This window comes from Takifugu rubripes, chromosome 2 (assembly GCF_901000725.2).
Source record: "Takifugu rubripes chromosome 2, fTakRub1.2, whole genome shotgun sequence".
NCBI lineage: Eukaryota > Metazoa > Chordata > Actinopteri > Tetraodontiformes > Tetraodontidae > Takifugu > Takifugu rubripes.
Window position 1 is genome coordinate 13826779 of NC_042286.1, and position 138962 is coordinate 13965740.

The window sequence follows — 138962 nt, forward strand, 5'->3', positions numbered from 1 at the left end:
TAATCTCCCGGGAATCTTTGGCCACATGAATCGGCTTCATTCCCCCTCTATCACCAGAAGTGGGCGGGGCCTAGAACTGTGGCGCCCCCGCCGCTGCGCTCCCGTCTGAGTTATGACACATTATTCCGACTCGGGCCGCATTCAAGCGACAGCGCCGCAGGAAAAGGACATATTGTCCCGCTGTGTGTGGGACTGCATGATGGAGGTGTCCTTGTCCGGGCGAAACACGCCATTGTTCCACCGACAATCCGCAACCCGACGCAGGAAGTGACACACAGGACGCAAACACAATGAGCTGCGGCTCCGCGACAACAGAGCGGAGGAGCAGGAAGCGCTCCCAACGCTCCCAACGTGCACGATGCAGGGACGGGAGCACAGAAATATAAACGTCTCTGTTGTCCGGGGGGGGGGACGACCTCCTGGGACGACCTCCTGGGACGGTCCTCCCCACTGTCCACCTCTTCCCGCCTCTTGTCTCCTTCTCTTGGGATAATTGGATCCTTTGCAGCGAGGCGGCATCATTTGTCGGAAGGTTCTGGGCCTAATCGCCCTGGAACCCCACGCGCTGTCCTCTCCGCGGCTCCGAGCGGCTCCCGTTTGCGATGGGAAACCGGGAACGTCGGCTCCCGTTTGCGATGGAACGCCGGGAACGTCGGCTCCCGTTGCCTCCACTCCCGACCGCGACGGGACAAAGCTCCCCTTTTCACATTGCAGGAGGAAAGAAAGGGAGGCAATCAGATAGGAATGCTGCTGGAATTCCCCGGAATCCCCCCCCCCCCATTCCTCCATCATTGGTCACAAATCCATACGGAGCGTTAACGTGCGGAACAATGCACAACGGAGCTATTCTGCGAGCATAATGCAAGGAAACGTTAGCTCAGAGGGACAAATGGCCGGACTATAGAGCGCCCCATCCCAGGAACAATCGGGTAGGAAGCCTGTGCAGGTGCCCACCTCCTGTGGAAACATCCCCCGGGCCGGGCCGGGCCGGCCGGGCCGGGCCGGCGGCCGGGCCGGGCCGGGTCTCAGTCACATGACGCACGGAGGGAGACAAAGGAGGCAGCAGCAGGTAAGAAGCCACGTGAAGGTTGGAGGAGAGAGGTCACACCTGGCCGCCAGGTGGGGGCGTGTCTTAAACGGCGTCTGGCGATGACATCCAGGTGGATCTCGGTACCGGAGTCCTGGTTCTGCTCCTATTTTCGGGCCTCTCAGGGAACGAGAAGCGTGCGAGGTCAAAGGGTCGCGGCTGCGTGAGGACGTGTGTCCGCGCTATCGGATCGCTGCAGCCTCATTGTTACTGCGCGCTGGTTCTGAGCGGCGTGGATGACAGACGGGCTTTCTTCAGAACCACCACTGAGGCGGGTTCAGCTGCAGGAAACAACACTTTCTACTGCAAGATTCCGATCTACGGAGCGCTGCCAGGCACAACAATGCCGCGCTGAAAACGGGAGCGGAGGCCAGGCGACCCTCCCCCGGGTCCGCTCGGTTCCGAGCAGAAGGAGCGGCCCGGCTGGCGGCTCTGATAAGGACCTGGAAGGACGGGAAACCAGAGAACAAACTGTTCTGATGAACAGCCTGACCAGCCCGCGGGCCGGGCAGAATAATCCCAAACATCCGGGAGCAGGACTGCCCTCCAGCCGACACCCTCAGGAACCAACGCTGGAGGAACCAACGTTGGAGGAACCAACCCCAGAGGAACCAACGCCTGAGGAACCAACCCCAGAGGAACCAACGCCTGAGGAACCAACCCCAGAGGAACCAACGCTGGAGGAACCAACGCTGGAGGAACCAACGCTGGAGGAACCAACGCTGGAGGAACCAACGCTGAGGAACCAACGCTGGAGGAACCAACGCTGAGGAACCAACGCGAGGAACCAACGCTAGAGGAACCAACGCTGGAGGAACCAACGCTGGAGGAACCAACGCTAGAGGAACCAACGCTGGAGGAACCAACGCTGGAGGAACCAACGCTAGAGGAACCAACCCAGAGGAACCAATGCTGGAGGAACCAACACCTGAGGAACCAATGCCTGAGGAACCAACGCTGGAGGAACCAATGCTGGAGGAACCAATGCTGGAGGAACCAACCACAGAGGAATCAACCCTAAGCCAATGGTACATGTCCTCGGGTGTCCTCGGGTGTCCTCAGGTGTCCTCAGGTGTCCTCGGGTGTCCTCAGGTGTCCTTGGGTGTCCTCAGGTGTCTTTGGGTGTCCTCGGGTGTCCTCGGGTGTCCTTGGGTGTCCTCAGGTGTCTTTGGGTGTCCTGGTGTCCTCGGGTGTCCTCAGGTGTCCTGGGTGTCCTCAGGTGTTTGGGTGTCCTCGGGTGTCCTCGGGTGTCCTCAGGTGTCCTCCTCTTCTCACAGTACTGATGCTGGGATTGTTGGGCGATCGAGCAGAGTCTGTCCTCTCTCACTAATTACAGAGGCCATCGCTGGGACAGAGGGAGACACGTCAGGACTTGTGTCCGACTGCTGGACACCAGGACTGTGGGTCCCTGGGTCACCGTACCTGGTCACGTGATTGATGGGTAGTGTCAGCCTGTGGTGTTGAGGGGGCGTGGCCAGCCAGGTACGACAGGTTCAAGCGCAGTGATTTTATTGCCAGGTGACTTTACGACTCGAAGCCCAACGGCCAGCGAGACCTGCCAGCTGCTCCAACCGTAGCCTAGCTTAGCTTAGCTTAGCTTAGCATCCACGTGAAACGATGCCTCCCAGCTGACGCTAGCACGCTAGCGCCTCGGTGAAAGACACGTTTTCAGCACGAGTTGCCCAACGTTCGCGCTCCACACGCACGTTTTTAGCGTGTGTGTGCGTGTCGTCATGCTTCCCGTGACTCTGGTCATGGATCGGCAGCTCCCCCCCCCCCCCAATGTGGTCTCAGGGATAATGGGAACCTGATCGGAGGCAAAACAGGAGGCAGCAGCCGTGGTTGTGGTTGTGGTGTGTGTGGTGTGTGTGTGTGTGTGTGTGCGTGGTGTGTGTGTGTGTGTGTGTGTTCATGTGTGTGTGTGTGTGTGTGTGTGTGTGTGTCGGGGTCTTTTGTGAGAACCTCTTCAAAGCGGCGGCCCTTCTATTTGTCCGCTGGAGCTCTTTGTAATGGAATCCTCCACTGTCATTTTGCCCCCTTTATTTTTAGGCAGGGCCATTATTGCCCCCGCGGCCCCTCAGGCTTTGTCTCAGGGTCAGGTTAACTCCTTTTTTCACCTTGTTCAGGAGCGTTTCCTCCCCCTCCTGCTCACGTTCTGTGGGCAGAGTCACGGATCACAAACGGGGGCCGCTGCTCCGCTCGGACCAGGTGTCGCTGGGAACGCCGGGACGGGACCGGTGTGTGGGACCTCGGACGTCCCGACGACCACAGCGTGACGCCGCGAGCGGGTGTGAGACGCGGCGACGCCTGGAGGCGGGAACACCAGCTGAACATATTGATTGACCCTTGATGACGTCCTGGTGTCTCACATATCAATATATCAATATGGCCCCGCCCACACACACACACACTCACGCCAGCTTACCTGTAATATGTGACATGAGTGGATGAATAAAACATCCCAGGCTTTAGCTGCCGGGTAACTGGACCCGGGTCGGGGGGGACAGGAGGCGGGCCGGCAGCTCGGCCAGCGGCGGCAGGGCGTGCCCCGCGGACGCTGGCGAGGAGTAAAAGCTGCATTATTGCTGCCACCAAAACACCATGTGGTGGACACGAAGCATCCAGAGACACAACTGTGTGTGTCCAGCTGCTCGGCTACAAGCAGCTGAGCGGTGTGTGTGTGTGTGTGTGTGTGTGTGTGTGCTTAAAATATTCAATTACTTGAGTGAGTTACTGCATCACATTTAGTTTCATTCCCACAGAAGAAGAACTTCCGAAAGCTGATCTTTCTTTTCCCCAGTTAGCCACCAGTTAGCCACCAGTTAGCCACCAGTTAGCCACCAGTTAGCACCAGTTAGCCCATGGGCATTCAACGTCGTCCACATCACAGGGATGACTTTAAAATTTTAGTAAATATTTTATCCACTAATTTGTCGGCGTAACCATGGTGTGATCCTGAAATACTGCCTGTAGTTCCACACGCTGCTTTAGGGGCGGTTAGTGAGGCGCCTTTTACCTGAACGAATCGAACACTTTTATCACATCGCAGGTCGTTTAAACAACACCTGAAAACTACAGTTTTACACAGGCAGCACAGTCTTGACTGTTGCAGCGAGAACACACACACACACACACACACACAACACACACCCACACACACACACGCACACACACAACACACACACACAGGGTCAGGTTCCCCTCTGTGTCCAGTGGCTTATTAATCATTAAACTCAACTGCTTCCCCAGAGGAGGGGAAAAAGCCCCCCCCACTCTCTCGTTTACACCCGTTAAGGTATGATGAGAGAACAACAATGAAGCTCAGCCAATCAGAACGCTCGCTGCAGCGTGGAGCAGGGTGACAGCAGGTAGACCCGAGTGGACCAGATTAAGCCTTTGTTCTGAGAAGTAACTGTTCACACACACACACACACACACACACACTCACACACACACACACGAAGCCTTTAAACTGGTATCAGAAACTCTGTCGTGCTAAAACAGAATCTAACCACAAATAAATAAGACAAATTTAAAAACGATGTTTTTTTAAAGGAAATCCTGGTTTATCACCGGAAATATTTAACGTAAAGTTTTCAGAATTCGGCTCGATGACAGGAGCGGTGCGCTGGTCGGGGGCGCCCCCCTGCTGGTAGAGACACGGGTACTGCGGCGTCCTCCGGTCTGCTGTAAATTAAGTTATTGCATTTGTTAATTAGATTCTTTTTTCCGTTTGGTTTCATGTGTCGGTGGTCCTGACTCAGTTTCATCATCACGTGGTTTGGAGAAGGAATGAAAACTAAGTGAAACCGGTGACTCCCGCCACCAGGGGGCACACTGTCCCCTGAAAGCCCCGTATGGTGGAAACAACAACTTTACCGGAAGTGAAAGAAAGGAAAATGAGGAATATTTTCCATTTACCAACAGGGCGGTGCAGTACCCTGTATCACCAGTGGGTGGCGCCACAGGTCCGTGAACGCGTCACTGCGGAGCTTCAAAGAGTAAAAGCAAAGGTTCCGCTGAATAAAAGCTGATTTCACACACATCAAAGGATGAAGGTGATTCCCTTTACGTCTGTATTTTCTCTTAATTACAGCTCTTTTGTGTTTCTTCCTTCAAGTTCCGGAAACTTCAGCTTCCTCCGACTTTCAAGATTTATCTGATATAAATCTGGTTCCACCTCTTCCTCCTCCCACGTCATCAGAACCTTCAGGAGGTGAATGTGACCATCGACCCCACACACACACACACACACATACGTCAACACACACACACACACGCATGTCAACACACACACACACGTTGACACACACACACGTCAACACACACACACATCGACCCCCACACACACACACGCACATCGACGCACACACACAGTTCGACCCACACACACACACACACACTCACCTCGACCCACACACACACACACATACATGTCAACACACACACACCTTGACCCCACACACACACACCCCACACACACACACACTTCGACCCCCACCACCACACACACACACACACACACACGTCGACCCACACGCACACACGCACACACACACACGTCGACCCACACACACACACACACACACACACACACACGTCGACCCACACACGCACACACACACACACACGTCGACCACCACACAACACACGCACACACACACACGTCGACCCACACACACACACACACACACACACACACACACGTCGACCCACACGCACACACACGCACGTCAACCCACACACACACCACACACACACACACACACACACACGTCGATCTTTCGCCATCACAACGAAGCTAAAATGGTCCCCAACTCTAAAGCAAAGTCAACACAACCAGGATCAAACCTGATTGGACACCTCCAGCATCAGTCGGCTGGTCTCCATGGTAACGGGGCACCCCCTCGTTCACCTACACCGTCGTGTTCCAGGTAAAGGTGCAACAGCTCACACGTCACAGGTGAGCAGAGCACCCGTCAAAGCCCCGCCCACATTCTGCAGAACAGCAGACGGGGGGGGGGCAGATGTTGGGGGGGGGAGTGAGCCGAGACACAGCCCGCAGGAGCCCCGGTGAGGTCAGAGGTCGAGGTCACGCCCACAGTTTCGTCCGCACGAGAACCCAAATCGAATCAGCGTCCTGCGGTGATGGAGCGCTGATCCCTGAGGGAGGGGCCAGAACAGACGGCGACCCCCCCACCTCCTTTTGTTCCATCAATAAAAACAATACCTTTGAAATGTAAAGCGGCCGTCGGTGCAGGTTGCAGCTCCGGTGGGTCCCTGGCCTCCTGCTTAGCCCTCAGAAGCCCCTCCCACCAGCGATGCCTTCTGGGTCACCACAAATGGATTTGCTCCGCCTCCACGCAACATTGATCAGCCATTCATCACCTCTGACTGGGGGGACTGGGGGGGACTGGTGATGACTGGGGAGACTGGGGGACTGGGGAGACTGGTGAGACTGGGGAAGGACCCGGATGTGTCCGTGATTCCAGTCAGCATCCCCCGAAAAAAACCCAGAGCTTTATTACACAATCAGGAAACAGGCCCCGCCCCACTGATCATCGATGAGCCTCCAACTTTAGTCACATCAGTCACACAAACACACACACACACTCACACACACTCACACCACACACACACTCACACAAACACGCACACACACTCACACACACACACTCACACAAACACACACTCACACACACACTCACACACCACACACACACTCACACAAACACACACTCACACACACACACTCACACCAAACACACACTCACACAAACACTCACACTCTCACACAGACACACACTCACACACACACACTCACACACACACACTCACACACACACACACTCACACTCTTACACCACTCACACACTCACACAAACACACACACACTCACACTCTCACACACACACACACACACACACACACACTCTCACACTGACACTCTTACACACACACACACACACACTCACACAAACACACACACACACAAACAAAACCACTCACACTCACACACACACTCTCACACACACACACTCTCACACACACACACACTCACTCTCACACACACACCTGAAACAATGATGTTCTTATGGAGACAGTTTGTTTTTCTGTTCCGAGCTGATTTAAATAACAAGCATCCGGTGTGTGTGTGTGGTGTGTTGTGTGTGTGTGTGTGTGTGTGTGTATGGGGGGGTCTAAAGGACAAAAACAAAAGAATTCCTGATGCTATCCCACCAATGCCGATGATGTGGCTGCTCCAAACAGAGCCGAGGAGACAAAGAGAAGAGGCGGGGGCTCCGCCCCCCCAGCCCCAGGCTCCGCCCCCAGCCCCAGGCTCCGCCCCCTTGAAACTTTTTAACTAGAGATCAGAGAAGGTAAAGAGAGAACGAGTGATGGAGACGGAGGAAGAGGAGTAAAGTTCTGCTGGAACATCTGAGACCATCAGGATGATCCCACATCATCCATGTAAACATACCAGCGCGGGGGGGGGGGCGCAACAGCTGTCTGCTCCTGCTGGGGGGGGCAGCGCACCTGCCACCAGCCTCCATCCCCACCACACACCCCAGGCCTGGCGAAGGCTTCCACCCCCCCATTCAGCCTCCCGCTCAGCTGCCTCATTCTACATGTTTGACTTGCTGCTTCTAAATTGGGGGCGACCCCCCCAACACCGCCCCCCCCCCCAAGCAGATGTAAGTAAACAGAGCCTCTTTTCATCTCGACCAGGATTAGCCCAGAACGGATTCTGGGTCGTTAACCCCCCCGGAGGACCGAAGGCTGACAAAGGACCCGTTGGGATCCAGGTTGCTTTTCAAGCCTGTACAAGAATGTGTGTGTGGGGGGGGGGGGGGCAGCGAGGGGGGGGGCAGCGGTGGGGGGGGGGGGTGCAGCGGGGGGGTTAGCGGGTGGGGGTAGGGGGTGCAGCGAGGGGGGGGGGGACTGCAGCGGGGGGGTGCAGCGGGGGGGGGGGGGGGGGGGTCACCGAGGTGTTGATGACGGCGTTAGAGACGGCGGCGACCCCCCCTACCTGTCACTCCTCACCAGACGATGCGAGCTAGCCTCGGGATAGCGTGCGTTAGCATGCGCGTTAGCATGCGCGTTAGCATGTGCGTTAGCATGTTTGCTTTGCTAACTCTTGGCTGGCGTACGGCCTCAACTTCCTGAAAATACTGCCGGTCGCCATGGCAACCCACTGGCAACTCCATTTATAACACTGGGAGTTGCACCGGGAGCTCAGCACATGACACGACGTTAGCGTCCCGTGGGTCAGCGCCGCGCGCACGCCGCCCCCCCCCCCAACGCCCCCGCGCTCTAAATATTTATGGGCGACACGTGTTTGCGGATGTTCTGATGCAGTATTTATGAGGACCAATCGCACGTGTGATGGAGGAAAGATCTGCCATCGTCTTTGGGGGGGGGCAGAAGCTCGCTATGTCACGAAGGTCAGAGGTCGCCCGTGTTTCAGAGCGTTTTAAATCCATGACGGATCGTTAGTGTCTCACAGCTGGAGAGCAAAAAGGATCCGTTTAGACCAGACGGCCCAAAACAAATGTTCTGTTGGATCCACTGACCCAAAAAAGGCTTCTCAGCTTTTCTGAGCACGTGTCAGAGGTCAGCAGGGGTCAGCAGGGGCTAAACTGTGTATGAAGACGCACACACACACACACAAACACACACACACACACACATCATGGTGGGAAGCAACTCCTCTGAGGGCGGGCTGACAGCTCAGATCAGAGCTGAATACTGATTGGTTGAACCCTCAGGGTGTGTGTGTGTGTGTGTGGGGGGGGGGGGGTCGGTGTGTGTGTGTGTGTGGGGGGGGGGTCGGTGTGTGTGTGTGTGTGGGGGGGGGTTAACACAAGTCAGACAGTGAAAGCTGAGAAATTAAAGAGGGAAAATCTGGTTTCATGGCCTCCTCAGAAGTTTCCAGTGTGAAAGCAACACCTGCTCCGGCCTCACCTGGGGAACTCCGGCGGGGGCGGAGCTTCAGCCGCTCATCGCCACCGTCAGGTTGAACATCAGGTGAAACTCTCTTTCTTTGATGGCGTTGGCGTTAGCGTACCCCCCTCCGACAGCAGCGCGACAACGGTGCACAGAAAGGACGGCTCGTGCGCGTCACCGCGAGGCGTTCAAGGCCCAGGAGACGGCAGCTCCTGTCCCGGGTCCATTTCACAATAAAATCACAACAGTTTGGGAATTTTCTAGCGACAGAAATAGTGAAAAAAGTGCCACAGTACCACAATCCTCTTGCTCGCTCCTCCTTTAGTCCCCATGAATCATGAAGAGCCGCCGCGGCGGCGGCGCCGCGTCCACGGAATGTTACGACGGCGGTGATTGTGATGGGAGAGTGAGGAAACTGGGTCAGCATGACTCAGCATTACGGGCCGACACGTTCACACGCCGCCCCCCCAGCCCCGCCCCCCCCCCAGTTAAACACGTCTGTAGCCAACGTGGTCCCGCGGCGTGCGGCGTGCTAACCGAGCCGCGGCAGGAATCCGCCTTGCTAACACACTTTTCCTCTTCCGGGCCTCTGAGGACCTCAGCCCCCCCTGGAACGGGGGGGTCAACGTGGGATCGTCCTCCCGTTTTTGAACAGGCGGGGGGGTACTGGAGGAGACGAGCGTCCACGCTTCCAGCGCAGGGAAAGTAGCGACGACGGCTTCGCCAAAACTGCCGCAGTGCTGAAGAGCAACGGCGCCAAACATGTCTGTAACCTGGGCGGGGGGGGCGACTGGACAGTTAATTACTTTTGGGGGGGTTGAATTAAAGGACACACCTGCAGGCGTCTGTGTGGTGTGTGTGTGGTGTGTGTGTGTGTCTGAGTGTCTGTGTGTGTGTGAGTGTCTGTGTGTGTGTGTCTGTGAGAGTGTCTGTGTGTGTGAGTATGTGTGTGTGAGAGTGTGTGTGTGTGTGTGTGTGTGAGTGTCTGTGTTTGTGTGTGTCTGAGTGTCTGTGTGTGTGAGTGTCTGTGTGTGTGTGTGTCTGTGAGAGTGTCTGTGTGTGTGAGTATGTGTGTGTGAGTATGTGTGTGTGAGAGTGTGTGAGTGTCTGTGTGTGTGTGTGTGTGTCTGGGTGTGTGTGTCTGTGTGTGTAGGTCTGTGAGTGTCTGTGTGTGTGAGTGTCTGTGTGTGTGTGTGTGTGTGAGTGTCTGTGGTGTGTGTGTCTGTGAGAGTGTCTGTGTGTGTGAGTATGTGTGTGTGAGAGTGTGTGTAGGGGGTCTCTGTCAGGAGCATCTGTTGAGACACGGGGCAGATGGAGTGTGTGATCTCGGCGTGTTGGAAGTGTGTGTGTTAGAAGTGTGTGTGGAGGCACGAGCTCCTTTGCACCCCCCCCCCACCTTCTGCTCTGATAAGATGGAAGCTTGGGGGGGGGGGGGCTGACAGATGTGTCACTTTATACAACACAGGAGACAAAGAGGGGCAGGAGGGGAAAACAGAGTTAACTGGCAGACCGGACCAAGCTGACCTGTGACCCCAGCTATCAATGAGCCCGCTGGGGGGGGGGGTTCTGCAGGGGGCAGCCTGATAAATCAGCCAATCAGAGAGTGAATCGGATGTTCTGGGGAGTCGGGCGAACCTTTTAGGCCACGCCCCCTTTATCTGTTGTACGTTAGCGTGTTGCTACCAGAACTGGCCCCTGCTCAGGTTGTGATATTATGCTAATGTTGCTAAGAAGAAGGCTGAATTTAGCGTGTTAGCTGAGCAGACTGAGGGTTTCCTGCTGCCCTGAAGTGACCGAGAACCATCTCAGCAGGTAACTGTTACTTTAATTACACGACAAATCCCGTTTTCCTCATGTTGTGGGACTATAATCTTTGCCTCGGAGATAAAAGCTCATTCTGATTATTATTTCCTGGGCTCCTGTGGTTTTTTATTTGGCTTCATATTAGCTCTGCGCTCCTCCGTTGTCCAATCTCTTTGTCCATCATCGGTTGCTGCCGTAGCCGAATCTGCCTCCAGGGATGGATAAAGTTAATCTCATCTCATCCCGACTCATCTCATCCCACATTTGCGGATCCCCCGGTGGGTGCTGCACACCCGCGGCTAACAAGCTAGCGCTCTCTTGACGCTTATTAGCAGAGTTACAGGAGCTGTTTTGCATTTTGTTGTGCTGGTTCTGAGCGAGGAGACAGACAGTAAAGTGTCCTTAAACTCCCAGATTATCCTCTAGCCTCTGTGACCAGGTTTATGATAAATGAGCAAAAGGTTCTGTTCGGAGGAGATTAAACAGGCCGAGGTCCCCAAACTCGGACCTGTGCTAACAAACTGCGATGGATTCTAATGCTAATCCACGCGGGCGTTCGGCTTTATGATGCGGCCAGTCTGTAAATCTGAGGAGGAGCTGTCAGGTTGTGAGCTAACTCTGATGCTAAATGCTAACGGCGTTTGCTGATACCTCACCTGCAGATGTGACAGGAAGCCCCACCAGGACGGACTGGTCCATCCGGGAACCGCCCCTTCCTCTCCAGCCTCTCCAGAATTTATTTGAGTTGTGTAGCGTCATTGTTGGCTAAAATGATACAACATTTCATTAAATTTGGCCACATTTTTACCTCTACGAGACAATGAACACTCTGTTACTGTGTCCTGGCTTTGATTGGCTCTGCACCACTGAACTGTGTGTGTGTGTGTGTGTGTGTGTGTGTGTGGGTGTGGGTGTGTGTGTGTGTGTGTGTGTGTGTCCTGAATCTCATGGGAAAATCCACACACAAAGTGAGTCAACGTTTACTGTGGGAGACACCACTGAGGGTGGTGGGGGGGGGCAGCCATGTGCCAGCTCTGTGTACGCTGTCAGGACCCATCACACACACACACACACACACACACACACACACAGCACACACACACACACGCACACACACACCCTGTACCATGTTTGGCCGGTCCTCAGGAGCCCCGAGCGGCTCAAACTTCATGTTCTGGGTGAACGTGGGGGAACTCTCCGGTCCAACAGAACCCGTCTGTCTGAACGCGCCAGAAAAGAACCAATCAGCACCGTCATGGCCGGGTGAGAATTACGAGTTCACAAATTAGCCTCTTAGCTGCAAAATGGAGCTTCTGTTATCTCCACTGAGTGAGTCGCACGCTCCATTTCAGAGGGGGGGGGGGCAAAAGGGAGACAGAGGGGGGAGAGATTAAACAGCCCATTAGACCGGATCGGCTCCTGTGAAGAGGGATCAGAACACAAACGGGCCCGTGGAGCCGCTGGCAGAGCTGCCGCAGGAAGTTAGCGTTGTTGTTGTTGTGATCATGTTTATCAGCCGAGACCCAGCAGGGCCGGAACCAGCGGCCCTGGATTTGGGTCACTTCCTGTTTGCATCAGTAGCCTTTATAGTGGGGCGTGAAAGGTCAAAGGTCACCCGAAACAGGTGCAACATAAATCTGAGCCCGACGGTGAACGGTGACTTTGCCGTCTCCGTGACAACGACCTCGTCGGCCCAGGGTGGAAAATATTTCCACAGCAGGTAATTAACCGCTTAATGAGAACGAACCCCTGAGCGGCGTTGGCCGTAGCCATGGCGACAGCAGCCATGTTGCGTGAGTGCCGCTGGTGCGTGCGTGCGTGCACGTGCGTGGGCGTTCACGTGCCGATGTCAGAGACGGATGCGTTCTGCTGCCGCGCTGATGTTGACAGATGAGCGTCTTTAGCCCCTCGGCGCCGAGCTGCTGCTGCCGTTTTTAGATTTGCACCCTTGTGGATGATTAAATTAACCTTTTTGAGCAGAGATAATAGCAGCTCAGGGACTTTCTGGCTTCCTTCGGCTCACATCGCCCCCCCCACCAGAACCCCTGATTGCTCAGTCTGCCCATCAGACCCGGACGGTATGGTGGCCTGGAAGCCTCAGTCAAGGTTTCCACTCCTCACTTCCTGTCTCAGCCCCTCACTTCCTGTCTCAGTCCCTCACTTCCTGTCTCAGTCCCTCACTTCCTGTCTCAGCCCCTCACTTCCTGTCTCAGGAGTAACAACACGTGATGCCACCTTTTGTGCTCTCCTGGTTGCGAAAACATCGCGCTAAGTTCAACATTTTCACGCTCAGACAGAAACAGAACAAATAAAGATCAAAGGGACGTTTTTGTCTTTGATGGAACAGTGATGTGGAATATTCATTTAAGTTCAAATATGATGATAAATCTGGATTAAATCTGATTAGAATGAAGATGATCTGCAACGAGAGAGTGTGTGTGTGTGTGTGTTTTCGTACTTGCTACATAATAAGTACCTAAATCCTAATTTTACTAGTGAAGTGAGGACATTTTGGTTCGTTCTCACCAGGTCAGAACTGGGTTTTTAGACCGGGGTCAGAACTGGGTTTAGGTCCAGGTCCAGGGTTAGTTGGTATGGCTGGGTCAGGGTCAGGAGCTGGCTCAAACACTACAACTATGAGGGTCACAAAGACAGAACCACACTGGTTAGTCCAGGGAAGTTCTGACCCAGCCACTCGGCGGGGCGGTTCTGGGCCGTTAAAAGAGCAACGCCTGATACGAGCTAATCAGAGACGTGATGAATGAAGGCGTGTTGCTTCAGCACACAGATCAAAGCAGAAGTCAGGTCATCAAAGGGGCAAAGAGAAGCTGATTCAGGTGATTCCGGTTCAGACCCGGTCCCACTATGGACCGACCGGTCCCAGTCAGATCTGATCCAGTGCGTTTTTTCACTGCCACCGCGTAATTAAGTGGAATCTTAAATTTACTGCGGACAGAAGTAACTGGTCCAAACAGCTTTGTTCTTTTCCAGAAGGACTCGTAAAGAGAGGCGGCTGTGTGGTTCTGAAGGGGAAACATCTGGAACATCTGTCATTAATACCAGTTAATAACCAACTTCATTGATCCAGCGTCTGTTCAGAGCCTCAGAAACACGAATCTGAGCCTGGAAGGAGAAATAAAATGCTGTTTGTTCTCTTCCCGACGAGGAGCGTTAACGGCGGAACGTCGCTCCCCGTAATTCCCGACCTTTATCGGCCTCCCGGAGCTCGGCGGCGGTTTGAAGTCCCGCTTTTATGAAAGGATTCAATTACCGCGGCCGGTTCAGTGGGTCCAAACCCGTCTTATTAACAGATTACAAGGTGTGAAAATGTCACCAGCGAGCCTCCAGCCGTCTCAGGGAATTACTGTCCCACAGTGGTCCAAACATCTGAGCAGGGCCGGGAACAGAGCGCCGCCGCCGCCGCCACCGCCGCCGCCGCCGCCGGCTTTGACTGAAGAAGAGTCACACTCGGCGTGACTCCGGTGGACGTTTCTCCAGAAAATCACTCATTTCATGCTTGGTGCTGCTGTCAGATGGGTTTTAAAGGCCTCCATCCTCCCCTCCGCCGCTGCCCCCTTAGCTCCGCCTCCACCCTCCCCTCTGCCCCCTTAGCTCCACCTCCATCCTCCCCTCCGCCGCTGCCCCCTTAGCTCCGCCTCCATCCTCCCCTCCGCCGCTGCCCCCTTAGCTCCGCCTCCACCCTCCCCTCTGCCCCCTTAGCTCCGCCTCCACCCTCCCCTCCGCCGCCGGCCGCTTGGCGCCGCCCCCGCCATCCCCTCTGCCCCCTTAGCTCCGCCTCCATCCTCCATCGGCGGTAGATTTTGCCGTGACCTTGGCACTGCAGCCGAGGGAGGAGGAGCGGCGGCTGCTTATCCCTGCCGATAAAGTGACCTCGTCTCCGTCAGAGCGCGCTAACGGACCCCCCCCCCCCGGAGACGAGCGTCCTCGGTGAGCACGGCTCAAACGGCAGCGAGAAGTTTGGACTGAGCTTCAGCTGGAAGCGTGACCCCCCAGGAGAGGACTGAAGGGACAGCGGCTCTCCTTCCTCTCCACTTCCTCTCGTCCTCTCCTCCTCTCCTCCTCCCCACTTCCTCCCTTCCTCTCCACTTCCTCCCCTTCCTCTCCTCCTCTCCACTTCCTCTCCTCCTCTCCACTTCCTCAGTGGTGGAGTTTAGACTTTAGCTCCAGCATTTCGCCCTCACACACACAGTGTTGCTACCCTTGTGAGGACCCTCTCCTGTAAGTCCTTCTGACAGCCTTGACCTCTGACCCCGTGTGCTGTGATCACCTGTAGAGGGACTCTTCATTAATAATGTCCCTCTCTCCTGCCAGGCCAGCTGTCCTCACACAGACAGACGTGTTCTTAATAACCCCCCCCACTGCATTACTCCTGCATCAGCATACCCCCCCCCCACACACACACACACCCCCCCCACCCCCCACCCCCCAGCACCATCCACATCCGTCTCCAAACATCACGGCTCTTCCTCACCCCAATTATTTCCCACCGCTCAGAGGGATTCTTCCACTCCTCGCTGCACCTCTTACTCCTCGCTCACCTTCCCTTCACCGCAGGCTGGGGCGTAATGAAGGGGGGGGGCTCCATGACATTGTTGGGATGAACGAAGAGTGTGTGTGCGTGTGTGTGGGGGGGTCATGCGAAGGAGACCCGATCTCCTGCGGGATGATTCTGTAATTCTACTGCAGCTAAGAAGACTGTAGCTCTAAAACAAGCTAGCTCCCGTGTGTGTGTGTGTGTGTGTGCGTCTGTGTGTGTGTGGGATGGTGGGGGGATCAATGTTATCCACACATCTGATTACATCCTCAGGTCGACACAGTAGAAAAACGCAGCCACGTCACCTAAACCGCTCCGGTACCGACGCTGAAGCTCTAAATGGGTTCTGGCTGCTGGGACGTCCCGACGTTCCCAGACACGAAGAGCTCGCTGGTTCTGTGCGGCTCCGTGTGTGGATCCGTAAACAGGAGCAGCAGCAACAGCAGCAGCAGCACTTTGGTCCTGATGTATGGACTCATCTCTCTAATTGGATTCATTAAGGCTGAGTGAGGCTCGGTCTGTGGAGACGCTGCCGTGACAACCATCTGTCGCACAAAACATCCCAGCTCATCAATCTTTCCATGTCTGTTATGGAAAGATCCCCCCCTCCTCCCAAAACAACCCCCCCCATGAAACATTTAAAAAGCTGTTTAGACAGCTAACCTCACCCAGGCGCCCCTGGTGGTCCCGCCGGTGTACTGCAGGTCAAAGGTCACAGCCTAAAATGGGAGCTCAGCCAGAATCTGAGCGGATCTGAGAGGAGCCGGACGCCGAATCAAGGACAGGAAGATCCAAAGAGAACATGATGGGAAACACAGGAGCGTGTGTGTGTGTGTGTGTGGTGTGTGTGTGTGTTGTGTGTGTGTGTGTGTGTGTGTGTGTGTGTGTGTGTGTGTGTGTGTTTTCCTGTTTTGCTCTTTTGCAGCCCTGTAATCACCAGGATTTGTGCTTCTGTTACACAGGTGGAAGACAAAGGATTTAATTACAGGGAGATGTGCTGTGTGTCAGTGTGTGTGTGGGTGGGTGTCAGCGTGTGTGCGTGTGTCAGCGTGTGTGTGTGTGTCAGCGTGTGTATGTGTGTGTGTCAGCGTGTGTGCGTGTGTCAGCGTGTGTGTGTGTGTCAGCGTGTGTATCAGCGTGTGTGTGTGCGTGTGTCAGCGTGTGTGTGTGTGTGTCAGCGTGTGTGTGTGTGTCAGCGTGTGTGTGTGTGTCAGCGTGTGTGTGTGTGGGTGTCAGCGTGTGTGTGTGTGTGTCAGCGTGTGTGTGTCTGGGTGTCAGCGTGTGTGTGTGTGTGTCAGCGTCTGTGTGTGTGTCAGCGTGTGTGTGTGTGTGTGTCAGCGTGTGTGTGTGTGTGTGTGTGTCAGCGTGTGTGCGTGTGTCAGCGTGTGTGTGTGTCAGCGTGTGTGTGTGTGTCAGCGTGTGTGTGTGTGTGTGCTAGGCAACACGACGGCCAACCAGGACCGTTTGGTAAAATCCCCGTTGTGTTGCTTTAATAAACAACACAACGGTTGTGTGACCCCTCCCTGGCTGTGTTCGCGTCCCAGCACCTCGTTCACCTCCTCCTCTGATCCTGAACACGATGTCATGTGACTAAACCTGGCTAACGCCAGCGTCTGCCGGTCCTTATATACGCTGTAATAGCCGAGCGCTAGTGCGCCCCCTGCTGTTCTACGCATGCATGACAAGAGAGAGAGTAAAGCTATCACAGCTGACAACGGCTAGCAGCTAACTCAAGCATGGCAACAAAAATCATGAGAAACTTTAGAGAACTGTAGAAACAACCTGATTTAAGGCGCTCTGTGAGGGAAAATGCTAACTGTGCTAACTGTGCTAACTACGCTGTGCCGCCTTTTGTTAATCCGTTCGTTTTAACTGCAGCATGAAACATGCTAAAACATTGGCTAATTAGCGTTTCTCTTCTGTGAACTGAGGAATTTCACAACCGCTCCAAGTTTATTTGGATCTGTGCGTCGAGGTTTATTCTCTTCTCGTCCGTCTTTGGTTTTGGATGCTAATTCGGGCAGCTTTTCAGGATCCGCTTTGTTTTACTTTGCAGCGTCGGCGAGCCAAACTCATTTCTAGCCTCAGTCACCAGCTCGCAGCACCGTTGCCAACCTCATTATTCCTCCATCGGTCAGCGATCCAGGACGACTCAGTGGAGAACGCTCAGACCCCCCCCACAACGGCGGCGCTCGGACCCTCCACGCTGCTCCCGCTCCATCGTCCACGCCTGCTCACAGAACCTCACAGGTTCACCATGCTAACGGGTGGGTTAGCGTGACCCGACAGTCCAGACTGAATTGTGAATTGATGTTTAAACTATCAACAGGCTAGAATGCTAAGCTAACAGGTGCCGTTTTCTGATGATGCAGCTAAATGCTGGACGCTAGCGTCCACAGAGGCTTCACACCCAAATCTTGGCTCAAAGTGGGTGTAACAGAAGCGCCTCTCGTTGGGTTCTATCCCAGTAAATCCCCGACTTTCTGCTGCGCATTTCTGAATCTGTTTTTGTTGCACCACGTCGCTGACACCACGCCGAGCTCCATAGCTCCGCCCCCTCCGCTTGCACCTTCTCGTCTTCAAGTTGAAAGCTTCCATCTCGTTAGCTGACGTTACCAGGAGCCACCTTCATCCCACTGCAGGGGTCATCAGACCAAACGACGCTAACAAAGTGCAGCGGTAGCATCGTAGCTACATGAGCTATCAGCTCAGCCGGTGATAACGAGGCTCCAGTCTCCGCAGCTCTTAGCGAGCAATTAGCAACGAAGCTGGGGGAGAGCGAGCAGAGAACCAGATCTGTTAGCATCTACCCAGGAGGCTCTGGGACCGGAGGAGGTCCAGGTCCACCACAGCCAGGTCCTGGAGCTGCCGGACCCACGTGAGCTCGCTGGGAGCTCAGCAACCCCGGACGCTCTCAGATCCGTTTTAGGCTCCGTGTTCAATTAAAGAAGCTCGTTAAGCACCGGGTGGATCCTGCAGGCGCCTCCTCGCCGAGGTTCTTGTTTTCCAGGCCGTCATGAATATTCAGAACCACCATATTTACGGCTGCTAACGAGTCGACTGTGCAAATGAGGCGAGCAGAACCAGACGACCGCGAGGCGCTTCTGCGGGGGGGGCGGGGGCGGGATCATCCCGCTGCCTCTGGAGGCCCGAGTGATGTCATCACTGATGGAGGCCTGAGTGATGTCATCACCGATGGACTCGTAGAGAGGAAGAGAACCGGGAGACCCGGGTCATCGGGGACGGTCCGACGTCCGGGGGAGGGTGGGTCGGCTCCTCCGGCCCAACAGGAAAACGCTGATGTGGGTTTTCCGCTCAAGGACGTCCTGATGCTGCAGCTCCGGAGCAAATTAGTCCCTGAACGCCAACAAAAAAGTCTGATCTATTTTTAGAGGTTCATTAAAGCCACGACTGTGTTGAGAGAGAAGTAATTGGAGAAGAGCGCGCACGTGAGTGTGTGTGTGAGGGTGTGTGTGTCTGTGAGTGTGTATGTGAGGGTGCGTGTGTCTGTGAGTGTGTGTGTGAGGGTGTGTGTGTGTGGGTGCGTGTGTGTGTGTGTGTGAGGGTGTGTGTGAGGGTGTGTGTGTCTGTGAGTGTGGTGTGTGTCTGTGAGTGTGTGTGTGTGTGTGTCTGTGAGTGTCTGTGAGTGTGTGTGTGAGTGTGTGTGTGTGTATGTGTGTGTGTGTGTTTCTAACGGGTCACCCTCTGCACATAATTTGCTTTTTGAATATTCAACTGCTGCCTCAATAAAGAGGACTGGTTCTGGTTCTGGTTCTGGTTCTGGTTCTGGTTCTGAACGATTCTGCCCTCACTCGATGCCTTCAGAGACGAGCTCGTTAAAAAAGCCACTGCAGCAAAGCATGCTGGGAGATCCTGGTGATCACAGGTGTGTGATGGAACCTTATTGCTCATGCTAATGGTTTACCTGCTCTACCGGGGTTGGAACCATCACCACTGGCTCCTGGGCTGGTTCCTGGGCTGGTTCCTGGGCTGGGTCCTGGGCTGGGTCCTGGGCTGGGTCCTGGGCTGTCTCCTGGGCTGTCTCCTGGGCTGGTTCCTGGGCTGTCTCCTGGGCTGGGTCCTGGGCTGGGTCCTGGGCTGGGTCCTGGGCTGGGTTCTGGGCTGGGTCCTCTGGGGTCTGGCGGTCTCAGTGACTGGGGGGCCGAGGGGGACGATGGTGGCGTCCACGTGGGCATCTGTTCGTTTTGTTCAGAGCTCCGTGCTCGCCACCATCTGTCCACGAGAGCTGGCAGGAGCTCTCGTGGACAAGGCTGAGAGGATCCAGGATGGAGGAGGACGAGGACGAGGACGGGGACAGTTGTCAAAAATACTGATAAACTGTGATCAAACAATAAAAAGCTGATTGTGGATTCAACATGAACCAAAGACCAAAGACCAGAGGCAGCTGGAGCTGATCAACATCTGCTCACCCACGAAGAACAGCTGGAATCCTGGACGTGATCAGCACGTCTTCATCTGTGTCCCCGAGGACAGGCGAGACGTCTTCATCTGTGTCCACAGAAGACAGGCGGGACGTCTTCATCTGTGTCCCCGAGGACAGGCGGGACGTCTTCATCTGTGTCCACAGAAGACAGGCGGGACGTCTTCATCTGTGTCCCAGAGGACAGGCGAGACGTCTTCATCTGTGTCCACAGAAGACAGGCGGGACGTCTTCATCTGTGTCCACAGAAGACAGGCGGGACGTCTTCATCTGTGTCCACAGAAGACAGGCGGGACGTCTTCATCTGTGTCCACAGAAGACAGGCGGGACGTCTTCATCTGTGTCCACAGAAGACAGGCGGGACGTCTTCATCTGTGTCCACAGAGGACAGGCGAGACGTCTTCATCTGTGTCCACAGAAGACAGGCGAGACGTCTTCATCTGTGTCCCCGAGGACAGGTGGGATGTCTTCATCTGTGTCCACAGAAGACAGGCGAGACGTTTTCATCTGTGTCCACAGAGGACAGGCGGGATGTCTTCATCTGTGTCCACAGAAGACAGGCGGGACGTCTTCATCTGTGTCCCCGAGGACAGGCGGGACGTCTTCATCTGTGTCCCCGAGGACAGGCGGGACGTCTTCATCTGTGTCCCCGAGGACAGGTGGGACGTCTTCATCTGTGTCCACAGAAGACAGGTGGGACGTCTTCATCTGTGTCCACAGAAGACAGGCGAGACGTTTTCATCTGTGTCCACAGAAGACAGGCGAGACGTCTTCATCTGTGTCCACAGAGGACATCTTCTGATGGAGGAGCGGCTCGTACAGAACCGTCACACGTCCACAGGAGGACGTCCCGCTCTCCTTTATGTCTCTAATAAATCACTCCTTCATCCGTCTGTCAGTCTGCTGATGATGATGAAGATGATGAAGACGACGGTCTGACCTTCCTCAGTCACATGATCTGATGAAGACGTGTGATCCCAGTAACACTCCCATCATCTGTCTGGACGGGATGATCTTTCACAGAGCTGCACATGGACACAACACACACACACACACACTTACTCTCTCACTCACACACACACACACACACACACACTCACGCACACACAGACACTCTTACTCTCTCACACACACACACACACTCTCACTCACACACACTCTCACACACACACACACACACACTCACACACACACAGACACTCTTACTCTCTTACACACACACTCTCACTCACACACACACACTCTCACACACACACACACACACTCACACACACACAGACACTCTTACTCTCTTACACACACACTCTCACTCACACACACACACTCTCACACACACACACACACACACACACTCACACACACACAGACACTCTTACTCTCTTACACACACACTCTCACTCACACACACACACTCTCACACACACACTCTCTCACACACACACCTGCTGGGCTTCTCTGCTCTGTTGCCATAGATAGAAGCTGCCAGGGGCCGAACAGAGATGCTCCAACCCAGCAGCCTCCCACGCTGCTCCACCACCCACGCTGTCTCTCTCTCCGTCCGTCTCTCTCTCCGTCCGTCTCTCTCCGTCCGTCTCTCTCCGTCCGTCCCGAACCGTGAAAACAGCCTGAAGATCAGACTCGTGTGTTTATTTTCCAAAACATGAAAACAGGCTGCAGGCGGCACAGGAAGTGAGTTCCCAGTGTTTCCAGTAGGGCAGAGTTCACTGGGAGACGAGGCAGGCAGCCATGCCTGGAGGACGAGCCAGCAACATCTCCCCCGTGTCCACACACACACACACACACACACACACACACACACACACACACACACACACACACACACACACACACACACAAACAATGATCATCTAATGAAGCCTCAGCTCAGCGTTATAAATGTGTTATTAAGTGATAATCTGGGATTCAATTAGGGAGAAAACGTGAGGATTTCAGGGTTTTGATGTTCCGGAGCGAATGGACGAGAACCAGAGGAGCCTGCTGGGCCAATACTGGGCCCACAGCCCGGTCCAGCTGCTGCAGAAGGTCCTCCTCCCTCCAGAACCACCAGTCCATCTTTACCGGGTTAGACTTGTGAGCACTGGGGTCAGTGAGGGTTCACCTGTGCTAACGAGGGGGTGGCTTGGTTGAGGGGTGCTAACGTCAGCACATCTGGTCCTGCTGTGGTAGAACCTGTTCCAGAACCTGTTCCAGAACCTGTCACAGGTTCTTGAGCTACTTCATGACTGTTAGCCGTCAGGCTAATGCTGGGCTGTCCCAGGTGAGTGTGTGTTCACACACCTGAGATGAATGTTCGATTAGCATCTGGGCTGAGAATGGGGGGGGGCGGGGGGGTCCAGTTCCCACAGTTCTGTGGGACGGTGAGAACAGCAGCCCAGTGATCCCCGGTGGGGGCTTCATTGATTGGAGGCACTTCTGCGGGGGGGGGGGGGGGGGGGGATTTACCTTCCTGTAATTAACAGGATTCACACGGATTCTGGTCCAAAGTGCCGTCAAATCAATCAACCAATCGTGTTTTTGATTAATTGCTGACACAGGATCCATCCTTTCCATCTCAACATTTTGTTCAGGCGACGCTGACGTGGAGCGCCTGGGACGTGTGAAAGTGCCCCCCCCCCCGGGACACCTGGGTCGACCCCGGTCCTCTACCCGGTACTGTGGAATTCTGGGTAAATGGCTGCGGTGGATTTCTCTGACTGAAGGCTGAAGAAAACGGACTTTTCAAGCCGATATAATATTCATGACTACAAAACACGCCGAATTCCCTCTGAAGTCAATTTCACTTTATTTTATCCCCGTGTGTGTGTGTGTGTGTGTGTGTGTGTGTGTGTGTGTGTGTGTGTGTGTGTGTGTGTGTGTGTGTGTGTTGTTTATATGGCCGTATTACCATTTTATCAATCAGGACGGTATAATCGACAGCTAGCTTTAGTTAGCGGCTAGCTTATCTAAAATGACACAGAAGCTGCAGAAAGGGAGGCACACACACGTGCACACTCGCGCACGTGCGCACGCCTCCTGGTGGAATATGAAATATTCATCTCATGCATATTTGCAGAGGAGGCTTTAAAACCGCTTCTTGGTTCAGGCTGAAAACAACAGATAAACTCATCTCAATCCAGTCTGGATCTGGCAGAACGCTCCGGCGTTCCAGCCCCCACGCACGAGGAGCGCGCACGAGGAGCGCGCACGTCAGCCGAGCGACCTGGGAGACCTGCGTCTCCGTGACCAGGCCGTAGGTAACTGACTGAATGTGCTGGTTTCCAGTTTTACGTGCACTGCCCCCCCCCGAAGAAATACAGACAGGAAGTCAAATGCGAGTTTCTGAAAACTTCCTCAGGATGCCGCGATTCCTGCGAGCATCAACACTTCAGAGAAAAGCAACAAAAAAGCCCCAACAGCCTCCCGTTAGCACTTCCTGTCAGGAGAGGAAGTGCTGCTCATCTGCTTCCTCCCTAATCTCGCCAACGTGGCGACGCTCCAGGAGACCAGGCCGTGTCTGATCCCAAACACCTTCACCGGCCTGAACATCCTCATCCTCACAGCTTCCTGCTGGGATGAAAACAAAGATCCCAGAAGAAAAAGATTCCGACCTTTACGGGCGATGATCTGAAAACACAGCTGGGAATCCTCCAGATGTGGGGAATGGGAATGTCGTCATGGCTGCATTCATCAATATGTGGAGACACCCAAAGAATTAAACTGCTGTCCGTCTCGGAGCGAAGCTGATGTCGGTTACCATAGCAACCGACCAGCGCAACGCCATTAACAGGTTCCCAGCTACAACGACACGTGGAGGAAAACAGCTGTAAATCACACGGAAATAAACACCTACACGCGAATAAAGGGATTAAACAGCTGTCAACACTTAAACTATAAACAGTAAATACGTTAAACGATGTTTGGCAGCTAACGAAGCTAATGAGCTAATGTTGCTCCTGAAGCTGCGGATAATGAACGTTAAAACCCGCAGGACGCGACAGATCAGCGGCTTTAAACTTTAAAAATGCTGGTTCTTACCTTCCGATAAAGCTTCCCGATTAATAATCCACAAAATCCAAGAAGAGCTTCGTGTGCTTCCAAGGCTATTGTAAACGGTTAGCCTGTCGAAGCTAAAGCCGAGCTAACGACACTCGGCTCGGTTTAACTCGTATTTTGAAACATCAACTGCTCTCATTTTAACGGACTTATCTACATTATATTTATTAAATGCTTGTTATTATTCCATTTGCCGTCGATAAAAAAGCTTTTCTGACCCAACCAGCAAAGCTAAAGTAGCAACTAGCATAATCTGACACGTGAGCCAGTTAGTTAGCACCTGTGAATTATCAGACAGGTGTGAAACTAAAATCATCTCGATCCTGATCTGGTGGGTGATTTATTGCGTTTATTCCCGCAAATCACAATTTTAAACTTTTTAACACCCAGAAGCTTCATAAATGAAATCACTTATAACTATAAAACTCTAATTTCTGTTTAGCTGTGAAACAGCAGCACAAACATGAAGAAAGACTCAATTATGCTCCTCAGAAAACAACCTTTAATTTCTGTGCGCCAGCAAAACAAACATAAACAAACAAAACTAAAGAAATCTGCAGATAAAAGCGAATCACGCCGAACCGCCGCTTTGCGTCTGTTGTGCTGCGCGAAGGCTGCAGGAACAGGAAGTTCCCGGGAGGATGTGAGGTCACCGGAGGTCAGCGATTGTGCACGATTGAGGTTTTCCTGCAAACACGAGCGTTTACGTCCCCACGGCTGTTGAGCTGCCATCATGGAAGCTGCAGCGAGCCTGCTAGAAGAGTGTGAGTGTGTGTGTGTGTGTGTGTGTGAGTGTGTGTGTGTGTGTGCGTGTGTGTGAGTGTGACAGAGTAACATCACTCCTGCAAACAAACATCAGCCCTCACAGCTGTTCATTTGTCTGTTTTTCATTTTCTCACCTACACTGAAAACACACGGTTGTCATGGCGACTGTTTGGACACAAGCAGCGATCCAGAGGGGCGGCGGGAACTCTCGACCCGCTCTGGATAATAGTGCCCAACATCTGTCCAGCTGTGCTCGTCTTCAGACGTTTCCAGTTCTTCACGTCATTTATCGGCGTTCGCGAGGTGTCGAGTCCCGTCGCCACGGCGCCCGTCTCCCCCCCCCCCACGGAGCTGCGGCTACATGAATAATGGATGTTTGTTACTTCACCCAAACGGATGCATAATTCAGGGGGGGCAGGAGGCCACACACACACACACACACACACACACACACACACACACACACACACACACACACACACACCAGCGTCTCCCCTCCTTTGACAGTTAAACGGAACATTTCTACAGAGTTTAACAGAATAACGGTGAAATTCTCTGGTTCCGACGGGTGAAACGAGGATGACGATTGGGGAAGGTGGCAGGCGGGATGCGGACCCGTGTGGCGGCACCCCCCTCCCGAGCCCCGCCCCCCCCGGTTCTCTGAAGGTCAGAGGCAGATCAGCGATCCGATCCCCGACAGTGGAAATGTGCTCGCCACTTCCTGTCATCATCATTTTCCCCGTCAGCAGGTCGTCTCTACCTGGAGGACACGCCGCCGGCGCCGCCCGGTTCCTCCCCCGTGTCCTGCTGTCGGCAGGCGAGACCCTCACAGGTGAGGCGGACCATATCAGCTGACATCACACTCAGAACCAAAGTTCTGCACAATAAAAGTCCGATTTTTACTGGGAAAAAAATAAATAAAAACAGAAAATGTTTGGCGTCTGGACGATGGTCCGGACCCTCCGACATGAGCCGGTTCTGAGTGTGGCGTCACACAGACCAGCGCCGAGGCCCGGTCCAGAGATGGACTGGGCCTCCAGCAGGATTCTGGAGCAACAAACGTCACATGACCGCGCGGTGATGTGACATCACGACCTGGAGCAGCATCAAAACTCAGCATCCGCACAACAAACCCAAACCTGACCTGCTCCAGTGGGAATCCACCAGAACCGCAACCTAAACCAAGAAGAATTTTTAAAAAAAACGCGGACACGAAGGACTCCTCAGATCAGGACTTTGGCTTCAGCAACAGATCCCAGATCAGCTGAGGCAGCAATAACTGATCCGGACGTTCCGGACCGACCCGAACCTCTTCCGGATCATCTGGAGCTCAGCTCCCAGCAGGTTGATGCTGCCGTCCATGTTCCAGAAGCTCAGCCAAGGTTCCTCCTGCGGCCGCTGGCACCAGGATGGAACCAGGGGACGGACCCCCGGGTCATCCCTGCGTGGAAATGTTCCCTCTTTCCGGAAGGTTCCGGGCCCGTCCGGAGGAGGCGGCGGCGGCTAGAATCCATCGTCGTAATCTCCGTCGCAGCCGTAATCTGGAGGAGGAGACGAGGAGGAGGGATTAAGGTGCTTCCACCAGGAGGAGAACCCGTCAGGAACGTCCTCGTCTGCTCTAATGAGACGATGATCTCGCTGGCGCCGACCTTTGACCTCACCGTAGGAGGCATTTCCCTTCAGGAATCAATTAGGCTCAGGATATTTTACTGCTGCGGCGTCGGGACCTTAAATCTTTTACAGGCGGAGGCATAAAGACGGGAAACGTCGTTTTTCTGAGGCCTTGTTAAAGCGCCGCCACGGCGGCGGCGAGCGCCGCGACCCTCAGGAGGATCTTTAGAAACAGAACCTGGTTCTGAATCCAGACACCAAATACTGAAGACTAAAAACATCAGCGAGGACTTCAGATGACGTCACGCGAACATGGTCACATGGTGGAAACGGCGGCGTTTTGAACCTGGAAACAGGAAGTTGTGACTGACCGTTGCCGCCCAGCAGGTCCATGGCGCTGACACACGCCTCCTCGTCCTCCTCCTCTTCGTCCTCGGCGGCTGCGTCGTCGTAAACGACCGGCCCGCTCTCCACCACCACGGCGGGGTCTCCCACGGCCACCGGCAGGGGCCCGGGAACGGCGCTCTGAGCAGACAGGAAACACGGCTGATTCCATGTTTGTCGTATTTCCCCCACGTTTCTCCGGGGAAATCCGATCCGCCGTCGGATCCAACGTGACCCACTTCCTGCCAAATTATGAAAATAATAAACAGTTTTGGAGGCAGCGGGGGGGCGGCGAGGGCGGGTTCACGCGGCGCCGAAGGTCGGGTGTGAAGTGGAAGCAGCGAGATGAAACCTGGAGGCGGAGAAAGGCGCGATTCAAGGTTCCGACCCGACAGCAGGTTAAAACCACGGAAACGCCTCCCGACAGGCAGAAACCCTGAGCGGAACCCTCACAGGAGAACATGCCTGGAGAACAGGTGGCGCCGCAGGTTCACACGGTTCCCACCGTTTCCGCGGCGACAGCGGGCCCGCCATCGCCTCACTTTCAGCCAGAGCTAATTGTGACGTGGAGGAGGGTCGTGGTGTGATTTCTGGTCTCCACGGCAACAGCCTGCTGGGGTTCCACACTTCCCCCTCATTTCCTCCTCCTCCCACCCCAACATCGATTCAACTCACGCCGAGGAGAGGTTCTGGAATGGTTCTGGAGAGGTTCTGGGGAGGCTCTGGGGAGGTTCTGGAGTGGTTCTGGAGTGGTTCTGGGGAGGTTCTGGAGCTGCTGCGAGCGCTTCCTAATCACTGCTCCTGTGGGTTCTCCGAGGATTCTAACGAGAAAGCTGCTCGTTAGCGGAGGGAAGCCGACTCAGGGATGTGTGTGTGTGTGTGTGTGTGTGTGCGTGTGTGTGTGTGTGTTGGGGGGGGCTGAAGTTACTGGTGTGTGGAGAAACCGGCAGGATCAAAGGGCCTGAGAGCAATGCAGCGTGGGTAATTGTAATCAGACCCCCACTGAATTAAAAAAACAACATCTTCCATATAGTTGCACGCATGTGACCACGCCCCCGTGTGGCCACGCCCCTCCCAGACATTATTAGCATAATTAGTAGCTCAGTGAATTAATGACTTTGAACAGCAGCTAAACTTCGTTCATTAGCGATTTTACCAAAAATCTCAGGATTTCATCAACAGCTGAACCAGAAGAAGCGGCGGTAAATGTGGACTTAAGCTCCGCCTCTCTGGCGCCAACAATAACACGTAGGATCGTCGTTAGCAAGATGTGCTAGCGACAGTTACTCGCTGCGTTACTATTGGACGACCTGCGGGTGCTACCAGGAGCACGCCGGCTAACATACGCAGACCCCAGAAGAGGCTCCGCCTCCTCCAGCCCTCGTTTTTCGGAATCCCGAGCCTCTCCGGAAAACCCCGCCTCCCTCAGTGAGCTTGGTCCGGTTTCGCTTCCAGGGGGTTAAAGAGAAGTTCGTTAAATTGATTTCCTGCCCGACTAATTGCTGCTGGAAGGAAAACTCTTGTTTTTGTCTTTTCTCGTCGTTCCAACGGAACGTTGCGTAAGAGGATCAGCCAGCGAGGAGCCAACGGCCACGAACGCCGGCCTCCGGTTCCCAGGGGGGGGGGCTGGGAGGTTGCTAGGCAACAAGCCTTGTTGACACGGCCCCGAGTGGCAACGTCTTCTTCCTGGTTGACAGAGCCGCAGGCTTTAGAGCGAGGAGGAGGAGGAAGAGGAGGAGGAGGAGGAAGAGGAGGAGGAAGAGGAGGAAGAGGAGGAGAAGGAAGAGGAGGAAGAGGAGGAAGAGGAGGAGAAGGAAGAGGAGGAAGAGGAAGAGGAGGAGGAAGAGGAGGAGGAGGAGAGAGGAGAGGAGAGGAGAGGAGAGAAGGAGGAGGAGGAAGAGGAAGAGGAAGAGGAGAAGGAAGAGTCCACCCATGACGGCAGGTCCCAAAACACGCTTGTTAACGTGTTTTTCACTCACCAAAGAAGAAATCGCTCGAATCGACGCTACTACGGAGGAAACTGCGTTATTCTCACGTTAGCTTAGCATCAAACCTTTGATCTGTGAGGGGAACCGGGAGAGCGGCGTCAAGTGTGGGGACGGAGATATCGGGCCCGTCCAGGCGGAACACCTGGGACTGGACCGGGTGCGCACGTTTGTGTGCACGTTGGCTAAGTGCTGGAGGGCGAACGAGGGTCAGGAGAGCGAGCGGGCGACGGAGACGAAGAGCAGACGCGAGGAGGAGGCGGAGCTTACCGTCTCCACCGCCAGCTTCTTGTTGGACGGTCCGCTGATGAACGGCTGCAACCTGAAACACAGAGCAGAACAGGTGAGCACCGCCGCCCTGGCACCGCCCCCTGTGCTACCCCGGCCCCGCCCCCTGTGCTACCCCGGCCCCGCCCCCGGCCCTCACCCGCTGCAGCCGGCCAGCAGGGGGCGCTGTTGTTAACGAGCAGCAGCTGCTGAGCCTCTCACCAGCCTGGATTTATGTAGTTTATTACCATCTTTATCACGCTCCGCTAAAGGCTTCCTGTCCTTTACTACCCTCATTATGTCTGTTATAACTGTGTAATAAAGGCTCCAATTAGCAGCAACAATCAGGGCGAAACGAGCCCTCGTCAGTGACTGACAGGCTGACTGACTGTCACAACAATCTTCCTCGACAGAGATAATCAGCCCTGGCTGGAATTAGCAGCAGCAGCACCCCCCCCCCGCTGAGCCCCCCCCTGAAGGATTTACAGTAAAAGTGCTCCCCACCCCTCCCCCACCCTTATCAAGTGGGGGAGGGGTGGGGAGCACCAGAGAGCTTTTAATTAATCTGCTTTAACAGGGGAGCGAGGGGGGGGGGTAACAATGAAAGTGTTATCTGGAATGTCCCCCCCCCCGAGCTTGTTAGGTTGACCAGGTCGACTCCCTGCTGAGGAGGGGGAGGAGGGTGAAGGAAAGGGGGGGGGGGGGGGGGGGGGGGGGGGCGGACGTTTGACCTGAGGGACGACTGATAAATGTCGCTACTGAGCTGCTCTTAATCTGAGGAGCTACTTCGTTAACGTCAGCCAAACACGTTTATAGCCGCCAGAGGTCAGAGGTCAGGACGGCGGGGAGCGCCGACGCGCCTCCGGCCATCGTTGGGGAAAATGGGGGTTAAACGGGTAAAAGCAGGGAACGCTAACAGGGCGTAGCCGCGGGGACGCTAGCCAGACGGTCGAGAGAAATTCCCATTCATGCTAGCATTTAGCTAGCTGCTAATCCCCACAACCTTAGACTGGTAAATCGGTTGCGCCCATATTTAGCGTTGCGTGGTTTCCATGGCGACGGTCACTAATCCCTCCCCTGATTGGTCGACCGTATAAATCAGAAACCCAGAGGACCAATTTAATTACATTTGTGATGAGCTCCAAAAATGATGCGTTTCCTCCCAGATTTTCACACGCGTGCACGTGCACCCCCCTCCCCCACACACACACACACACACACTTGCACTTCTATATTTGTGGGGGCTCCAGACCCTCAGTGACCCCTGACCTCTGGTCTGCTCTTCCCTCACGCTCCACGGAGATTCATCGCTCTCATGAGTAACAGGGGTTTCCATCACCGTCTCTCCGTGCACGAGCGCGTGCGCACGCACGGCGTTTAATAACCTGTCTGACGGCGGCTGCGACTTTTCTCCAGATTCATGAGATTTCTGGGTCATTTAGCAGCCGCGGCGGTGGCAGCGAGCTCGTCCTCCATAGATATTTTTGGAGCTTCTGACTGGTGAACGAGATTAGCTGCTTACTGAGACGGGCGGCACACACACACACACACACACACACACACACACACGCACACACACACAGTCTGACAAGGAAGCCACAGCAGAATTCTGAAGGCTTAAATTTACACTGAAGTGGAAAAACAACGAAATGAAACTGGTTCTCGTGCGCGTGCACGTGTGCGTGCACGTGGGTGTGGCGGAGGCTGCTGTGACGGGGCCTCGCTCGGGCGAGGATCACACGGTATCAGCAAAACCACAGGGTTTGGGGACAAAGACGAGGTCATGTGACCTCGCCCCCGGGTCACATGACCTGGGCTGTTTACGTGCGTTCAGGATTTTGCTGGTTTATAGTCGGTGACTCATAACTAAACCGGATTGTTAATGATGAGTTCAGCTCGACAGCAGCCGGTAACCCGACCTCTCCGGGAGGCTCTCGGAGTCACTTGTGGAGGTCGGAGGTCAAGCGGCTGCCAGCGGCCCGCGGAGACAGACTCTCTGGCAGCCCTCCGTCTCCATGGCGACCATCCAGGGCAGCAGGGGAGTGGCTCCCGACGCGCCGTCGGACCTCAGCGTGAAAAACACACACGCAGACACACACTCGGCAGGTCACCCGGAATCCTGCCGGAATGACAGAGGGATCCGTTGAAATCTGGGAAAGCTGGATTTATAGGAGCTGATCCGAGGTCTGTTTATTAGCAGGACAGTGTCCTGGACCTGGACCAGCACCCTAGACCAGCACCCTAGACCTGGACCAGCACCCTAGACCTGGATCCTCTTGCCTCCTTCACCTCCAACATCACCCCTCCCCTACTCGTCACACTAAGCTAATGCTAATGCTAGCACACAAAGCCAACCACCCAAGTCGTGGCTACTAGCTTAGCTTAACGTGCTTGATTACAACGTGTAAACACTTTAGAACTCGTCAGGTGACGCTCGTTCACCCGCGCGACGTCCCCCCCCCAACAGCTAGCATGTTTCTGGGTCTGCGATTGACACGTGGCGCTAACGGCAGCAGGTACAGCTGCTGTCCGCCGTCCGGCTAACAGACGTCTGAAAGGAAACCCGTCTGCCTGCCATCTGTCCGTCTTTTCACTTTCAGCCTTCCATCTCGCCCTCCTTCGCTCATCCTCCCTGTCGCGACTCGCTCCCTCGCTCCGCTAGGCTATCAGTCTCTGCTGGGCTTAGCGGCTCGTTGCTAATCAGCTTACTGCCAATGAGACTAAGCCCGAGCTGAAAAGGCGATTGAGGGAGGCCGTTTAGCCAGCGGCTGACAACTGGCACTAGCCTGAGGGGGGATGGTGTCGCTAAGACTTAGCATAAAGGAAAATAAGAATGAAACTAATAAACCAACTCTGGGCGTTAAACGAGTGCTGCTAACGAGATAAAAAGAGGGAAGCCGGAGCCACTCGGAGGCCGCTAAGCTACAGTAGCACCAACTTTTTCAGTGTTTTTTGGTTTGCTAGCTAGGTTGTTATTTCCATGGATAAGCAGGATGGATAAAAACTGGGATGTTTTCCAAACGGCCCACTGTTCAAGCCCCCCCCCCCCAAATACCAGCCGCGGTGGTCCCATTAGTTACAGAGGGAGGTTCTGCAGAGAACAAAGGTTCTGGCCGCTGAAAGCCGTTTGGATGGCGAAGGCCGCGGTCGCCGCTGCGAGCGCGACGCTCTGATTGGTCAGAGCTGCATGAGAAACGGATTCATGCGAGGGCGGCGGCGAGTGGGAGGGGCCACACATGTGAGCACCACAATGTCCTTCAGTTCTTCGGTGCCACCACTCGGGTCACGCCCACGTGGACCGATCACGCAGCTTAGCGCCGCAGCCTTAAAGCGCTCCGACCCCAAGCGGCTCGCGTGACTTTGAAGTTTGGACTTGGAGCCGAAGCAGGAAGTGACCTCGACCCTGCCCAGGAAGTGACCTCGACCCTGCCCAGAAGCTTTTTAAAGATCACCAAAACGCTCCATCATTAGCAAACGTCACCGCTAACCACCACTGGATCATTGGGGGGGGGGGGGTCTGCGGCTCCAAGGGCGGGGCTACAACCCTCAGGCTAATTATAGACCCAGGGCTCCACAGCTGGACCCCCCCCACCCCAACAGGTTTGGCTGGAGGTCTTCAGAGCCCCAAACAGGAAGTAGTTCCTCCTCTCCGACTCTCGCTGCCTTTTCTTTTCTTCCCATAAAACAAGAAAAGGAGGGAAAACGGGAAGAGACGGAGCAGAGAAACGACAAGAAGAAAATATCGGAGGGGGGTAATTATGGGGGCTATTTCTGGAAGACCGCCATCCTCCAGTGGAGGTGGAGGGAACAGGGAGGGTCTGGGTGGCAGCTGGGGGGAGGAGGAGGGGCGGGAGAGAGGGGAGGGAGGTGGAACGGAGCAAGACCAGGTCCGGGACTGGGTCTGGGACTGGGTCCGGGACCAGGTCTGGAATATGGCACATCCCAGCCTACCGAGACCAGGAGAGACCAGACTCCCACCTCCCTGGTGTCCCGCCGTCAAACTGGTTTGAACCCAGTGAAGCTAAATCAAACTGTGGTTTGTGGAGAGCAAAGACTTCAAGAGAGAGATGAAAGAGAGAGAAGAGGGGGAGGAGGAGGAGGAGGAGGGCAAAGAACTCGTTAGCGGGTTGAAAAGGCCCAAAGCAGGACTGGACCTGATGGTACCGACAGATACGAGAGAGAACGAGGTCCCCAGGGGATCAAAGAAGATCAAAGAAGATGAAAAGGTCACAAAGAGCCGAAAAGTTTTGGTTTGTTTTACAAACCAACGTGTCGATCACCCACAATGCATCAGGATGCGGCTCAATGGGTGCGATCGAGCGCGGAAGCGAGAAGGAACGAGGAGAACTCCGAGAGGACGTTCCCTCCAGGAGAATCCAGCGGGGGAGGGGGGGCCCCGGGACAGGAAACAATGGCGGCTCTGTCAGCAGGCGTCCTGGTTCTGCCCCCACGCTGGATTATGCTAATGCTAGCTGGGTCGTTCGACACACCCACCTCTTTCCCAGGGTGCTCAGCGGCGTGCTGAGGGTGAGGGGCGCCGGAGCAGGTCGGCGTTGGCGCGGGGAGAACTTGGAGGCGGCGGGCTCTTTCTTCGGGGACTGGGCCGGACTGGCGCCGGGCTTGACGTTGAGGTCCTTCAGGACGTCGTAGTTGATTTTAGAGGAGATCCTCTTCTGCTCCAGCATCTTCCCGATGGCCTCGTCGGCGGAGTTGGCGCGGATGGGCGCGCGCTTCCTGGCGGATCCCCTCTGCTGGGGGAACCAAACCAGAACTTTAGCCAAACCGGTGAGACGGATCATTAGTTGACTAAAGTCAGGATGCTAACAATGAGCAGGCTAGCAGAGGTTTGTGGTTGAGGCTAATCAGGTGCATCTGAGACCAGAACATTAGCTAGCGCTACATTAGCGGGTCGTGCTAGCGCTAATGTTGATTTGGGGGGGGGGGGGGTGCTGAGCTGCCAACGCCCCCAATGATTTGATTGGGATTCTGTCCTCTGATTAGCAGCTAATCCACCGCCGCCAGCGCGGCGCCACACAGGTCATTCTAATCAGCAGGCCAAGGTCAAAGGTTATCTGGGAATATATTGTCGTCCATTAGCCTGTTCAGCAGCCGTTTAGCTCCAGGCTGACGAGCTGCCGGTGTTCAGGTGGGTCCGTAACCTCTGCTGGCTGGAGACAAACATCTGGGAGGTGGTTCCTGTTGGGATCTGGACCAGGGTTTATGGCCGGTGACGGTTGGAGACCAGAACCGTTGAGCTGCTGCAGACGGGGAAACTCAAAGCTGCAGCTAATCCAGATGTTGTTCCTGTCTGCCAGAACCAGGACAGGAGCAGGTTTACATCAGACCCCCCTCCCCTTCAGAGACCAGAGGGACCAGGAGAGACCAGGGGGACCGGGAGAGAGACCAGGGGACCGGGAGAGAGACCAGGGGGACCAGGGGGATCGGGAGAGAGACCAGGGGGACCGGGAGAGAGACCAGGGGGACCGGGAGAGAGACCAGGGGGACCAGAGGGACCGGGAGAGAGACCAGGGGGACCGGGAGAGAGACCAGGGGGACCAAAGGGACCGGGAGAGACCAGGGGGACCAAAGGGACCGGGAGAGAGACCAGGGGGACCAGAGGGACCGGGAGAGAGACCAGGGGGACCGGGAGAGAGACCAGGGGGACCGGGAGAGAGACCAGGGGGACCAAAGGGACCGGGAGAGGGACCAGGGGGACCAAAGGGACCGGGAGAGAGACCAGGGGGACCGGGAGAGAGACCAGGGGGACCGGGAGAGGGACCAGGAGAGACCAGGGGGACCGGGAGAGAGACCAGGGGGACCGGGAGAGGGACCAGGAGAGACCAGGGGGAAAAAAATTATTTTATTGATTTTTATCTCAAAATCTTTGATGTTTCTGCAGGTTGAAGGACAGAAGATAAAAATCTGGTGTATTTTCCCTAGAACATCTTCACGTGCTCTCGTGGCTCAGACCCAGCCAGGAAACCTGAACTGGGGGATTATTTAGTAGAGCAGAGGAACCAGGAACCAGAAACCAGGAACCAGGAACCAGGAACCAGGATCCAGGACCCTGTTCACCTCCTTACCTTCCTCTCCTTGTAGATCCCCAGCTCCTTCTCCTTCGCTATTTTTGCTTCTTTTTCTGGAAACAGAAAATCCAGAGATCAACTTGAGCACCGACAGCTGTGTGTGTGTGTGTGTGTGTGTGTGTGGGGGGGGGGGGGGGGCAGCTGGGGGGGGGGGGCAGCTGGGGGGGGGCCCGGGTACCTCTCTGCTCCTTCAGGTAGTCGGAGTTCTCGGCCATCCACAGCGCCGTCTTGATTTTGATCTCGTTATCGCTCAGCAGGTACTGCAGGAGAGGACACGGTTACTGCAGAATCCAGCTGTGGAACCAGAACCAGCGGAACCAGCGGGAGGTTCTGCAGGGACGTACCAGCTCTATCTCGCTGTCGTCGATCCCGCTCAGGTCCAACTCGCCGCTGTCAGAACCATCTGTCAGAAACAAAACGGCCACGCTCAGAAAACCTGCTGAGACCCGGTGGACCAGCGGAGCCGGTGGACCAGGTGGACCAGGGGGACCGGGAGACCCAGTCGTCACGGCGCCAGAGCTTCTTCCATTAGAGGCGTCCTTCATCAGCCCAAACGCACCGATGTCAGATAAGATGCTAAGAGGCTTAGCGTCCCTTTAAGAGGATCCACCTTAACGAGCTTTTTCAATTAGCAGACGCCCAAATTTGCATTTTTACCTGCAGCAGACGAGAGAGAGAGAGCGAGAGAGACAGAGAGAGAGAGAGACCTAGAGAGACAGAGAGAGAGAGAGACAGAGAGACAGAGACTAGAAGAGACAGAGAGAGAGAGACAGAGACCTAGAGACAGAGAGAGAGACCTAGAGAGACAGAGAGAGAGAGAGGGAGAGAGAGAGAGACAGAGAGAGACAGAGACAGAGACCTAGAGAGACAGAGAGAGAGAGAGACAGAGAGAGAGAGACCTAGAGAGACAGAGAGAGAGAGACCTAGAGAGACAGAGAGAGAGAGAGACAGAGAGAGAGAGAGACCTAGAGAGACAGAGACAGAGAGAGACAGAGAGACCTAGAGAGACAGAGAGAGAGAGACCTAGAGAGACAGAGAGAGAGAGAGACAGAGAGACAGAGAGAGAGAGACCTAGAGAGACAGAGAGAGAGAGAGACAGAGAGAGAGAGACCTAGAGAGACAGAGAGAGAGAGACAGAGAGAGAGAGAGACAGAGAGAGAGACAGAGAGACAGTCAGTCAGAGGGGCTGGTTCCATCAACCTCTGTCAGTGTTCTGGGGGGGCACATGAGACCATGGGACGCTGGGTGAGGAGGAGGAGGAGGAGGAGGAGGAACACCCGCTGTCAGGCAGCAGAGGAAGTGGGGGGTAATCAGAGGGGGGGGGGGGGGGGGGGGTCAGCTGCTATCTGCTGGGCCCAGCCCTCTAAGAACTTCCTGTGTGTGAAGTGTGAGGCAGAGATAAGATGGGAGACGTGGGAGAGATCAGCAGCTGTGGGGGGGGCAGAGCTGATAACAGGAGTCAGAGCCCGCAGAGACGGGGGGGGGGGGGCATTACCCACTGATTAGTCCTGCTCCGCCCAGATTGGTGCGCTCGCCACACCTGCAGCGTGAGAATCAGCAGAGCCGCCCGCCAGCAGTAATAAACGACATCGTCCCGTTTAAACCTTCAAAGTCTGGGAGGAGAAGAGACTCCACCCCCCCCCCCCCCCCCGGTGACCTCGAACACAGCGAGAAGAGAGGCGGCTTCCACTTCCTGTCCGGGCCAAGAGAAGCCCCAGGTCCTCCGACAGACCCAGAGATCCAGGATTCCTGCTTCCAACTAAACCCTGTGGAGGTGACCTCTGACCTCAGGGGGGGAGGGGCTTCAGGAGCTGAACTCAACAACACGATAATCTGGCTAGAATTGATTAATTGGTAATTATTCTGGTTTCTAAACGTCCGGATGACGTTAAAAACACCTTTGTTTGTTCCTGAGGGAAGTTTCCACGCTACAATCGACCTGCGGGAGAATTCCCAACCACAAACGGAGGCGCCTCGATACCCGCGAGCCGTTGACTCCGCCCACACAGGTAACCCGACCCCAGGTATTCTCGCCATCCCGCCTCCCGGGTGGCAGCTCTGTCTGATGTGGTCAGACACCACAGAAGAAGACAAAGGAACAGACGAGGAGGAAGAAAGGCGGAGGCGTTCCGAGTCAGGATCGTCCACCGCGTCTGGAAACGCAGATGAAATCTACGATGAAATCTACGATGAAATCTATTAAATACGAAAGGCGTGAAAGTTTCATCTTCATCAGGCCTGCGGGGGCGAAAAGGTGACTCGGGGAAGATGAAAGAGCGGAAAAGTTGGCAGACAAAGAGACAAAAGAGCGACAGATTAAGAGGAAAGAGGAGAAAGAGAGGAGAGAGATGGAGGAGAGGAGGGGGGGGGCGAGGAGAAGTGAGCCGACAAAGGAGTTCAGGTGTGTGTGTGTGTGTGTGGGGGGGGGGCTGACGGGGGAGGGGGGGGGCAAAGGGATGAAAGGAGAAGATGAAAGCTTCATGTGATTCATGTGAGGAGGAGCGGTTCTGTCTCCTGACTCATCAACCCCCCCCCACATCAGAACCTGATCTGCCAAAGAGAATCCTTCAACCTGCGGCCACGGGGGCCTGAGCCTGGGGGGGGGGGGGGGTTGCCGATCAGCGTATTGATCTGATCGTTGTCGGCGGCAACGCTTCCTCCTGTACCAACAAAGACGGAAAGGCTTTAACCCCCCCCCACCCCCCCGCGCTGGTAGAGGGCGGCTGGTGAAGTCTCTCCCCGCAGCGGAATGAGGTAATTGGGCCGGGTGCCAGCGCCCCCCCCCAGGAAGAACCAGCCAGCCGAGGCAGTAAATAGAGCTCCTCACTGACACGGACAAGCAGGGCGAGCCCATTAAAGCCCGACCTCCTCGACCTTGGAGGGGGCCACGGCGAGGGTACGCCCACTCAACCACCTGCTCCTCCCCCCAGACACTGGGGGGGGGGGGGGGGGGGGGCTCACCGCTCTCGCCTTGGATGTGAAGCAGGAACGAGCTGTATCATCTTCCTGAGTCACAAGATGCTCCGAGATCCTCAGGTAGGGGCCAGAAACCCCCCGAGGGAGGGGGTGAAAGGTCACGGCTGACAGCTTGACCTGAGGTCACATCTGGGCGGAGTCCAGAGTTACCATGACGACAGAGGAGCAGCAACCTGCTGACCGGACGGCCTCCGTGACCCAACCACCAACCTCTGGACTGGGCGACGTCGCTCCAGGCGGTTGCCATGCCGACGACCCCCCCCCTCTTAAACGACAACAGATTTGGCGGATCTTTCCAGAACCGTCCCGTTTAAAGAGCCGTCTGTCCGTTTGGCTCCGCCTCTTTTCCTACAACAACAAATTCCTAAATCACAACAAACAGTGTGTGTGTGTGTGTGTGTGTGTGTGTGTGTGTGGGGGGGGGGGGGTCAGGGGTCGACATGGCTGCTGAGGAATGTGCGGAATGTCGCTGTGAAAACCGGATCGCTGTGCGTGGACGGACCCAACATTTGGAAAAATGCCGCAGGAACGTCGTATTGCTTAACGTTTTCCCTCCGCAGCGGAGCGCCGCCTCCACGTGCACGCCACCGTGCGCTGCCCCACTGCGTGGAAACATTTACAAACCTTCCCTGGAAATAATGAGGGGAGACGTCGGCTCACAGAACCGCCGCTGGAAGGTTCTGGTTTCCATGAACTCTGGACGGGATCATTAATGAGGGAGGAGCCCGTAGATCATGTGACCGCCTGGCTTCGCCTCATTGGTCCTCCTCAGGACCAGGAACCACTTTTCTCCCCCATCTGATCCGAGGGCCCAGAAGCAGGTCGTGAAGCCGAGAACCTCTGACACAGAACCCAGCCAGCACCGCTCTGAATGCAGGGCGTCACCATGGAAACCACTGACAGTTCTGGGTGTCAAACAGAATCCTCTGAAGGACGCCGCTGGACCGGACGAGTCCAAGTCTGGAGGAGAAACTGAGAAACTACATGAGCGCTGCGGTGGCGAAGGAGGGGGCGTGGCGGCGGGAGGGGGCCCGGCGGCGAGGCAGCGGGAGGGGGCGTGGCGGCGCGAGCGCCTCGGGTGCTCGCTGCTAAACGGCGCCCGTCGTCTCCCGTCAGCAGCAGACGGTTCCTGTCCCCCGTCCCTCCCCAGGGCCAGGAGGCTCCCATCATCTACAATCACAGCTGACTGCTGTGACAGGTCGCCACGGCGACTGCTGCGCACGCATGCGGGCAGCGCTATATTCCCCACGCCGCCGCCGCGAGCAGCTTAGCTGGTGTAAATCCACCGAGGACAAGCTGAGACCGAGAGTCCGCGTCTTCCTGTCGGCCCTCACTTCCTGCCCACCAGAGAGGGCGGGTCCATCGGCCATCTGTCTCACACACACACACACACACACACACACACACACACACACACACACACACACACACACACACACACACACACACACGTCCCAGCAGGACTGAATGGAACAAGTTACGGATGAATTATTCAGGACTCGTTAGCGGGACAATACGCTGGACTCGACGTCCCGCAGCAGAAGACGGTCGCGGATCTGAAACGATGCCATCAAATATTTATGGGACAGGTGATGGGATGGATCCAGAATGACCCCCCCCCATGTTAAAGGATCACTGGGGGGATAAATGCAGCTTTGAATGAAGAACACCCAGCAAAAATGGGGCAACAACCTGTGTTTGGGGTCAGGAGCCGCCGGGAGCAAACCCGTGACCTCTGACCTCTGCAGAGGGAGGAGCTTAACAGGCGTCACGCTCACCTCCGTCAACCGATCAAATTAGATCCTTTGTTTAAACTGTTGCTGTTGCCATTTTTCCCTGGTTTGACCTCCGTGTCGCCTCGTTCCCCTCGGTTTACCCTCAAAGTTCCAGACTTCAGGAACACGGACCTGCTAGCGGCTCCAGCTTCAGGACCTTTCAGGGGATCTGGGGGGGTCACAAAGGTCGCGGATATATCAATGATTTGGTCTCAGACAAACGAAACGAAGGTTGAAGAAAGAGAGGAACCAAAGTTCAGCAGCTTCAGAACTAATGAGAGATGAAATCCTGATATTTCACTGTTCTCTACACCCAAGAGGATCCAAATTACACACTGTCTTCCTGTCAGGCCCCCGCTCCTGCGCACACACGCACACACACACACACACACACACACACACACACACACACACACACACACAGATGAAAGGCAGGCCTAATGACAAGCTACCAGTCTACTTAATACTTCAAAGACTGAGCTTGGGGGCTGCGATCACCCCCCCCCCCCCGACCACAATTAGCCGAACCCTGAGCTGAAGCAGGACGGGTTGAGATCCGCAGAACCCGTGTCTGGATCCAGCTCTCAGCACCAGCAGCAGGAGAAACGCACACATGCGCACGTGAACAGACAATCAGCGCGTCCTCTTCCAGGATCTGGGAGCTGCTTCCCAGTATAAACTGGAGCAGCTCCAGTTGCTTCCCGACGCCCCTTTAGCATCGTGGTGCCGGTAGAAGCAACACTGGCAGGTGACCCCTCCCGTGACCTCGACGCCCTGATGCCAACGCTAACGAGCCCACGTCCTCGTTCAGGAAGAGAGCACTTCAATCCTCATTTTCAGCTACGCTAAGCTAACCGGCTGCATACGAAAACACAGAAACCAGTAAGGAGGAGAGCAGAGGACCGCTGGGAAACATCTGGACGGGCCGCTGGTGGTCGCTACAATTACCCCAGTCATGAGCGGCTCCACGCAAACGAGCGTCCGAGCAATTAAAGCAGCCGAGAACGTTGAACTCAAACCCAGGGAGGTTCTGTTAGACGCAGTTCAAAAGGTCTGGAAGAGCACTTTAAACACCCCCCCCCACACACACACACACACACACACACACACACCCCCCCCCCCACACACACACACACACACACACACCCCATTAAACCCTTTAATGGCAGCCATGTTTCATCTCTTAAGGCTGCTTTTGTCATTCACGGCCACACATTCGATCAGGCTCCAGATGACGGCGCCAGCCAACGCCTCTCAACACAGACCCGTCTCCTGACGGCGGCCCGTCCAGCGGTCCGTCCAGCGGTCCGTCCAGCGGTCCGTCCAGCGGCCCGTCCAGCGGCCCGTCCAGCGGTCCGTCCAGCGGTCCGTCCCGCGGCCCGTCCAGCGGCCCGTCCAGCGGCCCGTCCAGCGGCCCGTCCAGCGGCCCCGTCCAGCGGCCCCGTCCAGCAGCCCGTCCAGCGGTCCGTCCAGCGGCCCGGCTCATGATTCATGGCGCTTTGGTAATTGCGGCTCCTCTTCCTCTGAACTTCACCGCCGCCGAGTATTCCCAAGATAAAATGAGGTCGGGGCATGGATGTGGGGACGTTTTCATCAGGTTAATGGCACGTTGGTCCTGAAATATGGTTGTTTTTGGGGGGGGGGGGGGCTTGTGAGCAGCCCATATTAGCATTATTTTAGAGCCCCTGTGAGTCCAAACGCAGCTGTTAGCGTGTCCGCGGAGACGCTTTCAGAAATGACATCATTCAAAACCCACTTAGCACCAATAAAAGGCGACAGCAGACAACAAACAGCCCGACGTGACCTTTGGAGGCAGCGCAGAGGTCGACGCTTACGGCCATGAAGAGCAGGTCAGAGGATCCTGTGGCCTGGCGCCGCCCAAACATCGGCTCCACCCCTTCACCACCATCCCTCCATCCATCCCACAACCCGAACCTCCGCTGACGCCGCCTCCTCCCACTCAGAGCCGTAAAAACACGGGTCCCTCATCAGCACAATCACCTCGCATCCATCAACGCCGCTCCGCACGCTACATGTAATTAGGTAATTAGAGTCGCCTCAGCACGGCGCCCTGCGCTCGCTTTATTTTTGCAACATTAATAAGTCACATTGACAGAAGGTGTGATCGGTCTGGTTTGTGTTTCCAGCCTAAACCGAGCGTGTGTGTGTGTGTGTGTGTGTGTGTGTGTGTGTGTGTGTGTGTGTGTGTGTGTGTGTGTGTGTGTGTGTGTGTGTGTGTGTGTGTGTGTGTGGAATCAGGGCTCCAGTCAGATAAAAACCCACCGTTCTCCTTCTCCTCCCCCAGACAATCACCGATGGAGCTGCTGAGGCCGAGGGTGGCCGCCGACGGCATCGGGCCCAGGATGGACGCCAGCGAGGGGGCCTTCCTCCTGGGGACGCCATCCTCCTCCAGCGCCTCCTCCCCCTCCTCCTCCGTCTTCTGGTCCAGTTTGAGCAGAGCCTCCAGCGTCAGCTCTTCCAGGTCTTTGCCGAAGTGTTTGGCGACGGCCTGAAGTTCGTCCTCCTCCGATTCTGCCGTCTGACAGGTGGAGGCAGAATCCTCGCTGATGTTTTTACTCTCTGGGGGCGACAGAAACACACACGGCTGATGTGCTGAGTCGGCGTGAACAGGTGGAGACGCAACAGCAGCAGGGAAAAGAAAAGAGAGCGCCTGAAAATCCAGCTTTTATTGGGACTCAATTAAAACGTCCTGAAACGTTTTCATCTTGAGGAAACAATCGACTCTGACAGCAGCAGCTGGGAGAGAAACGGGGGGGGGGGGAGGAGGGTAGGGAGGGAGGAGTGAGGAGAGGAGAGAGAATGGAGGGGAGGAGGAGAGAGGGAGGAGAGAGGAGAAGGGAGGGGGAGGAGGAGATGGGGGAGGAGGGAGGAGGGAGGGAAGGAGGAGAAGAGAGGGAGGGAGGAAGGAGGACGGAGGAGGAAGAGCGGGGGGAGGAGGAGAGAAGGACGGAGGGAGGGAGGAAGGACGGAGAGGGAGAGGGGAGGAAGGCATGGAGGACGATGGAGAGAGGGAGGGAGGGAGGAGGAGACAGAGAGGGGAGGAGGGAGGGAAGGAGAGAAGGAGGAGAGAGAGGGGGAGAGGGAGGAGGGAGGAGGGAGAGGAGAAGAGGAGGAGAGAGGCGGGGAGGGCAGGAAGGAGGAGAAGAGGAGGGGAGGGGAGAGGAGAGGAGGGAGGGAGGGAGGAGGAGAGAGGAGGGAGAGAAGAGGGAGGAGAGAGGAGGGCGAGAAGAGGGGAGGAGAGAGGACGGGAGGTAAGGAGGATAAGGAGGAGATCGAGAGGGGGAGGGGGAGAGGAGGGAAGGAGAGGGAGGGAGGGAGGGAGGAGGAGAGGGAGGAGGGGGGAGGAGAGGAGAGAGGGAGGGAGGACAGAGGAGGGAGGGAAGGAGGAGAAGAGAGGAGGGGAGGGAAACAGTGACAGCAAGAACTCTGAGTGTGTAGCTTTGGATGGGTGGGCCTTGGTGTGTGTGTGTGTGTGTGTGTGTTACTGTCACTTTCATTTTAGCTCGGAGCCCCAAAAGCTCTGAAATTATCGGTTTCCAACGATGTGATCGTTGGACCGCCAGCGCGACAAAGAGACGTTGAACAGCACAGCACAGCACCCAGACCAGGTCCAGGTCCAGGTCCAGGTCCAGACCAGGTCCAGGTGTTCACACTGGATCTGGACTCTTGGCCCTGTTATTTATTTATTTTTTTAAAATTTATTTTACAGTCTGTTTTTACGCTCACTTTAATTAGCTCCAGTTTTACCCGTATGCTAGTTGATTTAAAGCTGTTCAGCATGTCTAACTAGGTCTGTCTGAACCCCCCTAAACCCTTTGTAGTCCACTAACTAGGGTGCACTCAATGCATCCCATAATGCCCTGAGAAGGTGTGGAGAGCTGATGCTCCCTCAGCAAGCAATATATCCCCATGCTAACATTAGCGCCTCGGAGAAGGTGACCAAACTGGCCCAATCAGAACGGAACCGAAGGTCAGTGAGAGCTGGTCCTTGAGCAGGACTGAGGCAGAACATCTGGTCCAGCGGGTCAGAACCTGCCTCCTTTGGCGTAAGCGGCGTAAACTCCCCTCAGCTTGGGTCGGCTGGCCTGCAGCTCGGTGTCGATCTCGTCCTGGTAGTTGTAGATTTCGTCTGAAAGAGACGTGAACGTGGTTCGGGTCAAGAAGAAGAGAGAGGGCGTCCGGGTCTCGGCCCAAACAAACCTTCGTACCTTCAACGTCGCCGATCCGTTTCTTCAGCTCCGCCTCCAGCTGGACGTGAACACAAACGTTTGGAGTCAAACATCGACCAACATCAGCGTTCGCAGCGTCACCCCCCCGAAGATGTTCTAACCGTCTACCTGCTGGCATTTAATCTTCTGAAGGCCGCTTGTGAAGCAGGGGGGGTCACACTCCTGGTCCAGGTCCACCTTCATGAACTCCTCGATGGTCAGCTGACTGGTGGGCGTGTCTCCGAACTCCGTCAGTCTGAATGGGCACAAAGGCACCATGACACCTCTGGAGGTGGACCTCTGGAGGTGGACCTCTGGAGGTGGAGGTGGACCCCTGGAGGTGGAGGTGGACCTCCAGAGGGTGACCTCTGGCAGTGGACCTCTGGAGGTGGAGGTGGTGACCTCCGAAGGGTGACCTCCAGAGGTCCACCTCCACCTCTGGAGGTCACCCTCCGGAGGTCACCCTTCGGTGGTGACCTCCGGAGGGTGACCTGTGCAGGTGGACCTCCGGAGTGTGACCTCCGGAGGTGGTGACCTCCGGAGGTCACCCAGCGACACTCACCTCTTCTTCAGGGTCTGTTCACACACTTTGACCACGCTGACGATTTCTTTGGTGGTTCGGCGGAAGTCGTGCATGCGGGCGGCGACGAGGAGCGCTGGGAAGAGGAGGAAGCGGAGAGATTCCCTCAGTTCAGGAGGATCCACCAGGAGATCAGGCAAGTTATTACACCTATTAATGCTTTATTACACGTATTATAATACTACAACTATACAATAAAAGAATCAAAGATGAAGTGATTTCAGTCAAGTTTTCTGGATCTCAGCTCGTTCACATTCGAGGTGTGTAGACCAAGATCTCACACACACACACAGAGTTTTAAGAAGTAGCACTAATATTATGCAATGAGCTGCAGAGCTTGGAGGGAACAGTTATATAAGCGTCATTAGAGCAGCCTGTTTAAAGATAGATGCTCCTGCCTGTACGTGCGCACGCCTCAGTCTTTAGGTCTGAAGTGCAGCCTTTTAACTCCGCCGAGGACTTTCTCAAACATTTTACCGCCGTTACCTTAAAAGCTTCCCACTTTGTGGCCGCCGATGGTTCGTTTTTAACGGAATTAACTTTGTGCTGAAACGTCACCGGCGGCGCCACTGCTCACACACACACACACACACACACACACACACACACACACACACACACTTCTGCCAAATTTGCATCATATTTGTGAACAAACTTTCCAGCTTCCATCCGACTGCTCAATGATTTATGGTCGCCATCAATTATTCAGGCCTGCGCAGCGCAGGAACAGAGACGGGCTCAGACCGCCAACGTCAACACGCACGCGGGAGGCGGCGGCGAGTCGAGACACCTTCGCTGCGAAGGCGTTGGGGTTCGGGAGGAAGGGAGAACAGTCATCGACATGGAGCACAGATGGCAGGAGCGTGAGCTCAGGCAGGTGCCGACACGTCGGCCTCGCCCGCTCCTCGCCCCCGCCCCTTGCGCGCCCCTCGCTCCATCCCCTCGCCCCGCGGTCCTCCCCTCCCCTCGCCCCGCCCCTCGCCACGCTCCTCCCCTCGCCCCTCCCCTCGCCCCGCCCCGCTAACCAGTACAACCAGCAGGAGAGAGCTCACACCAGCCCCACAGCCTCAGGATCAACATTACATCAGCTCTGGCAGGAAGGGGTCAGGGGTCGTGACACACACGCACGTCCTGAAACACACCAGGTGGATTAAGAACCAGTAAATCCAGCACTGGTGGCCTCAGAACCCGTCAAGCCTCCTCCGTGGGTCAGATTACATCTAGCAGAACCTCAGCAGGAGCCGGGCCTTCATCACTCCCTCCAGGAGTCCCGTCCCTGCTCACGTGCTGCTCCTTCAGAACCACGTGCCAGATACCTTCTGATATCCACCTCTGGACTCATCCCACAGCTGGATGATGTTCAGATATTTTGGGGCAACAAACGTGCACGGCTGTTGCACGGGAGAATCGGTATCAGGAGGCCGTTTCTGGAATCCTCTGATGTTTTTAAACACGGATCCACTTTGAAAGGATATAAATTAAAAACAAGTGGAGAGAAAAGAAGCTCATGGTGGAGGTCAAAGACGATGGCGCCTTGATTAGCTCTTTACCACAATTTCCTCACTTTACGCTTCTTTTAATCGGGCGTGAATTTACTTAAAACCATTTTCCCCCAAACAGCAGCAGCAGCGATCATAGAATGTGTGATTAAAGCGTGTTTGAACATCGGCAGCTGCCTCTGAAATGTGCTTTTAGACGTGTTTGAGGACGTCAGGAAGCTGCGGAACCGATTCAGGGTTTAACCAGGAAACGGTTTCCAGCTGGCCACATTTCAGCGTCCTTGAACCGTTTACACACGTTTCCTCCTCTCATGGAGCGCCAACACAAAGGCCCGACCGTCCCCCTCCAGCAGACCCCGGGATCTCCACCTCTAAGCTAACGTTAGCCTAGTCAGCACACGAGGCCGCCGTGCTGATGAATAAATGAGTAAATACTAATATTTACCTGCCCCACAGAGCCCAGACGGCCGTCGTCCCGTGTGCATCCAGTCCCTCTTCATCCTCTGCACCAGCCGCATCGCCGTCATGGAAACCTCGTGGTTCTTCTCACCGAACTCGAGCAACTGAGCGAAACGGGGGATGTACAAGCAGGGATCTGTGGAGCAGAAACATCAGGTCCTGAGAAGCTTCGTAAAGACGGGCTGGGTGACCAAAGGCTTAGTTGCGTCCTCTGTTCGGTTAAACAGGAGTTTCAGGTCGATGTTTGGACAAAATGGACCACCTGCTCAATTTGTTTGGAGCCTCGGGAAGCTTTTAAACCAGAACATCTGTGTGTAAACTGGCAACTCACAAGCACCCCAGTAAAACCAGTCGCCTGCTGCTGGCGGCTAATTAGCTCCACTGGAGCCCAGGAGGATTAACATTTAAGTCAAATGCTCCTCGAGGAAGCTTCGCTCCTCCTTCAGCGTCTCCAGTTTGAAGGACACAACTGCCACAATCCCAAACACATCAACTCAATTTAAAACAAAAACACACCTAAATAGGCTCCTTCCTTTAATTACTGATGGTTCCAAATGAAGACGTTCTTTCAGATGTGCTTTTGCCATTTGATCTCAGAAATGAAGAGTTTTCCGGACGCGTTGTCTTCATGTTCGAAGGGGAAAATAACGGATAGTAAAGCTGGAAGCGACGCACAAAAACACGAGCATAAATTAAATGAGCATAAAATAGAAACACGCGTGTGGTCTACAGCAGGTTTGGTTTGTCGGGGAACCAAACTGCTGCTTTTGTTCCAGCAGATGCACATTTTGGGGCTTTTCTGCTGTGAAAAGGCTAAAAAGTTAAAGATTCTATGAGTAGAAGGGGAGGGAGTCCTGGTTCCACTGCAGCTGGGAGACAATAGTTTCAGGGAAATTAAAGCGGACTCAGAGATCTTTGAAGTGGCTTTGGTTAAAGAGCGGTCCAGTGGAAAGCTGGAAATAAGATCCAGGCTGATCCCTTCCCCCGCTGCACGCCGTGTAATGATACGTGTGCAGAGCTCGCCATCGCTGCCGAGCTGACAGGCCGACTGCAGCAGCGCTCCAGAGAGGAGACAGAAGAACCAGTCTCATTTAAGCATAGCGGTGCGCTAAAGGTCTTCATATTGTAATTTATTACGTTATTCCCTGTCCTGTTGAAATAAAGTGAATAAGAAACATGTTCGCCGTGTAAAAGCCTTATTTTGTACCACAACTTTGGCAGGTTTAGCTTCTGTGCCAGTGGTAATGACAGCATCCGACTGTGCCAGATGTTAATCAGCAGAGGCAGAAATTAGTTAGCATCTGCCACAACTAGCCAAGAATGGCAGCCGTTAGCCAACGGTGCCAGATTGTAATGCGTGGCAGCAGAAGTTGGGAAACTCGGGCAGACGTCAACAAGCAGTGGCAGAGATGAGCTTAATGTGGCTATATTTTCTGTTATTTTGCAGGGCAATTATTAAAGCAGGGAAGACAACTAGTTATGGCAGATGTTAATGATGCTTGAGCTAGAATAGCTAGTTCTGTCAGACTTAATCTTTCACAGGCATTACCCCCCACCCCCGGGCTGTAACATGGCGGATGCTTGTATCTGAGGGTTCCCGGGGGTAATGCCTCATGTTTGGGATCATTCCGATCGTCTTACTGCTCCGCGCTGGAGGGTTGAAGTCGTCTTTTTAATTTTATTTTTATCCCAGCAGTCTGAACAGCGGCCGGGGGCGGAGCTTCGGGCCCCGTGACGCACTCCGAGGAGCTGCGGGGGCGTGGCTCCGGCGCCTCTGACGCAACGACCCTCGGCGAATCTGATTGGTCCACACTGAGCTCGAGGCGTGCGAGATCACGAAGAAGAAAAACAGGCAGGGAAAAAAAAGCGAAGCAGGTCATAAAACTCCCGTCAAATCGGCGCTCGACTTCGGACGTTATCGGCGGCTCCGCGGTGTCAGCAGCGGCTCCGGTGGGTCGAGTGTCGCGGTGAGGAAAACGGGAGGATATTGGGAGGATTACCGCGCAGGCGGGGGGGGGGCTAAACACGGAGAAAGGAGTTGGTTCCCAGCCGCGACTCTCCGGATTACTGAGAAAGGGAAAACAACCGGACGTTTCCCCGTCCGGAAAGGATGAGGTGACCGCCAGGAAAGCGAGAAAAAGTGTCCAAGTTGGCACCGGAGGGGGGACTCCACCGGGCCCGGACGGGCGTCTCGATGCTCTCGCGTCAACTTCGCCGTCGACGCGGTGTTAAATTTGTTTTTTAGGAGGCGAATTTGTCCCCGAGTCCGCCGCTAAGTCAGCGGGTACCAGCGCAGAGGAGCTCGGGGGGGGGTTCGCTTGTGCCGATGCCCACGGCGGACTGCAGGTTCCTGCACCATGGCCGGATCATGAGGTGTCTGACTTATCTGCTGCTACTCCCGGAAACCCTGAAAAAGTCCAGGAAGGTCGGCAGGCTGCCGCTGTGCTATGAGCTCCTGGCTCTGTCCCTGACGAGCAAGAAGAAGCAGAAGATGGCTGCGGAGCTGTACCCCGCCGCCAACGCCAACAACAGCAACCTGTCCAGCGGCACCACGGTGGCCGACACCGACAAGACCGAGGAGGTGCCGCTGGAGCCGGCGGGGGGCGGCGGCGGCGGGGCGGCGACCACCCCGACCACCCAGCAGAACATCACCAACAACAACGTGGAGCCGCGGAGCTGGCAGTGCAGCCACCCCACGCTGAGAGAGAGGTACCACCGGCCGAGGGAGGGGTCGAGATCTGGGGGGGGGGGGGGGGGTCGCTGTCATTAAAGTTGCTTTAGGACGGGTCATTTTAGTTTTCATCCCCGAATCCTTCTCTGCCTCCAGGAACGCCTTGATGTTCAACAATGAGCTGATGGCTGATGTCCACTTCATTGTCGGCCCCCCCGGGGGGTCACAGAGGGTCCCCGCACACAAGGTAACGACAAATCCTTTGGTTGTGGGGGGGGGGGGCTGAAGTTCCAAAGGCATGCTCCCGTCTGCCAGCTAGACGGTGGCGAGATATTCTGGTTGTTCTGACGCATCTCCCCCCCCCCCCCCCCCCACAGTACGTGCTGGCCGTGGGAAGCTCCGTCTTCTGTGCCATGTTCTACAGCGATCTGGCGGAGGAGGAGTCGGAGATTCATATCCCAGATGTGGAACCCGCTGCTTTTCTAATCCTGCTGAAGTAAGCCACCCTCCGTCCCTCCCCGTCGGCCAGGAGGGGCGATGACAAGTGCAGCTAGTGTCACTTCACAGCGCGTTATTCCCGATCCGGAGCCGAGCGCGGGCCAACACCGGAACGCCGGCGGTGCCAGAGGACAGCGGACGCTCCGTAATTGCCGCTTGTCCCGCTGCTCCGTCCAAATAGAGACGTTTTTCTTCCTTTTATCCCCGACTGCTCTCCTTCAGCCTGGGGCACCTTCGGGTTTTGCTTCATGTTAGCTCCAGCGTGCGCAGGTGTGCGCCCTCTAAAACCACGCCCCCTCTCTCCACAGGTACATGTACAGCGATGAGATCGACCTGGAGGCGGACACGGTGCTGGCCACCCTGTACGCCGCCAAGAAGTACATCGTTCCGGCGCTGGCCAAGGCCTGCGTCACCTTCCTGGAGACCAGCCTGGAGGCCAAGAACGCCTGCGTGCTGCTGTCCCAGAGCCGCCTGTTCGAGGAGCCGGACCTGACCCAGCGCTGCTGGGAGGTGATCGACGCCCAGGCCGAGCTGTCGCTCCGCTCCGAGGGCTTCGGCGAGATCGACCTGCAGACGCTGGAGATCATCCTGCGCCGGGAGACGCTCAACACCAAGGAGGAGGTGGTGTTCCAGGCGGTGATGGACTGGGCCGCCGCCGAGTGCAAGCGCCAGGGCTTGGCGCCGACCACCTGCAACCGGAGGGACGTCCTCGGCAAGGCCCTGTTCCTGGTGCGCATCCCGACCATGAGCCTGGACGAGTTCGCCAACGGGGCGGCGCAGTGCGACATCCTGACGCTGGAGGAGACGCACAGCATGTTCCTGTGGTACACCGCCGCCAACAAGCCCAAACTGGACTTCCCCTTGACCCCCAGGAAGGGGCTGGCGCCCCAGAGGTGCCATCGCTTCCAGTCCTCGGCCTACCGGAGCAACCAGTGGCGCTACCGCGGACGGTGCGACAGCATCCAGTTCGCCGTGGACAAGCGGGTCTTCATCGCCGGCCTGGGGCTGTACGGCTCGAGCGGCGGCAAGGCCGAGTACAGCGTGAAGATGGAGCTGAAGCGGCAGGGGGCGCCGCTGGCGCTGGCCCTGACCACGTTCGTGTCGGACGGGTCCAGCAGCACGTTCCCGGTGTGGTTCGAACATCCCGTCCAGGTGGAGCAGGACGCCTTCTACACGGTCAGCGTGGTGCTGGACGGGAACGAGCTCAGCTACTTCGGCCAGGAGGGCATGACGGAGGTGCAGTGCGGGAAGGTGACGTTTCAGTTCCAGTGCTCCTCGGACAGCACCAACGGGACCGGGGTGCAGGGGGGGCAGATCCCCGAGCTGGTCTTCTATGCATGAGCCGCTCCGGACTGCTGGGGGGGGGACACGGGGCTCCCCAAGATCCCGGGGGTCCCGCTCAGCCCCCACAGCGATGTAGCATTCAAGACTCCGTCGACGTCACCCTGGAAAAATCCTCCAAGAGACTATTTTGAAAGCCAAGGAGCTGCTGTTTTATTTAATTTAACGTTATTTTTTTTCTTATTTAAATACTGGGCGAACTTTATTTTTGCTTTGATGCCTGTGATCAAAGGCCGCGGCTGCTGCACAAACAAGGTCGGTTCCACCGTTGGCGGTCGTGTAGCCGAGCGGAGCGTTGCGACTGGAATAAGTAGAGACTGCTGCCGCCCGTAATTTCAGCTCTAAACACGACGTCGGGAAGATTCTTCACGGAACAAACGGCGGAAAACTCATCAAAATCTGTTGTTCTGCACCTGAAACACACGTTTTCTTCTGTAACCGACCTGTTCACAGCTGGACGCCGTCACGTCGGAGTGACCAGATGTTCTGTACTAGATTTATTATACGTAAACATAAAGGATCTAATGTGATCGACGCCGTCACGTCCTTCTGGGGCATCGGGCGGGCGGCAGCGCCCCCTGTGTGCAGCTCTGGGAACTGCACCGATTTAGGTCGAGGAAGCTTTTGTGTAACTTTCATGTGAATATTTCGAGTTTCTTTTCCTCAGCTGATTGTAAATTCACTCAATTTCCAGAACTTTTACCATCAGATTCGAGGATATTCTGACAAACCTGAAGTAGCTGCAGACACATGGAATAAAGACTCCTCAGGAATAACGAGCCGTTTGTTACGCTACCGTAAACATAATATCCAGATAAAACCACCCGTTCATCCCAGAGTGGACCCTCTCCGGTGTGGGTTCCTTATTCCTGCTCTGGGTCGGGGATCTAACCAGCCTGCAGATTCTGCTGCAGTTCTGAACCTTCGTGCACGTTCCAACCCGGAGTGGCGCTGTGGGTGCAGGTGAGTGCGTACCTATGGCTGGAGCGTTGATGCACAGTTCTCTGGACAACGTGAGGAAGGTTCTGCCCAGAACGTAGACGTTCACCTGCGGAGAAAAGGGTCGACAGAGGTAAAGAACAGGGGCGGAACCACCTGCTGGCGGGAGGAATTCCATCTGGTTCTGAGCCCAGAACAATTCAACACTGGGCTCAGGGTCTTTGTCTCAACTCCGAGGTTACTGGAGGAACTTTGGGAACTTTTTGATTTCCTGCTGCAGCCAGCGGGGGAGGTTCTGGGTTCTACTCAGGGTTCTGCTCCTTTATCTGGCTCCTTTCAGCCGTTGCTGCATCACTGATGGAGGAGTCGGGGCCCGAGAAGCAGCGGAAACTGGGCCGATTAAACACCCAGTGTTCGTCCAGGGGTTCGCGTCCCTGACTGGGATTAGCCCTGATCCGGTTCTGACTGGAACGGGATCTGATGAGTCGGGTCTTTGTCAGAGAGGAGGGGGGCGAGCACGTCAGCGGGGTTATCGTGCTGGGACCTCCCATCACAGATGTGTCATTGTGTGTCACACACACACACACACACACACACACACACACACACACACACACACACACACCTCCAGAAGGTTGAGCCCCCCCCCATCTGAGAGGCTGCTGAATAACAGCAGCTGTTCCTTCATCACTCGCACCATCATCATCCTCATCACAGCGCCGAGGTTTGAGAGAGCTGCAGGAACGGGTCGTGAACTTGGGTCAGAAGGGGGGGGGGGGGGCTGCACTATTTCTGGGTTCTGGATTCCAGCAGGAAAAGGGGAGGGGGCAGGAATGTGGCCCCCGCCAGAGCCAAATGACTACAACAACAAGATCAAGGCGGGGAAGAAATCTCCCAAAATCCACTTTACAACCACCACATCCGGGTTCATCTCGTCACGTCTGAGGAGCAGCAGAACTTCCCCGTCGGGCCCGGCGCCGTCACCACGGGTCGCATCATCACAGCCGCGGAGGAAACGAGCTCGTCTCCGCTGAAGCGGCGAGGGAAACCTTCCGGGTCAAAGGTCAACTCAAAATATCCCACCATCAGAACCTCGTCGGCGAGGCAACAAGGTGCCATCAAATCTCCCTGAAACGACGTTTCAGATGAAGGGTTGAAAACATCCGCGTGTCTAGAGGGTTATAAAGGGTTTATAAACGCCCCATCAGCTTCAGGACGACCCCCCCCCAACCCCACCCCCCCGAACCAAACATTCCAACGTTCTACATCATCTTCTGTGACACGAGATTGAAGTTTTACACTCTTAAAATCGGGGGTCCACAATCGGGGGTCACATAAAGCACTGTGGGTTTGGATGCCCCCCCCCCCGACAGATGGAGGCGGGGGGGAACCCACCTGTTGTTGAGCCATTCTGACCATGTGACCCTTGCAGCTGATTTACAGCCCATATTGATCCATCAATAATCTGCAGCTCATTCATCCAAACAATCCGTCTCCACCCAGCAGCGGCGGCGCAATGACCCCCCCCCCCCCCCCCACGGACCCTCCCTGCCTCACACTGGGGAGTGGACAGGGTGGGGGGAGGTCCACGAGACAGCTGGGTGCGTAAAAATAACCCCCAGACCAGCTGTGACTCAGCAACCCCCCCCCCCCCACGGCTGGTCCTGAACGCCACACCCCAGCTCAACGCGCTCCTCCATCAACTGGTGCACAAATTCCATAAATAACCGGGCGCACGACGGGAAAAATGAGCCTCTGCTGAATTTCAGAACTTTAAAAGATTAATTGGGATTCCTCTGGAAGGTTTCCAGGCGGAGCTGCTGCTCCGATCATTAAAGTAAATCCAATAAAGACGGAGTCTGTCATCATCGTCCAATTAGACCAATTAGGATGAGCGGCGCCGCCGAGCAAGGTCGCCCGACAGGGTGTCGAGAGAAAGTTGTCTTCACGATGGAGGGTTTTAAAGTCCACATCCACCACGACGCTAACCGGCGCTACTAGCGTGTTCCTCTTGTAATACCACGTGTCGCCTCAAGAGGCAACAGTGAGCAGCTGTAACCCACCTGGACCGAACCCTAACGTCATTGCTGGGGGGGGGAATTCTGCGTTTCTACGGCAACACTCAGACGCTGGGACGAACACTTCGGGCATTTTTAACACGGAGGGAGTGAAAGCGTGACCCACCTGTAGGACGTCGCTCAGGTCCAGCAACATGTCTGGAAACAGCAGTTAAGGCCACGAAACATCGCAGGTCGGACCCTCGCTGGTCGCTATGGTGATGCCCACGCCTGCCTCCAAGGTGAGCCGCTCTGTTCACCGGGTCAGACAGCATCTGGACGGAGGATCAGATCCGTCCTCACGTGTCCTCACAGCAGGGGGTGGAAACATTCAACACTTCCCAGCTCTGCTCAGGAACAACAGCAGGATCCTCCATCAGCTCCCACAGATGTTCAACAGGGCAGAAACAAGAGAGGGGGGGGGGAGGGGGGGGAGGGGGGGCAGAGCAGAGGGAGGGAGGGAGGGGGGAGGGGGGAAGGAGGGTAGAGAGGGAGGAGGAAGGAAGGAGGGAGGGAGGGTAGATAGAGAGGGGAGGGAAGGGAGGGAGGGAGGGGAGGGTGGAGGGGGGGAGGAAGGAGGGAGGGAGGGATGGTAGAGGTAGAGAGAGAGGGAGGAGGGAGGGTAGAGAGGAGGAGGAGGGTAGTAGAGAAGGAGGGAGGGAGGGTAGAGAGGGAGGGAGGGTGAGAGAGGGAGGAAGGGAGGGAGAGAGGGAGAGAGGAAGGAAGGGAGGGAGGTAGGGAGAGAGGAAGGGAGGGAGGGAGGGAGGGTAGAGGGGGGAGGAAGGAGGAGGGAGGGAGGGAGGGTAGAGAGGGAGGAAGGGAGGTAGAGAGGGAGGGAGGGAGGGTAGAGAGGGAGGGAGGGTTAGAGAGGGGGGAAGGGAGGGACACACACTTCTCTTTGTGTGACAGGAAGTTCCTCAGAGGTGAAAGCAAGCAACAACCTCGATGATGATGATGATGATGATGAAGGTCGTCAATGACCCCTAAACAGCCGATTGTGAGACCGAGCGTCTCAAAAGTTTAATAAAGGCAGCAGAGCAGCAAGGATACGCGGCGTCCCCTCGGTGCGACACACCATGTAGATGCAGGCGGCGGCCACGTGCGCGCACCTGTGGCCCCGCGTCAGGTGCTTGGCCAGCGCCATCTTGTAGAAGTTGAAGGCCGTGTCCAGACAGTGTCTGTTCATCTGCAGCTGGAGGCCCAGAGTGTTGATGTTGTTCTTGGCTGCGCACACACACACACACACACACACACACACACAGAGACACACACACACACACACACACACACACACAGAGACACACACACACACACACACACAGAGACACACACACACACACACACACACACACAGAGACACACACACAGAGACACACACACACAGAGACACACACACACCACACACACCCTTTTAACACGTACACCTGGGCAACAGTTAAACTTGCTTCGTTCTTCCTCACATCATCTTTGGTGGACCTGACCTTGGGTGGGCGTGGCCAACAGCACAGTGGGCGTGGTCAAAATTAAAACCTCTTAAAGACAACTTCCTGTCATGAAACACAGATGACGCAAGGCAGCAAAGTAGCCCCTCCCCTTCACCCTGTAACGGTTTCGACGCCATCGTGTAGCCATGACGACGTCATTATGGTCTGTAACCATTACACTTCTTTTACGTCATTAGGGGTCCTCACAAGAATAGACACGTTTTACATGCGGACTCTGACTCAACAAGGTAACCAAGAGTTTCCACACACACACACACACACACACACACACACACACACACGCACACAGTTGCTCATTGATCATCGGAACGATGACACTTTAAGGACAACGTGAACCAGGACGTCCCACGTGACGGACGCTCCCAACTTCCTGCCGTGCACACCTGAACACGTGACCCTGCTGTGACCGTGACGGACGGCAGCTGCCGCCGCCCTCGTTCGTACCGAAGTAGGACAGACGCGGCGCTGCGGACGCCCTTCACCTGCCTCCGGCGCCACAGGAAAGGCGACCACGGACACGGTTCCAACAGAATCTGGGACGTCCACAAATGTCTCTGGAGCTTCTCTAAAGCTCAGAGAAACCGACGGCAACGAGACGACCTCTGACCCCAGATCAGGTTCGACAGCTGTGGCTCCAGATAGAGGTGAATCACCGGCTCAGCCTTGGTGATTCACCTCTATCCTCCCCAGAGCGACAGTAAAACCCCCGTCATCACGCCCACGCCGCGGCGCCCCCTGGAGGGCTGCCGGATGGAGGCGGGGCGATGGAGGCGGGGCTACGCCTCACTGGCATGAGTCAGTGTGTGGTCAGACGGGGGCGATGGCCGCCAGGGAAAGTCTCTGCGTGGAGACGAAAGAAGAACATCAAAGAGAAGAAAAATCCGAGGAGACGGCAAAGATTCACCTCAGGAATGTCGCCACGGCAACATACAGTATATTTAAACAATTACCCCAGTGAAATGATCGCCGCCACAGGGCGCTACGTCACTTCACCAGGACACACACACACACAAAGCTGGAACACCCCCGGCAGAGCAGACGCCAGTCGTCGTGGTAACCAGCTGCTGGTTTGCTGGTTGCTCAGACCAAACCCGTCAGTTCGCTTCCTTGCTGCCACTTTTCGTTCCGTTTGAACCAGCAGAGTCAGATTTTTGCTCAGTGGTGATTTTAAGAGCTTTTAAACTGTGATGTTTACGCTGCAGTTCCGCTTCCCAACAGCAGGGGGCAGTGTGACAAAAAATAGGGAAAAAAAGACCTTTCAGCCAATAAATGCGATTTGCTGTTTGATCTTTAGCATCCTCGACTGCTTTGATCGGCCCCGACATCAAAAACAGACGTTCTAATCCTGAGTTCTGTTGGCCGGGACGGTGGCGGCGGGCGGGGTAATAACGGCCCTCTGATCACAACGTGATAAAACAGGTCGGCGCAAACATGAAAAACAGCCGCGAAGCCTTTAATTACTCGTCTGTCAGGTGAGGTTTGAGTACAGACGCGTTCCCAGGTGGGGATTTGACGAGCGCCCTTGACAAGATTAAAGTGAGTGAAGAGAAAAACACCCGAAGAGTCACACCAACATCCTCCTCTTCCTCATCCTCCTCTTCCTCATCTCTAACCTGCAGTTTAAACCGCGCCCCCTGCTGGTCACTCACCTCTGGCCAGCGTCTGAGCCCTGGACTCCCTCCCCATGCCGCCCAGGTGAGAATCACCGAACGTCATGAGAGCGCCCCCTCCTGGAGAGAGGCAGAACAGTTTCATAGATGAGTAGTTGCCCTCGTCGTGTCTTGATGATTGTCAGGATTTAATATTAAAATGTAAATATCTGCACGGTTGAATAGTCGTTTAAATTCTATAAAAAATATACCCAGAAAGTGTAGTTTGGACATTTAATTCTAAATAATAAATCTATTATTGTTGACCTCTAAAAGACATGAACAGAAACATTCATTATCATTTACAATATTTGCTTTTATTTCATTTATTTGGTTAAATTATATGGTTTTGTCTACTTTTTTGTCCAAATACAAAACAGGTTATGACATTATTTTAATACTTCTGTATTTCTTGAGGGGGGGAAACTGATGAGCATAAAACAAATTAAAACACGATCAATACTCGATTAAGCCTGACGACACACTCAAATCTTGTGCAACTGCGCCATCTAGCGGACACCTGTGGGAACTACACCTGGAATCCTGCAGCGTGGGGGTCAAAGGTCAGGAGATGAACATAAACGACAGACTCACCCTCCTGGTGAGTCTCAGGTTTACACTCTTAAAATAACATTTGCTCAGATTACAGGATAAACAGGTTTTGTTTTTGAAATCTTTTGAGCTCGTTTTATGAACAACCAATGTAAGAAATTAGGTGTGTCAGGCAGCGCGTGAAAGGTCAAGGTCAGCTTTAAGACGTATTCCAAGTTGACAAATTCAATTCAAATCAATTAATAGATCAATAAAGGTCACGAAAGACATCAGGCTCAGCTGATTGCTCTGAAAGTTTCAACTTGTCCACATAAAATTGAATCATTTAAAATGTACAAAACAGTAAAATGCTGGAAAACCGAAGAAAATGATGGCAGTTTCATTGGTCAATAAAGTTTTGTTGACCTGCACAAAGACCCAAACAACATTTAAAAAACAAAAAAAAAGAAAGGTTTTTAAGCACCTTCAGCGGATACGAAGCGTCCGACGGCGTGCGACCCTCCGCCTCCCGTCTCCACAAACTCCACCTCGGACACGATGACGTTGTCCTCCAGGACGGAGCCGCAGCCCATGCAGACGGCATCGCCGCGGGCGTGGTCCACATCGATGTCCGTGCAGCCGCAGTTCTTACACACGCCGGGGCTCATGGCGCCGCCTCAAAGCCTGATGGGAAATAACGGCGTGAGCTCCTCCTGGTGACACTCTTCAACCTGCTTCAGTGGCGATAACGACCACGTTTTCATTCATTCAACGTTGACGTAAAAGTTGCTCCGAACCGGAGGATGAAATGAGATGCTGGAGGTCAAAGGTCAAACAACAAAATTCCAGCCCTGACAAAACTTCTTTAGACCTTTTGGACCGACTTCAGTCGTTCCCAAGGGTTTATTGAGAGGTTTTAATGTCCTCCTGTCTTCAAAAGTCAATTATTTACACTCAAGTTGTACTTTTACATGAAAAATAACACCAATTAATTTATTATTGCAAATGTTCAGGAAGTTAATTTAGCAGAGTTTTTTTTTTTCCTCAAATGAGATCATCTAAGAGTTATTTCATTATATGTGATTGTGTTTAAGGTGCTTTTAACAACACATCAATAACCGCTCTTCTGCAGAATAAATAGAAATAAAAGACATTTGAAAAACCTCCCAATGCTGTGAAACAAGAAACACTCGAGTACGTGACGGCCTGCACTAAAGTACCCGAGTATCCGCACTAAAGTACCCGAGTATCCCGCACTAAAGTACCCGAGTTACCCGCACTAAAGTACCCGAGTACCCGCACTAAAGTACCCGAGTACCCGCACTAAAGTACCCGAGTACCCGCACTAAAGTACCCGAGTATCCGCACTAAAGTACCCGAGTACCCCCACTAAAGTACCCGAGTATCCCGCACTAAAGTACCCGAGTATCCGCCAGCTGACTGGAGTTCCGAGGCTGCTAACGTGGCACAGGCTACCTAGCACCGGCGGCTAACCGCGTCTTCACGGCGAATGAAGCTCAATCAACACGCTGCAAACGGCGAACGTGCAAATCCAACCGGCCTCCACAGTTTCGTCCTTTTTCTCGCTCGGATTTCTCGGGTGTTAAATGAGGTTTATTGAGGCGGAGCCGCGCTCACATGGAGCTGCTGACAGCTAACGATGCTAGCAGCCCCTCTCATCTGGACTCAGTCACGCGCTGCTGCCTGCTCTTTAACGCACACGTGCAAAGTCAAGCGCGTGCGGCTCATACCTTCACACCTGTGTCCCAACAGTCCGGTTCGCAGCTCCTCCCGCGCCGTCCCGCCGATTGTTGCGGTTTAAAAGACAGAAAAACTCCTTTTTCTGGCGTCTGAGGTTCCGTCCAGGGTCCAGGCAGCGGAGGTTCGGGGCGCTGACGCCGCAGAAAAACGACGCGATCGGCCGGTCACAACGTTGCGTTTATCCCCGCAAAACCTGAACACAACACGCACCCACATGTGCTCCAGCACACACGGACGATACCAAGTGAGAGCGGGGGGGACGCCCCGCACAACGAGCGGCTCGTTTAAATCTCTCCTGTAAACATTATGGGATGTCTAAATAAATGCCAGTAAAACTGTGATGTTTAAATGTTCTAAACTTAGCTGTGCTTCAAAACTATTAGGATTTAACTGTGAATAATAAATGCGTTTCACCCCCTGATTTGAGAGGTTTCTATCAGTGATTTTTTAATTAGACGTTTAATTCAATTGATCAATTAACCAATCAATCTTTATTTATATAGCGTCTGTTACAATCCAAATAGTTTCTAGGTGCTTTACAGAATTCAGGGCCTGACCCCCAACAAGCAACAGTGGAAATATAGGAAATATATAATAGAAGATAGAACGAAGATTAGTTGGTGTTAGTCGAATTAATCAGGTGAAATTAAAGTTAAAACTTCCATTTTTTTAATGTCTTGACCATTCAGACAGCAACGAATATGTTGAGACACTTGTAGGAGGGGAAATTTAACTTTTTACATTAAATTAATAAAGCATTCGTGACAATTGCCCAGCCCTTCTGGCTCCACCGTATAAACATGAATGTTTTATTAAATAAATGATTCTATTAGGAAAAAATAAAACATAACCTTTAAATATAATTCTCTAGGTTTCTTCATTTGCTACAAAACTGCCTCCGCACAATGCTAATATGTGTTTAAACGTCCAGAGATGGATCATGGATACAGGTGATACTCAGATTCAGTAACAGGTAACAAATGAATTTACCTGTTGACAGCAAAGCTTCCGCTGACGTCAGTAGCCGGAAATGTTCACCCCAAAACGTTGTTTTTGTATCTTTTAACTAATTAAGTGCGTCTTTACATACTTTACATTCCAGATATACGAATGTGGGATATACTTACATGAATATATATACATTAAAAAAAGCAAAGTGAATGAATAATTGTCAGCAGCTAAAGAACTACATTTCCCATGAGCCACTGCTGCGCAACTCCAGAGTGACAGCGTCTTTTTCCCTCTCCATGTTTCTTTTGTAACATTCTTTTGTCATTATTTAACATGCACGTTATTACAACATCGATTTAAAGACTTCTAAAATCGGTGTTTGACTTTTCCAATTATTTATTTTGACAGGGCTTCAACATTTGGAGAAACAAATGATAATAATTAATGACACACGTAACAAGATAACTGTATAAACAGGTAAGTTTATTGAGAACAGAATAAACCCACTAGGTTTGTTGCAATAAAACAGAAGAGAAAGAAATAAAACCAGTCAGCAATAAAGTGCAGGTACAAACGCTGACGGGGTGATAAAGAACTAACGCACGTTTTAAACGTAGAACAGAGGAAATAATCATCATCACATCATCACGAGGAGGAGTGAAACGTGATTTTACTGTTCGATGCAAACAGAAGTGAGTTTTCTAAGTTGGAACTTCTCATTTCATTCAAGTTTAGAAGAAAAGGAAGACGTGAGGAGGGTTTAGGAGCAACGAGAAGCTGCTGAAATAAAAGCATCAGCGGAGCAAACAGCCTGTGATTCACCTGCGGCTCCACTTCCTGACCAACGATGGAAGAATCACCTTCACCTGTCGGAAAACTGTTTAGTTTTGGGAATTCCTGCTCACTGACGTTATGAAACGACCCTTCGTATATCTGTAGCTGTGGACGTCCGCGCACGAGTTGACGAGTTACCAGAAGGGCGGATACAAAACTCCCAATACGTGGAAGCACATTAAAGCATTTATTTATGCGTCGACGAGACTCCGAAGTCTCCAAATCTGAAAATACTTAAAGCAGAAAGTTAAAAACTGATTACACAGTAAAAAAGAAACACGTCACCACAGCAGGAAGTTGAAGGGGAAAATATGAAAATAAAAGCTTTAAAACTATTTCAGCTACCGCCTTAAAAATTCCTCAGGGAATATTGTATAAAACCGTCGCCATAGAAACAGGTCTCGGGGGTTCAGGAGGCCCCCCCGTGTGAAAATACAAAAGTGTCGCACAACTGGGCTCAACACAAACGTACAAACGTGGGAACATCAAAGAGTCCGAAATGCTGATTTTTTGGGGGTTTATCATTAAAATGACAGAGGGATGTAAAAAAATAAGAAGAGTCCTCCCATCTGTGGTAAACACGACAGTGGCGACAGAGGTAATCGACCATGAAGACGTCTGGTACCGAGAGCCGGCGAAGAGTCCGAATCAGAGGTGGCGACCCGCCGGGACGGGGCGCCGAACACTTGGGTGCTGCTGTGGGGGCGGAGCCTCACTGGTCCCGCGACTCGTACAGCAGTTTGGCTGCCTGAGAGAAAGACGAGTTAACGTTTGCCCCAGTAGGACGGCGGACGCCCTGCAGGGGGCGCCACAGTGCCCTGCTCGGCCTCACGCTAACGTCAGGCTAGCGGTGATGCTACCTGTCCGTCAGGTGTGTCTACCTTGTGCATGGCGGCCAGCCACAGCGACGCCGCCTTCTTGTCCTCCGTGGCCTCCAGGCGCAGCTGCTGGCCGTCCTGCGAGCCCATCGGTTTGTAGTGAAGGATCATCCCACTGGCTCGGGACGTCCCTCCTGCACGCGCACACACACACACGCACACACACGCACACACACGCACACACACACGCACAACAGGTGAGTGGGTCAATTAAAAAGAACTAGAACAGGAAAATATCTGTGATCAAAAACGCTCCCAATCACCAAAGAAGCAGAAGTCTAATTTCCTGATTGGAGTTCAGCTGCGTCCAACGCCGGTCCACAAGGGTCAGAATCCAGCCGGGCTTTCTGTCCTGCCCGGTAGGAGAGAAAACCCGGCTGGATCGCCGCCCTTCAGGCCCAGCTTTGGAGGCGATGCTGCAGGATATTCAGCGTTTTGCTGATAATTAGAGCATTGCATCAGCCTGTTCTGCTGCTTTCTGTTTCCTCCAATCATGAAGCAGAAGATTCTTTTACATGGCACCACAGGATGGAACCTGATCTTGGTTGGATCCAAGCCTCAGTGAGGGAACCAGACCACACAAGTTGTGAGTAAATAGCAGCAGGAACCATCACAAATGGTGAGTTTAGTGCTGACGTTCCTTTAGCTAAGGGGGCCTGACGGGACAATATGAGATGAGGGGGCGGATATCGGTTATCAATGAATCGTTAATGGATCAAATGTGAATGCGTTTCTCTGCCGTTAATCAGGCGACTGATTAGGAGAAGGGGCGGGGCTTATGTCACACAGAGGGAGGAGGTCAGGGGTCACGTTCACACAGGGAAAGGAGCTGCGATGGCGTGAGGAGAAGATCAGACAGGCGCTAACCTTCACCGTGACTGTCCAGCAGACTGGTGTACGTGTGAACGTCACTCTCTGAAGACAGAAGAAGAAGAGGAGGAGGCGGAGCCGCGGCGAGGCAGCACAGAAGAAACAGTTTGTTAGTGCTCAGAACCTGCAACAGTCTCGAGATCCTGATATTCATCTGCTGGTTAGTGGAGGAGGAAAAAAGCTGCTCACAGATTCCGACTTTACACTTTTTACTTTGATCTTAACTGAAACGTCTGACGGAAGCAGCCAAAGACCAGAACCACAAGACCTTCGGGGGTGTTGTGGGACCGGGGGGGGGGGGGTCAGGTCTCACCTCCTGGACTCGTCCCGTCCGCCAGGATCTGCATGCTGGAGATGCGAGACAGCTCCACCTCGAAGTGACTCTCGCCGTCCAGGAACAGATATCTGCGGTTCACAACACAAGCGGGTTGGACTGAGGCCGCCACGCTCGCGAGCGTGACCTCGTGCACACGTTTGCTGCTGCCCAGCTTAAATTCCGGCTCTCGAAAATAGCGACAGGAAGGACGGGTGGGATGGCGCCCGGGCCGGGGAGAACGCCATCGGCTATTTTAGCCACGAGCGCGGGACGTGCAAACATCAAAGAGGTGGCAAACATCAAAGACAGTTTCCCAGCTGTAACAGGTGAAAACGTCCCTCGGCTCTTTGCTCAAACCCGCCTGTGAACCCCGGAACGGTCCTGGAACGGCCCTGGAACGGTCCTGGAACTGACCTGTGGTTGGTGGACAGGCGGCAGGTCATGGTTTCAGATTTCTCTGTCGTCCCCAAAGTGACGCCGAAGGTTCCCCCTTTGAGATAAAAGCACCAATCAGTAACATTCACACAGCCGGTGGGTCCCTCACGCCGGTTCTGACCTGCCAGCAGAACTCTGAGCTGCTTGTCGTAGAACTCCGCCTCTTTCTGGGACAGCAGGCTGCACTCGGCGCACTGTCGCACCGGGTCCACGAAGCACATGCGGGGCAGCGCCACCTTGTTGCTGCAGCATTTGTTGCAGAAACAGCGGCCGCAGCGCCGGCAGTGATGCTGCAGGAAACAGGACGACACCATCAACGAGCGCCGCCCCCCCACCGAGCCGCCCCAACACTCTCGTTTTCCGTCTCAAACTTCAGCGGGAACTTTGCAGCACATTCTGATGTGTAACTAAGGAGACGCGGGACGGGAAAAGACCAAGCTCATGTTGTTTTTCTCCTGACTGATGAAAACACAGGAAGTCCGTCAGCACAAACTGCAGCGTGTCGATCCCCCCCCCGTTTCTGTTCTGACACTTTCCACTGGAAACTAAATCACAACCAATCGGATCACTTCAAACTGTTGCTCCGAGAACTGGAGGAAAAGTCACTAAAACAGGGGATGAAAGTAATCGAGAGGAACTTGAAGGTGTGGGAGGTGTGAAGGTCTAGCGGTAGCCAGCGTGTTTCTGCTGCTAATGCTCCCAGATGTTTAGAGGGGCTGCGGTCAGAGTCTCGGTTCTGACGTGCTGTTGTGCCAGGAGGCGCCTGCGGAGCGACCCTGCGACAGAACCAACAACAGGAGCTGCAGCTGAGAGCTGCTGTCAGCCGGAAAACAATACGGACCTTTCTCCTGATGAAGTCGAACTTGGAGTCACACTGCATACATCTGGGACACTGGAGGCAGAAAGAAGAAACGGAGAAAAACAGGATGTTACGCAATGAAGCCCAGCGCATTCAGCGATTTTTCAGTTCCACTCATTTCGGAACCAGAATCATCTGAATAAAGTTTGATGACTTTGACAGAAAGTTGCACTCAGACTCGGGATTATTTCTTACACTTCAGTCAAGATGAGACAGTTTATTAGCACCATCACAGAGATCTGCTGCAACAGATGAGAAATTATTAACTTTGCTGGCTGCCGTTCCAGTCTGCTCTTATGAAAGGAGAGGACTTTAGAGGACGATTCACTTTAGCAAACAGTTTTTTTTTTGTTTTGGCCTCCGGCAGTGTCTTTATTCAAACCAGATAAAGTTAAAGTACACACTACTTGAGGGCTAGCATAGCACCTTTTAATGCTACTCCAAGGTAATAAACTAGCTCAAGTGCGCACGTAGCCGACAGATGACGCAAGATCAAGATAAAAATCAAGTCCAACATCGTATCTGCGTCAGACGGACAGTTTATAGTTCATGATCTATTTACTGGACAATGTTTGCCAGGCTGATGGTACCTGGAACGCCCAGGTCGACGGCAAACTGCCATAAAATGTAGTCAATTTTCGCAGTTACCGGAATAAAAACCGGAAAGTCGAAGATTTCAATAAACAAATAAAAGCCCTTGAATTAGGTCCATGTTCGCTACGATACCCTGACGGACTCGATAGACGGATAGTTAAGATACTGAATATAGGGAATACAATTAAATTTATGTTTACTTTGATGTGTATGTGGTTGTTCTTTAAGTTCAGTTATAGTGCGGGAAATGACAACATTCTAAAAACAACCCCAACAATAGCGCCTTTGTTTTGAATAAACCTCAACCGGATGTTACAGCCTTCAATCACCTAGCTAGCTTGACGCTGTTATCTGTGGATCTCGTATCGTTCTCGCTGTCAAATTCCCCCACACAGGACTCACCTCCTGATCCGGGACCCACTGCGGTTCCGTCCAGGGAGAACGGACTGTTGAAGGCACCATTTTCCGGTACCATGCGAAGACCGCTGGGCTCCGCACGAAGTTTTTTTCCGTCAGGGACTGAAGACATTTCGCTTCAGCAGCTGTTTCTCGTCGCTGTACTCCAGCCTCCCAACCATGGAGTAGACACACCCCCGCCAATGAGTGACAGGGGCGGTAACCAATCGGGGCACAGAGTTGATGTCACGTGGTTGACTCGGCGCTTTGTTTTGATATCCTGTCCCAGTGAAATTAAAGTCCAACTATGACAAAAACAAACGTTTGTCTCCACTGTTCCCATTAAAAACTGCTTATTACTTCATTTAATAATTTTTTTTTGGATGATTAATGATTTTTTTGCTTTCTGTTCAGTGATAACCCACCATAGTTGGTCAACATATTAAACTTATATAAACAAGTTAACTTGATTGGATCAGATTTTGATGAGTTTGAAATTGTTTTCTGATGTAAATTAAATGAGAATCTGTGCAAAGTGATTTGATAAGACCAAGGTGAAAGTTTCAAAAAATGAAAGGAATAAATAATAGCCATTGTCTGAGTTTACTGGTTCTAATTTCTTTTGATCTTTTTCTTAATTTTCTGGCGACATCATTTGACTTTTCCAGTTTTTAGACTCATGAGGATTAAGGACAAAAATAGAGAATTCTTTTTATTTTTCTTTAATAAAAAAGATGACAATCCTGTTTCACACCACATCTCTATAAATATTTTTAATTCAAATTTGGTGTGAATGCAAATATACATTACATTTGAAGCTTGATCTGATATTGAATTTCTTTGATGTTTTCAACTTCACTTAAATAGAATTCGTCGAAGACAAAACTTTACTGTCTAATTTCACACAAGTGTGTGTGTGTGTAAAGTTCCTGAGAATTGTTTGGCCTTCATGTGCCACTAAATTGACCCTTGAAGAGAAATTCTGATTTTTTGACGAACTCAGATGAACCACAGAGCACAAACACGCATCACTGACAAACAACAAACGTAAACACAGAACAGCACAATTCAAAATGTCAATAACAGTCGGATCGAACCTGTGTGGGTCCAAAACCGATCAGAACCAACGCAGCTAATAATCAAAAACAATGTTTAAAAAAGAGATGAAACTTCAAGCAGCTGATAAATAGGACAGTGTTGCTTAAAATCTGCCGACAATGTCTGATGAATATAACCTAAATTCCATAAAATTTCGACTAAATTGAACTGAACCTTTGTTACAAGCGTCCAGGTCAGTCTTTTAAAAAGATATTTTGCCGGGCAGAATGATTAAAAATCACACAGAACCTTTGTTGTACTGTATTTTCTCCAGAAACCAGATTTCAAACGCTGAAAAACAGGTTTGCCGCCAACGGGCCGAGCCGGAAGTGAATCCACCAATCAGAGGCTCGGTGGCGCTTTGGAATTCTGGGTAGTGTAGTTTTCTCCACACACGCTCGTTTATGAACAAACGAAATGACTGAATGATGAAGATATTTTTGTTCCAAGTGAAAAATGTATATAAAATATACATTATGTACATATTTGGTCTTAAAATGTGGGGACAATCAATGACGACATTCACCAAAGGCGGGCTGAGATGGCCCCCCAATACACAGTCCGATGAGGAGACAATAATGTATGCTAATGTCACTTTAGGACCTAAAAAGCCGGTGGATCCGTTTAAAGTTTAAAAAAACAGTCGAGTTTAAAGTTCAATCAGGTTGAAACCCAAACAACTCTGTCAGTGCAAATTCAAGTGGGAGAGAAAAAACAGCAGAACTTTATCACAATAATTTAAACATTTGATTCAAACTCTTGTTCGGCTGGGTAGAAATGAAAGAAACTGTTCCTACAACTAAGATCCTCAGCATAGATGGTGTTCTTTTTCGGTCCTTGACTTTACCATTCAGGTTATGTGAAAACACAAATCAAACATTCTTCATGATTTAATGTTAATCGTTATTTGGCGACATCCACTTTACCTTAACTACACAGGCAGGAAGTGACATCAAAACAGCTAAAATTACAAACCACCTCCTGATTAAAAGGATGAATCGTGATTTCTCTCCTACTATTTCTCCAGTTGTACTCATTAAAAGGAACAAACACCCCCAAATCAGTGTCAAATACCCAGAAACTGTACAGTCGGCAACGTTTCACACACGCCGACAGCTGAGGGTCAAGACAGGAAGTGGCTCTCACGGCCTTCAGCGCGCCAGGTCGGTGTGGGGCTGGCGCTCCAGGTCTCGACTCTTCTTCAGAACGATTTATTTCGCTCTGGAGGAGAGGAGTGGAAACAGAGAGTTAGCGGCTAAGTGACCGGCTGGTTTGGTAACAGCCAGTAAGGCCTCCATTTATAAGGACAACAAACACAAACCCCCACAACATCGTCCCCTGCTCACACGAGGCTTACTTAGTGCTAACCAGTAGCTTCTGCATTTAATCCAACATTCCTGCTCACATTCAGTAAATCAACAACTGAGATCGACACGTTTGACTCTTAAAAAAAAAACCATCATAATGTGAGTTTGGGTCATTTCAGAGCAACGACGGAACAAATGGACCAAATAAATGAATTTCTGCCGATCGGGACATTTTTGGGCCTAGAAGCTGGATCTCCTTACTTGGTAGCGGTCGGCTGCTGCCTGGTCACCACGTTAAGAACCCCGAGAGAGCTGGCCCGCTTCATGCTGCACCCCGAGCCACGACATGCAGGGAGGAGGCGGGTGAGGGGGGTCAGAGGTGAGGAGAGAGTCAGGCTGAGGCTTTTAGCTCAGGGGGAGAATGTCGGGTTGGTTTAAAGACATCAGTGATACTTTCACACAGGTTTTGCGTCACGACATTTCTCCTCATCGTTGCGCATTTTCCCTTTTGACCCCAAAGGTCCGGAAAGAACCCGACTCACCTGTCAGAGTCACAAACCTTTAATTCTTCCTTCAATAAACATCATCGTTAGCGGGTGGAAGGTGAATGGTGTCAAACCAGAAAGTCAGTTCATGCAACCATCAGGCAGCGCCGCAGAAGCTCGTCCATGCTAGCAAGAAACCCCCAAACCAGCTCTGACCCAAAGAGAAATAAAAAACATCCCGTTCGCCCTCTGCTGGCTGGCTGCAGGGAGCTCATAAGCTCCTCCCCCTTCAGGTAAAAATGAGCTTTCCACCAAACTTTGGTACCGTCTTTATTCTTGTCAGTGTGGCATCAGTTAAGCTTTTACCAATGCTAACGCTAACAGCACAAACAGATTGACTGGTAGTCATTTATGAAGAAAGAAACATTTGTCATCTTGTGGAATGTCATTAAAATTTCTGCAGTGGTTTAATGAGGAGGTCTGTGATGACGATGACATCATCAGGTGGCGCCACAGCGAGCAGCACAGGGAGGAAACGGGAACCAGTGAGCACACACACACACACACACACACATGAGCCATGCAAGAAGACATTCACAGGAAATTAAATATTTATTCATAAATACAAGTTCAACACCTTCAGAAACAGAAAGCCGTGCAGACGCGCTCGTCAGGAAATAAAGTCTTTTCCCGGGAAACAAACAGCCCGTCGGGCGTTGAAAGTGCAGCAGACGTGAGCGGATTACGTCATCGAGCGTCACGTGACGTGAGCCGCTCGCTCCACGTCGTGTCCTTGGTGGTCGTGGTCGCTTAAAAAGTTTAAAGCACAATAAAAACTTAAAAGAAATTAAAAAAACAAAAAATGACATGCAAGCAGATCTGGAGCCAAGTTTCCACGTTTTCCCCACATTTGACCGATTTATCCTCCGTTTTCCTTTTAAACCTTAAACGAAGGTCGTTTTTTTCTGAAACTGAAATGAAATCTGAAGTATTTCCTCACAAACAGCGGCGGTCTGGGAGCAGAGAGGAGAACCGACGCAGCAGAAAGCGCATCACATGTGCAAAGGCAGCTCAGAGCGTTGCACCCCAGGAACCCAGAACCAGAACCAGAACCATCCCTCCTTCATGGTTTGGTTAGTACCCGTCACCCAGCTGGCGGGGGTCCGGCCCGTCCCCGCCGGCCTCCACCGGCGCTAAGTCACAGGAAGCGTCTGCAGCGATAGTTACCGAGGTTTTTTGGGCTCGCCGTCCCGAGTCGAGCCGCCGCCCTTCAGCTTTTCGGACCAGTTCCTCGCTGCTGCGGCGGACTGGACGCTCGGAGTTTACTGAAGGATCCGCTCCTCTTCAGAGAGCCGGAGCCGTCCTGAGGGGAAACGGCACCGTTACACTCACACAAACACCTCAACCGGACCTCAAGGTCCATCTGCTCCCAATTGGTAGCAAAGGAATTTCAGTTCAATGAAATATTTTAGTCTTTTGGCTGACTGCAAACTCACTATACTATTATAAAACTAGAAAGATTCCAGGAGATAATCTGGTCACACATGAGTGAAACCACAAAGTCATATTTCCACATGAACTTCCGCTGCTGTGAGGAGCAGACGTGCACACGACTAACTGGGATAAAACCAGTTTGGCAGCAGTGTGTGATTCAGGTGTGCTGCACAGGTGGGCAGACAGAAGCGGTGCTGTTAGTCTGGACCATAGGTGTCAAACTCTGGCCCCGTGGGCCAAATTTGGCCCGCAATGTAATATATTTCGGCCCCGTGAAGCCGTACCAATTGACTATTGGAGCTGGCCCCGCCGGTATTAAAGACGCATGTGCTAATACTACAAATACAAGAATGCTATGCTGGTGTTTTGGTGTGAAAATCCACAATCCACAGAAGTGGTGGCGGTAATGCACCCAATTTGTGGCTTGCTAACCACCCAGGACAAGAGGAGAGTAGTCATAGTGACTCAGAGAACCAACAACAGATGACGCTATAAAACGCAACACCCAGACAAGCACAAGCACCTGGAAATGACTCAAAGGTGCCAGAAAGTAGAAAGAAGAGATGAAAAGGCCTCACATTTACATTAGATTAACTTACAATGGCAAAAGATTACTGTTGAAATTTAAAGAGAAGACTGCCTGCCAGAGTGATGTGTTTTTCAATTTGAATTTCGATCTTGCATGTGTGCAATAATAACTTATATATTGTATTGTGTTAAGCTCTGTGTTCCATGTTCAGTTGTTGAGCAAAACTAGTTTGGGTCCATATCAAAAGGTTCTGTGCTGTAGCTGGAGGAGAGTTTTTTCAATAAATGTCACTGACCGGACTTTGGCCCAGTTCTGAATTTTTGGCTACCTGGGTACTTGAGTTGACACCCTTTGGTCTGGACGATGGGGCTCCTTCAGCATCAGGGGCCACGTTCGACCTGGTTTCTCTCCCAGGTCGTCACCTTTAGGCAGGTAAAGGTGACGACCTGGGTGAGACTCCTTCACTCACGCTATTAAAAGCTTTTGTTGACGGAATCAAGGTCCAGTGAACAGTGAGAGGAAAAGACGACAGGCGAGGCGGCGGCTTCAGGTGAGCACAGACTTCAGTTTTATTAGAAGTTAAGAAAGACAAACTGTAAGATGCACAAACAGGACAGGACACGTGACGAACACCTCTACAATACACACCGTCATCTTAAATATGCAACGCACAGCAAGATTCCTCAACTACCGTATGTATGCTAATGCTAACGTATGCTTTATTTACAGTTGTTGTTACAGGTTTTCCCCACGACCACCTACACCCAGATAAACTAGAACCAGTGGAAAAGCCACCGTCAGAGCTAAAGGCTAACAGAGCAGTTAGCAAAACAGACGAGACTCGGTTAGAGAAGATGGCAGGAAGCAGAATTTCTCTAGTTTAGTGAATGAAGACTCTAGTTAGGAGACAGAAGAAGTAAAAGCAGTGAGTGGTGTTAGAGAAGAAGGAAAGCAGAGACAGGTAACGCAGCGTCCCGGCCGGCTCCGGCGCCGATACAGTCGGGGAAGCAGAAGCAGGAGCGTCATTTCTACACTCTGGTTATAATTCTGGAGATTTCAGCCAGAGGCCTGAGGTGGTGGAGGAAGAGGAGGAAGAGGAGGAAGAGAGGGGGCGGAGCTGAGGAGAGGCGTCCGTCATGCAGAAGACAAGTCTTTAGATAGAACCGTTAAAGGCATCTGGAGTTTATGTCTGACAGCAGCAGGAGAAGAGAAGGAAACACAAGCAGGGAAAAAGAGAAAGATGAGAAGAGGTTTAATTTACATTCAATTAGCACAGAGACCGAACGGAAGGTGAACGGTTATCAAACGACACTTCCACACAACACATCTCAGCACTGTCACTCATATTAACCTTTTAAAATGTTGCAAACAAACAAACAAAACATCCACTTTAACCTTCTCCTGCTTCTGATAAGCAAATCTAATCTTCGCCTGATATTTCCACAGGTTTTGTTTTTTTTTACCCGCAGGGATTTAAAAATTGGATAAAGTAAAAAAAACAAGATGGACAGGAAGGAGCTGAGATTATGCAGATGTTTTTTATGCCCTTTCAGATGTGATATTAAAGGTAATAAAATCATCATCTAACTCTGCAGAATTTAATTTAAAAATATAAATGTAAAAATTCTAAATGAGAAGTGCTGCTGTCGTTCTCAGACTCGGCCACCAGGTGGCGATATTAAGTGACAGCGCGCTGCTGTGCGTGAGGAAACGTGCACAGAAGAGCTGCAGGAGCAGAACAGGTGGAACGTTGTTAGAAGACAGAAACAGTGAAGGGAGACATGAGAGCAGCCAGACGGGAGAAACGTCTGGAACTAGTTCAGGATGCTGGGTGATGCTTCTGGGCAGAGCTGTGCACAAGTGCACGGGCACGAGTGACTTCAGTGCACGAGTGACGGGAACAATTCAAAACATCCTGCAGTTTGGAGTTCACCTAAATGTTCCTCTCTGGCTGCTCATGCACGCAGGAGCAGAAACAAATGAAAAGGAAAGCAACAAACACACACAACACCACACACACACACTCACACGCTCGCACACCACACACAGTCCAGTACAGTACAGAGCCCCTGATGAGTCAGCATGAGAGGTTCTAGTTGTGTTTTACCCCCGTGGTGCCGCTGCAGTGAGGAGAGGTGTGAGTGAAAACATCTGCAGGTGTGGTTCAGTCCTGATGCATCAGGGATGGTGTGTGTGTGTGTGTGTGTGTGTGTGTTTCAGGCCACAGCTCCAGTCCCCACAAACCCAGGAAAAGGAGGCTGCTGATTGGTGGTTGGGGCGCTATGGCTACTGTGCTACGTGAGACGACGTCCCTGCTTGTTGTTTTACTGCAGATGCTGTGAAGCTCAGTTAAACGCGGCTCTGCAGCAAAAAGGAGGGGGGGGGGGGGTGCTGCGACGAGCAGTTTAGACTCAGTTAGTTTGGTTAAAGCTCGGAAGAAGGAAAGCAGGAAAGCTAAAGCCAAATGAGGAACAAACACAACGCTGGTTTAATCTGATGAGGAGTGTATTACAGGAGTTGTGAGGACCGGTAAGAGTCCAGGCTTTGTACTGTACTTACCCCGTTCCACTCCACGCTCATACTCCTTCCTCGCCACCGTCCGGCCCGCTCTCGTACTTCACGTGTCGGAGGTCAAACTCCGGCGGCGCTGCTTCTCGCGGGCCTCCGGCTCGCTCAGGACCTCCGCCAGCGTTGCTTGTGGACAGTGTCCAGACCCTGAGACACGGAAACAGGCGAGTCTGTAATAAACCAGGATTCCAGCGTAAAAAAGCAGAGGAGATCAGAGCTGAACAGGGAGGTGGTTCCACCTCAGAGCCGACTGTCTGGGGAGTTAATTATTCAGGAGAGGAAAGCCGCCCGGGGGGGGGGGGTTGTTTATGTCTGCGATCCCGTCTCTAAACGCCCCAGTTCACAGCTTTCACCCTGAAACCACACCTGCTTTCTGGACCTCATGGCGGCTTCCTCCAGAGTGTCCGCCGCCTCGAACTTTCCCTGCCGCCTGTAGAGGGCGCCCAGGTTCTTCAGGGTGGTGGTCACCGTGGGGCTGCGGAGACAAGGAGGATGATGTCATCCCAACACCGGGGTGTGGCCGCGAGGCGACCCGTGAAACAAGTGCGATTCCCGGAGGATCCACAGACCTGTCCACTTTACAAGCCTTGTACCAGCCGCCGTACTCTCCGAACGGGGACCCGTCCTTCTGCTTCCCCTGGAAGACAAAAACCACCAGCTCACTAAAGCGGCCGGAGGAGCCGGAGGAGCCAAACCAGCTAAACAAACAAACTTTCCCAGAAATTAACCCTCTTTCAGCCAAAACGTGGGCGACGGCGCCGTCGCCGTGGCAACCACTCAGGCTCAACCCGCTAACCCCACATGTATCCCAGCCACGGGCACGTGCTGAAGCCATTAAACGCCATCGGGCCGCTCACCTTGCTTTGTTCCTCTCGCTCTTCGGCGTGCATCCATATCGGTTTGTTCTCGTCTGCAGGGAAACGCATCGAAAACCGGAAGAGAATCAGACAAACGAGCAGCCGAGAGGTCAGTTCAAAAGCCTCCCGCTGCCTCGTCCTGACCTTCACGGCCAGACAACAGCAGGTTCAGGCCTTCGACTGGTGTCTGGACCAGATTCACGGGACACAAATGTGGGTTTTGTCGTACCGTCAACGGAGCCAAACTCCCTCTCGTGAGCCCGCGTCAGGATCTCCTTGTACAGCGTCTCGGCCTGCTTGAACTTGCTCTGTTTCAGGTAACAAGATGCCTGAAAACAGCAAAGCAGTCGTCAGGGAAATCCGACTCATTAGTGTGTCATTAGGGGCCAACATCTGCTGCACCCCCACCAGGTTGTTCTTGGTCTTGGCCACGTTGGGGTCGTCGGGGCCCAGTTTGGTCTGGTAAATCTCCAGCGCCCTCATGTAGTAGTACTCCACCTCCTCGTACTTGCCCTGGTTCTGGCACAGGAGAGCCAGGTTGTTCAGCTGCTTGGCCACATCTGGGTGGTCCTTCCCCAACACCTGCACCGGGGGGGGGGGTATCACAACAGCAGTGGGGGTCAGCACTTAACCAGACAGACGCAGCTCCAGCTGATCAGGGTTCTGATTAGGTCAGAGCCATCAAGAGCAACATCAATCTTCAAAAGGGTCAGAACGTTGCTATTATCAAAATAAAGAGTTAAAGAAAAGAGAATGAACGTGAACATTCTGCAGGAAAGCTCAGGGAGGGGGTGTGTTCTGTGTCTGGACCCACCTTCTCTCTGATCTCCAGGGCTCTCTTGCACAGAGGCTCCGCCTCCTTGTACTTGCCTCTCTTCCCGTACAGGACCGCCAGGTTAGTTGAGGGTGGCGGCAACCTGACAGGAGCACAAGCAACATTTCACCAGCTGACCATCAGACCATCAGGTGTGTGGGTGCGTCTCCCACTCATCCATCAGGAGGGACACGCGGGGGACAGGAAGTGATTTCAACGAGCCGTCATTTAAAGTCAACTCAACGCCGGTCCACAAAATGTAGACGGGAGGAACGAAAGAACCTGGAGGTCACATCTCATCTCTGATTAGGGAGAAGAGAGAACAGGAAGTCCATTACAAACTTCCAGCTCAAAATGATTGGATAAAACTTGATCTTGATGGTGTTCATCTCTGGCCTATGATGTCTGATTAATAAAAGAATCACACTAGGAACTCTTAACAACGTCCAGGCTCCCCAGTCTTCCTCGGTTCAGACCCATAATTGACCCAAAACCTCTAGTGATTCACAAAGCGGATTTCTGTGTTCGACCTGCTGTGTGAGGTAAATCAGCATAATAAACACAGCCAAAAGTCTGTGGACAAGGAGGTCCAGAGTGATTAAGACAGAGTCTACAACAGGTGGAGAGGAGATGTTTGCGAGATGCTCCATCAGTGCCACCGCACTAGTTTGTTGCCAAGACTACGATTTACTGATGGCAAAAATCAGTGAGAATCAGGACAAACAGAGCGGATGCTCGTGGGACAGAAACGTCAGGGCCTGCTGGATCATGGAGCAGATAGAGAGGATGGAAGGAGGCCTAACCTCAGTGATGAAGTGAAGGAGGTCCAGGGACGCTGAAACGGTCATCAACACAGTTAGTCCCCCTGCTTGGAGCCACAGAACAGGCCTGACTCCTTCTGTGACTTTCCTGTTCCCCCAGACCATTGGGGACAAAATCTTGGACGTCCCACACAAATATCAGACAGCAAACTCTGTCCCAGGAGGTTTACGGGCGTCTTTAGCACCAAATCACCCACCACAAACTCCTCTTAATCACCAAAAACTGAATAAATGGGACATTTAAGGGGTCTTTAATGATGACAAATGGGTGAAACTCAACCCCGATTGTTTGTTTTTAGAAGCTGTTTCTATTGCCGGGTGTTCCTCCGCCTGGTTCTGATCTCCCAGCGCAGTGGGCGGAGCTAACCTAACCCTAACAGGTGTGAGAGCACTGATGGAGAAGCACTCACAGCTGGATGGTCTCGTCCCAGAGTCTTCTCCCTGATGGCCAGAGCGTCGTTCAGCAGGTTAGCCGCTTCCTTGTATTTGTTCTGATCCCTGACGGACACACGGAGGAAAACGTTCAATCCCAGCAGAACCGTCAGGGTGAGTAAATCAAGTCAGCTGTGAGAGATTTCACACGTGTTTCTGTGGCGTCAACGGCGCCTTTATGGCTCGTCAAGGACTCTGGCTTAAAACATTCTTTTCAGGAATGAGATGCTCTTGTTCTGAAATCCCCAAATAGTTTGAATGTCCAGCATTTTAAAGCCATTTACAGGATGAGGAGTCAGCGATGCTGAACTCTTGATTTACATCGTTACATGTAGAATAACTGAGTCGGGTTCGACGCCCAACGCTAAAATCAGCCCATTCTGCAGGAACACGGACACAGCAGAGCCTCTTTGGACAGACTCACCTGTAAACAAGGGCGAGGATATTAAGCATGGTGGCCACATCTGGGTGGTCATGTCCAGAGGTCTTCTCCAGGTCCTCCAGGGCCTGCTTGCAGAGGGGCACAGCCACCTCGTACCTCCCCTGGGAGGCGTACTGGATCACCAGGTTGTGGAGGGTCCTCAGACGGGCCGGGATCTCGTAGCCTCCCTGCTGGGCAGCAGCCACCGCGGCGCTGCCATGGCTGGGCTGGACTGGACACCACGGGACAGAAGAAGGGTTCAAGTGATCGGTGATAGTTACTGGGGGAAAGCTGCCTCCTTCAGGGAAGAACAACTCAAACTAAACTAAACGTAGCGAGCGGTAGAAATATGTGTGTGTGGTGTGCAGATGTGTGATGTGATTGATGAAGGTCTGGGCTGGGATGGAGGAAGGCTCATCGTTCTCTTAGGACAACCGGGATCCTGCCCTTGAGTCAGAAGTCACGTCATGGCAACGGAGCAGAGGCTCTCAGACGCCTGAAACACTGCTTAAGGATTCTGATTCTGCAGCTCCTTCCTTCCGAACGCTGCAGTCTCAGCAGTCTGTCAGAACCCAGACCAGTCTGGGTCAGAAGGCTCTGTTAGAGCAGCACCGGGAGCCTCTTCATCATTCACCGCCATCAAAGGCGCCCAGATTAACGGCCACTGAGGCTGCAGAGCTCGTTGGGGCGCAGACACTCGTCTGCAGGCTGCCGGACCAGTTTAAACTGGCTGAGAAACTGCAGCGGGAGCCAAACGGAATCTGAATGAGAGCTCCTGCTTCAACCCTGACGTCCATTCCCAAAGGCTGAATATTCTTCAAACATGCTGAAGAGTCCTGCTCAAACGTGGGTCGTTCCTTCAGCAAACACTAAAGGAAGTGAACCTCTCCTATCTGACCTCCCTCCTCTTTTATTGAGGTCTTGGGTTTAAGCTGTGAACGCGAATCACCCTCACTATTATTTCAGAAGTCTGTCCTGGGTTTGTTTCAGGGAACGTTTATTTCCAGAGCGCAGGTCACGAGGACAAGAGCTACTTTCATTTTTGGAGCGGCTGAAAAGGCTCCGATGGGAGCAGGAAGATGAGCGACTCACTGCCTGGGGCCTGATCGTTCCTGGTCGTCTGGGAAAAGATCATCCAGAGTCTCTTTGCTGGTGTCGGAATCTTTCTCCTCCTGAGAGGAAGAGGCGGGAGAGAAAGAGCTTCAGAAAGGAACCAGCTCTGTGCTTCACACGGCTGACGCCACAATCGCTTCCACTGGTGATTAACTGGACTCGTGATGAGTGCAGAGCTCACCGATGGAGACAGGTTCCTCGTCGTACTTCTTCAGCTGGTTCATGAACTCCAGGTGCTTCTTCTCCTCCTCCAGCTGGGCCACGCTCTGCTCGCTCTTCTGCAGCTTCTGCTGCGTCCCGGCCAGCTCGTCCCGCAGCCACTGGTTCTCCTGGCACAGCCGGCGCACCTGAGCACGGAGCTTCTGCTTCTCGGACTCCACCGAGCTCAGGTGGCTGGACAGAGCCATCATCACCTGGGCAACGAGAGGCAGGGCGTGACTGAGCCTGGGTGGGATAAAACGGGAAACACGGCAATTCTGATGCCAACATCTACATTTCACCATGACGCTTGTGTACAACAGACTCCAGAACTTCACAAGTGTTAAATCAGACGGCGCAGATGAGCTTCAGAACCATCAGGAGGTTTTAGGGCAGCAAACTATGCAGAAAGATCTGAGTTCGTGAGCTGCTCACTAAGAGGAGGGTGTCATTAATTCTGAATGAGGCACAAAGCATGCTGGGAGATGGGGATGAGAGGCTAAATCCTCCAGGAGAACTCAACAATATGACAACAATAAAGATGCAACTGGCTAAAAAAATAGGCCCTTAAAAGGCCTTTGTGCCAGCTTCAGGGATTAGACCCATTTCCATCTGTAAAAAGAAGGAATTCTTTACAAAAAACACACACGAACAGACGAATTCTGGTCTTGAACTCAACCTATAGTTTCAAGCGTTTGTTGCCATGAAGCCGGCGTTTATTCTATTTTCCAGCCCCGACGGAGCCATTAGAGCCTGACGACGGCTCTCCTGCTCAGAGCAGACGCTAATTACAAGACAGCGGGTCAGAAATAGGCCTGAAACATATGGAAGCGTTCACGGGCCCGTTGCATCATGTAAACAGAGCCTACCTGCGCCTCGCTCAGCCCCAGCTCCAACATCTCCAGGGACTTGCGGATCATGTGCGACTTCTCCTCCACCAGCACGCCCTCCTCGTCCTGCTTCAGGCATCGCAGCGTGCCCAGCAGGCCCCTCCATGATGGAGTGGTGCTCCTGCTTCAGGGCCTCCAGCCCCTGGATCACCTGCTTGGTCTGGGAGATGATCTCGTCCTGGGACAGCTTCTCCCGAGATCCTCCTGCTCTTCCACACACCAACCCATAGCGGACATGTCCTCGTGCATGCTGCGCGTTCACCTGCAGAGGGGGAGGAGGAGGAGGCGTGGAGATGTAACTACACCAGGGAAGCCTCGGCTCCGGCAGAAGAACAGCAGAAATGTAATTTTCTCCTTATTTTTCACAGAATTCTGACTTTATTCCACTGGTCTGGTGGTTTTTCTAACTCACAGAAAAACACAAGTAATGCAACAAAAAAAGCTCCTCCTGACCTTCTCTCATGACACTACTAAACTGTCTTTTAATGGACGAGAGTCAGCGCCTCCACGATCAATACTGGGGGGGAGAGGGGGGAGGGGGAGAGAGGGGGGGAGGGGAGGGAGAGGGAGGGGGGAGGGGAGAGAGGGAGGGGAGGAGGGGATGAAGAGGCGAAGAGAGAGGGAAGAGAGAGGGGGAGGGGGAGAGAGGGAGAGATAGAGGGGGGGATGGAGGGAGGGAGGGGGAGGGGAGAGAGGGGGGAGGGAGGGGGAGGGAACCATGGCATTAACTAAAGGTCAGATCCGTTTGTCGGCCTGAATGTTCTGACTAAAGTGGATTTGAGGAATTGAACAAATCACCTGCAACACCTGTGTGTGCGTGTGTGTGTGTGTGTGTGTGTGTGTGTGTGTGTGTGTGTGTGTGTGTGTGAGATAAAACATATTAAATGTAACCTGGTCTTGGTGCAGCTAGAACTCTCATCACATGAACAAGTGCAGCCTTGAACCCACGACTAAAGGCTGCTGAGGATGAGGATGAAGATGAGGATGAGGACGATGAAGATGAAGGAGAGTTGAAGCGGCGTGCAGTTTAAAGCTGATGCCAGACGCTGAACGTGGCGAGGAAGCTGAAACGGGCGCCGAACCGTGAGATGGTAACGACCCTGAATCAGCCACATTCAGCCGCCCTCCATCAGGACCCGGCTGGGACCTAGTTCTGGTTCCTCTGAGTCCGACCCTCAGCACGCCCAGTATGGGGACCAGCACGCCCAGTATGGGGACCATGGAGACCAGCACGCCCCAGTATGGGGACCAGCACGCCAGTATGGGGACCATGGAGACCAGCACGCCCAGTATGAGGACCAGCACGCCCAGTATGAGGACCATGGAGGACAGCCACGCACAGTATGAGGACCAGCACGCACAGTATGAAGACCATGGAGACCAGCACACCCAGTATAGAGACCATGGAGACCAGCACGCACAGTATGGAGGACCATGGAGACCAGCACACCCAAGTAATAGAGACCATGGAGACCAGCACGCCCAGTATGAGGACCAGCACGTCCCCAAGTATAGAGACCATGGAGACCAGCCACGCCCAGCCTATGAGGACCAGCACGGCCAGTATGAAACCGTTACTGGTTCTTCAGCGCCCGGACTTAAACACGCCCAATCAATAAACTCCGTCATGCTGCTAAGGCATGGAGAGGACAGAGCGGTCCTGTACTTTAGACAACACACACACACACACACACACACACACACACACACACACACACACACACACACACACACACGAAGGCCACCCTGAACACACACAGACGACCCTGGTGGCTCCATGTGACTCAGCAACCGGCCTCCAGCCAATCAGCTGACAGCAGGGCAGGAAGCTGCTGTGCGGGGGGCAGCGGGGTGGAAAAGCCCCCTGCTGGGCTTCTAAGACAACAGAAAGACCCCGTTCGGTGGACGTGGAACCGCTGATCGATCGACAGAAACGTCCCGTCACAGGACTTTGATTCAGGATACTGAAAGAAACAAACGCGTGTTATTGGGTCACATCTCGAAGCGTGGAAACGCCCCTCGCCGCCGCCGCCGGGCTGCTGAAGCGCCGCGAACAGAGAAGTGAGAGCGGGGGGGGCGACTCTTCCTTCCTCTTTCCATCTAACGAGCTTTTATTTATGGCATCGGAGGCCCGGAGAGTAAAACCCAACAGGGAGGTGAAGGAGAAGACTTGTGACGGTAACTTTTGAGATGCGGAGAGCCGAGGGCCCGCGGGCCCTGGGGGAGGGGGGGGGCGTCACGTAACCAGGTTAGGATGGAGACGAGGGGGAGGTGCTGATGGATGAGGGGGTATGATGCTGATGTGGATCCAGACTGACTGACATCACCCACAGACTCGGTTCTGCTGCTGGTTCCTCGGTTATTAGTGATGAGTAATAAGAATAAAGACCTTCAGGTCCCTGGGGAGGGCAGCAGACCATAATCAGCAATAAAGGCAGAAAGGTTCTGCCCCTGGAGGGGCAGGAGCCTGAGGGCGGGGTAAACTCTTAACTCCCGGGAGTTCCGCAGCGTTCCCCGGGGGTCCAGTCAGGTTCTCCGCGTCTTAAACGATCGTTTCGGCCCCCAGCTGCGGGTCCCACACTGAGCCCCACTGTGCCAGGATGACAGGCAGCTTTCAGGGCTCTCAGCCCCGCAGTGAATACCAATGACACCCGCATCACATGATCCAGAACCGCCCGGACAAGCGCACGGATTAACCAGAAGAACCAGTTCGCCAGTCATTTCCAGCCACCGGGCGCTAACTGGGCTAGCACCCAGTGACAGTTAATGTGATTAGGGCGTCTAATTCCTGCGGTCATCGTAAACACAGACCCGCACCTGGGAGGTTTAAACACCTCGTACCGGGAGGGAATTGACGGGGGCTCATCGGCACACGGGCCCGGTTCGACAAAACCACACATGAAAAACAGGAGTGACACATTTGGAAAGGAGTCCACCGGCTAATGCTAATGAGCCCAGCAATTAGACGGAGCCATCCTCACCGTTCAATAGGACGTCCGCTGACATCCGCTGCCAGTGTGTCCGGAATATGCGGCTGGTTCCGTTCGGCTGTCGGAGCTTTAAACCACTTCTTTTACTCTTCCTTCCACCGACAGCGTCAGCGAGGGTCAGATATTCAGGCCGTCACGCAGGAGTCTTTGCCGGGGCTGCTCTGGAATAACCGTCGTTACGAACCGCCACCTAGCTACATAGCTAACCAGCTACCCGTCGAACCTTTAGTCTGAGCCGCACCAGAAGAGCCGGTTCTTCTCTGGTTCCATGGCAGGAACCGGTCCGTGAGAGTGGCGTGAGGGCGGCTAACTGGGAGCCATGCAGATGACAGCCCGCTGCTCCCCGGCTGGAAATGGCGCTGCCCGGCTCCCCCCCGCGGCGGTGACGTCATCCCGGCCCGGGTGAAGGCGGAAACGAAGCTGTCAGAGGTTCGACCCCCCCCCGAGGCTGACGAGGAGGTCCAACTGGGTCAGCTGGATTCAGAATGAGAACTTGCCCCCCCCCACCCCCCCAGAGCACCAATATATTGAACGCCGCTTTAATCGAAACCTTAAAAACAAACGACATCTCCCGGCAAAGTTCAGGGAAAAGTAGAGAAACTGACATTCGGAAATGATGCATTTAAAAAAAAGAGTTCGCTCACAATGTCGTCCCAGTTTAACGTGCACAGATTTCACACTTTATTCTTCAACTCTTAAAAAAAAAAAAAAAAGCAGACAAACATTAGCAGAGCGGTGCAGAGATGGAAGAGTTCAGTTCCTCTGCGAAGCCTCACACGCGGACAAAGGTCACGACCCTAAAAAACCCTCACAGATAAATTGAAAGGATTTTTTTTTTAAGAGCCAGATGTTTGCAGATGCCTGAAGCGGCGGATTATTTTCCCCGGCTGAGCAGGTTAAATCCTTCCCGGAGGCCTGAAATCAAAGATTCCAGAAGCTCTGAACACATGAACGACAGAGAGAACGTGAAGGCAGGTGGGTCCATCGCTCCTCATCCAGGTGGGGTCCATCGCCTCATCCAGGTGGGTCCATCGCTCCTCATCCAGGTGGGTCCATCGCTCCTCATCCAGGTGGGTCCATCGTTCCTCATCCAGGTGGGTCCATCGCTCCTCATCGCTCCTCATCCAGGTGGGTCCATCGCTCCTCATCCAGGTGGGTCCATCGCTCCTCATCCAGGTGGGTCCTCATCCCGGAGGAGCGCCGCTCTTCCGGCTGCTGCTCCTGTCGGTAACGCGCCTCCACAGGGAGCTCAGGGCGACCCGAGCCATCAGCAGGGTGATGCTGAAGTTACGACGGTACCATTCTCTGCAGGTAAATGAGAAGCACAGGTGGCTTAGTGCTGCTGGAGGAGGCTTCCCTCGTGGGAGAAGACTCACTTGTTGTAGTTGGCGTGACGAGTTCTGTTTTTGTCCAGGAAGCTTTTGTAAAACGCCGCCATCTCCTTGCTGTTGAGGGACCGGCGCCGCCCTGCAGGGACACAACGTGGGTTTTATAGAACCGGTTCAGGAACTGTGGGATGTGCGGAGCGGCCAGGTTCCCTCACCCTGTTCATCACGCAAACCCAGGCCTTTGGCCTGCAGGTGGGAAACGATGAAGGCCTCTTTTTCCTGGAGAGATCAATTTTGGTGAATGAACTGTCTGAAACACGGAACAGGTTATTTTTGCTTTTCCAGCCATGTTCGATGAGCCTTTGTAATACAGGTTTTGCATGTTATTGTAATTTTTAGGACTTAAACAGTAGCAGTATCGAATATCAGCGCTTTGGTTTAAAACATATATACTGATATAAATGCTAAAATATTTCATTCTTTAAAGCTCACTTTAAGTGAATTCGCCTGATCGTTCTACAACACAGGAGTTTTAAACTGAATTTACATGTAGAAAATAAATGTAAATGTTTTTCATGTTTGGCCAGATTTGCGGAGTGCTGCTGCCCTCTGCTGGTGGAAACATGGAACTCTCCACACAAGGTTCTCTGGTTCTGCTGCTCTTCTGGAGATTGTTTAGCTACTTCATGACAAATTTAAAATCTAACTGACAGAGAACATCAAAGGCCCGAGGTTTGAATGATAAACAGGAAGCAGCTCTAACACACTTAACATGATTTATGATGATTAAGATGTGAACCTTGCTGAAGGTGATGTTCTGGTTGGCCCAGAAGTCCTGGTTCCAGTCCTCCGTATCCTGCCTCAGGTGTCGGAGACGTTTCTCCAGCTCGGTTTCATTCTCGGGGATGTGATAAACAATCGGCCTGAGGTTGGAGAGAGGGTTTGGGGGTCCGATCCAGTCGTGTGTGGAGCTGGGTCCTGGTCTGAGAGCAGATCTCTGCAGGCACAGAAAACCAGCAGAAGTGAAAGCTCAACATCTCTCATTTGAATCGCACCTTATTAAAATTGCCCTATTACATGAGAGCATAGTGGAAGTGATGCAAACAAGATCCAACATACAAATTAAGAAGAAATTATACACACACAGCTAATGTTTAACACCGAAGAGTGTTGCATTTAAAGTGGTGTTTACATTGAGAGCACTAATGTGTTGGGCATCACCCCCGTGCTGCTGAATTGATGACACATGATTGGGATTTGACGCACCAACCTTTGCAGTTGTGTCCTTCTGTGGCTCTTGGTTGGAGCTGCACAGCGGGCGGTTGAGCGCAGGTAACCGGCGCGGGGCAAAGCGGCGCAGGAGCGCCCGTCTGAGACAGACCGCTGCGGACGTAGAGGCCATCGTAAAATAGAACTAAACTTGTTTTAAAGCAGGTTTGCGCCGCATTGCCTGGCTGGAATTAGCCCGGGCTACATTGCAAGAACTCACGGCGGTGTCTTTCCGGTGTCCTGTGGTCACGTGACCACGTGTAGGCTTCAAATGCTCGCCTGCATAAGTCAGAGGGGCGGTGGTGGAATTTACCCCGTATGTTTGGGGATTAAAAAAAACCCATACTTTTAAAAATATTTATCTTTTCAAACTATGTATGAAATGTCACGGGTTGTTTCAATCAGAACAATATAAACTACAAAAGCAATTGCCAAGCAGGTTATTCCCCCACGGATTGTGACCTGCACCTGTACTATAGTGTGTGTATGTATATATATATATATATATATATATATGCAGTAGTAATACAGCAGGTTTACGTAACATAGCAGGTTGCTTTATGACCAAAGTCCCTTGGCCTTGCTCATTGGATAATTACGTGACAAGGTTTCTCCAGGACGCGGAGCATCAACTAAATCAGGCAATCTTTTCTTTAGCCCGTGATCATAATTGCTTAAAAATTACATTAATATCCGTCTATAACTTGGAGGTATTTTGCTCAAAAATGAACCTCTTCGGCGAAGGTATTAAATAATCGGCACGACCGCATGTAGATATGAAGCGCACATAACGTTGGACAACCAAAACGTTACACGATGTTATTTTTAATAACACAAAGAACCTCTCAAGTCGACCCGATCTTAAAGATCTCGCTGATGTATTTCCTCAGTACAATATGATTCATTGCCTCATAAATCCACTCAATTTGTGGTACCTGTGAAGCCAAAAGAAGGACTTCGTTATGGGCCATGGGCGCAAGGATAAACTCCGCGTTAGTTCATATTAGGACACGGAGGAAAGTAGCTACTAGAAGGGGAGCTAGGCAGGCTAATGCTTAGCTTTAATCAGGGGAAGTGCGTACTTATTAACCGTAACCTTTCAGATGGCTGTACGGTGGTTGTGCAGGTAAGAGCTCTAGTGTGAAAGGAACCAAATCACGTTTGCGTGCGAAGACTAACGCTCAAGTTTCCTGGTCAAGGTGGGGCAGAGTCAGGTGACCATAGGTAGCTGCTCCGGGACAGCGGCGCTCTGCTGCACCGCAGCGGCAAACATCGTGAATTCGTGTTCCGGAACGGATGTTTAGTTCATGCGAGCCGGAGTAAAGCGCCTCGGGGCGACAACGCTTGTTTTAAAGCCGGTCCTGCTGATGGAGGATCCTCAGATAATGTGTGGGAGGGGCGACGGCAGCCCGAGCGCAGTCAGCCAGTCGTTCGGTACCGAAGCCGACTGGATCAGCATCGTTCCCACCCTCAACCTGCGATTTTAGGAGCCATTCGGACGCCGCGTCGCCCATCTTGACCGCCCTGCTGTGGCTGATGGAAACAGGCATCTGTAGAAATGTGCGCAAACGTGTTCGGAGTGTTGAAAAGGTGAGGAACGGTGGTGCGTGTCGGCGCTGGCCGCCTCCGGAGGGGCTTTGTGAGACGCGGCTCTGCAGGTTCCGGTGCCCCTGCTATTTCACACGCCGTTTTAACCAGATGCACTTTGGGGGATTTTCCGTGGTGGCATCGTGCGCGGACCGGTGCGCGGCTCGGACGGACAGACGGGCGGCTGGAGGTGGGGACGGTGCACCGGGTTTGGGAGGTTGGAATCTGCGGATGTTTCTGAGGCTCAGCTCCTCCTGCCGGGGGGTTGAGAGACCCTTCGGCCTGGAGTCACGTTTGCGTCCAGAGGTGAGGCGGGCTGGGGTTAAACCCCCCCTCAAATGTGACTCCATGCAGCCCCTCTTCCATAAAAATACTTTAGACGGAGCCAGTGCAACATCCATCTGTGGCCTTTAACCATCAGACTGCAGGATAATGACCCTCCACAACAGTCACCTCCTCCCAGGAGGCGTGGAGACCACAGCCTGGTGGAGGAACATCTCCCCCAGGCAAGAATAGCCGTCTTAATCCCCCGTGTTGCTTTATCCTGGAGCTACAGACACCTAAACTCTCACTGGGTGTTTCCCAGCTGCTCCCAATGGCGCCGTTTTAATAAACCTTTGGCGTATTTTAAAAGTACTTAATCCAGATGTGGATGAGAACATATGACCACGTGGTTAAAGTGTTTTCCTCAGGAACGGCGACTTCGCTCTGAAAATGTCGATGAATTATTCATAGGTGATGTTTTCCTAAGAATATTTAAACTGGACCTTCCAATATTATAAAAAAGACCCAGAAATGCTTTTAACAGTTGGTTTTTGTTGCGAACTGCCACAGATTTAAAGGTTGATTTAAAGGAGAAAAACGGAACATTTTCAAAGCGAACGGACCCGCCTGGCCTCCTCCGCCTCACCGGACCAGCAGGTAACGGGTGTGGTGACTGGTTGGAATGCGCCGTTGCTGGTCGGGGAGTGTGTAGGTTCCTCTGGTGAGGGAACATCTTCAGAAAGTGAGAAATCCTTATTTCATTTATATTAAAAATGGCTGCTGCACCGTTTATAGCGTAAAAACTGCTGTTCCGAGAAAGATGCCTTCAGGCGGGAGCGTCCCGGTCCGGTCGTCTGGACGGTGTGGAGACGCTGCCGCTGAGCATGTCGGGAGCGGACGGCCCCGCCCCCCGAGTGGTTGTCATGTGGGTGTTTTGGCGTCTCGATGAGATGTAGGTTAACCTCGTTCGAGCTGTTCGTTCACTAGACTCGGATCAACCACGCAAACAACTGGAGTTCCTTGCAAGGGAGCGTCCAGTTCCAGCTTCCTCTCTCCGCTCCGCTCGTCTGCTGCTCGCTCGCCTCTTTTATCGGTGCAAACAGAATGTGAGTCCAAACGATATCTCGTATCTCATTGCCTTCTGACCTCTCCACCCATCTTAAGGAACTTATCTTGACAAACAGGACACATCTGGGTTCTGGGCTTGGTTGTAAGCAGCTTCAGCACTTTTGCAAAACATTCTCATGTTCTTCTTCTCCTGTCAACATTCCTCAAACACTCAAAATCTACATACCCTAGCATTTAAAGATAATACTAACAACAATAATTCTTCTCACACTGTGTGGATGAATCTCATGCAAATGTGTTGGCAGCGACTCCTCCGCTGTTCCGGGTTCTGATGGGTCGGGAGCGAGGTTCGTTTGTTTTAAGATGCACCCCGCATCCATTAAAGCTCTGTTTTTAATGTTATTTATGTCAGATCCACCTGCTTTATCTCATCACACCGACATAAATACCAGCAGAACCTGTTCTGTACTGACAGGAAGTGGCGCTCCCAAAGGCATCTCCGGGAGGTCAAAAGGTCAGGCTTGGTTTCTGGAATTTGACTGCATTGGATACGATTCTATTATCTCGTTATTTCTCCACTTGTAGTCTTCACCACATAAAATAAACGACACATTCACGGGCACACGAACGCAGCACGGCCAGCGGCGCCACGCTGGTAACCTCCCTGAAGCGACCCAGACGTGAGTTGGAGGTTCTGTTTACGTGCGGTCGGAGTCTGGGAGAAACCAAAGCCGCCCTTCGGGGTCGTACAGAACAGGGGACGCTGTGCTCCTTGTCCTCGTTCCTGACTGTCCCTCCTTGCCGTCTTGTGTGCAGCCTGTTTGGGAAGCCCTTTGATGGAGGGAAGAGGATGGATCACGGCGGTCCGCAGCAACAGCACCATCACCAGCCGCAGCAGCAGCACCCGATGGGGCAGCAGCAGCCGTACTACCCCCAGCACCCCGCCATGATGCGGCTCTACGAGGTCCAGAGGGACGCGGCGGCTCTGGGGCCTCAGGTGTGCACCTTCGGCGGCCTGCAGAACGACCGCGACTACAAGCGGCTGGAGCGGGACCTGACGCAGCTGCTGCTGCAGGTGGACCAGGTGGACACGGAGGGCAAAGCCGAGCTGCAGGGGGCACGAAAGAGGGCGGCGCAGGAGGTGGAGGGTCTGCTGCGCTACCTGGAGGAGAACGCCACCCACCCGTCCCGCCTGGCCATGGAGGAGCTGAGCAACGAGGCGCGGCGGCTGGTGGACGAGCGCGTGGTGGCCCCCCAGCGGGCCGGCGGGGTCGCCGAGATCAACGACGAGCTGGTGGACATGTTGCAGGAGCTGGTGCTGAGGCTGACCCAGGTCAAGACTGAGGGGCGGGTGCCGCTGCGCAAGGCGCGCTACCGGGCGCTCACCCGCCTGTGCGCCGTGCAGGACGTGATCGAGGGACGCACCGAGCAGCAGACGCTGTCGCTGCCGCTGTCGGAGGAGACGCACGAGGCCGTGCACCACATCAACCAGGTGATGGTGAAGGTGAGCGTGGCGCGCGGCCAGCTGGTGGCGCTGCTGATGGGGCTGAGCGGGAGGGACAGCTGCGCGCACCTGTCACGGATCCTGACGGAGATGCAGGTGGAGCTGGACGCTCTGGACGTGTCCGGGAACACCGCCATCAGGAATTACCGGAAGCAGGTGGTGGAGGAGATCAACGGGCTGCTGAAGCATCTGGACCTGGAGGTGGAGGGAGACGACACGCGCAGGTAGGTCGCTGAGGATGACGATGATCCCCTTCATCACCAACCACGCCTGGTTCCTGTAGATCCAGTTTGTTCTTTTTGTTTGTTCCTCCAGGTACGACCTGGCTCAGAATAACTCCATCCGTGAAATTGAGGCCGTACGCGCTCACGTGTCCCACCTGCGGGAGGGCGTTCTGAGGCATTGCATGATGGGAGATATGGGCTTCCGGCCAAAAGCCGAGCTGCAGAGCCTCCTGACTCACCTGGACCAGGTGGACACAGCCAAGAACCCGTGCATCAGGGAGGCCCGGCGCCGGGCGGTCGTGGAGGTCCAAGCCGTCATCACCTTCCTGGACCTCCGTGAAGCCCTCGCCCGCCGCCAACCGGGTCCCAACGAGCACCCGTCCCACCGGGCTGTGTGGCTGGTCCTGGGAAGCCTGTCGGACCTCCAGGCCCAGGTGCTGGGCTTCGACGGCAAACGGGCCGACAAGAGCTACATGATGCTGGAGGAGCTGCTGACCAAGCAGCTCCTGGCGCTGGACGCTGTGGACCCGCAGGGCGACGAGATGACCAAGATGGCGCGCAAGCAGGCGGTCAAGTTCGCCCAGAACATTCTCAACTACCTGGACATGAAGACGGACGAGTGGGAGTACTGATCCGAAACACTCCCACTGGATCGCTGCCAGGAGGAGCGGAGGGGGCGTGTCACAGGAACAAACGGACATCTTTCCACGCCATGGGCTGTAAATATGAACTCCCAGGATGCACTGCAGCATCATTCATCGTATTCCCCAACACAGAACCGCTTCTGCGCGCGTGTCTGGAATAATGGCCGTCACCGCGGCGGCGCCCTCCACGCTTCGCCTCCTCGGCTTCCCCGTCTGACCTCATTAACGAGGGAGGTGAGGAACACTGACGGAGGCGTCTGTGACCCGATTACATCATTTAAACGTCAAAACCGATCCGATGCTTTAGGTTAACTCTGGAGATGTGTCAGAATCTCCGGGGCTTCAAAATTCCAAACGCGAGGGGGGGGGGGAAGAAACGTCCAGGAGAACCTTCGCACTCGAACCTGAGGCGGAACCGCATCTGGTTCTGGTCCGGTTCACTCCCGCTCGTGTGGCCGTTCATCTGTAAAAGCTTCGCTGTTTGTGGTGATGCGACGGCTTTCAAGGATGGAGGGACGGAGGGGAGGGGAGGTTCTGCTCCAGCCTCCTCCTCGGGCCTGACAGCCGCCTCCCGAGCTGCGGATCCGTGTTGATGGTGATCACGGCTGACGGATTCTTCCAGAAACTTCCAGAAGCTGTGCGAGGCGGTGGGAGGGAGCGCCGTTTGAAATCGCTGTGCCTTTATTTTCACCCGTCCCTCCGAACCCCTCCAGCTGGTTTCCACACGTAAAACAGACTGAAACCACTGAATGTTTGAAGAGCACCTCGGAGGAATCGGGCTGTTTTCCCCCACACCGGGATTTATTCCCAGCGCAGACGGAGGAGGCCGGAGCCTCGCCGGTGGCTGCGTCCGTCCGCTGCGGCAGGAAGCCGAGCTCATCCTGACCTCTGAACACCAGTGACAGAGGAGAGAACATCAAAAATAACTGCATCTGTGGCTGCAGATACAGCCAGGAAATAACAGGCGGATGTTCCCTCGGAATTCTCCGGTTGGAATTCCAGGATCTCCAGTGGAAACTGCTGCAGCGGCAGCAGCTGGAAGGCTTTTGTGTGTTTTACTCTATTTAACCTGCCACCAGCTCGTGATGTCGGACGTGAGGATGTTCCCAAAAAAGCCAAATCTCGACAGGAGGATGGGAACCCGTCATGTGACCTGACAGCGCCCCGTTTGCACACATTTTTCCCAGTATTCTGAAAAAATAATGTTCCACTTTCAGATAAATATTCAACTCCGCTGCTTCCTGTCAGTCCCACCGATCAATGCAAAACGCCTCAGCTCAACCTGACTGAAAGGTCAAAGGTCACCTTTTCCCAGTGAATAATTGTAGCAACATATTTTTGATGCTGTTTGGGTGGAAACACAAAACCAAATGGAGGCTTCTCGTGTGCTTAATTCCTGTTGTTTAACACCCTCACTGATAAAACCCCGACTAAAATATTCGTTTCACCTCGTTTGGTGAGACGTGACGGCAGTTTCTACTGGGAGCCAAACAGGAAGCTGCTGATTGGCAGATTAATATGCAACAGAAATAATGAAAGCTAAATAAAAGGAGGCTCATTTTAAGGCTCTTTAAAGTTGGTTTTAACTGAAGTCCAGGTGACTTTTCCCAGTATTCACACAGGCTTGGTTTGGTGTTTTCAGCTCCTCGGCTTCATCTAAACCCCAGAATCACCAAATATTTCCTCGAGAGGTTGAAGCAGTCCCAGAAGGATTTGTTCTTGTATATAAACTGTGAGACGGTCCAGGCGGTATTCACACATGTCCTTTACCCTCACTGTGAAGCGCTCGGATGTGGAGATCAGAACTTGGGCTCCATTAGCCTTCACAGGAAGTGGCTGTTCCCAGGCTGCAGCGCTGCTCTGCTCCTGAATGTAGAGAACAGGTTTTTGTCCCGTTTCATCCGACCAAAATTCATTTTTTGGACCTTTTCTTGGTGTCAGAATTAGGAAATCGGATCTGTAAAAATGCCAGAAGCAGCTACATTAGCTAAAGAGCAACTCGGCACCAGCTGGAAATCTTAACATCCCAGAATAAACGGGTGCACCAGCTGAAGGCACGATGACCCACAGGTGTGTTGCTTCAGTTGAGTTTAACCTGCTGGAAGTTTGTGGCAGATCGCTGCTCTACGTCGCTACGTTAGCTCACCGCCAGGAGCGCCGTGTTTTGTGGACGTGAAAGTGGTTCATTTTGTGAAGGCTTATTCTGCCAAAAGCAACTTTTCGAGCAGCTGACGAGCAAACGGCAAAATTGGATGCGTCTTGGACGCCCCCTGGTGGCTGGCTGCAGAAGACCAAGCCCCTCCCCCGAAGAGATCAGGCAAAAGTAACAAAGAAAATCTCCTTCGGGGTGTAATTCAACCTGCCAACACAAGGTGGCAGCACTCGTCGACTGGCCTCATTATCTGTTGTTTTAAATTACAGATCAGAAGAAGCTGCTTTAATTTGTGTCCAGCGCTGTGTCCCAAACTCACACTCGTTCCCTACTCACTACACGGGGGACACGAGTGAACTACGTAGTGCACTCAATTTAAAATGATCGTTCGGACACTTCGGCGCACGCAAAATGACGTCATGGCGTCGCATAATAATTACGACCCCGGTCGCCGGGGAAAGTGGCCAGATCCATTTAATTAACCCATCGAAATACATTCAGCGGTCATTTTATAATAATGCAATATTTTACCCTATAATTAACTTTATGTAACAAATAAAATATTAATGTCAATAATAGTAAAATAATAATTACTTATTTCCTAAAATAATTAGTGTCCCTTGACATTCTCAAGTCCTATTCCGCTGTAGTGAAAACATTTAATAAAGCAATTTTTCATCAAAAAATGGATCCACAGCTACTTTTCATCTTTGTAAATATTCTTTTACTGAAATTCTGTCGCCTGGTGAGGAACAGACGAAGAACAATTTTAAGTGAGGGGGGGGGGCAGTGAAGGTTGATTGATTTTTTTTTTTCACATTTATGTTGTAATATTTTAAGATGATCATATTGGACCCCTACTGAAAACAATTGTAAACTACACCTTGATTTCTTATTTCCCAAAAATTTCGTATATCAAACCGCACAATGGAAATTACGTTAAAAAAAAAAAAAGATTTCCAAGTTCGGGCGCATCGGTTGTGCACTACTTTTTGCAATGCATTGTGGGATACATTGAGTGCACTATAGGGTCCAGCGATGCCCACTAAGAACTGGGACACTACTTCAAAATGGCGTCCACACTATTGAGTGCACTGTGTAGGGCATAAGGGGGGTTTGGGACACAGCGCAGGTGACCCACCTGAGGACTCGGCAGGAGGAGGAGCCTCCAGGAGGTGATCCAGATGTTTCTGGAGCCGTTCCAGAGTCGCAGGGACCGATAATGACGGCATTTCTTCGTCACTCTGTTCATACTTGGCCTTTTATTCCCGACAGAAATGTCTCCTAGGAGGGAAAACGCTGCATTCTTTGTCGCCTTTCAGTGTTTTGATTGTGAGTTTTGCCATTTCTCCTCTGAAGCACGCTTGTACAAAAAAAAAGCACACTGAGGGAAAATCTCATCTCTGTGACGGGTTGTGATATGAATTTGTATTCCCGAAGCAAAATAAACACGGTGTCCAGAGCTCCTTTGTGTTTCTGAGCCTCAGCTCCTCGGAGGACGCCAAGAAGCTTTTCAGAAGCGGCTTCTAAAGATGCTTCTGGGTTATTTTAGGAAAATCTACATTATCACCGAGGGACGGGGGGTAAAAGAACCTGCAGGCGCCGTGGACTCTGCAGAGGGGCATTAAAATTTAAGGTGATGTATTTGAGCGGAGGTCCAGGTTCGCTCACACGAGGACAGGACGCCTCTGCTGCAGCCCCCCCCCCCCCCCCCCCCCCAGCAGCAGCAGCCCCCCCCCCATCAGCAGCCCCCCCCCCCCCCCCCCCCAGCAGCAGCAGCCCCCCCCCCCATCAGCAGCCCCCCCCCCAGCAGCTGCCTGAAGGTTCACCAGCCTCTAAACCTTCACTCAAGAAAAATCCTGCGTTTAAATGTTGAATGACAATATTGATTCTCTTCAGTTATGCAAATAGCAACAAACAAGGTTTTTGTTCCGCATTAATCCGTTTTTTCAACATTCGGTCCTTTAAAATATCCTCAAACCAAAGTTACTTCTGTTAAAACAATTTATAGAGCAAAAACTCAACTTTGTTGTGAAACAGAAACTTTTATTTTATCATACATATATATATATAACGGCTGAAAACCATATTATTCTGCCAATTGTTTGTTTCTATATTATTTATGTAGCAAAATTACGCCAACACCAGCTGATTCTGTTCTGACCTTTGACCTTCGAACGTAGCAGGAATGACGTCATCGCCGTCGGGTCCGTGTGCGGCCTTTAGGGGGCGCTGTAGACTCATCCGGCCCCAAACAGGGAGGGAATAAATCGATAAGATTTTAAAAATTAGGACAAATAATCTGTGCCAGACAACATTTCTTAACTGTACAACAGTGACGAAATCCGAGATTATCAGAAAGTTCACGATTATTTAGGTATTAATCTGTGACACATATAAATATATGTATATATTAAAGCGAGTCTGTACCAAGAGTGTTGACCTAATCAGTTGTTTTCGGCCATTTTGACCAAAAACTCTTTCAAATTCACATCTTAAATAATAGTAAAATCACGAATAGATACTCATAAGACGGGAGGATCTGTTTGACTCCAACAAGTCTGAATTGAAATATGCAAATATTCCGCCATGTTCGTCTTCATTAGAGAAAACACCTGCGCTGGTGACGCGCAACACCTCATGGGAAATGTAGTTTCATGGTCATGTGTTTCGGCCTTAAAAGCCAGCCAACCTTTAGGAAGCATTTTATAGTATTATTGTTATTTGAACACCTTTAAAATGGAGCTTTATCCATCTTAACCGTGTTTAAACAGTTTAAGACCCCTTTTATCACATTTCAGGCAGCAGCTTTTCAAAGGTTTACCTCATGTGATGGCAGTTACATCAGAAGGAACGTCCAACTCGAGACCCTCAGTGATGGTCTGCTCTTTCTAAAAATACAGACACAAGAATCGTCTTGGGGGGGTGGGCGAGGCAGATGTGGCGAGTTATGTCACGCACGCAGGGCTGTGCAGTGGTGCAGAAGCTGCAGTTACGTAACCGCCGCTGAGCCTCTTTGCTGCATCGATCAGAACGAGCCGCTTTAACCCCACAGCTGAAAGAGTTAAAATAGAAAGCTTTGACCTCTGCTGTGACCTGTGGAGGGCAGACACCCGCAACCACTCCTGTTCATTAATAAAGACGCCCTCGCGTCTATAATACACAACCAGGATTGTGGAGGAACCAGGTGACCGGACCGGTCGATCCAACCCGGGGTTCATCAATTCTGCAGAGTTGAATAATCAAGGGTTTGATCAAGAAAAAACAGTTAACTGGGAAACACGTTGCAACTGCTTGTACTTAAATGGGATTATTTCAATATCAGCTGGGCAGTTTCAGGCACAGAACGAGGGATTCGAACTGGCATCCCTCCAGTAACAGCTGCAGGAAGGACATCACGCCCCCAGCTGAAGAACCGTCCAGCCATAATCAAAAGCTGGCATCTGTAAAGGTACCACGAATTTAAAAGTTTAAAGTGGAGCTTGGAGGCGCCATTCTGCTCCGAACCACCAGGGGGCGCGAGAGACGACGGTTTCACCTGAAAAGGCTGGAAAAAACGATTCAATTTATAGATTTTTACTGCTACTGGAGGCTTTTCAGAGCTCATTCGGGCTGCTGCGCTGGAGGTAAATAAAACGCTGTTATGTAATGGCTCATCCAGCGCTGGAACCCACAGCAACGCAGTGGGAGAAACGGTCGTCACGGCAACGGCAACAAGCACCCACTCCTCCGCATCAGCAGCAGCTGCCGGGTAATGACTGCGTGTCTGAACTCCCACGTTTGACATCTGCAGTTCAGGGGTGAAAACCGAGGACGAGGAGTCGGGAGGACGTTGTTACCTGGCGGAGCCGACCCGCGTTCAAGTCCGCAGAAACGCCGATAAAGCGATAAAAGCGCCGCGCCTGAGCTGCAGGGGGCGGCCGACCATCGGGACACTTCCTCACTAATCTCACACAGACTGACAAGACGCCTCTTTCATTTCTGCTGTCATTTAACACAAAGGTGGCGTTTGTGGTGTTGACGGGAGGTTTCAATGCAGACGGGTCACAAGGTCACAAGGTCACAACCAGGAAGTGAAAGGAGACAGATGAAGATCTTTTCCTCCTTCTGGTTAATGATTGTGGGAGCAGCTGCTGTTGAGACGCAGCGTTCTGCACGTAGCACAACCTTCAGGAAGTGGAGATTCAAACTAAATGGCTGCTGGCGGAGGTCGTTTCACCCACCAGCTCGTGTCCTTCTGCTCCTGGTGCGCAAAAGACAACATATTTACACATATTCTGATATAAAAGCGGCTAATTTGAGTGAGATAGTTCCAAATATAGAGACGTCTACAGCTGGTAGCAACGCTGCTCCCTGAAACACCCACGCTACGCTATCAGTGGCACCGCAATCAAATAGAGGCCACGCCCCCCTCCTGACACACTTTCAGACACGTTTGTAGCATTTAGCTTATGGGATTTTACATTTGTTTGTTTCAGTTTCAGCAGAACAACTTTGTTTTGTGACCACCGACAGCACCTGCTGTCACTTGTTAGCATGTTTACATTAGCACCTAGCGTAAACCTCAGCTGCTGGTCGCGTTAGCCTCGATACGTTCCACCGAACCTCTACAGAGGTTTAACATCTTCACACTGATGCGTTTTTATCTTTTCTGCCACTCCGTACGTGAGCTGTTCCGCTGCTCCTTGGAGCTCCTGCAGGAGTTTCTATTGTTAGCCAAACGTCTGTGTAGCGGAACATATTTGGCCCATGTTCCTGAGAGATGAAGGTGACTCACGGGCACAAACGAGGAAAATTCAACACGTCGCAGTCTGGTGGAACGTCTACACGTTTATATCTGCGTCCAGATTTAATGTTCTGCAGCTTCTAAGGAGTTTGACCTTTGGATCTTTATGACTCCATTTTTTAATGCTCGTTCTTATCACGCGGTTGAAGTCGGTGACCTCTGAAGGACACGTGAGCAGGCAGCCATTCCGCCGGCGCTCCTCGTCTCGTATCGCTCGCACGACTTTTTACGACCTCTGAACGGCCGGCAGCCAATCAGGAGCCTGTTGTGGGGCCAGATTAGAACCTCCCGGGCTGATTGGTGAATTGTGATTAACGGTTAGTTAAGCTCCAGCAGGACGTTATCAGAGCGGGAAAATGTTGTAAAACCCAGCAGATACGAAGGAAGGAAGTGATTAGAACCATCCAGAGCAGAAACCTTCCCACAGCATCGGCGGGTCCAGAACAACTGATCTTTTTTTCCAGGAGCTGCGGAAACAAACCGTCAGCTGATGCAACGGAAACGTCCGAGGGCCAAAGACCCCCGGAACACCTCCGTCCACACTTCCTGTCTGCACGTCCTATGGTTTGAATTACGTCCACAGAAAGTATTCATCCAAAAATCCCTTTTCTGAGACTCTTTAACATGCAACTGCTTTAGCCCCGCCCCCTCCCTGCCCTTGGCCTCCGTTGGGAGCGGTCCCGCCGTTTCCGTGACTTTAGTTTTGAACTTTACTGCAAAGAAAAGCGTCATTAAAGTCTGTCCACAATATTTCTGGATCTATGTGCGTGGTCATTGCAGGATAATTCCACTTCCTGTTTGGGCCCACGTGGGCTGAATCACTTCCTCTTTTCTGTATTTGAGTTTTCTCCGAGTGTCAGTTGACGTTAATCTGTTAGATAAGATCTTAATCTAGAAATAGAGTCTCCAGATGTGTGTAGTTGTGTGAGTGTGTATCTGTTATAACCCTCAAAGCACCTTTAAAGTGGAGGCAGAATCACAGGAAGTTAAGACGGATTTTGGTTTAAAACACCTTTAATATTTGATGTTTTTTAAAAAACCTTCTTGTGTGTAATTATTGGATTTGTGCAACTAATCCTGTTTTTTGACCAACTCATCGTGGATTTTGTTGGATATCTTCGATGTCACGTGCGCGCTCCCCTTTTCCTAGAAGCAGTTTTCCCATAATGGGGCCCAGCGTTCCCACCGTTAAGTGCCCAAATGCCCCCCCCCACGAGTTTGTCCTACTTCCAGGCTGATCCGTCGCCTCGGCGACAACTGTGACTGGCTGATGTCCAAACGGTCGCGGGGGTTTAATGAGGCCGTTTCCCAGGGTACCCCGGTACGGTGGCCCGGAGGTGGTGGCTACCTTTGACTACAGCAGCAGGTAAATTGTTGCTAGCTAGGTTAGCCGTTCAGAGGAATCCCCCCTCTAGTGGCGGTGAGCAGGACCTGCAGGTTTAATCCGGTCCAGGACGTCGGTGGGCCTCAACCAACCCAAACTGAAGCCGGCTGCTACTATAAATGATAGATGAACCGTTATTAATTATAGATTAATAATCAGGGAGAATCAATAAATCAAGAGCTCGGTCTGCTCCACGTCCAGGGCGAACGCCATATGTGTCCCGTGTGTGTGAGCGGAGCTAAAATGACCCCGAAGCGCAGGAGACGTGATGGTTATGTGTGTTTTATCGGGTCGGACCCCCCCACCCCCCCCACAGAGGATGGAAAGGGAATAAATTATTCATGGAAACCTGCCGGTACCAGAGAGATCTGGTAATTTCATCCCCCGCGTTCTGTTCGCTCTGATCAGCCGCGGTGACATAAAACACGATGCCCCCCCCCACCACGATGCCCCCCCCTCCCCCTCCCTCCGAATAAAAACACAATCGTTATTAGGAAACAGTTGGGACGATCAAACCAGACGCTCATCAATATTTGATGGAGACATTAGAGCTGATGGGTGGAAAGACCCCCCCCCCCCCCCACACACACACACACACACACACACACACGCACACCAATCAATGTCTGGGTCACATGTCCACAAACGGATCAACAGAGAAAGTTTCTCTCATCCAAACTTTCATTCATTTCAGGTTTTATAAAATCTGAATTTATGAACCGATGACTAATGTGACACTCAACACTCACACATTCACTCACACACACAAACACTCACTAAAACTAACACACGCACACACTCACAATTAAACACACTAACACTCACTCATACAAACACTAACACACACTCACACACACACTCACACTAACACACACTCACAATTAAACACACTAACACTCACTCACACAAACACTAACACACACACTCACACTAACACACACTAACACTCACTCACACATTCACTCACACACACACACACACATTCACTCACACACACACTAACACTCACTCACACATTCACTCACACACACAAACACTCACTAAAACTAACACACGCACACACTCACACACACTCACAATTAAACACACTAACACACACTCACACACACACTCACACTAACACACACTCACTCACACTCACACACACTAACACTCACTCACACATTCACTCACTCACACACACTAACATTCACAAACACACACACTAACACTCACTCACACACACAAACACACACTCACTCACACACACTAACACTCACACACACACACACTAACACTCACACACACTAACACTCACTCACACATTCACTCACTCACACACACTAACATTCACAAACACACACACTAACACTCACACACACTCGAGTGTGGCTGTGACTCATTTCCACATTCCCACAGCTCATTCCCAACGTGCGCGCTCCTTTAGGGTTTTAGGTGCAGCAGTGTTGCAGCTTCCAGCCTCTAATCTCCTCACGGCCGCTCCGCTCGTCTTCCTCTCGTTCTCCTTTCGTCCCACCGGGATTACGGGGTTAAAACATGGCGTTCGGAGCATTTTCAGGAGAGGTTGGAATCAGCCTCATCGCTGGAGGACGTTCCGGGTCTCTTCAAATTTACCCTCTTTCCGTTAAAGGTTCAAATCTGGGGCAACAACTCTGCTGTCCTGAGTCCCTGGTTTGTGTTTTGCACTTATTTTTTTTTTTTATATAATTTCCTTTTTTTAAATTAAAACAAACATTTCCCCTTCACAGGAGACAAACACCAGTTTTAATCCAGGTTAATCCCACTTTTTCGCCAAATTGAATAATCTTTTCCTGATCATAACTTGAACCAAACCTCCCAGTAACCTCCTCCAAACCTGGAATTCAAACTCTTAATCCCAGTTCACATAAACTGCTGGACTATTCTTCCTCCTCAGATTATCATGGATTATTAATATCATAATGATGGCGAGGCCGCGCCGCCCTCACGCCAGGCTGGTTCCTCACGCCAGGCTGGTTCCTCATCCCGGCTCCAGGCCCGAACGTCTGCCGGGTATCAGCACTCAGAGCTCAAGCTGATTATGAAGCAGGATTTTCAAGCGGCTCAGAGATTCTATTCCCGGCCTGGACCAGATTAGACCCTCATCTATGGTGGGACGTTCAGCCTAAGACTCTTTTACCCAACATTTTTCACTCAATAAAAGACGTAACGTGGCTCAAAACGCTTGGGAATGTTGAAACACGTCGGCATCCTACTGATGTGAATATTAAAAACAAGAAACAACCTCAGTGGAAATGAGGGATTATGCTCCAGCAGCTGCAGGTTATTAAAGGTGGAAAGACTACATTACCCAGAATCCCACTCTGCCAGCAATGTTTATGATTGGATGAGCTCAGCCTTCAGGTTTGGAAGCCGCAGGTTTTTGGAATAAAACATATTTCTGTGTAGGAAGTTGATACAGGGTTAATTTATGAATACGGTTGATTTTATGGGGATTTTGAATATTGTAAATAGATATTTGTCCTCAACAGGTGTCAGAAACGGCTTCTTGGAACGATTCTGATCCAGATGAAGCTGATTCTGCGTCAGCCGCTTCCTCTTTCTGGAGCGTTACACACCTCTTCCTCCCAGAACACTCACCCACAACAAACCCAAACACATCATTATTAATCATCTGCCCCCCCCCCCGGTTCTAACTAACTGGCTGTGTCAACCTCCCACGACTGGATCTGACCCTGGGTCAGCCCCGACCCACCCTGCTGTGCTCTTTATAAGCCCGAGTAAACCTGGGATTACCTAGTTAACCCGCTCGGAAGCTCCGCTCACTTCTAAATGCGGCAGCTGGGAGGAAGAGCGGGAGCACCGTGATCCCGGGACACGACCACGGTTCTGTTCTCGGCGGAGACGACAGAAGCTGCGTTAACAAACGGCGCCGGGGTCTCGTCACACATTTATTGGATTCAAACGTGCAGAACCTGGAAAATAAACCGACCCGCCTGGAAAAATGAATAAAAGTTGTAGAGTTAAAAAAAACCAACACACTCCTCCTCAAATTAAATCACTTCCTTCCTGCTTGATGCAAGCGACAACCTGATGCCAAACGTCCCGAGTTCTGATGAATGAACACGGGGATTTGGACCCCTGCCGGGGCGGCGGTGCCGGCGGGGACCTGGTACCTCTGCTGGATTATCTCTCTCAATGAGCAGGGGGACGCCGATTAAAACCTTCTGGATGAAACGTTCTCTCGGTTCCTGCCGTTAGGTTCTGGGTTTGGTGGCGAAGGTGAGGTACCCGGTGTGACCCGGGATCTCTCTGGGCGGCGTCGTGGTCTTGATGGTGACGTTTGTCTGTTTCGGAGCAGAGTCGGCAGCCGTCTTCTCCGGGGTCTCGGTCGGGTCGGAGCCGAAGTCCGGCAACGGCAGGGAGGCGGTCCGAACGTCGTGGACTCTCAGCAGAACCTCCAAGGTGCTGATCTCCTCGAAAGCCTGATCAGCCAGAGCTTCACAGGTCCGCTGGACCTGCTCTATACACGGCGAGAAAGAACAGACCCGACCTCCTGCAGACAGAGGGAGACAAGCTTTATTTCCTGTCTCATGCTAATTAGCTTAGCTACGATACTGGTGTTGACTGGGACGTGCTGGTCCAGTCTGTCTCTTCAACAGTCCAGAGGACTCAGACGTGTTAGAACTAGAATCACACATTCACCGTTGCTAGTTAAGCTAAGCTAATTAGCCTCGGAAAATGTCTTTTCCTGTCTGGATCGAAGAAGGAAGCAAAGAGGAGCAGAAACTGTCCAGAAACTTGTGTCCAGCACAAACCTGTGCACCTGTGCAACACGCCTGTGCAACACGCCTGTGTAACACGCCTGTGCAACACGCCTGTGCAACACGCCTGTGTAACACGCCTGTGTAACACGCCTGTGCAACACACCTGTGCAACACGCCTGTGCAACACGCCTGTGCAACACGCCTGTGCAACACGCCTGTGCAACACGCCTGTGTAACACGCCTGTGCAACACGCCTGTGCAACACACCTGTGCAACACACCTGTGCAACACGCCTGTGCAACACGCCTGTGTAACACGCCTGTGCAACACACCTGTGCAACACGCCTGTGCGATACGCACGCACAAACAACCTGAACCCTGTTTGTTTGGCTGAAACGTGAAGCTAATCTGGCTGAAGAACCTGGGACACCAGAACGATCCGTATTCTCTTTTCCGACCCTGAAGCTCTGACAAACACGGATCGGGATCATCGGGCCTCTCGGCTCCGAACAGAACCCTGCTGGGGAGGCCCAGCACGGCTGGAGGGGCCCGACTCCAGAACCTTTCACCCGCTGCCCTAAAGATCTGGAAGAATGTGACTCTGCCCAGCAGCGTCTGGTCCAGCAGAACCTTCTCTTCCCGTCTCTGCTCGGGTCTGCAGGGGGCAGCACGGCTCAACGCAGCTGCTCGGTCGACAAAATAACCGAAGACGCCGGAACGATTCGGCTACGACGGCCTGAAAACGCAGCTCAGCTGTTGCCGAGCAACAGGAGGCGCTGGGAGGGTCCCGCCGGTTACACAAGGCTGTTCACATCTAAGGAGCGTTGCAGTCGTCACACTATGAGTCCTTATCAGGTTCCCCGTGTTCACAGGACATGTTTGCCTTATGATTGCGTAAGAGCAGCGAGGGGGCGGGACAGGCGCGCCAGGACCCACAGGCCCCCACGGAGAGCGGTTAAACAGGGGCTCTGGCTGCCGGCCAGAACGCCGCAAGGATTACAAGTGTGAGGGGGGAGACGGGTCACTGCCCGCTGCAGCAAACCCGGACAGGACATCTTTACTCAGAGTGGAAGAGGGAAAACGGTCCTCCGACATCCCAGTTCACTCAAACCACTTCCAGACAAACCAGAACCTCCTCGGGAGGGCTTCGGGAACGCTTGTGGACTTTAGTGAGAGCTTTGAGGGGCAGCTCAAAGTAAAATATCCAAGCTGAGCAGCGGGAAGCGAAGGGAGCGTTCCCTTATGGAGCAGCAGAGCTCTGCAGCATAACCCTGTATGGTCATGGGCCCACATCCACAATGGCCGCTCACTGTTTATCTGGGTAGGGGTGCACGTACGTGTGTGTGTGTGCGTGTGTGTGCGTGATATGTAGCAGCAGCACCTTAAAAGGGATCAGAGGAGAGGAGAGCAACATCCTCGCTGATCCTGCATTCCTTCATATTGCAACATTGTGCTGCATTTAAGGTCCCCAAGGAAAAACCAGCCTCGCCTCCCACAGCGTTGATGCAATCAAAAATAAAGACTTTGCCGTGTCTGTGCTCGGGCAAACTCACTTTAACCACGTGAGACACAAGCGACGGGCTTCCTGCAACGTGCACACTGCAGAGCGGAGCGGATTTAATGAGAAACGCGGAGCTGCGGGTGGACGTGACATCAGGAGGGGCAGTTAAAAATGCCCCATTTGTGCTGCGTCAGCGTCGGGTGAGGAGACGCTCCTCCGAGGTCGTCAGAGGTCAGTCTTGCCCCAACGTCACGAGCCACCAGGAGAAGCGACCCAGGAATGTGAGCTGAAGCATGGGAGGCTACCTTGTTTCTTCATGGCGGCCTTGGCGTGCTTGACGGCCTCCCAGGGGCTGGGGATGTCCAGGAAGACGGCGTCCGCCACCCCGACGACCCCGAACCCGTCTTTGCACACGTCCTGGTTCCTGACGGTGACCAGGTGATCCACGCGGTGCTCCTTGAACTCCTGCGCCGCCATCTCCGCCCTTTGTTGGTGGAACTCCACCGTGTGCAGGTGACCCGTGGGGGCGATGGTGCGCAGGATGGCGTGGGAGAGGGAGCCGCTGCCCGTTCCTGAGCAACAAAACAGGTGGAATTTACTGGGGAGCATGAAAGGCTGATTGATTAAATGTTGCTAATCAGCTTTATGGGCATAAATGTTCCTTCTGCTACGATTAACAGACTGATTAGAAATGAAAAGACCAGCAGAACTCGTGTTTGACTGTTGGACTCATTCCCCCCAAAAATCCCCCACACAGATAAATTGGTGCCATATAAATGCGCCCGAGTGGGTGCGAGGAGAGCGGCTGGTCACGTGACCCGAGAGAATGGAGCGTCCAGAAGACGGCTCGGTGCCGCCGTGGTCTCCTCCCGACACGACGTCACGGCCGCCTTTGTTCATGTGCTGACAAAGAGGCTAATGTTTGGCCGCAGCAACACGGCTGGAGACACCGAGACGCTAAGCTAGCAACAGCCATAAGCTTCTTAGCGGATTATCTCACCTGATTTTATCATTTACAGCGAAGGAAAGCGTCCGACTGCCGTGTGACTGAACTCTGAGTCTTGTGACACTTTACATCTGTGTAATAAAACTAACGACTGGAACGTGGACGAGGCAGCGGAACTTTAGTGTCCAATGCACCAATCGACATCATTTCCCCGAGTGTGTATCGAGCCGCAGGTGCGTTCGGCCATAACTCGTCACACTGTCACACAGAGGAGGAAACTGCTGCGTTCTGTTTTAAAAGCTCCTGAGTTTGACCCGTTAACAGAGAATAAATCAGCCCTGTTTCCATCACAATGTGGAAATTCCACATGAAAAACGATGAGAGTGAAAGGAGATGCAGGAAGATGATCCCAAAACCGCAACAATCCCACTTCTTGTTCTGAGAGACGACGTTCTCGGCAGGATTGTTCTAAAGAGGGAAGAAGAATGGACACTGGCACTGTTCCGTTGTGCGTCAGATAGACCCACCAGCATGCTAACAGGCTAACCCTGCTAACATTTCACACCCAACCCAAAGAACGACTCCTGACTCATCAGAATTCCATGCACACGAGTCTCTTTGGGGTTTAGAAAGTCCCGTATCACTCAGATACGGTGACGTGTTCACTGACCCTGAGCGGGTCACCGCTGTTTGCAGGCAGCAAAGAGGCAACACAGAATCAACAAGAGGACAGAAGCCGCTCTTCTAAATGAGCTGCAGAGCAATGATTTAATCAGCTTCCTCAGCGCTCGCTGCGCCGCCTCGATGTTACGCTGCTGCCTGTGGGGGGCGCGGATGTCCATCGGTGCGACTGGACGACAGAGGCGACGCTGCTGCGTTCCCTTCAGGAGCTGGAATCCTGCGTCCTATGGGAATACGCTCGGAAGGTTATACAAAGTGAAGGCACAAAGTGAAGGCACGTTTGGGGCCGACGATGGAGGCGATCAGCAATCGACGTTTCTGATCTGCTGCAGGAGGCTGTGGGGGAGGGGGGGGGGCGACCTGGCCCAAAGGTCATCGATTCTTTCTGTTCTCCATTTTCTCCACTGTACTCGCGTCCTTTTACTAAAATGTTTCCGTTTCAGGACTTCTGCTTTCCCCTCGTGTCTATTTCAGGTTCACGTTTCCGCTGCCACCGATCACAACTGTGCAGCTCACGCACGTCTTCAGCAGCAGCGCCGATGAGCAAACGTTGTCCAGAGGCTTTTTAATTAAAATATGAAACGCATTCAAACCCACAGTGGGTTCTGCTCCAGCAGCTAAAGGCCTGAGTGATCTCTGCGCTGCACGTCCGAGCTGACATCAGCTTTCCTGCTCATTCATCACTGCTGCCGCTTTAACTTGCAAAACACAATCAATAAAGTGACGTTGGCGGCGGAGCCTGATGAAGCACTGCACCAAAGTGGCCCTCCGCCGTCTCAAAACCTGCTGCTGCTGATGCGTCCCGCTCTCACACGTCCCCACAAACACCTTGAACGCACCTTTAAGTGCAAAATGGACGTGAAAAGTTCAGGCACTGACAGAAACAGCTTTTCTGGAACGACACAGGTTTGAACGACTGTTCAGGTCACAGGTTGTATTGGCTGGTCTCACCGGACTCACAGACGATGGACCCTGGCCTCAGCTCCAGCATCATGGTGATCATGGCGATGTCCGTGGTGTAGAGGATCTGCGTGCGATGCGGCAGGGTGACCGTCCAAAGCTCTGGCGTCGGGTGAAGCACGTGCACCCATCCACCCTTGCTGCAGGTGACCTTGGACCCGTAAGGTTTTCCAATCAGGTCGGTGGAGTGGCGAATGGCGCCGTAGCGCGTCTGCGTTTGGGCGCCGTGTTGCACCTTCACCGGCATCATGGAGTCATGGCCCAGGTAGATGATGGCGGTGTCGCCATCCTGAATGTGGTCCGAGTATTCCACAAAACTCATGTTGACCTCTGCAACAGCAACAAAGCCGGTTAGCTTCATACGAAACGGACAAAAGATCTTCTGGACATATGAAGGTGTTGCCCGTGGCGACTGTCTCCACGACCACTCTGAGACCATGTTGGGATTTGCAGATTGTTCACTTTTGGCTTATTTCATAACATTTCCAGGTTCGTCATTTCTATGGAACTATGACAAGATTTGTAAAAGTCCAATTAAAGTTGATGATCATCAAGATGTTTAGCAGCATTTAGGGGCAGGAAATTAATTACCTGAAATGTCTTTGTGTGTACTGTGCTGCATTAATCTGCCTAATGTACACTCAATATTTCATTGTGTTGAATATGTTGACTTATTTAGAAAGTATAGTTGTTACTCCAAAGAAGAGCTGCTACAGATATTAAGAGGTTTTATCGTGGTTAATACGGACATGAAAACCTCATCACCTTTCTAGAGAACATACACATCATCGATTTAACCATCGCTGAGCACAATTTGTCGCGTTTAATAAATTGATTGGGTGACTTTTCTGAAAAACAGCTTTGCTTTTCGAACAAGCTAACGTGCTAACTCTGGTAACTCGAGCTGCACAGTTGAAAGCAGCGTTTGCTACGTCCCACCTAACTCCTTTACAAATGTCGTTCATTTGCTTCCGGGGGTTGAAATTCGCAAAAATCTAATGAACAAACCTCAAACTCCTTGCAAAAGTGTAGCTTAGCAGCTCTGAGAGCTACTTGTCGTCACCGGCACACGTGGGGGCATCGGCGGAAGTGACGTTGTGTCACCGGATATTGAGATGTTCATAGATCAATAAACTTCTGGAACGACAACGGTGGCTCACAACGACACTCCACATGATCTATAAATCTGATTAAATCGAAATCGTTTTTTTTCCCACTGTAAATAAATTTGCTTAAAAAATATATATGAATATTGATGTAAAGATGAAATTAACCAGTGTCTAGTAATTATACTAAAGTGAAACATTTATGTTTGTTCACGGTCGGGCGGGACAATATTTTATTTCGGCGTGTAGCATCACAAAATCCAATCCGCGGTGAGTGATGGGTGATACTGGCGATACTGGCGATACTGGCGAGTGTGAACGAACTATTGGGCGGCTCCTTTTGGAAGACGTAAAAGACTTTGAGGTGATGAGATATTTTTAAGACTTATGAACTGGAGTAATATTTCATGATCTTGTGTTTTTTTCATATGAAATATTTTTGAATTAGATGCTTTATAAATAAAACACATGAAAAACGTTAGACGTTTGTTTCAGTTAAATTTCAGTAGGCTAACCCTAACCCTTAAGACCTTGTGATTCGCTTCTTAAAATGTTTGCTGAGAAGATTTTCAGCAATCGATTACTCTCGATGACAGATGATTAATCATAATGTGATATTATATTATAACGAAAAGCTTCATTTTAATGGACGTTAATACACAGATGTTACAGTTATAGATAAGAATTCGACATTGTTTTCAGCATTTTGAACCACAGAAGAATATAAATTGGTGCCTATTCTCCAACAACTGTGTCGCTGCGTCCAATTAAATGAATGGACTCCGAGTAAGTGACCAATGGGAGGAGAGATGGTGGGATATAAATGACGTCCTGAGGGCGTCAGACTGAGCGGAAAGCTTCTGGGACGTTGTTGGAGGTTTGGAGCTCCTCGGCCGGAAAAATAGGGATTTTTGTATCAACCCCTAGTAGTAGTAGTCCACAAATCCGACGACAACAGGTAAATCTGCTTCAGATTAAGCGCACAATCTCAGGTTTACACACGAGGTGTGCGCTTGCTATCCGAATAATGAGATAAAAGGATGGATTATTAATAGAAATCGATGGCTAATCTTGCATTACACTGTCTGATGCCGGTTTCTGCACCTGTTTAAACGCATCGATCGCATGTGACCGCCGGGTTTCCGTCGTTGTTCGCATGAATTCGTGATAATCTGCTGGCGGCTTTGACTCGGCTCCGCCGTTACCGTCTCCTTTCTCCATCCTCTGACGCAGGGATCAACCATGCCTTTCGGTAACACTCACAACGAGCTGAAGATGAAATTCTCCTCGGAGCAGGAGTACCCAGACCTCAGCAAACACAACAATCATATGGCCAAAATCCTGACTCCTGAGATGTACGGGCTGCTGAGGAGCAAACAGACACCCAGTGGTTTTACTCTGGATGATGTCATTCAGACTGGGATTGATAACCCAGGTAAAAAAGGGAGAGTCGCCGTGTGTTCTGTCCTTCTGAGGGTGGTAATGGTGGCGGCGCCGCTGTGCGCTCGGCTTCCTGCACTGTAACCTTGCCGAAGTGATAAACATTTGCAGACACAGAAATAGGTCAGTCTTTCTGCTGGGATTAGAGTTACATAATCTATGCAGGAGCTGATAAAAGCTGCTGTTTTTACCGTGCGTCAGGAATGAACCTTCATCACACTGCAGACGTGACGTGACGGGCTGCTGAGTTATGTGGACATGTCATCTCCTCTGACCCTGACTTGATTTGCAGGCCACCCCTTCATCATGACCGTGGGTTGTGTTGCTGGAGATGAGGAGACCTACGAGGTCTTCAAGGAGCTGCTGGACCCTGTGATTATGGACAGACACGGAGGATACAAACCAACCGACAAGCACAAGACCGACCTGAATTCAGCCAACCTGAAGGTGCCCCAAACGGTGACTGGGAAACTGTGACACTAGAGCAGAAGGGCTGAACTTTGTGTTCTTCTGTCAGGGTGGTGATGATCTGGACCCTGATTATGTCCTGAGCTCCCGCGTCCGCACAGGCCGCAGCGTCCGCGGCTTCTGCCTCCCACCGCACTGCAGCAGAGGAGAGAGGCGCGCTGTGGAGCAGCTCTCCATCGAAGGTTGGTGCTGCTCCTGTTCTCCTGAAGTTATTCTGATGGTGAATCAGACTTACGACATATTCCAGACGGGTTCTGCTGGAATTCTTCCAGCTGCCTGTCAACACCAGGGGCAGTCAGCCTGGTGTGTAGCGCTCCCTGGCGGCAACTTGAGGAATTATATAGACTTAAATATTGTTGACATTGGCACCCCCCCTTCTCCCCTCCTGGCAGCTCTGGACTCTCTGACCGATGACCTGAAGGGGAAATATTACGCCCTGAAAAACATGACCGACGCCGAACAGCAGCAGCTCATTGATGACCACTTCCTGTTTGACAAACCCGTGTCTCCTCTTCTGCTGGCCTCTGGGATGGCGCGCGACTGGCCCGACGCCAGGGGGATCTGGTGAGGTTTGACCCACGTTTGACAGGTTTATTGATCCAATGTTACGAGGAAGTAACTGAAATCCTTCTGAAGGCACAACGACAACAAGACCTTCCTGGTTTGGGTGAATGAGGAAGATCACCTGCGCGTCATCTCCATGCAGAAAGGCGGCAACATGAAGGAGGTGTTTGAGCGCTTCTGCACTGGACTGACCAAGGTAGGAGACAGACCCTCGCTGAGTTCACAGAAACGTGCACAGCTGCCGTTAAAACCATGTCTGAAACCTCTTCAGATCGAGAGCCTGTTCAAGGACAGAGGTCACGCCTTCATGTGGAACGAACACCTGGGCTACGTCCTCACCTGCCCATCCAACCTGGGCACCGGCCTGCGTGCTGGCGTGCACGTCAAGCTACCAAACATGAGCAAACATGCCAAGTTTGAAGATGTTCTCAAGAAGCTGAGGCTCCAGAAGCGTGGCACTGGTGCGTCGATGTTCTAGTTTGTTTTTGCAGATGTCAGATACATGATGCACCGAGGGTTCAGGGTGAGTTCCTGTCCTGCTTTCATCAGGTGGCGTGGACACGGCCGCTGTGGGCGGAGTGTTTGACATCTCCAACGCCGACAGACTGGGCTTCTCTGAGGTGGAGCTGGTGCAGATGGTGGTGGATGGAGTGAAGCTGCTGGTGGACATGGAGAAGCGGCTGGAGAAAGGAGCGTCCATCGATGACCTGATGCCCGCCCAGAAGTGAACTGGTCCGTCTGCACTGCTGCAGCTTTTCTCGCTGATACCTCCTTATTTCCTCCGACTGTTCTGGAATGCACTTGGTTAAGGTTCTAATTTGTATTTAAGATGAAACTGTCTCGGCCAGCACGGTTAAGCGCCGCCTGAATCTGTAAATGATCTGTTCAAACACGGACATTTTGGCTGGAGGGTTCCTGTTTAATCCAACTTCAGGCCGATCCAGATGTGACGAAATATTTGGTGTGTGTATAGATGAACCTGATAAATAAAAATACCAACAGTCCCTGAATGCTACAGGTTTAATGGTTTTATTGATTAAAACATGATTCGGTCCCATCTGTGTGGAGCTTCCCCAGTTCTCCGGTCAAGGGGAAAATGTTTTAGGAACAAGGAATATCGAGCTGAAGGAACACTGACTCCTGTATTTTAAGCTGCATGATGCGAGAATTCAAATACCAAGATTTATACTTTAAACTTTAAATTATTGTTTGAGGGTTTGCAGTTCCTTTAATATGCTGTTTTTTATTTTTTCCAGCCAAATGAAATTGAGAAGCATATTAACTTCATTTGCGCCTAAAACATTTGTGAAATGGAATCTTCTCAGATACCAGTGAAATCTAACCACAGCAAATATTTAAATTATAGTTTAAGTGTCAAAATAAAGCCATTATTTAGCTAATCACGGACGTGGAGTTCCAAAAACGCAAACATTTTAAGAACTCTAGATATGATCTGGAATTATTAGAGTTTCAACCGATACGGAAGAGAAAATGGCCGACAAACATAATCAAGGTCATTGTTTATTAATGAGGAACAAAGAACCAAACTTGGCTCCAGTAATGAGGGATTATTTTGTTGACATTCGCTCATTTTGGTGAAAGCTGAAATTTGCTTCTCTTGTGGATAATCCTGCAACTGAAATTAAAAGTATGTTATTATTAAGGCCTACATGTAAGTGTGGGTGTAATTCTGTGCTGGAAGTTGTTTGAACGCCATAACAAACCGATTTTGGCACATTCAATGTTATCGAGACACGAAAAAGCAGCAGTAGCGCCACCTGGTGGCTGAAAGTTTAGACCTACATTCTCTACATTCAAGCTGGGCCCAAAACACTTTGGGAAACATTTTCTGCTGACGGCGCTTTGCTAGGTTACTTTATTCTGGCCTCCAGCACCACTGTAAGGACCTTTGGAGATTTATTTGAGCAGGATCCCAAAGAGCAAGTTTCAAGGGCTGCCTTCCATCACCTGTGCAACATTGCTAACGTTCAGCACCGTTTGTCCGAAGGTGATACAGAAGTACAGAATTTCATGCATTTGTTTCTTCCAGACTTGATTACAGCAATTCACTCTTATTGGGCTTTCCAAACAAATTGTGAATCCTCTGCAGCTTTTTTATTTCCTCCTTGAGAGAACCGGTGACCTGCCCATCATTCAGCCGTCTGTTTTGCCCCCGGTGCACGTTTTTCCACCCACCATTGTGCTCTGTATCATCTGAGCCTGGCTCTCCCTCCACACCAGGCAACTTCATCACTGGCTTCTACCTGTCTGTAAGACTTGACTAGGGAAAACACCTCAATATCTCTCTAAACTCTTGCACCTTTCCCATCATAACTACCATCTGAGGTCCACTGACCATTACTGTCTATTCTAAAACACACTTTCTTTGACCAAAGTTACTTTACTTTTACCACAGCAAGAGATTTGAACGCCCTTAAACTTTCAGTTCTTTCATCACTTCACGCATTTAAACAGAAACTACAACAATCCCTAGCTGACTGTTTTACGTATGGATTCCCCTTTTGTTTATATATTCTGTAGTTATTTGTTGTTTTAGTCTTTATTATCTCTTCATCGTTGGTTTTATGGGCTGCTGAGCCCTCTGGTCAGGTCAATATTGTAAATGAGAAGCTGTTCTGAGTCGATCTTAGATGGTAAAATCAAGTTCAAATAAATGAAATGGTCTTTTAGCATCGGCTCCTTGTAAAATTTAGAGTTGCCCATTTGGGAATAGGTTGCGATTTGTTTTGAAAGTGAACACCACAGTAGGGGGTCCGTAGCGATGAATGGGAACATCTTTCATGTGTTATTCTTTATCCCCAACACAAAAATGAGCAAAAATGAGTTCAAACAAGTCTGAAGATTACAGGATCAAAATTTTTGAGATTTGAGATCTTTCAAAGGTCAAAGATGCTCTTTTTTATTATTATTATTATTATTATTATTATTATTATTATTATTATTATCTTATTATTTTCTCTTATCAAAGCAACATACTATTAGAAATATGTTGTTTTAGAATTGGCCGCTGTCCTACTGGTATTAACTACAAACACAGTCAGCAACTATAGAAATAACTAGAAAATAAAAAAAGCTAAGATACTGAAACCAAAACACACTAAAATGTGCGGCTCGATTGGGAATAGCTCGCTGTGACCTTGGTACAGCAATGCAGCGTAAGGAGCCTGACAAATTGAAATTTTTTTCAAATGATGGGTCTATCGTGATGAATGGGTACATCTTCAATTTGTCGATATCCAATCAATATTCTAACATCCCACCCCACGCTGGACCTCATTACAAAAAGGATCAAACATCTCCATAGGTCAAGGGATTGAAAAAGTTTTGGGTTTTGATCTTTCAAAGGTTAAAGGAGCTTTGATTCAAAGCAACATAATACTGTATATTAAGCTGAGGTTACGTTGTATTACAACTGCTCTCTATACAACTGGTATCACTTAACTTAAGCAGCAACTATAGTAAGACAATCTACAAAAAGGTGAGATATTCAACACTCAATCGGGAATAGTCAGGTATAACCTTTGAATGTTACTGCAACTCTAGAGCCAAGAAATTGCAAATTCCAACAAATTTTGCGCCGACAGCAATGAATGGGTACAGGTTCAATGTGTCAGTATCCTGTCGATATCCTTAACATCCCCATGCCTGACCTTTTATAGACTCAAATAAGTGTATTACAATTGCCCTCTATACTACTGGTATTATCTTTAAACAGTCAACAACTATAGAAAGAAATACAAACTAAAAAAAGTAAGTTTAGCTCAATCAGGAATAGTTTGCTGTGACTTCGGTATGTTGACGCAACAGAACCTTAGAAATCGCAAATTTTGGGCTCCTAGCAACAAATGGTACAGCCGAGTTTTACGGGCTATGGTATTTGTCATAGAGGCACCAAACTACACCCAATTGTGTGCCTTGACCAGGTGGTGCTGGCTTGTATATGTTATCGCCACACATTGTTTTTCAGATGGAACACACCCATGTTATCCAAGGCCAAAAAGAAAGAAATGTTGGCGGTCTCCCATAAATTCCCATCCGTTGTTTGATCTTTTAATGACCCAGTCAGGGGAACACTGATTCAAGGCAACATACTATAATTACATGTAATACATTACATACATTACATTGTATTACAGCTGCATTCTACAACTGGAACTCTCCACTAACATCGAGGACACCAAATTTTGAAATACACACAGCAAAGTGGGATATTGAAAACAAAACCCAATTGTTTTTCTGTGCTCCGCCGTTACCGTCTCCTTTCTCCATCCTCTGACGCAGGGATCAACCATGCCTTTCGGTAACACTCACAACGAGCTGAAGATGAAATTCTCCTCGGAGCAGGAGTACCCAGACCTCAGCAAACACAACAATCATATGGCCAAAGTCCTGACTCCTGAGATGTACGAGCAGTTGAGGAGCAAACAGACACCCAGTGGATTTACTCTGGATGATGTCATTCAGACTGGGATTGATAACCCAGGTAAAAAAGGGAGAGTCGCCGACTGTTCTGTCCTTCTGAGGGTGGTAATGGTGGTGGCGCCGCTGTGCGCTCGGCTTCCTGTACTGTAACCTTACTGTAGTAATACATGGTCTATACAAGGGGTCAATTTCCAGATGTTTACCCAGATGTCACAATCACAATCACAGGGGTGTGATTGGCTGCTGAGTTATGTGGACATGTCATCTCCTCTGACCCTGACTTGATTTGCAGGCCACCCCTTCATCATGACCGTGGGTTGTGTTGCTGGAGATGAGGAGACCTACGAGGTCTTCAAGGAGCTGCTGGACCCTGTGATTATGGACAGACACGGAGGATACAAACCAACCGACAAGCACAAGACCGACCTGAATTCAGCCAACCTGAAGGTGCCCCAAACGGTGACTGGGAAACTGTGACACTAGAGCAGAAGGGCTGAACTTTGTGTTCTTCTGTCAGGGTGGTGATGATCTGGACCCTGATTATGTCCTGAGCTCCCGTGTCCGCACAGGCCGCAGCGTCCGCGGCTTCTGCCTCCCACCGCACTGCAGCAGAGGAGAGAGGCGCGCTGTGGAGCAGCTCTCCATCGAAGGTTGGTGCTGCTCCTGTTCTCCTGAAGTTATTCTGATGGTGAATCAGATTTACGACATATTCCAGACGGGTTCTGCTGGAATTCCTCCAGCTGCCTGTCAACACCAGGGGCAGTCAGCCTGGTGTGTAGCGCTCCCTGGCGGCAGCTTGAGGAATTATATAGACTTAAATATTGTTGACATTGGCACCCCCCCTTCTCCCCTCCTGGCAGCTCTGGACTCTCTGACCGATGACCTGAAGGGGAAATATTACGCCCTGAAGAACATGACCGACGCCGAACAGCAGCAGCTCATTGATGACCACTTCCTGTTTGACAAACCCGTGTCTCCTCTTTTGCTGGCCTCTGGGATGGGGCGCGACTGGCCCGACGCCAGGGGCATCTGGTGAGGTTTGACCCACGTTTGACGGGTTTATTGATCCAATGTTACTAGGAAGTAACTGAAATCCTTCTGAAGGCACAACGACAACAAGACCTTCCTGGTTTGGGTGAATGAGGAAGATCACCTGCGCGTCATCTCCATGCAGAAAGGCGGCAACATGAAGGAGGTGTTTGAGCGCTTCTGCACTGGACTGACCAAGGTAGGAGACAGACCCTCGCTGAGTTCACAGAAACGTTCTGCTGTTAAAACCATGTCTGAAACCTCTTCAGATCGAGAGCCTGTTCAAGGACAGAGGTCACACCTTCATGTGGAACGAACACCTGGGCTACGTCCTCACCTGCCCATCCAACCTGGGCACTGGCCTGCGTGCTGGTGTGCACGTCAAGATACCAAACATGAGCAAACATGAAAAGTTTGAAGATGTCGTCGCCAAGTTGAGGCTCCAGACACGTGGCACTGGTGCGTCAAAGTTCTAACTTGTTTTTGCAGATGTCAGATGTATGATGCACCGAGGGTTCAGGGTGAGTTCCTGTCCTGCTTTCATCAGGTGGCGTGGACACGGCCGCTGTGGGCGGAGTGTTTGACATCTCCAACGGCGACAGACTGGGCTTCTCTGAGGTGGAGCTGGTGCAGATGGTGGTGGATGGAGTGAAGCTGCTGGTGGACATGGAGAAGCGGCTGGAGAAAGGAGAGTCCATCGATGACCTGATGCCCGCCCAGAAGTGAACTGGTCCATCCGTACTAAGGCAGCCGTGTGCTGGTTTAGCTGGCTTGAATTAAATGATTTGGTCCAATCTGTGTTTACCGTTTTAGAAAAACTAAAATATATAAAATTGAATTTTAATTTAGAACAAATAGGTATGGAATCAAATGTGGGAATACCAACATTTGCATTTTAATTGGGAAAAATAAACACATTTTACAAAGTTAAAAGTGTAGTTTGCTTTATACCACCATTTTTTTGCCGCATTATGTACCTTCTCAAATCCATGAACAATACACCTAAAGCTTTTTTACATTCTTATAAAGAATAAATACAATCAAACTCTGAGGTAAAGTCAGATTTTAAGTGTCTAATGCACCCGATTTATTTATTGGCAAATACCGGTAATCGTATCTTTGGATATGATCTTAAAAGAGAAAAAGCCCTCTGAACATAATCTACTACAATGTTAAATGACAGCAAACTAAAAACTACAGCTGCATTTTGGTGAAAGGCGAAATTTCCTTTTTGAATATTAGTTTAGCAGAAATTTGAAGCAAAAAATAATTCAAGTCATTTTCCGTCTGCCTTTGTGTATGAAATTTTCGCGCGTTTGTGCTGTGGCGGGAATTTTGGCGGGAATTGTAAGAAGGTCGTACCAACCCTATTTCGGCACATCCGCGCCGGTGGCGCCACCTGCTGGCGCCAGGTATAAACAACAACCTCGTCTAGTGAAATGATCAGCGAGGAAGGACAAAATCAAGTTGACAGACACTTTAATCGAGACGAGTGACCCTTTTAAACCGTGTGGGCGTTTACAGACAAGCCGCCATCTCTAAAGAAATACAAAAGAAAAAAAAAAAGTATTGCAGTGAAGCCATCTTCAAAGTACGATACAATATTTACACTGAAAACAAAACGCTACGTAATCTGTATCCAGGAGGGAAAAAATAAATAAGACTAGAAATGTTTTTTTTGTCCACATTCACAGCATGACAAATCATATTCAACTTGTTAATATTGAGCCGCTGAGGCCAGAAGAGACTGAGATATTAGTAGGCAATAGTGATTATTGCTGAAAGCCTTAATCTATACATTATAATATTCAATACATACTCTGTAATTTGTTTTTTTAAAAAAGGAGACATTTGGAAACTGCTACTTGGATGATTGTACAGCTTAAATACTTCTATACTGTATATATGTACTTTAAACCCTTTTGCTCATAGTTTTAACTCGTTGGCAACTTTGGAAGCAATGTTCTTGAAAGCGATGGATGATCCGGATATCCGCTTGAACCTGACGCCGTTGAGAGAGAGACGGGGAAGCTTGCAGACCTCCATCTCCCACTGGACCAGGTTTTCGGCGCGCCCGTCTCCGTGGACGCAAAGAAGCAGGAAACTCTCTTGTTGTTCGTAGTCGCAGTTGTTGGCGTCGAGCACCTTGCGAATCTCCCTCATGATGTCGCAGGGCTCCATGGAGCTGGTGGTCCTCATACTCCAAGTGAATCTGAGGGAGCGGGGTTTACCGTCTTTACTTTCCCCTTTTTGATCCCCAGGTACATGGCGACTGTTGGCGGGAGAGATATTTTGTTAAATTAGCAGCGGAGACTTAGTTTGTTTGATATTCTAAAAGTGTTTCAACAGCCAGATTATCGTCCTGCGGCGCCAAAGCAGAGACAGACACTAAAGGAATTATTTGCTTTTTGGGAGATTTTGTTCATCACTGTTGCCGAGTCAAACAGCCACTGCTAGTTAGCTTAGCATCAACATCATAAATGCAGCCTGGTTGTTAGAAATCAAATATGTAACATTAAAAAAAAATAAAAGAGAATTCTCTTACAGTCAAATTTTTTCTTGAAGACGCAGCAACAGCAGAACATCTCAACCAAAATTAAAATATTCCTTTAGATTTTTCAACATCAGTCCCTCATCAGGACACGTTCTGGCCCCAGTTCAATCCTCGGGAATCAGAACGTTAAATTTATCGGTTCAATCAGAATTATTTCCAGAATCCTCAGATTAAAGTTATCGCTTCTCTTTAGGGAGTCTTGTTAATTTATTGTCAAGTCAAATGTTATTTATATAAATCACTCAAATTATGAAATGGAAAGCTTGATTTCGAATCTCTGGAAACGACTTTGAACAGAAATGTTCAATATTAACATATTAAAACTGTCAATTTTAATTATTCCGATTCAAATCAAACTTTATTTGTACATCGTTTGTTACAATTAACAGATGGGGGAAAAACATAGAAGTTCACAGCAAACTGGAGAAGAATTGAGGATTTTGAAAACAAGACTGATGCTGATTAGATCTGATTAAGGAACATGGAGAGAACATGGAGAACATGCTAGCAGAGCAGCATCGCTGACATGCAACTGCACAAGCCACAACGCTCAAAGGGGACACGCACACCACACACACACACGCACACACACACAGAAAGCAGAGCTGTCATCTTATGGAAGCAGGTGGAGCTCTTCCAGGACAATCTGAAGCCTACACTGAAGGGGGGGGGGCCTCACCTTGAGCCCTCAAGTCTCCCGTTTCTCTCAAACTCGGTTGAGACTCTGAGGTGCGTCAGACAGGAGGACAAAGAGAACAAAATAGATGTGGATTGTACATTTTTTTACTGCAGTTACTTTAATATAAACAAGATATGACAGATGTGAAACCACCACCGAAAATAAAAGGAGACAAAAATACCAGGAAGTGAAAGATTCTGCTTCTCGCTAAGAGAAAACGGTGAAATCGGATGAGCTCAAAGTGATGAAAGACGGCTGATGGGACGAGAGTCAGGACGGGACCGGAAATCCTGCTTTCACATTCAGAGCAACAAGATTCGCTCGATCGGAATGTTTGAGAAGCTTCGAGAATCCCGACCACCTTAAAAAGGTCCAACATCTGAGGCGAGTTCTGGATACTCAAGTCTCTGTTCTGGACCTTCAGGAGCCACAGGAGCTGCTTTTACACTAAAAGTGCTTAACGGGTTCTGTTGCCCACTCTGTTTCCATGACGACCACAACTTCCAGGAAGGAACTGTGTGATTCGCACCGACGATGAAGACCGTCGGCTATTATGGTCTATTCTCCGTCCTTGCTGGAATGACGAAGCACTTGAACCTGTTCTAGCTGCTGCAGGTGTGACGTGTTTTTATCTGGAAGTTGGAAACTGCATTCCGATTACCATGACAACAAGAAACGGACGAGACAAGAACCCAGGCCCTGAACCAGTACGGGCTCTCCGTTAGACCCCTGTTCCCCCGACAGGGGTCCAGCATGCAGCTCCAGCCCAGTGAAGAGGAAAAACACAGAGGGCGGAGGAGGAGAGTCCAGACTCCCCGACAGAGTCGACAACCAGAGGACACGTGGACAGACAGGACTGGCAGCAGGTCCTGCTGCTCAGAGACCGACAGGGTGAGAAAGGGAGGAGGGGTGGAGGGGGGTGGAGGGGTGGGGTGGGGGGGTGAGTCCCGCCACAGAAAACTGACACTTAAGACTCCCATCTGAGAGAAATCGAGCAGCCCCTTACTCTAGATCTTCATCTTCCTACAACTCTCTATATCTTCTGCTGCTGAATCTGAAAGAAAAAACGGGATTCTGGAATAAAAAGATGCCAATTTTCTGCACGGACACATGAGAGAAAAAGAAAGAGGGACAGAATATTGCAGATGTGTGACATGAGGACAGAAAAGGAAAAGAAAAACCGATGAAGGTGAAAAGGAAGAGAATGAAAGATGTGGCAGCAGAGATGGAGGGCAGAGGACTTACTAAGGGTCTTTCCTCCCTGGGTGGAAGGGACGGCAGGCCCTGATTTAGCTGTCTGCCGTTTGGCCGGGTCAATAGTGACCCTGGGCAGGAGAGGAAGAGCAGCAAAGAGGTTAAAACGAACAGGAAGGTTAGGAAAGAAAAGACATGAGCTGCAGGGGGAGGGAGGTGGGATGAGCTAAGGCGTCCCGTGTGGACCAAGAGGACAGAGATGGGACGGGGGGTGGGGGGGGGGGGCGTGAAGGAGGAAAACACAGGAGACGCTTATCAAACGAGCCAAAATGGGTGAACGGCGTTGGTGAAGTCATTTAAATTGAGCGTCTACGCTGGGCATGTTTTCAGGTTTACCAAGTGCAACACAGGAAGTTAGCGCACGATACAAGCACGCGGGTCAGACTGCTGGAGGCCAATTAACCTGCTTCATGGAGCCCTTTCAGCTTCCTGTTAATAACTGAAAAGCTAGAAGGGAAATGCTGAAGGAGACCAGTCGGGAAAGACCTTCACACCAAATATTGTGTTATTGTTTCCATCCCAGTGAAGCAGTTTCCTTCCTTTAATTTACTGTTTGAGAAAAACCCTCATTTAGGAACATATTCAGCTCCACTCCTGACTGGTTTGATACCCCGCGAGCGTGTTTTTCTTGCTGCAGACATCAGTGATGACACTCATGATGGAGGATGTTGTAGCTCTACTCAGACACCAGGGGGCGCTGCCGAGCCTCGGACGGCGACCTGCGAGGACCAAAATGGACCTTGGCTGTTCTGAGAGGCCACAGCCGACACTGATCTGTTCCAGTTGGACCACAGAATTCTACTTTTGGAATAAACTTGTCTTGGGAGAGTTTTATTTTCTCCCTTCCTCCCCCAATTGAAGCGACAGCGGTAATTTCTGGTTAGTCCAGATAAAAGTGTGCTTGTTTTTATGTGTTTACTTTGTAAAGTTATTACCGACAGCGAGTGGGATTTCCCGTCTGTGCGACTTATAAAAGGATCTTCTACGCCAAAAGAGGAGCAACTGCTGAGCTTTTTGACTCCCCGGTCATCGTACAGCAGGATCCAGCTAACGATGCCGTAGCAAACGAAGGACTGCTGCACATGCTACAAGCACCCAGGAGCAAAAAGCACCGGCTCAAATCAAAGAAGCGCGGAAGAGCGGCTGCACGAGGGCTGGAAGGCCTCAAACTGCTCTCAAAGAATCAAAGCCCAGAAAGGCTCCCACAAATCTGCTGCGGAAGCAACAAAACCAAAATGAAAATATCTGAAATGACTCCCAAGTTGAGAGAGAAGGTCCATGCACGAACAGAAACGATGCACACGTGAAGCACAAACACGACAGGTCTGCGTTCTGAAGAGGATCATCTCATCTCGTGAGGTTTCCTCCCATCTGACAGTTACAGGAAATCACACAGAAGAGAAGCAGCAGAAATCATTCAAGGCTCCATCTAAACTGCAGAGTCGGGCGTTTACGACCGTCGCGGTGAGAAAAAAAACAACCACAAGCTGGAAGAAGCAACCTCATGCAAGCCATTATCGATTAGTAACAAGCTGTTTTGTTAAAGTGTTCCAATGACTGATTGTTAAAGGAGCTGCGATTTCCTCTCACAATCATTCATTTGCCACTCGGACCGACCACAGCCGGTACATTTACACACAACCACCACCGAGAATAATCACTGAATAATAGCTAAATAGATCTGTTTTCGAATTCTTGACAAGAGTTGGCAACTAGTCAAAAGGAGGAAACAGTCCAGAAGGTTTGAAAGCTTGAATTCAAAACCAATTCTGTCTTATCCAGCTCCCATTAACAGCTCAGACCAGCACAGACCACCAATAAACCAGGCAGTTTAACAGCCAGTCACATGTTTAGCAGGTTTACTGACTGAACCAGCTTTGTATTGACTAAACTGATATCTGTGGCATCCATTTTAATGTCCAACAATAGACTGTACACAAAGATGGAGGACAAGAATGCGGCCAGATCAAGAAGCCCGCCCCTGGTGGCCGAAGCGGGGAACTGCACCCCCTTCCTTCCTGCTCTCCAGGGATTCGACGCGTGTCGTCCATCTTTACGTCCAGACTGAGTCCAACTCTTGGCAAGAAAATATAACATTAACCTTTTTCAAAACTTGACTGTGTGTAAATATACTTGTTTTTGCTCCGCTAAGCAGCGTTAGTTAAGTGGCGGCAGCCCTGCGTGTTCGTCCTCTCAGAGGAGAAGTTGTTCAGTGATATTTTTCTCTCTTTACACAGCGAAAAGCAGTTCAGGAGTCCTACCTTTTGGTAAACCTGAATGACATGTTTCTACAACAGAATCAGACAAAGAAACAGTGAAAATGGGGAAGGAGGAATGAGAGGAGGAAGGAGAGAAGGTGTGTGAGGAGTGTGAATGAGTGAACATAAATGTGGCCATTGGAATCATCCACACTGAAAAGGGAAGATCCAATGTTTAATGATCAAAGGATTTCAGGAGCTCATTTTCAGTCGGTCGGTTCAGGAGAGATGTCGCTGGCCTGGCTGCCACCGTTACAGACTTTCCATACTGAGAAATGGTTTCATCATTAATTTGATATTGGTCAAACTTCAGGTAACGAGAGTATAAATCCACTAAGAGTCTGTGGCGGAGATCAAGGCAGCGACAGGTTAAACGGGTCACAAGAGTGAAACTAACAGCTGGATTCTAATATGGACAGGAGACAATATTGTTGTATCGTTTTGAGGAAAATTAATGACTTTGCTTGTTAATCTGAGCAGAGGTCGACTGTCTCATACCTGCGGGTGAGTTTGGAGGTCAGTTTGGAGAAAAGGTTGCTGGTTCCACGGCTGCGAGTCTGTGACAGGGGGGTGGCATCGTGGGAGAGAGTGGGTGAGGCCGGCGGCCCGTTGTATGTGGCGGTGCGCCGGTCTCTCAGGTGCCCGCCGTGGAAGGTGCTGCGGCTGGCGGTGCCTCGTGGGAAACGCAGGCGGTCCGGCGTGGTGGCGTTGGCGATGCTGTGGATCGACGCCACTGGATTCCTCTGGGCGCTGGGAGAAACAGCAACGCTGCTGCGGTGGAGGAGGAAGGAGACACGTTAGGAGCTAAAGCTCGCTGCAGAACACTGCTTGATAGTTTCTCCACTGCAGATTTATCGCTGTCGTTCAGGTTCGGCTTCCCAAACGTGGGAATAGGCTGTGGGCGCATTTCCACTGCAAAGTTCCTGGTAAATACTGGGGGCAGGAACCTTACTGGAACAGTTCTTACTGGGCCCACTTGATGGTCGTGTTTTCACTGCAGGGTGGGACCCCCTCACGAGGTTCCATTTAATGACATGTCACATGAAAGGAGCCAGTTTAGTTTAAGAGAAGGCGTCTTAAAAATGGAGCTCGTTTTGGCACTTTTCGATAAAAAAAGTTCCTGTAAATGGTCCTCCAGGGGGGGTTCCTGCAGTGGAAACGCGCCGACTGACAGATTTTACGTGGATAAAACTAGACTGCAATGGAAAAACCTCAATAGTTCCTCCTTAGCTTTTAAATGGCTGATCTTAACATTTGTTCCTGCCATGGATGCAGCTAAATGAATCCTGCATGTTAGACGTCTAATGAGCTGGAAATTAACCAAATGATCTGATTAGCTGGTGGATTCAGGCTACAAGTTGTCTGTGAATGTTGAACAAAATGTTAAAACATGGAGCAGAAAGGAGAGAATGAGACTCAGTCCACCAGAAAGGGAAGAAACTACAAAATGTTGGTTACTAGAGATCATCGTCAGGTCATCCAAGGAGGATTATATCATCCATGTGAATCTTTTTTTTACTTTAGCATCTATACACAGGGACCAATGTGGATCCGGGATCACGAGTGTGAAAGACCAAACCACAAGTATAAACTGCATGAATTCACCAGCTAAAGAGCTTTTGACGGAGACAATTTCCCAGCCTGAGCATCAAGCCATCTAAAGTCTAAAATGAGAAGAGTGAGCCGTGTCCTTATTAAACACAACAGATGATGGTCTGAGGATGCCGGGACAGCAGGGGGAGCCGGTGAGCAGAGCTCAGTCAGTCGTTTTGGACGTCAAAGGATCCAGAAGGAAGAGCTTGGGGGAGGGGGGGAGGGGGTCAGAGGATGGAGCAGAGGTCAGGAGCAGAGCTGCAACAGTTTGTTACTGCAAAAGGTTCAGAGGCGACAGATTAGATGCTCCTGATCGTGGAAAAATATCATCACACACAACTCGCTTCCTCATCAAAGCCTGACTTGGTGTGAGGATACATATTTTTCTCAGTGTACCTACACTTTTATCAGAGTCTCAAATCAAAGCCAGTAGGTACCAACAGCAGGGAAATTAAAGATAATGAGGCCAATGAGACTAAGGGCTGTGATTGGCTGACTGGATCGTGAAGCGCTGTGATCTCCTGTTTAGTTCCTGAGAGGAAGTTGGATGTTGCTGAGGGCACAAACAGGTGGAGGGAGCCGTTTGTTCCTGGTGAACACAGATTTCAGACTCTGACAACAGATACAGCTTTGACATCCATGGTTGAGCTGTGGGGTTACGGAGTGTGAAGCTGGCTGGATGTGTGGGTTAGCGTGGGGCCAGAGAGGGGCTGAGACATGAGAGGAGACGGACGGGGGAGAGTGGAGGCCCTGCCGTCTTACTTGGGCGAGCAGTAGTCCAGAGCGTAGTAGGATTGGGGCAGCGTGGCCCAGCCTGTCTGGTTAACATACAAGGGGCCGACGGTTTGATACCTCAGTCGCACCGAGCTGGAAGAGGCACCGAACGCGGCGGCCGCAAAGGCAGAAGACGGGCTAGTGGCACAAGCCATCTCAGTCATGCTGTTCATGCCATCGTCAAAAAAAACCCAAAAACCCCAGCCCCGAAAACCACAAACACACAGGCAGAAATGACAAATCAGATTATGAGGAGAGAGGAAAGTACAACAGAAAGAAAGAAGATACGGAAATGAAACAGGAAATCTTTTCTTGGATCCCGTTTTGGTGCCGACTGATCCCGATCTGAACGTTCAGAAAAAGCTTTAAAAATTTGTGTAGGAGATTTCTGCATCCAAGAAAATGGTATAAAGTTGATTGTTATAGTTAAAAAAAAGTAAACATGCCGGGGTTCTTTTTGTTTTAAATCAGATTTGACAAAAATGCACAGAGAACTTTGAAATGACGACTCGGCTCAACCCAGACCTCCGTCTCACCTGTTCTCCTTCCCGTTGGGGATGACGGAGAGTCGATCCGCGTTGTTTCGGTCGCTGCACACGTACGTGTTCCTCCTGGTCATACCTGCAGATGCCGGGTTATTCTGCAGAGCAACAAACCCATATTAAACCCATGTGTCGATGCCTGTATCCCATCGGTGGCTAACATGAGGAAACCTCCGATCCTCAGCTTAAACCACAACAATGGCACAAATCCAAATAAAAATCCTGGACCCCGAATGTCTCCAGGACAGCAGAGTAACGATGGAGGTCACTGGTGCAGTCACTCACGCTCGGGCCGGTGGCGACACCTTTCCTGCGGTCTGGGATGTCGGCCTTGTTGGGGTTGTTGGCGTTGCCCAGCAGAGGGCTGGAGGGAGGGGCACCTCGGCTCCCCGGGGTGCCGGGCTTACGGAGCTGCACGCCGCCTTCTTCCTTGGCGCTGTTGTCCGCCTGTCGAGGTCTGACTCCTCTTTGGGTGAGCCATTCCTGGAGGAACGTTCTGACCAACTGCACAAAAACAACACAAGAGTGACGATGACTCAAAGGTGCCGTTGGCTCTTCTGGCACGGAGATTGTTTTTGTCTCGGACGAGACGAGGTGCATGTGGCGCTGACCCAGGACTGATGACAGCAGCAAGACGCCATAGTAACATCAGTGAAGTTGGTTACCTTTTAAAAAGGTCCAAAATGGTCAAACCTGCGGTCATATTTATACCACCATTCCTGTGGTTAGATGAGTTCAACAAATAGCCTAAATATAGGGGTGTGTGTGTGTGTGTGTGTGTGTGTGTGTTCACAGCACTCAGCTGCATCTCCATCATCTGACCGAGGACATTGAACCACTTTTATGAACACTGACCAGCTGCATCAGAAGTGTGCGGACTTCGTACTCATGAGAGCCAAGTGATAAACCCGAGATGGTCACCTTGCTCGCTGTAGCGTCTCTGTTTGTGACTGGAGGAAATGCTCCTCTGGACTTTGATGTGGGTCGGCGACTGGCCGTTCAGCTCGCTGTTGGGTCTCGGTTTGGCCAGAGATAAGTTGCTGCTAGAGGCCGACTCAGTGGGCTCCAGCTGGGAGGAAACAACACGAGACCATCACTAAACTGGCAGAAACATCCTCTTCCTAACCCTGTTCACGTATTTTTATGGATTCCTCAGGATTCTACGCTGGGGGGTAAAGGTCTTACCTCAGAGGCCTTCCTGCCCAGCAGCAGGTAGGTGGCTGTGATCTCATCATACTTCATCTTGGCCAGAGAGTCCTGGATATCCTCCAGGTTGTAGCCCATTCCCACCATCACATCTGCACAAGTAGCAACAGCCGTTACAGATGTGACGTGCACGTATGAATTTATTATCATGCTGCTTCTAGTTTTACATTCACTGGCGGCATCCAACATTTCATTGGCAAAGTCATTTTTAATTTATACTTCAAGTAAAGTTTTAATTGAATGTCAAAAGAGAAGAAGAGACATCCACCAGCATATGGCAGGTTCTGAATATTTCATGTGTGCTGCTCAGGCCTTCCTGCAGAAGCTCGATGACACGATGAACCAGAATCACGTGTGAATTAGAAAGATGTGTGAATTAGTTCGGCCTCCACCAACTGTGAGCAGGAAGTCGAGGAGTGAAGAAACGTTTGTTCTGAGACATCAGCCGAATGTTGTGTTTAAATCATTTATCCGTGTGTGTGTGTGTGTGAAAGCTTTCCTCCCAAAGCTCCCTGTTAATAGACTTTGCTGAACAGCTTCATAATCAAAGCACATGTATTTCTGAAGGCAGCAGCAGCTGCTGAGGTGCATCACTGACATATTTAAGCTCTCCGTCAGTGGTCAGAAGAGTCGACTCTCAACTCATTTAGAGACTCTTTACACACCGAGTCTTGAAATTTTACACTAATTATCTCTTGTGCAGCCTAAAGCTCCTCTCAGCTGCGAGCAGGAGCAGCTTCTCTTGGTTTTTAGAGACGTCAGCGAGCAGCAGAGCGGGTCTGTATTTTTAGCAAATGTTAGTTTCTAATAAAATACGCGTCCTTGAAGCAGACCAACAGATTTTCACTGCTTCCATCGCTGAAATCTGTTGTGACGCCATTATTGATGATGGTCTGCTGGTTAGGGTTAGGGAGATGGTTTTACATTTTCTCTGGCTTATTCATGCCAGTTGTGTTCATCTAATCCTTTTTGTTCAAGAATAAAAATCAGACTGATGCCGATTTTGTCCTCCCTTTACCTCTAAATAAAGTGTTGCATAACGGCTGCGTGAATTATTCAGAACTCAGGGAATCCTCGCCTGGACCGAGTGCCGGTTTTCTTGCACCAGCTGCGTAACCGGGAGTTTGCACAGGCGCATGTGTAGCGGCAGCCAACCTCAGCTGCTCTTATGTAAGAGCTCCCCCTCTTTGGCAGCTTTCATCTAGGGCACGATGGGGGGGGGCTTCGCTCTCCTTCCTCACTGCGTGCACGCAGCAGCACCATCACTTATCTTTATTTATTCATTTCTGGGTTTCATCTTTTGTTAAAAAGCTCTGCAGAACTGACATGAGCAGAACGTAGGAACACGTAGGAATCTGCAGAGACGATCCCGACAAATATCAGGCAGCATCCGGACCCGAACAAATGCAGGCGACTGCTTTGAAGCCTTCACACTTCTCTTACACAACAGGAGATCACAGGCTCAGCGGCCATTAAGCTCAACGCAAACTCAAACGGCGGCGCACGTTTCCCTCTGATGGGAGAATGGAGCCGTTACATCAGAGGCACCCGTGTTTGCCGTGTCGGTACCTATTCTCTTCTGGTCTGTGATGTCCAGCTCTGGCTCGGTGTAAGGCTTCAGCTCGTCCTCCTCAAATCCTGTGTTGATCCATCGATCCTTCATAATTTGCTGCAAAAAATAAAGCGAAAGGGAGAAAACTTAAAGGTCGGGCTGGTGTTCTTGACACTGAATTTCCCTCACTTGCAGAGGACACATCTATTCCGCTCAGACAATTAGCCTGTGTGCATCTGACAACGTCGATAGCAGGAGTAGAAGGTAAGTTAGTTGTGGGGCTTTGAAGTGGGCTGCGACAACCATAAACCGTTTAAATCAAGCAGACAGATGCAGGAACCTGCTCGCCCTGTATGTTATATCACTGGTAATAACCGTAATGGTATCACTGCCACATCTCATCTCGTCTGTTTGCACCCCTAGTTTCAATTTGCAGCTGATCAATAGCTCTCTGGGGTTTTACCAAGGACAGCCAAACTAATTATTGGTGCTCATGCTCTGATATAACCAGATCTCAGGCGGTATTCTAGGACAGCTGTGCTGCCACTACAGGCAACTCTCACAGCACATGTAACACATGCTTTTAATTAGCGAGTCAACGGGAGAAAAATAATAACTGTTCAATCTTATTCTCTGCAGTGGCATCATGACTTAACTGCAAGTGTAACATGTGCCGGTGTTAATAATAGGCAGGATGTTTTCCTCTCCACACAAACACGACTATTTTAGTCAGCGCAGCTGCTTTCAAGAGGAAACGAAACGTCTAAATATTTATCATCCAAATAAAACTATAATGTGTTAAATTATAGCTGTAATTTGCAGGCCACTAACTCGGCGGTAAGCATCAGCTCACAAATGCCACTGTTGCTATGGAAACAATAACACTACTTTTCTACCTAGCTTCTCTTTAACAGATTTTTTTTCTTAATAACGAAGGTGTTGCTGATTATCAGTAACCTTCAACTGGTAAATGTAAAGAACAAAGCAAAAATTTTAAAAAACATGTCAAAATCAAAATGGGTGATGTGGAGTTGACCAGGATGCTCGATCGAGTCGCTGCACACAGGGACCATGATGGTGGGGGGGGGGGGGAGAGCAGATGTGAAGATGGGGATTGATGGAGGGCTGCAGGGTGGGTGGCATTTCCAGGTGGTGGTGGTGACAGTGCGGGCAGGGGGGTGATTGATAAGAAATTGGGTATATTTACATTTTCTGCGTCCTCCCTCACCTCGAGAGTGCCCCGCTTGGACGGGTTGAGCACCAGGAAGCGCTTGAGCAAGTTCTCGCAGTCTGTGGACATGTAGAAGGGGATTCTGTACTTTCCTCTGAGCACACGCTCCCGTAGCTCCTGCAGACAGACCATCAGGCCGTTGGTGCAGCACTTCAACACGCAACCATTCACATTTGTGCCTATCGAACGGGGGGGGGGCAGCTGTCTGCAGTCCCCTCGGTTCTACCTTGAGGTTCTGCCCATCAAAAGGGAGCGAGCCGCTGACCAGTGTGTACAGGATGACCCCCAGACTCCAGACGTCCACTTCCGGCCCGTCGTACTTCTTTCCCTGAAAGAGCTCCGGCGCAGCGTAAGGCGGCGAACCACAGAACGTGTCCAGCTTGTTGCCCAGTGTGAACTCATTACTGAAGCCAAAATCTGCTATCTTGATGTTCATGTCTGCATCCAGCAGAAGGTTTTCAGCCTGAGAACAAGAGGGAGGATCAGATAAAGTTGATCTGAGGTTCAGCTACACTCACTATGCATGTTGGAGCGAACATTTTAGTATAAATTCATAAAAGCTACTGTTAAACTGGATAGTCTAACCAATTCCTGAGCCACAGCCAAGAAACAATTACAAGTAAATTAAGGGGGGGGGGGGGGGGTTCACACCTGTCCTCAAAGACAAATGGGGCCTAAAGTAGCGGCTGCTCTCACATCTCCATCCTCATGGATCATTCATGATGCTGAACACCAGAAAACAGTTCAGGCGCACAGAGGCACTCGTGTTCTCGGAGGCGAGTGACTCCCGAGTTAAAAATACAGACGCATCAATATTTACACTCCGAGTAGTGGAAGCACACCACGGCTGCACAGAGGAGCAGGGATGTGGTGCACAACACGTGAGCGCTCGTCCCTTCCACAGAGCAACTGTGGTGCGACGCCACCGCTTCACGTGAGAGGAACGTCAAGAAAGGGCAGAACTATTAAACTATTATTATTGATTTGAGGTCTAAACTTCCTGGTTGCTGCCTACATTTCCCAGAGTCAGCCCCCACACAGGGACGCGTCTCCCCTCTGAGACAAGCGCTTCCTTCCTGCGCTGAAGCTTCAGTCACGGCCGAACGTCAATCACATTTCTCACAACCCACCTTCAGGTCTCGGTGAACGATGTGCTTCTGGTGACAATACTGCACCGCCGATACGATCTGCAAGGAAAACAGACAAATGCTGATCGTTTCGGCGATTGAGGATGTGGTCGATACCGAGGGGAAAAGATAAAGCGGGAGGCAGGTGGGGCTGAGGAGCTCAGGGGGGTTTAGAGAGAGCAGTCGGACTACATCTGTCACACAGGTAACAGCCTGCACTAACTGGAGAGAGCAGCTGTGACGCAGTCACCAGGTTCCAGAAATATACACGTGTCAGTTTGTTTGTTGTTATTTTAACCGTTTTGCAGTGACCTCGATACGTGATGCGACGAGTTCGCCGGCAGCTTCATCTTCTCATCAGTTTAGACAACTGAGCACTTCACATGGGGGCTTTGTTCATCAAGGTTGGTGCTTTTCTGGCTTCCAAAAGGAAATTTGGCTTCTGCGTCTCAAAAGGATTATTGATCTGTGATCCTGCAGAGCATCTCTAGAGGTTCCTAATATAAACCGGCGGCGCGTTTGTTCAGCACCATGTCAAACGACTTTAAATGACTCCTGACAGTGCATGCAACAGCTGGCGAGAGGATGAAAGGAGCAGGTTTGGATAGTTGTCATCAGTCAGTAGATTGCAGACACAGAAGCAGGCCAAAGGACAGAGGTGTGAAACCAGAGCGCTGCGGGGTACCTGTCTAAATTTAGCCCTGGCCTCTTTTTCCTTCATTCTTCCATGTGCGACCAGGTAGTCAAACACTTCTCCTGCAAAACACAAAGAGGCTGAATGAGAAAATGCAAACATTTGAAGTGAACGGTGAGGGGCACACGCCGGAAAACGAGTTTAAAAATAAGTTTTGGACACATCTGGGCTGCACCGTCCCCCATGTGCATGGTTGGAGGGGGCTTGTCCAGCGTACTGGAGCAGAGCTGCAGCTCCTGCAGGCACAAATCTGCTGCTCAGACTCTTCCCTCCCAACTATTCCTGCCAAACGGGAGCACGTTCTCTCTGCTAATTGACAGGGGGAACTACACAAAATAGCAGGCAACCGTTTCAACAGCCTGCTCCTTCCCCCCCCCCAAACCGTCCGTCCCTACGCGCTCGCTCAGCACCGACCTGCAGAGGCGGTCAGAGGGGACGTTTCTATACTTCACAGTTCCAGGAAAGCAACAATGCAGCTCTGCACTCTGACTCATCTGCTAAAGACAGAACACGCCAGCGAACACGTCGTATCAGAGCCAAAGGGCACGCCGTGTTCATGGGAACGATAAAAACGGCTCATGTCAAAAGAAGCACAGCTACGAAAAGAACAGGTTTTCATATTTCAGTTTGGGATCTGCAAAGAACAAAACACACACACCAGTTTCCTAAACTCCACCTTACTAAACTGCACAAACAGGTACAACACCTGTTATTAAAAGTGTAAGATGGCGTCTTAAATGTTCTGTTCTAGCATAAAAATCAAAATCAATTGTGAACCAATTAGATTTGCCCCTAACACAATTGGCCTATGATCAGAGAGCCGTCCTCTCGGTGGTAATGCGATTTGCTCCTTGGCAGGCGGGTCTGCAGTAAGTCATCTCGGCACGTCTGGGCCTTCCGAGCTCGACCTTTCCAAGAAATCAATGTTTAGATGTGACATTTGGGTCCTGTGTCCATGTGGCTGCATTCCTGCTGGAATTATGCAAAGCCTTCCACCAAAGGGATCACTGCTGATGAAATTCTGAAACTCTCACATTTGGAGAAGGAAAACCTTTTTTTTTTTTAAATGGTTACCAGTAATTCCAGGAGGCCACAGGAAGCTTGCCCAGAATGTTGGAACCTCATTGCAAACGGTTCCTGGACGTGTTTCTCCCAGATTCACATCATCTGAGCAGCTGTCACAGTTTATCCAAAATGCTCTCGGGGGACGTGGACATTGTTTTGGGGGGGGGGGTGAAGCAGCCGAATCTGCTGGCAGCAAGTAATGATTTGTCTCATCATCCCAGCTCAGGCGTAATTCTCTGGACAATTTCTGACATCTTCACTTCTGTTTATAGCAAGAATTCAGGAGGTTTTATGGGCTTGATCCACATGATAAATCAGGAGTGAGTTTATACTGGAACACACACTTTATACTACAATAACATGTTTTGATAGTAATAAACCGACTGTACAGAGAGAGTAAACTTTGTCTTGTGCAGCAGTGGCAGGTGTTTATCCATTCAGAGCTGATGTGACCAGAAACATTCACCAGGCAGCGCCCGTCTCACCTCCACTGGCGTACTCCATCACCAGGTAAAGTGTCCTCTCAGTCTCGATCACTTCAAAGAGTTTGACTGAAATCAAAGAGGCAGGGATGGACGGATTATAGACAGTTACAAGGTTCAGTAGATGTTCAAATGTTGTTGGGAGCGTTCTTTTCGCAGCGCTCCATATCTGCTGCACAGCCCAGAAGCAGTTTTCCTCTTAACTGCAGCGTTTGGATAGGAAAGAGTGTGTGATGAGCGGCCGAGGGCTGCACGGCTAAATATAGACAAGGTGGGATGGAAGACGGCAAGAGAGCGGAGCGCCGCGGCGCGGGAGCGTGCTTGGGCTTTCTAAAGTGTTGCCAATTATTCCTGTAATTATAATCACATTTCTGCAACTGTGGCCGACACACAGCGGAGCGCTGCAGTCATTTCTGGGGAATCCCATCTGCAACATATACAAACCCGATTCATTTAAATACCGACGCTCCCACATTTTGAGCCCTTTAGCGGGCTGATGTAACCGTTTATATCAAAGGGTTCCGTTTCTCCTGTGGATTTCAATATGTATTATGTGCATCAGATGCAAATTTTGGAACATGTTTCAGCATCAGAAAACAGCATCGTTAATCCAACAGAAAGCTTCTTACCAATATTGGGATGATTCAGGATCTTCATTATTCTAACTTCTCTAAAGAGCTGAAAGGGAAAAAGAAAGTATTAGTAATTAAGATCCAACAGGACTATTTAACCTTTGACCCAACAATATTCAATCATTAACTTCAGTTGCTCCACGATCAATTCAGTCAATATGAACCAGGACAGAAGCAAAGTTTGACAGTAAACTACTGAATATCGATCACAGATGAATATTAGTTTATTCCATTTTTAAAATGGGCACATAGATGAACATTAACATAAAGAGGGTAAATGAAGGTGAACTTGATTTTCTGACATTTCTCACGTTATGTACGAGTATTTTACATATTCTTCAGAAAGGATAATTAAACTGGTTATTTGAGCCATTCAAACCATCACAATTGGACCTGTGAAACACTAAAGGAACCCTGTGAAGTGGTTTATTAAAATAAAAAAGGCCCCTGCCAATTCCAGACGAGTCCCCGACACACGTTCGCTGATCGTCTTCAGCTTTCACATCATTTTCCTGACAATTAGCAAAGCAGCACCTTCCGTAAATCTGCAGGAGGAGGAGGAGAAGCCGGCCTCTTCACCCTCATTAATGATTCATTCGCTGTTAATTACAACTCCTTCTCCCCCTCCATCACCGCCATGAAATATAAAAGGCCGTCAAACTTTAATGAGGTAGGAGCAGCCGCCGCCTGACGCTCGACTGCGTGATGGACAAACTGTAAAATCCACGCTGACGAACGCACCAGAGATCCATAGAACGGCTGCGTTCACGCTCCGAAAGCCGCTCGACCTTGAAGGCAGGCGGTCAAGTTCATGGAGTGACCGAGCAGCCTCCACCCTCCGCCATAATCTGGGAGGACAAACGTCAGATAATCCCACCTCGTTACAGCGCAATTCATTTGTCCGACCTCCAGTCGTCAACCCACTTTTAGGAGACTGAGGGAGACGGTGTCGTTGCTCCGGCAACAGTTAGAAAAAGCTGTCAGTTATTAAAGAAGTGATGAAACAATAAATAAAGCCTGAACAAGACAATGATTGAGGAAGTCCTCGGGCCAACGTCTGTCTGAGCCTCACACACACACGGTGACACCGTGGTCACGTTATATAGGAACACTTGATCAGGTGTGTGTGTGTGGGGGGGGGGGACACACACGTGGGAGGCAGATGATTCCACTCATAATGCAGGTTTAAGCCACAAAGGCGTGCTTGTCCAGCCAGAACACTGCCATGATGCGCAGCTAATCCATCTTGTGATCAATACAGAGCGCCTCCAGACCAGACGACACAGTCACACCAGCAGCGGAGCGTCAATAGTCCAAAGGGTGGAAGGCTCGCCACCACGGGGGCTGGGGACTAAATCCTATGGAACCATGATGCGATTTCCTGCCTGTTCTGGGGCACATTTCATTCCGCTGAGTTAGAGATGAAATCTGATTACAGCCGCAGTTACAGCGGCTCCTCCAGCAGTTATTTGGCCTCTCTGAAATTCAGCACGTTTCTGTCCACATCTGGATGAAATTACGACTCCGGTTTAATTTAACTGCTCCAATTACACAAAGTTCAGAGCAGCTCGCTGAAAACTTTGACTCCTTTTAAGTTATGTGGCCACAGAAGAAGCGATGATGTCACAAATGTTCCCTTATTGCTGTTATAAGGGAATGTTTTTGATTTAAGGAAGATTTTTAACTTCAGTATTGGACAAACCATGAAGGACAAAACCATACTGGGTTTGTGTGTCCAGCACACATCTACCATTGATGTGTTCCAGACTCTCAGGATGATTTAAATCATCCCTGGAAACCCAACAGGATGAGTGAAAAACAATCCTGTTAACTCCGATTCAGTGGCGTTTTCATATGTGATTGGTGACATTAAGGAATATCCGCTTATATTCTGAAAAGGATTCAATTCAAATATAAAATTTCCCATCGGGAAACACATTTTGGACTCTTTGCACAGACGCTTTGTCCCTTTCTGGAAGATTTTATGGTTGCTGCTGGAGAAGAATGATGAGTCGGGCTAGACACCACTTAATAAAGAAGCTGAGGAAAAGGGAGGATGTTATCCAAGGCATTCATGTTTACATTTAATCAGGACTCCACGCGTCACACTCCCACTGAACTTTGACCTGAACAACCACCTCAGCTGGTCCAGGGGACAGAGGACAGATGAGGACGTCCATTCAGCTCCTCTAAAATATCAGAGACAGAAGCTCCAAAGGAACATTTAAGGTTTAAGGGACAATAAACCCCCCCCCCCCCCCCAAAAAAAAACTATCAGCTGGTTGCCAGTTCTTCCAGTTATGCAAGAGGTTGGGACACAGTGGTGCCGGGTCTGATATGGGCCCGCCCAGATAGCGGCGGCGGCTCGGTGGGAGAAAGGATGGGGAGAAATGATCCAGGGAGGCTGAGTTACAAGTTTTAAAGGGCATTTCTTCTGAAAAGATGTAAACAAGTCAGAAACAGACTGAGAAAGGCTCAACAGGAGCAGAATTCTGGAGCGTGAGGAGAAGAACCGAGTCCTGTGATGGAAGTTTGGAGGCTTCAGAGGTAGATTACAATGGGAACTCCATGAATAGATTAATAAACAGTCAAATGCACCTCATGAATATCCCTCAGCAGAGAACGGAAGCAGGAGCCAACTGTTCCTTTCCCATCAATTACCACAGTTCCCTAAAATCCGTCACCAACCGAATCCATGTCAGGATTTCCTTGGACAGAAATATAACAGGTAGTCTATGAATAGAACCACGAGAGCCAGAGGAGACTTTTCATGTGCCAATCACTTCAAGCCTGAGCATTTTCACGCACCTAAAATAAACATGAGAAGGAAATGTAAAATCCACGTGAGGAACCGGAAAAACAACCTGACAAATTCCTCAAAGTCGCCCCTTGGTTGTGACAAAGCGGGAAGGTAAAAACAACACAGCCGGTGGACAAAAGCCACACGCTTTGTGTTTGTGTGCACGCCGCTGTCATGACTCAGTGTTTTTCTGTCAGCCGTGTCACAGCCAGCACCAGAGGGCCCGGGCCTCCAAGATACAAAAGCCAGAATCAATGGAGCTTTGGAAAAACTGATGGAAAACCACGAGCCGATCGCTGAGCAGAGTGACAGGCAGAGGCGTGGGGCGAAGGGGAGTCGGCTCCACACACCATCCCCACCAGCACCTCCGTTCTGATGAGCTGCAGCGGCCGGGTCGATACCAGCCGCACTTCCCAGAAACTCTTCCAGACCGGGGAGGGAGCCCGAATGTACTGATCAGACATCTCTGCTGCTAACGAGTGTGATCACACACGCAGATAACAGCAGCAGGATTAAAGGCAGCTCGGTGAAACTGCTGTTCAGGGGAGTGTTCCTCAATTTGCATTTAAAAAAGACCCCCCCCCCCCCCCCACAACATATACACTCTTTTTTTGGAGTTGGCTGATTTAACAAGGGGGGGAAAAACGCTACCAAGTTCAGTGATGCCATGAAAGTGGAAAAAAGACAACCAGACGCGAGGCAAACTTTTAAATTCATGTGGATAAAATAAGCAAACTGTGCTCCTGCATTAATTCAACAGTCACACAAACCAGTCGGTCCCTTCGGCCGCCTGTTACAGTTTAAACAAGCTGTCCAGGCTGCAGCATACTGGAACATGAACTCAGTCCCAGCATGCTTTGCTTCCTGTTTGCACAATTAATACCCAATCTGCTGTGCCTGATGGATTTATAAAGGAACTCAGCCCAGCAGGACGCCGAGGAGGAGGCGAATTACCTTCTGAAGGCTGTTTGGGTTCAGCTGGGTCTTGTCTATTATCTTTATTGCCACCTGTGGAGAGAAAAAAAAGACAAGTGAAACTGAAACCGCACCAGATGAATAGAGGTTGTTGTGTGTGGGGCGACCGCAGGGTTTTAATTTAAAAGAAAAACGTGTTTAATGCTTCAGTGGTTTTAGCGATTAGCGCTAGCTTGGAGAGTCCGCCTCCACATGAGCGTTTCCTGTGGCTGTGACGCGATGTCACCTGGCTGCCTCTCTGCTGTGACCAAACGGATCCGCTAGCAGCACCAACAGCGGAGGACATGGAGCCGTCACCCTCTGCTGATGATGCCGTGGAAATGACTGAACTCTCCGTTTGTACGAGAAAGAGACGCGGCGACGACCGAGGAAACGGGTCTACGATGGAAGCGTCTTCCGTTCGGCTGTTTTTGCAAAACCAGGATATCAAAAAGGCACAGATGGGTACATCAGTGCACGTCCGTGCACGTGGCTCACCTCTCTGCCTGTGAGGATGTGCCGAGCCAGCTTGACCTTGGCAAAGTTGCCCTTTCCGATGGTCTTGAGCAGCCGGTAGTTGCCCACGTGAGGCTGCTGCGGCTCCTCGGAGCTCCGGGATCGGACGCCGGTCCTGGCGGAGCGCGTTCCGATCTCCTGGCGGCCATTAGTGTGCGTCGTGTGCTGTGGACCGAGACAAGAAGGATTTAAACAAGTTTTCTCCACCTCTGACATTGCATTGTCACGTCTGTATAGTCGTGCATTTAATCAAAACATGGAGGCGTGCATGTTGTGCGTCTGCATGTTTACCTCGCCCGCTCTGATAAACACACGGCATCCCAGCATGCATTGCGAAGCATTATCCTGACTCACGCTTTAATGAAAGTCACGTTCACAAGTAACTGAGGGCTTAAGTGAACGCGTGTGACCCCTTTTCTCCATTGGCATCACTCCCATTAGCTTCCCCTCCAGCATGGTTTAGCTACTTCAGTTTGAAAGTGTGAAAAGGCAAAAGAATAAACCCAGAATAACTGTTGCATCCTGGGTTTTAAACTGCAGCCAAACTGCTGGTCTGATTTTGTTGTGCTCCCCTCTGGCAGCAGCACAATTCAGCTATTGATTTCTTTGGGTGCTGCTGTCAAAAGCATCCCTCCGTGTCCCGACGGGTCATAAAAATGTGTACGGCATTATTTGACAGATATTTGGCGTGGCCACGGCATCGACTTTATGGCATTAACAGTGATGGGACCCTCTGCCCCACCCAGCTCTGCCCCAACCCCCCCCCCCCCCATCCACAAACCCAACTGACCCCACTGACTAAATGAGGATAAAAAAACATCCGTGAATACTAAATTTCAAGGCAATTCCAAAACATATCTTAATATTCTCCTCAATTTCAAATCTGAGCAGAGAATCTTTGCAGCCATCAAATTTCCTGTTTTTTTTCCATGTTTTTGAGAGAAAACAGCCATTAACAAATGCAACAAATCACAATCAACCTCCAAGAGTATTTGAGAACTTCAAGAAGCGATAAAGCATCACAAAGGAGAATAAGGTTACCATTAGAAACTGACACAGCAACAAAAACAAGTCTTTGTTAATTCTGGTAACGATAAGGTCGCAAAACCAATGTGTTTTCCAAGTCAATACTTCCTGAAAGTTAAAGAGATGAAAAAGCTGCTGCTCTTAATGTGCCGTTTCCTTTTCCGTGGTTACTCACAAAGCTGCGGTGTCTCCTGGCTGCCTGCGTGCCCGTCATGTTTCAACAGGAAAATGCTCGGCCCTGCTGATGATGCCCATAGAAAATCCCACAACACCAGATTTTCCCTAACTCTGAGCCCAGATAACCACTAAGAGACCGGAGAGGGAGGGAGGGAGGGGGGAATCAAGCAACGAGCTGATCAAGCTGCTACTGGAGGAAATGTCCCGGAAACCAGGACACACTCCTTCAGAATAAGAGTCAGTTAATGCCTGCAGCTGGCGAGTCCTGACAAAAATAAAGGATAAATATTGGCTCTAGTAATAGACAACGATCCTCAATTAAGGGTGGATATATCATCATCCGATCCACTGACTGGTTACACACAGGCTTTTCCAGCTGCTTTGGTTTGATTACGGAGCTCCTTCAACACCCATTTCTGCCTGCAGGGATCAATAGCTTTGGCACACGTGAGCAGCCTCAATGTTTCCTTTGTGCTGGATAAAACTTGTCTCCTGCAGACATGTCATGAGGTCCACGTTGTACCACTGAATGAGCTGGGTGAAAGACACAACTCAATGGACATAAAGATAGCTGCACTTCGGCGTGATACAAATCAAAAAAGGTAACACACAAGGGTCAAAATATACAATTCACTCAATGCACATGACCATAAGCATGATTATAATGAGAGGACTCTTCCTGCTGTATCAAGTTTGGATACAACACAAACTTACTTTTACTGTTGGGCCTTATTATATAAAAAAATTGATAATAAAACTAGGTTTGCTTCTATTGTCCTCAATGACTAAAAATGACTTTAGAGTAACTTAGATTAGAAAAGACTCGCATTGCATGCATTGTTTATACAATAACCCAATAATTTTACGGAGAAAAAAAACAGTCTGGGTCATGATCCGTTTCCAAAGTTAAAAAGAAAACTCTTAATCTGAAAATCTCGGCCGGAAGTCACATAAGTCACGTTGTTGTAGCGCTTGGCGAGAGTTACTTGAGCAGGATGTTCTGTTAGACACGGGAGGGCGGGGCTAAACACGTCCATATTTGGAAGCTGAACGGCTGAAACCTTTGATTGACAGCTGGAAAAGCCAATAGGGGGCCAGAACAGAGTCTACTGTTGCCTGCCAGAAACAGCAGTCAAAGTACTGTAGTT

The 138962-nt window shown here is 51.3% G+C and overlaps 10 protein-coding genes and 1 long non-coding RNA gene across 21 annotated transcripts in view; 5 read left to right on the forward strand and 6 right to left on the reverse strand.

Moving 5' to 3' along the window:
- Window positions 1-10699: 10699 nt before the first annotated feature.
- On the forward strand, window positions 10700-11622 carry LOC115247330 (uncharacterized). The gene is made up of 3 exons (XR_003886389.1): window positions 10700-10846; window positions 10983-11115; window positions 11500-11622. It is a non-coding gene; the product is annotated as an uncharacterized lncRNA (long non-coding RNA).
- Window positions 11623-24368: 12746 nt separating this feature from the next.
- LOC101067672 (transcription factor IIIB 90 kDa subunit-like) lies at window positions 24369-59724 on the reverse strand. 4 transcript variants are annotated; one of them, XM_029828266.1, is made up of 19 exons: window positions 59445-59724; window positions 58178-58377; window positions 57163-57243; window positions 55059-55232; window positions 54136-54167; window positions 51988-52060; window positions 46489-46638; window positions 44527-44620; window positions 44094-44220; window positions 43965-44004; window positions 43793-43885; window positions 42019-42315; window positions 35329-35387; window positions 35163-35244; window positions 34982-35037; window positions 33393-33646; window positions 28902-28953; window positions 26634-26787; window positions 24369-26192 (listed from the first exon to the last, which is right to left on the reverse strand). In XM_029828266.1, exons 2-19 carry the CDS (start codon window positions 58359-58361, stop codon window positions 26155-26157), a joined length of 2040 nt encoding a protein of 679 aa, XP_029684126.1. In that variant the 5' UTR covers window positions 58362-58377; window positions 59445-59724; the 3' UTR covers window positions 24369-26154. The 4 variants fall into 4 exon arrangements, with proteins under 4 accessions (XP_029684126.1, XP_029684106.1, XP_029684119.1 ...); XM_029828246.1 differs by having other exon boundaries at window positions 33393-33649; XM_029828259.1 differs by lacking the exon at window positions 59445-59724 and adding an exon at window positions 59170-59297 and having other exon boundaries at window positions 33393-33649.
- Window positions 48354-51788, forward strand: LOC105419062 (BTB/POZ domain-containing protein 6-B-like). Of its 2 annotated transcripts, XR_003886296.1 has the most exons (5): window positions 48354-49211; window positions 49330-49420; window positions 49551-49669; window positions 49980-51623; window positions 51707-51788. XR_003886296.1 is itself a non-coding variant. In XM_011620418.2 (4 exons), exons 1-4 carry the CDS (start codon window positions 48829-48831, stop codon window positions 51010-51012), a joined length of 1626 nt encoding a protein of 541 aa, XP_011618720.2. In that variant the 5' UTR covers window positions 48354-48828; the 3' UTR covers window positions 51013-51788. The 2 variants fall into 2 exon arrangements, 1 of the variants encoding a protein (XP_011618720.2); XM_011620418.2 differs by having other exon boundaries at window positions 49980-51788.
- Window positions 59725-60867: 1143 nt separating the features above from the next.
- zfyve21 (zinc finger, FYVE domain containing 21) lies at window positions 60868-65774 on the reverse strand. The gene is given in 8 exon segments (XM_003962847.3): window positions 60868-61987; window positions 62121-62251; window positions 63301-63392; window positions 63718-63793; window positions 63860-64028; window positions 64580-64630; window positions 65594-65620; window positions 65622-65774. Coding segments are annotated over 8 exon segments (681 nt in total). The 5' UTR covers window positions 65721-65774; the 3' UTR covers window positions 60868-61951.
- A 3296-nt stretch (window positions 65775-69070) lies between these two features.
- klc1a (kinesin light chain 1a) lies at window positions 69071-78863 on the reverse strand. The gene is given in 23 exon segments (XM_029828335.1): window positions 69071-69742; window positions 69744-69785; window positions 69787-69840; window positions 73060-73085; window positions 73088-73123; window positions 73126-73188; window positions 73191-73215; window positions 73435-73543; window positions 73638-73705; window positions 73926-73978; window positions 74155-74254; window positions 74334-74507; window positions 74740-74823; window positions 74825-74842; window positions 75971-76058; window positions 76417-76645; window positions 77506-77521; window positions 77523-77585; window positions 77708-77719; window positions 77721-77939; window positions 78594-78713; window positions 78715-78812; window positions 78815-78863. Coding segments are annotated over 23 exon segments (1788 nt in total). The 3' UTR covers window positions 69071-69700.
- Window positions 78864-82761: 3898 nt separating this feature from the next.
- Window positions 82762-84468, reverse strand: coa8 (cytochrome c oxidase assembly factor 8). The gene is made up of 5 exons (XM_003962863.3): window positions 84203-84468; window positions 83732-83929; window positions 83148-83211; window positions 82981-83071; window positions 82762-82909 (listed from the first exon to the last, which is right to left on the reverse strand). Exons 1-5 carry the CDS (start codon window positions 84332-84334, stop codon window positions 82789-82791), a joined length of 606 nt encoding a protein of 201 aa, XP_003962912.2. The 5' UTR covers window positions 84335-84468; the 3' UTR covers window positions 82762-82788.
- Window positions 84469-85025: 557 nt separating this feature from the next.
- Window positions 85026-91056, forward strand: bag5 (BCL2 associated athanogene 5). Of its 7 annotated transcripts, XM_029828425.1 has the most exons (6): window positions 86647-86794; window positions 87040-87158; window positions 87237-87262; window positions 87426-87467; window positions 87937-88848; window positions 88940-91056. In XM_029828425.1, exons 5-6 carry the CDS (start codon window positions 87971-87973, stop codon window positions 89478-89480), a joined length of 1419 nt encoding a protein of 472 aa, XP_029684285.1. In that variant the 5' UTR covers window positions 86647-86794; window positions 87040-87158; window positions 87237-87262; window positions 87426-87467; window positions 87937-87970; the 3' UTR covers window positions 89481-91056. The 7 variants fall into 7 exon arrangements, with proteins under 7 accessions (XP_011618662.1, XP_011618657.1, XP_029684276.1 ...); XM_029828409.1 differs by lacking the exons at window positions 87237-87262; window positions 87426-87467 and adding exons at window positions 87533-87634; window positions 87706-87800 and having other exon boundaries at window positions 86116-87158; XM_011620360.2 differs by lacking the exons at window positions 86647-86794; window positions 87040-87158; window positions 87237-87262; window positions 87426-87467 and adding an exon at window positions 85026-85327.
- Window positions 91057-100724: 9668 nt separating this feature from the next.
- Window positions 100725-106772, reverse strand: trmt61a (tRNA methyltransferase 61A). Its single transcript, XM_003962861.3, has 4 exons — window positions 106657-106772; window positions 105640-105978; window positions 103367-103633; window positions 100725-101349 (listed from the first exon to the last, which is right to left on the reverse strand). Exons 2-4 carry the CDS (start codon window positions 105968-105970, stop codon window positions 101051-101053), a joined length of 897 nt encoding a protein of 298 aa, XP_003962910.1. The 5' UTR covers window positions 105971-105978; window positions 106657-106772; the 3' UTR covers window positions 100725-101050.
- Window positions 106773-107566: 794 nt separating this feature from the next.
- LOC101063272 (creatine kinase B-type-like) lies at window positions 107567-110241 on the forward strand. Its single transcript, XM_003962846.3, has 8 exons — window positions 107567-107712; window positions 107988-108189; window positions 108487-108641; window positions 108712-108844; window positions 109055-109226; window positions 109299-109422; window positions 109498-109687; window positions 109776-110241. The coding sequence occupies exons 2-8, from the start codon at window positions 107997-107999 to the stop codon at window positions 109952-109954; spliced, it is 1146 nt and encodes a 381-aa protein (XP_003962895.2). The 5' UTR covers window positions 107567-107712; window positions 107988-107996; the 3' UTR covers window positions 109955-110241.
- Window positions 110242-112704: 2463 nt separating this feature from the next.
- On the forward strand, window positions 112705-115492 carry LOC101063048 (creatine kinase B-type-like). Its single transcript, XM_029828465.1, has 8 exons — window positions 112705-112725; window positions 113529-113730; window positions 113962-114116; window positions 114187-114319; window positions 114530-114701; window positions 114774-114897; window positions 114968-115157; window positions 115246-115492. Exons 2-8 carry the CDS (start codon window positions 113538-113540, stop codon window positions 115422-115424), a joined length of 1146 nt encoding a protein of 381 aa, XP_029684325.1. The 5' UTR covers window positions 112705-112725; window positions 113529-113537; the 3' UTR covers window positions 115425-115492.
- A 668-nt stretch (window positions 115493-116160) lies between these two features.
- Window positions 116161-138962, reverse strand: part of mark3a (MAP/microtubule affinity-regulating kinase 3a) — a 23719-nt gene continuing 917 nt past the window's right edge. The window contains 18 exon segments of the mRNA XM_029828192.1: window positions 116161-116970; window positions 117932-117976; window positions 121447-121473; window positions 121942-122214; window positions 124347-124450; window positions 124638-124799; window positions 124801-124856; window positions 125274-125421; window positions 125538-125650; window positions 127128-127227; window positions 128339-128458; window positions 128568-128804; window positions 129472-129528; window positions 130154-130224; window positions 131713-131778; window positions 132339-132387; window positions 136096-136149; window positions 136594-136776. Of these exon segments, the coding sequence (XP_029684052.1) occupies window positions 116625-116970; window positions 117932-117976; window positions 121447-121473; window positions 121942-122214; window positions 124347-124450; window positions 124638-124799; window positions 124801-124856; window positions 125274-125421; window positions 125538-125650; window positions 127128-127227; window positions 128339-128458; window positions 128568-128804; window positions 129472-129528; window positions 130154-130224; window positions 131713-131778; window positions 132339-132387; window positions 136096-136149; window positions 136594-136776 (2211 nt within the window). The 3' untranslated portion in view covers window positions 116161-116624.

Coding starts and splice junctions, on each gene's coding strand:
- LOC101063272 (XM_003962846.3), top strand. CDS start 107,997: ATGCCTTTCGGTAACACTCACAACGAGCTGAAGATGAAATTCTCCTCG. Junction 108,190..108,486: donor GACTGGGATTGATAACCCAG/GTAAAAAAGGGA, acceptor CTTGATTTGCAG/GCCACCCCTTCATCATGACC. Junction 108,845..109,054: donor GGAGCAGCTCTCCATCGAAG/GTTGGTGCTGCT, acceptor CCCTCCTGGCAG/CTCTGGACTCTCTGACCGAT.
- LOC105419062 (XM_011620418.2), top strand. CDS start 48,829: ATGCCCACGGCGGACTGCAGGTTCCTGCACCATGGCCGGATCATGAGG. Junction 49,421..49,550: donor AGAGGGTCCCCGCACACAAG/GTAACGACAAAT, acceptor CCCCCCCCACAG/TACGTGCTGGCCGTGGGAAG. Junction 49,670..49,979: donor GCTTTTCTAATCCTGCTGAA/GTAAGCCACCCT, acceptor CTCTCTCCACAG/GTACATGTACAGCGATGAGA.
- coa8 (XM_003962863.3), bottom strand. CDS start 84,334: ATGGCCTCTACGTCCGCAGCGGTCTGTCTCAGACGGGCGCTCCTGCGC. Junction 83,930..84,202: donor AGAAGGACACAACTGCAAAG/GTTGGTGCGTCA, acceptor CTGTGCCTGCAG/AGATCTGCTCTCAGACCAGG. Junction 83,072..83,147: donor GGGTTTGCGTGATGAACAGG/GTGAGGGAACCT, acceptor GTGTCCCTGCAG/GGCGGCGCCGGTCCCTCAAC.
- trmt61a (XM_003962861.3), bottom strand. CDS start 105,970: ATGAGTTTTGTGGAATACTCGGACCACATTCAGGATGGCGACACCGCC. Junction 103,634..105,639: donor GTCCATCGTCTGTGAGTCCG/GTGAGACCAGCC, acceptor TTTGTTGCTCAG/GAACGGGCAGCGGCTCCCTC. Junction 101,350..103,366: donor GGCCGCCATGAAGAAACAAG/GTAGCCTCCCAT, acceptor CTCTGTCTGCAG/GAGGTCGGGTCTGTTCTTTC.
- bag5 (XM_011620355.2), top strand. CDS start 85,760: ATGTGCGCAAACGTGTTCGGAGTGTTGAAAAG. Junction 85,792..87,936: donor GTGTTCGGAGTGTTGAAAAG/GTGAGGAACGGT, acceptor TCTTGTGTGCAG/CCTGTTTGGGAAGCCCTTTG. Junction 88,849..88,939: donor GAGGGAGACGACACGCGCAG/GTAGGTCGCTGA, acceptor TTGTTCCTCCAG/GTACGACCTGGCTCAGAATA.
- LOC101063048 (XM_029828465.1), top strand. CDS start 113,538: ATGCCTTTCGGTAACACTCACAACGAGCTGAAGATGAAATTCTCCTCG. Junction 113,731..113,961: donor GACTGGGATTGATAACCCAG/GTAAAAAAGGGA, acceptor CTTGATTTGCAG/GCCACCCCTTCATCATGACC. Junction 114,117..114,186: donor TGAATTCAGCCAACCTGAAG/GTGCCCCAAACG, acceptor TTCTTCTGTCAG/GGTGGTGATGATCTGGACCC.
- LOC101067672 (XM_029828246.1), bottom strand. CDS start 58,361: ATGAGCCCCGGCGTGTGTAAGAACTGCGGCTGCACGGACATCGATGTG. Junction 52,061..54,135: donor ACCTGAGCGACGTCCTACAG/GTGGGTCACGCT, acceptor TTTTCTCCGCAG/GTGAACGTCTACGTTCTGGG. Junction 44,221..44,526: donor GAACAGACCCTGAAGAAGAG/GTGAGTGTCGCT, acceptor GTGCCCATTCAG/ACTGACGGAGTTCGGAGACA.